The 144,179-nt window shown below is 41.9% G+C and overlaps 1 protein-coding gene across 2 annotated transcripts; it reads left to right on the top strand.

Moving 5' to 3' along the window:
- Positions 1-34,872: 34,872 nt before the first annotated feature.
- onecut3b (one cut homeobox 3b) lies at positions 34,873-143,749 on the top strand. Of its 2 annotated transcripts, XM_080212709.1 has the most exons (4): positions 34,873-35,998; positions 92,196-92,265; positions 105,700-105,750; positions 143,457-143,560. In XM_080212709.1, the coding sequence occupies exons 1-4, from the start codon at positions 34,975-34,977 to the stop codon at positions 143,467-143,469; spliced, it is 1,158 nt and encodes a 385-aa protein (XP_080068835.1). In that variant the 5' UTR covers positions 34,873-34,974; the 3' UTR covers positions 143,470-143,560. The 2 variants fall into 2 exon arrangements, with proteins under 2 accessions (XP_080068835.1, XP_080068834.1); XM_080212708.1 differs by lacking the exons at positions 92,196-92,265; positions 105,700-105,750 and having other exon boundaries at positions 143,457-143,749.
- Positions 143,750-144,179: the final 430 nt, after the last annotated feature.

Genomic DNA, 144,179 nt, shown 5'->3' with positions numbered 1-144,179 from the left:
ACATTTTTAAAAAGCGATTTGATTTTAGCGTTTTTCACTTTCTGATTGGCACCTTCACCATCACTAATAGTGCCAACTTTGCCACACTGTGAAACTGCAGGGCTCCTTCGGTGAGGCAACAGAATTGAGTGAATGCCATCTTCATGATTCAGTTTTTGATTTAAGAGGAAGAAGGAAAGGCTTCCTAAAGCAACTGTGGTGGCTAAAACCCCCTGCTGCAATTTTTTCCCCCTTCTCTTCCCTGCAAACAGGTTCTCTTCTTCTTCTGTGCCATCTTCTTCTAAAATAGTAGCCCAAGAAGACTGCTACCATGGCAACCATGATAGGGAGCAAGTGATGTGCCCAGAGCTTTGCCAGTAGCCACCAATCTCTTCACCATGTAACATACTACTCCCCGCAATATTCACCAACTATAAGTAACTCTTCCAAATACCCAGTATTTCCACAATAGGGATTATGTTAAGAGGACATGGTAATGTAGTGGTAACATCACTGGAATAGTAATCCAGAGGTCCAGGCCAATGATTTGTGGACACAGATTCAAATCCCATCATGGCAGCCGATAGAGATTAAACTCCATTTAAAAAATCCAGAAAATAAAGCTAGTTTGATGGAAATATCATCAATTGTCAAGAAACTCCTTGTAGTTCACTAATGCCCTTAAATCAGCTGCCTGCCCTATACCTGGTCTGGTCTATATATGACTCCCAATTTATAGCAATGTGGTTGAATTTTAACTGCCCTGTGAAGTGGCTTAGCAAGCTATACAACTCAAGAGCAATGAGCAACAAATGTTGACCTTGCCATCCCATGGAAGAATAAATCTAGAAAGTCAGAGGAAACTAACTTTAAATTTTTCATAATCATTAAAATAGGGCTGTTGCTAAGCCCATGTTCAACATAAGAGAGGGCAGTAATGGTTGTATTGGGTGTCAAATCAGCATTGGGCACTAATATCACAATCTGCCTACTCTGCATTATTTCAGTGTACGCATATAACATCCTCACCAAGTGTGGGCTGTGCTGTAAGAGGGCAAGGCTGCCAGTCTGTTACCAAGCCATCAACAAAGCTACCAATGCTACACAACTGATTTTTGAGTTCCTGATTCCACATGAAGCTCTGGAAAGAATACACAGAGAAGAAGGGGAGACTGTTTGTGATGTGAGGTATATGTGCCTTCAAGCAACACAACTTAAATTGCCATCACTCAATGCCATCTTCACAGGATGTCATGTGGTAATCTTATGACCTATATTCAGTTTACAAGCATCAACAGTAGAAGTCAGACATATAACTTAGCGTCCAAGTCAACGCTATTTGTATACGGTCTTATCTTCAAATAAAGAGCCCACATTATTTTTTTCACCAATCCTTGCCAGGCAATTGGTACGGCAATGTTGAATAGAAGAATGTAACACGGTGGCACCATGGTTTGTGAAGATGTGTCTGAACAGTATACAAGCCTCAACCCGGCTACAGAATAAAATAAAGCAGTGAAACAACTATCAAGCCTCACTATGTGTGAGTGATTCTGCAGTTCGAAAGAAATCCTAGACTCTATCTTCATTCTGGGATATCACCGCACCTTGCTGCAGCCAACTGATTCTGATCGAATTGTCCAAATTTGGGAGAACTTAACCACAATGAGTCTAGCTGCTGAGAAACCTAAGCAAGAACAGAAATTAAATAGTTGACTCTGGAAAGGCTAATGGAACTCATAGACAGGAGAGGCTCCATTACTGCTGCCTACTGTCCCTACAGGGGCAGTCATTGGGCTAAGAGGGAAAATCCATCCAGCAACAGCCTCTATCAGCTAGAAGAAGCCTGTAAAAGTAAAGTTTTTCTTACTGTTTGTTCTTATTCATTCGTATGACACTGCATCACTGGCTGGCCAGTATTTATTGCCCATCTCTAGTTGCCCACGGGCAGTTGGGAGTCAACCACATTGCTATAGCTCTGGAATCAAATGTAGGTCAAACCAGGTAAGGATGGCAGATTTCCTTCCTTAAAGGGCATTGGTGAACCGGATGGGTTTTTCTGACAATCAACAATGATTTCAAAGTCATCTGTAGATTCTTAGTTCCAGGTTTTTGTTATTGAATTCAAATTCCTCCATGTGCTGTCGCAGGATTCAAACCCAGGTCCCCAGAACATTAGCTGAGTTTCTGGATTAATAGTCTATTGAAGATACCACTAGGCCATAGCCACCCCTTATAATTTACCTTTGAAGTCTGCAGTTCCTATTCACGTCTACAATTACTTGTGGGCAGAACTTCAGTGAACTGGGAAAAATCAGAGAGTTCACAGTGTTATTGTAGTTAAGCAGCAAACTATAACTGGCTAAGATCAGGGTCACCAAAGATATAGGTGACACAGTGGCACAGTGGTTAGTACTGCTGCCTCACAGCACCAAAGACCCAGGTTCAGTTCCTCGCTTGGGTGACTGTCTGTGTGGAGTTTGCACATTCTCCCAGTGTCTATGTGGGTTTCCTCCAGGTGCCCCGGTTTTCTCCCTCAATCCAAAGATGTGTGGGTTAGGTGGATTGGCCAGGCTAAATTGCCCCTTAGTATCAGGGAGACTAGCAGGGTAAATACATGAGATGATGTGGTTGGGGCTGGGGTGGGATTATTGGCGCTGCAGGCTCAATGGGTCAAATGGCCTCCTTTTGCACTCTAAGGGTTCTATGACACTGCAACTCTGCAGCTAAATGAATTTAAGAAAAGCTGTCGAATAGCTGTCAATGGTTCCAAACAGCATCAGAAACACAGAAACAGAGAAGATAGGTGCAGGAGTAGGCCATTCAGTCTTTCAGCCTGCACCAGCATTCAATGTGATCATGGCTGATCATGCACTTCCAGTATCCCATTCCTGCTTTCTCCCCATACTCCTTGATCCCTTTAGGTTCATGTCTTGAACATATCTAACAAATTAGCCCCAGCAGCTTTCTGCGGTGAAGAATTCCATAAGTTCACAACTCTCTGAATGAAGAAGTTCTTCCTAATCCCAATCATGAATTGCTTACTCCCAAGCTAAAAGATGACAACAAAATTTCCAACGCTCAATTGAAAAACAGCCAACTTCCTATCTGTATTCACTTTAATAATGGATTGAGCTATGGCTTTCTGACCCTTAATATCTCCAAACCAGATAAACAAGCCACTCAAATTAAAATTACTGTAGGCGATAATGCCATTGCTCTGTCCAAAGGACCATCTTAAAAATCCAAATACAATATTGTCAATGCCCAAAGATCATTATGAGTGACGTTCAATTTCCAAATGCACCAAGTGGAATTTAAATATTTCAAAGCAATAACTGAACAGAGGCAATTGACCACTTCATAAGTGGGTGCAGAGATATGGGGTAGGATTGCAAATTCACGGAAGCAGAGATAGCCTGTCACATCTCAGATTGAAAGAACAACACTTAAAATCATAGATTTAACTGAAAGAACAATATCATTTAATCTGCCAAGTTGATTAAATCCATAGTGTGCACTATCTCACCTTTAATTCCACAGGTCAGGTGACCCTACATGTAGTACAGAGTGTCTTGTACAATATTGTATCCAAATATCATATTGTATCTAATATTACAAAGTATCTTGTCCAGTGTATCCTTTATATCTAATTCCCATGTCCACACACAAAACCAACTATCATCATGACATTGTTCCCTCAAACCAAAAACATGTCCATGATATTTTTGCTTGGTATATGTAGCTTAATATCCCTTAATGAATATACTGCAATAAATCTTGCAAACAAACTTAGCAAGTCATTATGTTCCTATTCACTGAGTGAATGAATTTCTTCGATGGCGAATGTCAGGTAAGTTCAATGCATCACTGCCCAATATAGTTTCTGCCTTTTGTTCAATATTTCACTTTCAGGCACTATTATTTCTCTTTCACGATTTAATGGAGGCATCCCTTGTGATAATCGTCAGTATGTAATTCGATACTCCTCAATAATGCAATCCAATCGCTTTCTCGTGAACTTGGAAACATCACATACAGAAACTTCAAAATCACAAGAGCAGTCAGTGTTCGGTGTTCTCACTTCCTTGATTACCCAACTAGATTAACAGATCATAGATCATAGAATCCCTACAGTACAGAAGGAGGCCATTCGATCCATTGAGTCTGCACTGGTCACAATCCTACCCAGGTCCTATCCTCATAACCCCATGTGTTTACCCTAGTCCCCTTGAAGCTAAGGGGAAATTTATCATGGCCAATCAACCTAACCCGTGTATCTTTGGACAGTGGGAGGAAACCGGAGCAACCAGAAGAAACCCACGCAGACATGGGAAGAATGTGTAGACTCTGCACAGACAGTGACCCAAGCTGGGAATCGAACCCAGGTCCCTGGTGCTGCGAGGCAGCAGTGTTAACATTGTTCCACTGTGCCACCCTGACAATGTGTGCTTGCAGTCAAATGGTGTATTCATCTTATTCGGATTCCCTTGATTCAGCAGTACTTCATTAGCTGGCATTACATCAGACTGTCCAGCTCCCCTTCTGTGGTCTGTATAAAGCTTTGTCTTCTTCCACAGTCTCATGATCTTCAGCCTCTTGTTCAATACTGATATCCCTCAGCTCTGCTATCTTGATATGTACATTGCATTCATATAACAGCTTCGCTGGGCTCCTTCCCACCTGCACATGGCCACATACGACAAAAACAGCACTTCTAATTTTTACCCTCAGCCTGAACAATCCTCATCCGCTTTCTGAGTTTTGCTGTTCGGCTTCTCCATTTGCCTGAGGCCATTTAGGGCTTACTTTCTGATGGCGAATGACTGTGACTAGCATGTAATCTGCAAAGGGCTGTGAAATGAATTTAGGCCATTGTCTAAATATTTATGTGACTAGTAGCCCATGCCTCACAGATACTTCAATCACTGCATTCACAGTTTTCTCTGTCATTGTAAATTTCATCACAATATGCTCATAGTAACGGCTGCAGTAATCAACCACCACTACTATGGTCTCTCGTGCTGGAAGTAGGCCTAAAGTGTCAAGTCCTCCATCCCCCCTCAATGGTCCAGCCAGTAACAGTGTGCTGTGTTCTGGTTCTGGTGGACTGGGCCTGCTGACAAGTTGACATCCGTGATATGTTTTGATAAACTACTCCACATCTTTTTCCATCCCTGGTCACCATGCTTTGAATCATAAAATCCCACAGTGCAGAAGGTGGCCATTCAGCCTGTGGAACCTGCGCCAACCACAATCCCACCCAGGCCCTATTGCCATAACTGCATGCATTTACTCTAGCTAATCCCCTGATATTAAGGGGCAATTTATCATGGCTAATCAACCTACCCCTCACATCTTTGGATTGTGGGAGGAAACCGGAGCATCCAGAGGAAACCCACACAGGCATGGAGAAATGTGCAAACTCTGCACACTCAGTGACCCAAGCCAGGAATTAAATCCAGTTCCCTGGCGCTGTGAGGCAGCAATGCTAACCACTGTGCCACTGTGCTGCCCCAATGGTTTCAGGGGGCACTGCCCAAACATGACCCTCTCCTCTGGAAGCTATGCTCACCTGTGCACCTCTGACAGGTAGTGATTAACAGGTACACAACTTCGGGGAGATGTCATGATTGACATCAGCATGCCCTCACACCAACCTGAATGGGAAAGGTTAATATGGGGGGAATATCAGGCATGAAGTCCTGCTAAATAAAAGTTGTCACAGCCTCAGATGAGCATGGGCTGCTCTCCCCTTTGAGTATGCAAATAAAATTCTCCTTCACTGAAAGTTTTCATCTCAAATGGACACAATTTTCCACTTGGTCCTCATGTTTATGTTTTAAAATGATTCCTTCTGTCCACTTTAGACTCTATGGAGCAGATTTTCAAAGTCACTCGCCAGCTTCCTTCTGTCAAATGTTGGTCAACTTCAGTTTTTGGGTCCCACCAAATGTGTAAAATAGTGGAGTGTGTAATTTACTATTTGATTAATAAATCTGAATTACACCACTGAAAATACATCGCGAGGGTTGCTTTATAAACTGGGAGTCACCAGTATAAACAAGAGGCATTTCTTTACTCATATCATCAGAGAACATCTCCCTTGTACAACGTATTGTGTTCCAAGTGAATATTTAAATAATGGTAGTGTTTTCCACTCTTCCTATTTTATCAATCTGCTTGAAGCTTGCACTGGAATGATGATTGAAGGAACAATGCTGCTAAAAAGAACAGTATCTATAGTAATTGGCAGGATTTGTTATCATTTAGGTTGCTTTTCTTCTCAGTTTAACACAGAGTGGATGATACAGTGCAGTAAAAAGAATGCGCCAAAGGCAAATTTTGTCTACATTTTATTTGTTTCACCTTGATGGAGAGTTTATGGAAGATGGAACATTCCCCAGCAATGTTTTATAACTTAATAGAGTATAGAAATTAAATGTTTAATCGTAAACAATAATTCTTCCAAAAATATTCTAAGTGTCGAATTTGTGTAAAAACTGGAGTAAATTCCACTGATATTTTCAACGGGATTTTCAAAATGAATCTCCCACTCTGTGCGCTGCAGAGTGCACTACTGTGAATATCATTAAAAAGCTGGAGAGGCCAGCAGCATAGCGCTGAGCAGGCCACTGCGCATGTGTCAATCTGTTAGAGTGGAAATTGGCGCATGCAGAGTGGCCCCACACACGCAGTAGCCCCACTCTGCCAGCCTTCCAATTGCTGGCTAGCCTCGCGACCCCACAATGCTGGCTTATGGACCCCCTTTACCCCCACCTAACCACTGACTTTCCAGGTATGTCCAGGACAGCACCGACACCCCCCCCATCCCCAGCTCGCCTTGATCTCCATCCCCCCTCTCCCGATGGCCACCTCTGATTGCTGGCCTCCTTTCCTCTGTCACTGCCAAGTGCAGAGTGGCAACAGGATCCCCCTCATCCACCAATCTCCCCCTCCAGAAGCCCTGCCCCCTATAAGTCAGGTGACCACTCAGGCCCTGCCCGCTTGGCACTGTCTCATGCCCAGTGAGCAATGCCAAGGTGTCCCTTAGGCATTGCCACTTTGGGCAGTGCCAGGAGACCAGGCTGGCACTGCCAAGCTGGCAATGCCCAGGGCACCCCTTACTTTGATCTCCCTGAGGGCCTCAAAGGCCCCCCCCTTTACTCTGGCGGAGTCTGGCCGCCAGTTCCCTGCAAGTGTGGAGCCATACTAAATCTCACTGGAATGAAACACCCTGGTGGAGATGGAGATTCCAGTGAGCCCAGAGATCTCAGTCCCAGGCCGGCAAATGGGATGCTAATGCTCATCTCCATTAATTACACAGCTCTGTACCGATTTCTGGTATGAAGCTGACGCACCGGAAATCCAACGGCCAGAAACTCACGGAGGCTGTGGCACCCAGCAGGAGCCCGCTAAATAGATTCTACTTGAGTCTCCAAACCCATTGTGCAGCTAAAGCAATGCAGTAAGCTGGGTGAATTGTCCCCAGATTTTAAAGAAAGCTTGAATTGCCTGTTTTGTTAGACCATAAGATATCAGAGCAGAATTAGGCCATTTGACCCTTCGAGTCTGCTCTCCCATTCAATCATGGCTGATAACTTTCTCAACCTTATTCTCCTGCTTCTTCCCCATAATCTTTTATCTCTTTACCAATCAAGAACCTATCTATCTCTATCTTAAATAAACTCAATGACCTATTCTCCACAGCCTTTTGTGGCAATGAATTCCATAGTTTCACCACCCTCTAACTGAAGAAATTCCTCCTCATTTCAGTTCTAAAGGGTCACCCCTTTACTCTGAGGCTGTGCCTTCAGATACTAATCTCTCCTACTAATGAAAACATATTCCCCATGTCCACTCTATCCAGGTCATTCAGTATTCTGTAAATTTCAATGAGATCCCTCCTCATCCTTCCAAACTACAGACCCAGAGGGCAGGATTTTGCGACCTCGCTCAACCCAAGACTGGAAAATCCCGCCCGAGATCAACGGACCTTCCCTTTGTCCACCTCTCGCCCACTTCGATTCCTGTAATGAGCGGGGCAGTAGAATTCTGGTGAGAATCCTCAGGCATTCCTCATTTGTCAAGTTTTTCATCCCCAGGATCATTTTTGTGAACCTCCTCTGGACCCTCTCCAAGGACAGCATATTCTTCCTTAGATATGGGATCCAAAATTGTTCGCAATATTCCAAATGTGGTCTGACCAGAGCCTTATAAAGCCTCAGCAGTACATCCCTGCTGTTGTATTTTGGACACCCCTGCTTTTGAATTGCATTGTTCCTTTGCATCATTCTGTTAGCAGGAAATGGGTTTGTTTACTTCTCTCAGAAGCAGCGTCCCAGATAAGAATTGTTAGTCTTTCACAATTTGTTTGGAAACAGCATTCTATTACAACCCTCAATTTCCTCACCATCCCCTTTCATTACTAATTCTTGTTTCTCTTGCCTCGGGATCTCCCTGTGCCCTGCAACATTTAAACTGCCAGTAAAACCTTGTTGGAAACTTCAAATTAAACTTTCTCTCGCACATACTAACAAAGGCAAGAGTTGATCTTGAAGCAGCCGGCCACCACTCCCCTGCAGACCAGCGTTATTACCTATTGATCTTATCCGGTTTCTGCCTGAAGAGAATCTAAGCTGATAAGAATTGTTTCAGTCCCCACTGTGTGTGAAGTATAGCGCCACGGAGCAAGCTGCTTCAGCTCCATGTAATTCTCCACCTTTTGTGCAAAAGGATTGAATGGAGCCACATCCAGCATCTTTCCTTTCAAAGCAAACACCAGTTATCAAGATCATTAAAGAGCTGCTTAAAGAGGCAGGTGTCGTCAAAGAAGGAAGCTGGTTGGGTGGAACTCTGTCACGGTCCCCTGCAGCTCACAGTTCTCCCTGCTCCATTGATCCCTCCAGCTGCCCCCTCACCCTGCCTCATCCCCACCTACCCCACCGCATCCCCCCCCCCCACCACCCCCGCCACCCAACACACACACTCACTACACAATATCACAATGCTCAAGTAATAACATCTCAGCATCCAACATAGTCACTTTGCTACTTTCCAAACTCAACGTCAAGTTCAACTTATTTCAGACCAAATTTCCGCCCCCATTCTTTCCCCTTTCTTTACAGATTCCGGTTTTCCTCTCATTTTATTCATTGACTTTGTTTTCGGAAGATAGCTCATCATCATCCAGCCATTCTCATCTTCTCTAGATGCAATGACACGCTGGTTAGCACTGCTACCTCACAGTGCCAGAGATTCTGGTTTGATTCCTGACTTCGGTCACTTTCTGTGCGGAGTCCGCACGTTCTCCTCATGTCTGTGTGGGTTTCCTCCGGGTGCTCCGGTTTCCTTCCACATTCCGAAAGATGTGCTGGTTAGGTGCATTGGCCATGCTAAATTCTCATTCAGTGTCCCCTAACGGGTGCTGGATTGTGATGACTGGGGATTTTCACAGTAACTTAATTGCAGTGTTAATGTAAGCCGACATCACAGAATCTACAGAATCCCTACAGTGTAGAAGGAGGCCATTTGGCCCATCAAGTCTGCACCAACAATGATCCCACCCAGGCCCTATCCCTGTAAGCCCACATATTTACCCTGCTAATCTCCCTCTCACTAAGGGAGAACTTAGCATGGTCAGTCCACCTAACTTGCACATCTTTGGACTGTGTGAGGAAACCAGAGTACCTGGAGGAAACCTATGCAGACACGTGGAGAATGTTCAAACTCCACACAGATAGTGACCCAAGCTGGGAATCAGACCTAGGTGCAGAAAATTGCAGGAATGCCACATGGCAGATTCCTGGCTGTGGGAAAACTGTAAGCAATTATGTCAACTGCAGGAAGATAACATTTTGTGAAATGTGCCCGTTAGCAGTGGAAATCGCATTGATATGCTTAATTGCCCATTTACTTTCATTTAAATGCAATTTCACATGATTTACTGCTGCTTATTCAACTCCATGAAACTCACATATGCCTCTCGTGCCTTCATTATCTTGCCTTCTGAAAGCTGGTGACTTCTTTGACTCAGTGTGAGAGTTCCGTTGGATTTCCATCAGGCTCAGTCACAGGGCATTGGGTCGATCTTGGAGAGGTTACTTGATGAAGCTTATGCTGTGTTTTGTTTTCGGAAGAAGCTTTCTTACCTCTATGTTCCTGACTACCCTGACAACCTCGTACCCCCTTGCAAATCAAGAACCTATCTGTCTCTCCCTTAAAAATATGCAAAGATTCTGCTCCACTGTCTTTTTTAATTCATTCATGGGACATGGGCGTCGCTGGCTGGCCAGCATTTATTGCCCATCCCTGATTGCCTGAGAGCAGTTGAGAGTCAACCACAATTGCTGGGGCTCTGGAGTCACATGTAGGTCAGACAAGGACAGCAGATTTCCTTCCATAAAGGGCATTAGTGAACAGATGGATCTTTCCGACAATCGACAATGGTTTCATAGTCATCAGTAGATTCTTAATTCCAGATATTTTATATATTGAATTCAATTGCCACCAACTGCCATGGCAGGATTCGAACCTGGATCCCCCAGAACATTAACTGAGTTTGTAGTGATAGTACCATTAGGCCATCACCTCCCCTTTGAGGAAGAGTGTTCCAAAGACTTATAACCTGGCACAATGGCACAGTGGTTAGCACTGCTGCCTCACAGTGCCAGGGACCTGGGTTCATTTCCATCCTTGAGCGACTGTATGGAGTTTGCACCTTCTCCCTGTATCTGCATGGTTTTCCTCCAGGTGCTCCAGTTTCCTCCTACAATCCAGAGATGTGCAAGTTAGGTGGATTAGCCATGCTAAATACCCCCTTAGTGTCCCAAAATGTGTAGCTTGGATGGATTCGCCATGCAAAATGCGTGGGATTACAGAGATAGGGGTGGGGATGGGAGTGGGCCTAGGTAAGATGGTTTTTCAAAGAGTTGGTGCAGACTGGATGGACCAAATGACCTCCTTCTGCACTGTAGGGATTTTATGATTCTAACTCTCTGAGATAAAAATTTCTAAATGGATGACACCTAATTTTTAGACAGTGACCCATAATTCTAGATGCTCTCACAAGAGAAGACATCCTTCCCACACTTGCTGTACCTGCATTTGTGGTTCATGCACTAGGATGCCTAAATCCCTCTTATAGAATCAGAGAATCACATAGTGCAGAACAGTCAATTTTAACCCTGCCCACTTGGCGTACAAAGCATGAACAGGAGAGTTAAAAACTGTGCAAAACCACTGTATTCAAGCTACCTCCCCTTCACCCCATCACCCCTCCACCCCACCACCCTTGTCAGACATTTGAACTCCCAGAGGTGAATTTTACCATCTCGCCCACCACAGGTGTTGGAGTAAGTGAGGTGTGGACTATGGAAAGATTTTCCCGTTTCGGGCTGAGCGAGGCCAGAAAATCCCACCCCTGATGTTTTGAGAGTGTGGCGGCCACCCGTTATGTAGCCATGTAAATACTGAAATGTTGGACCCTATTGAGAATTTAACTCTGAGATGGACAAATCAGATGGTCTCCAAGCCACCAGTAAAAGCTGGTAATAAGCAGCATTGGGCCAGCAGAAACCCAGATAAATATTATGCTTTGAAATTCCAGGAAGATTTCTTGTGGCCCAGACTTCTTCTTACTCTTCCTACTGTATCGGTGTGCATATAATAACTGGTTTAGGGGAATTGGTAGGTCGGTGAAGTGCCCTTGCAATGTTGCGCAGCCAGCTGTGTGACCCTCTTTCAAGCTTCAAGCTTAGTTCAAGTTTATTTATTAATGTCACAAGTAGGCTTACATTAACACTGCAATGAAGTTACTGTGAAAGTCACCTAGTTGCCACATTCCAGCAACTGTTCGGGTACACTGAGGGAGAATTTAGCATTGCCAATGCAGCTAAACAGCATGTCTTTTGGACTGTGGGAGGAAACCGGAGCATCTGGAGGAAATGCAGACATGGGGACAACATGCAAACTCCGCACAGTGACCCAAATGGGGTATCGAACTTGGGTTCCTGGCACTGTGAGGCAGCAGTGCTAACCACTGTGCCACAGCAATGTCACAAGTAGACTTACATTAAAACTGCAATGAAGTTACTGTGAAAATCCCTTAGTTGTACTACTGCACCTATCCACATACACTAAGGGAGAATTTAGCATGGTCAATGCACCTAACCAGCACGTCTTTTGGACTGTGGAAGGGAACTGGAGCTAACCACTGTACGTTGTTGACAATCCTCTCCAAAAAATGAAGTCTGCAAAAGAATCCCCATGAAAAACCCATTGTTCCAAATAAAATGGCAGTAATATAGTAACTGGCATCGTCATGTGGCAGTTAATAATAACAAAAAGAGCAAAAAAGAAATCACTAAAATTGATTAAGAAATAAAGATTCTGCCAAACTTCAAAATATAGCAGCTGGCCTCTTTAATTTCTCCTCTGCTTTTTCTCAATGTTGCCTATTAATCCTGGTCACCTGTTCTATATAGGTGAATAAATGACGAGATGTAAATGAATTGGAAATGAAATGGAAATGGGACATAAGATATCAGCCTATCATTACTGCTTCATTCACACAGAAGTACTCAGAAATAGTCAAGGGTTTTTTTCTCCCTGAGTGACAGCAATGTTACCAGAAAATGAATTGATATAAAAGCAGTTGTGACTCTAATAGGCCTATTTTCTGCATCCATGGTCTGTTTTGCGTCACCCATAATCAGAGACCGTGGGCAAAAAAAAATCTAGACTCCCTAAACTGGAAAAGCCTTCCATCTCCTGACACTGATATCTCTCATCTTGATGAGAACAAACTTACCATTTTGTTTCCTAATCTTTGCAGCTCAGTATTGTCAATGTGAGGAGAGGGGCAGACGAGCTTTTTTTGTGCTGCTGGCCTGTGATGTAGGTTTGTGAAAAAATTGTATTTTTTTTCGATGTGTAGCAGATCTGAAGTGGGCAATTGATTGTATTTCACAAAGGAAACAGTGTAAAGCTTCCTTTATAAGACGCATTAGTTTCAGCGCAAGGCTGGAATTGAGCTTTTTGCAGTATCTCTTTTTTATCACAAACAATGATCCTGCAGATTCATTAAGTATATGCGTTAGTACATTTTCCAATTGGCTGGTCACAATTTCCATGGTAACGATCAATAACAGCAGGGCCATGCTGAACTCCATAGTAATGTTGAAATTGTCAATGGCATCAATGAACGGTAACAGAAGCAGAGGAAGGGAAAATAACCGGGAGGGAAAAGTGAAGGTTTAACCAATGCCTTGTACATGAAATTTCTCTTATGTTGGTTCAATATCTTTTCCTTGAAATATGCATTGGTTCATAAGTTTAACCCCTTGATTTTACATTTTCTGTGAGAGCAAAGATTAATTTCAATGCAAACTTCACATGGTGACTATTTCTCTTTGTTCCCCTATCTTATTTATTAGCTCACCACAAAACTTCTACATTCAGAGCGGTGATCTGAATTTGATTTAGTCGGTCAAGCAAGAGCCTGCTTTAGTCTTGTCATTCACTCACGCACTCAGCGCTGAGGGGTAGAACCTTCTACGACCTCAGGATATGAACTTTTGGTTCTGTGACGATATTGATTAACTCATGTGCTTGACACTGTTGCCTCATTGGAGAAAAGTTAAGAAAACGTTCTACACTATAAGGTCCACGGGGGTCAACATCGCAGCTGCTGGCTAATGTTTTTGCGGCACTAAATTTCTCCTCTCTCACGAGAAGCTGGAGACCACTTTATTTCAACCTCTGTCCCTACCGAATTCTAAGGCATCACCCAGAAACTTCCACTTCTGTTTGTTTTGGCTTAAGCCATGGAAGTGTTTACTGGAAAATAATATAAGGTTCGAAGCTTTATGAGCTGAACTGCCAGTTCAGCTGAAAAGGAAAGGATTTAATCCATACACACTGGATGTGAGTGGAAAAAACAATTAAGAATATTCAGCAGTGCCAGAGATATTTGAAATCTTTTATCACATGTCATTAATTTGACAAGCTATTGAATGCCAACTGACACCTTGTATTCCACTTGGCTGTGCCACATTACAAAATAAAATGACAACTCCTTGAATAGTCCGCAGGTGAGCAGACAGAGATAAAAATTACTTGTGAACATTTTGATGGAAAATGTAATCTAAGGTTAATATATGATGAACAATTCATATTCAAAGGTATTTTACTCATGAAATGATTGGTAAATTCAAACCATGCCCTACATATAGGTTCAAAGTACATGTTCTCACATACAGTGCTTGGGCTATAAGCTGAAGAAACCTTTGCACAGTATTATTGTCCTAGCCAGATGTTGGTAGATCATCTTCAGTAACAGCAGAAATCTTTTTCACAGGCAACGATAGATTTTCATTGCTCTTGGTCTGTAAGACTCTGTAGAGCTCGATCCCCTCTGTGTTTTGTAAACTATAAACGACTACACTAATAAATTTAAAAGGGAAAATCATAACCAGGTGTGCAACTGATAAGAAATATTCCTGGAGGCCCTTAGAGGTCCTCAGTTATCAACATGTTTTAAGTAATCTTTGATGGATAGTTTTGAAATAGGAAATGTTAAAGCGAAAGGGAAAGGGATTTACATTTATATATCATTGGTTCTGACCTCAGGACCTCCCAAAGTTCCTTACAGCCACTTAATTACTAATATAGTATAGTCAGCTGTAAGCTGGAAAATGACATTCCATCGAGAATTGCAGAATATCCCCAAAAAGCAAAGGAAATACAAAGTTATCCTCGCACTGAAGAGATTGGACCTTAAATCAACGTAGGTGTTGATATGATGTATAAGTGTCTTCGTTGCTGCCATCTGACATTTGAAAGATCCTATCATATATTAAGCTGATCTTTCTCTTCACCCTATCTGTAACTACACTATATTTTACACCCTCTCCTTCCCTTCTTCCCCATGTTCTCTATGAAAGGTATCTTTTATCTGTATAGCGCGCAAGAAACAATACTTTTCATTGTATACCAGTACATCTGACAATAATAAATCAAGTCAAATCAAATCAAATATGCATCTGGTTAAATGTGATACAAAAGTATCCTGGGATAAATTCCAAGAGGCAAGTGGAAACCAAAGGAGGCCTTTGGTTATAGGTACACTTAATATCCTCTAGACAATGAGAAGACCAACCTTAAAATAAAAGCTGATCATTTTGTTAATCAAATGATGAGATTTCTCCTATTCTTGTGCAATTTAGACTTAATTTATAATTCCCCTCCTCACTGAATTGCCCTGGGAGAAATGTCCAGGTATACTTTTAGAACAGAATTCCCTGGCTTTGATCTTTAGTTTGCTCTTCTCCAATCTCTGAGATCTTTTCAACTGTGGGCCATGCCAGGCCTTGTTTGCCAGCCAAGCACCATTTCAAAGCTTCTGCATACTGGATCCATCAATTAGGGACATTCCAGAAGACTCACCCTCCCTGCTGTTGCCCAAGTTGAGATGAGAAACTATAGTGTATGTTGATTTACACGCTGAGCTGACATTTTATTAATCCATAGTGCAGCTGTTTGCATCCACGAACATTAATTTGGAAATATCATTCATCAGAAGAATGTAATTTACCTGCCAGATTTTCCATTGTAAAGTTTGTTGCTCTGTGGGATTCATTTCAGTGCTACGTTGAGTAAAATGGAATCAAAGCTGAGTAAAGGAAAAAAAAAGCTGTGATATTTCACAGCTTAGCTTGTGCGGCACATAATTCAGCAATAATCATTTGAGTCGACCTGGTAATAAAGATAAGTGTTTAAAGGACAGCACTGTAATTAGAATTGTGGGTAAGATAAAAGGTCAATAACTATTTCAGTCCCTGCATTTTGTTTATGTTCAATGTAGCAGATAAGTTATAGGCAACAAAACTGAGATTTAGAAGAAAAGGGTCATATATTCCTGCACTTCAAGACTAGACTGTTCCATTTTATGAGAAAATAAGATGAACCGTAGCATTTTAATTCCATTTTTATGTCAAGTTGCGTTTTTACAATTTATTACATCGAGAAACCAAATGTGATGGCAACAGAATAGTTTACCAGAACACAATTTAGATGAGCTTTGTTGACTACCTTTCTCAAAATATATTATAACCTCAATACAGACACAACCAAGGCTGTATTTATATATATTAAAAAGACCAAGGTAGGAACTTGCAATCAGCAGGGTCTATAAAGCGCACAGATTGTACTTAATGCAGTAAAGACAACACTGTTCTTTATACACCATATAGATGGCTAGCTTCTCTACTATTCTGTACAGAGACTGTTAAATTATTGATATACACTTGGGTTAGGGTGAAGAGATATTACATTGGCTGCTACCTTTCTCTGCTCTGGCCTTTAATTTGACTGGTTCCTGGTTTTCAAACTCCCAATGCACTGCAGTTGAATGAGTCTCAATAGGAAAGATGCACACTGAAATTTTCAACAGGAATTCAGATTTATTCAATTATTCAATACCTCCGTGGTAATTAAGCAGCATTAAAGTGTCTGAGGACATGTGAACCAGGAGTTTAACCTTAATGGCACTAATTTAGTACTCTTCAACTCATGCCAAAGCAAATCACAAATGTATTAAATTCATTTGCCTCCTAATACCTGTGTCACTTGTTTAAATTTATTACAGTAACAGTTAATAAACTATGCAAATTAAATTTTCAAACTCCAGCAGAGGTGGAGAAAGAATAATTGCTTTATTATTATGTTTCTTTTTATTTTGATTAGAAAACAGTCTAATTCAATTTGATATCATTAGGGACATTGTTCGTGAGCTTATTAAACTCAGTGCAAGCATCCCAAAAAAGCTTGTTGTTAACTGTAGATTAAACTTTAATGCAAATCCAAAGGATTCTTACATGAAACAATCACCCAGAAACATATGATAATAAATTCCAATTATCTTTTGGATGATTTTGGGGAGAATATGGATCAGCAAAAGGCATATGATTAAATAATACACAATTAAATTCTCTGCTAATTGGAGTGACATTGATTCAGCAAAGAGGTACAATACTTGTAATATTCTTACTACAAAATTAATATTATTCTCACCCTTGTCCAGGAAAGAATTTTTTTTTAGACTTATATTTGACCATAGTTTCCCAGAATATTAGCCCCAACTGTATGTCACTTATATAATGCAATTTATTTTAAAATGTCAATGTTAGATAACAAAAACTGAAACAGAGCTTTGAAACATGAGTAAGTCACACAACCCATCAAACATGTTCCACTATTCAATTAGATGCTGGCTAATATGCGTCTCAACTCCATTCACTCACCTTTGTTCCACAGCTCTTGACACACTTACTTTTCAATCTCAGCCTTCGATAATTTAAACTGACCCAGCTTCCACAGCCTATTGGGGAGAAGGTTCCCGAATTCCATCACCTTTCCATGAGAAAATGCCAACTGATTTGACTTCTAAATAATTTTGAAATCATGTGCTCACAGCACATCCATTAGCATCCCAAAAGAGAAAAGGCAAGTTTAATTAAGTTCATAGCAATTTGGGGTAGGATGTGATTGTGTCCACATCCTCTGCATCTAAGGTATTTTTAATGTGCAGATCCCGTCTGAAATATGTGGCCTTAACCTGATACATTATGAAACAACTCCAAAACAATATGTCCCAGAGAAGGCAGACATTACAATCGCATTTTTCAAAGCATTAAATTGCTGCACAGAAGAGAAATTGACAGCATGGGAAATGGATGACTGCATTATATGTACATGCATTGAGTCTGTGCAGAGCACCAAACCTGTTTGTCTTTTTAATGTAATTGTTGCACTATCCACTTTAGTTTGAAAAATGTACCGATGATAGCCTTTGATTGGCAGCTAATTTTAGAGTTCTGGGCAAAAATGTTCATCTGGCAACTTTTTTTTTCTCAAGACATCATCCAGAAAAGGAAGGGGCCATTTGGCCCCAATGTCTCTGGCCAGCTCTTCGAAAGAATTGTTCCATTGCCCCCAGTCCCCTTTGCTCTTTTCCCATAGCCTTGAATTTTATTTTTCTTTTCAAGATATATCCATTGCTGTTTTGAAAGTTATTGAATTTGTTCCCACAATACCTTTCAGGTCTTAATAAGCTCCGTGTATAAATTGGTGTATAAAAAGACAAACTCCGCATTCCCCCTTTCTTCAAATGACATGCTAAGCTGGGGCACTAGGTGGGATTTTCCAGCTCTTCCTGCTGACGAGATCTTCCAATTCCACTCATCCTCCAAAATCATGGTGGCAAATCCCATGATGAGTTTCACCACCAACAGGGTGGGCAAGCGACATAAATTGTCATTTGATTTCAGTGGGACTGGAAGATCCTGCTGGTAGCCAATGGTGAGCCATCTTCACCACTTGGGAATACACCACGGGGAGTATGGAAAATCCTGGCCTCTGACTTCTCTCCAAGGTGAACATCAAGGGGGAGTTTTCCTATGTTGCCCACCACAGGAATCATTACGGGTGTTGGGGGGAGGGAGGGGTGGACCATGCAAAGCTCCATTGACATCTGGTGGGATTTTACTGTTTTGGGGTGAACGCAGCCAGAATCTCCTGCACCAACCACAATCCCACCCAGGCCCTTTTCCTGTAACTCCACATATTTACCCTGCTAAACCCCTGATACTCGGGTCAATTTAGCATGGCCAGTCAAAATAACCAGCACATCTCTGGAGCTTGGGAGGAAACTAGAGCACCCGGAAGAAACCCACACATACACAGAGAGAATGTGCAAACTCCACACAGACAATGAACCAGGGCTGGAATTGAACCCATGTCTCTGGTTCTGTGAGGCAGCAGTGCTAACCACTGTGCCAATGTGCCACCCAAATGATTATTTATTATTTCCTCCTCCCCACCAAATATTCACCCTCTGTTGTTAAAACAACCTTGACCTGTATTAGCAAGAAAGGGAAAAGTAACTATTGAAATATATGTGTGTGACTATATTCTCATTCACTCAAACATTACATGGCAGCTTCACTCATACTTAACAATATCAGAGATTCCCCAGCAGTGGACCCAGAACTTGGAACTAAAGTATGTGCATAAAGTGGGATAATTGCCTGCAGAAGAGCTGAAATGAGAATTGGTGCTGTTCTAATATTAGAACCTTTTAAAGCGGATCATCTGAGTTCTTTACTTTCTCCAACTTTCTTCCATCCCTATTAATGCTGAATCCTTGCTGACGTAAGGTTCCTTGAGCATCAGATACTCCCCACATACCAAGATTGTCACTGTTTATGCGTAAGTCCTGACAAGTGCTACAAAGGCAATTAAGTTATGGAGATCATCGCAGCCAAGCAGTTAACTCTTAACATTCATCTCGGATACTCTTCTGAGTATGGCAGAATTGGTCATTCCCATAAGTGGGATAAGTATCCTACCAATGTAGTGCATCTGTAATATCCAGTATTGAATTATATGATAACATAATATGGGAAGAAACAATATGAATTGTGTGATATAAACTATGCAATCCAATCAGATAATAGAATCCCTTTATAGAATAGAATCATGGAATCCCTATAGTGCAGAAGGAAGTCATTCAGCCCATCAAGTCTACACAAACCATAATCCAACCCAGGCCCTTTTTCAGAAATCCCATATATTTATCCCGTGAATCCCTGACACTAGGTTCAATTTAGCATGGCCAATCAAATCAACTCGCACATCACTGGAGTGCGGGAGGAAACTGGAGCACCTGGAGGAAACCCACACAGACACAGGGAGAATGTGCAAACTCCACACAGACAGTGACCCGAGAACAGAATTGAAATCAGGTCCCTGGCACTGTGAGACAGCAGTAGTAACCACTCTGCCGCCGTGCCACCACAGATGGATGGATAAATATTTGTTGAATGCAGGCCTGTTATATATCATTTAGTGGATCTGTTCTACCTATAGATTTATGGAGGAACAATCAAAGCAAATCCTAACTTAACTCAAGCTTATTGCTCCTCTTTGGAAAGTGGCAGAAAATAATAAATGGCATGTCGTTGCCTTTTTTCTTTGCTGACTTAATTGTTTTAGGTCCTATATTCTTTCAAGTCAACATTCAATTGCAAAACTTGACTTATATACTTACTCCAAACAGCTACAAGCCAGAAACTGTGTCTTGGTTCAAAACTTTGCTTCCCCCACCATGGATTTTCCCTTTTACACCGTTCACTTATTCCTGAGAAAGGGCAATGTTTCTCACATCTTCCCATACAGGTTCATCAGCAACAAAACTGATTATTTTTCACCCAAGAAAGATTTCCAGCAGACAGTGCTATACAAAGAATCTTATTACAATGGTGTGGATATTAATTGGTTGCCTGAGGCAAACTAATGAACTGTTTTATGTTGCTAAGATGAGGGCAAAATACTGCAGATCCTGGAATCAGAAACAAAAGCAGAAAATGTTTGCTGTTCCTGTTGTCCTACTAAGCATTCTGACCACCACCGCCCACCACCACCACCACCACCCACACCAACCCCTGTATAAATCTGAAATGGACAAGTTACAGTATTGCCTGAACTGACTCATCTACCTTTAATACACATTGTTCAATGCATGCAACTTTTAGACATTTTTTTCAACCTACACAAATTTGTTTTATTTGAACATTTAAACCCTAACCATAATTAATGCAAAAATGCTTTATGTGAAAAACAAACTCTTGAAAAATCCATATATAATGCCCATTACCTTACACCTTCAAATTCTCTTCCCGCATTGTCTGTGGATGGTAACTGGGGCAGGTGTTGTCAATTCCCCATCCTATCCTGATGAAGTCAAAATCCATTATTTCACCATGACAATAGCTCCAGTTGATATCAACTAACTCAGCACAGATGAAGGATTAAACCTAGGGTGGTTCTGAGCAATAGGCTTCAGTTGTTCACTGATGAACTTCACGGAACAACCAGTCCTGTTTGGATCTTTTAAGAAGATTTGGACAGTTGATGTTACAAGTTGCAATCACATGTTAAGAGGAAGATGTAGCAAATAAGATGTAACAAAATGCATGATACCATATCAGTGTAGGATGATTGTCATTATCATCTTTCACCATTGTCCGCAAAGCTTTGGTGGTAGGCACGGAGTCAGAAGACTATGGGTTTACCACCATTCCAGTGATATAGGTACATAATCCTGAGGGAGCCCTCCACTGATGGAATTGCTGTCTTTCAAATGAGAGTTTAAAATGAAGCCATACCCACCTTCTCAGATGAATGTAAAAGAGCCAATTGCCCTATTTGTTCAAGTCAGTAACAGCAGGGTAATACACTAGTCCTGTATCTTGTTGCTGTCTGTGGGGCTTAATGTGCCTACTGTCATTTTCTGACTCACCTGATGAAGGAGCAGCGATCTGAAAGCTGGTGATACCAAATGAACCTGTTGGACTGTTACCTGGTGTCATGAGACTTCTTACTGTGCTCACCCCAATGCAACACTGCATTGCCACATCATCATTTACTGCATCACAGCACTTGTCTGTAATAGAAAGACTTGTCTCTCTCGCACACCTGTAATGACACCAGGGTGTTCCATATGGCTTTGAGAAATACTTCTGAAGGGAAACCTCTGTGTTAAGGTCTTAAACTCAGCAATCAATTTGCAGGCAGTATGCTCCCAAATACAGCAAGCGATAATGAGCAAACAATCTGCTTTCATTTTCTTTACTGAGAGCTGAATATTGGTTAGGAGGTTGAAGATAATTCCCATTCTCTTTGGAATGGTGTGGGGGACCTTTCCCGCCTATTTCAGAGAGCAGAGGGTCCTGTGATTAATGTCCTGCATTGTGAAGCCCTTTTGGATGGGTGGGAGGTGGGAACATCCTGTGGTCCTAAAAGGAGCTTTATAAATTTATTTTACTTTGTGCTCACAGCGGGTATCGTGCGAGCCAACAATATTAAGGGACTTCTGCACAGTCAGTCCAAAATGACGAGCTCGAGTTCGGGTCTCAGCTAAATAGAACCAGGTCGTCAGTGCTTGTCTCCTCTCTGCCGGGGATTCTGAAGGGGAGGACCGCATGTTCTCACTCAAGGATTATAAATGTAATGTTTATAAGGAAGAAGTAAGCTTTCATTCCCCGAAACTGAGATCAGGTGTAAAATGCGCCTGATACAAGAGGCCCATTTTCTAAACCAGGTTCGATACCAGGCTGGATGCACATCCCCTGCTGTGTCAGTCGATAACCCCAACAGCCGCGGGAGGCTCTCACTAACATTAAATTTTTTATGTACCCCAGACACTCTCTCCCCCAGATATATACGCAACCAATTCTGCATCCATTGCAATTGTATTTGAGTGCAACCTTAAACAAAATGACCGCATGAATCCAGAACCTTACAAGTGCAGGCAATGTAGTCAGAGCAACTGTAGCATCTGTACCCACAATGTGCATGAGGCCTTGCCACATCCATCATGAAAATGTCACGTTTTATCTTGTGTAATATTTGGCTAAGGGAAGCCAGCTGGAAAACGGGCGGAGTTAAGTTCGACAAAAGTAAATTGCTAGAAGTCTGAAATGGAAACAAAAAAAATGCTGGAAATACCCAGCGGGCCTGACAGCATCTGTGGAGGGAGACACCGAGGGACTGAGCTGAGCTTCAGTCCTGGATACAAGTACCCGTTGATCGCTTTGATGAATGGGAGGATTGAATTTCCAGTATACCTAAGGAGAATGATCCGCCACACTGTCAGACTACAATATAGCACACGGTCAAATTCCTTTTGGCCCAATTGTCTCACTTGCAGAAAACCATTTCTAAGCCAGCGGAAGCGGTGATCCAGTTCGTATCATTGGTTTTCTGTTTTTGTTTCTGTTGATCCATTAGGTATTGTGTGTTCGTTATGCAGATATCACCGAACAATATTGATATCTGAATGTATTGCAGCGCTGCATATCCTGAGATTTCATATGTCGATTCCCCCACCCCCGCATACACATATCCCCCTCAATGCACCCAGTTTAATATAATATGAAATGGCTGACATACATTCTGAAGATGTTTGTTACCTTTATGTGAAACACAATTTGAAATCGTACCATTTGCAAACATTTTTATGGGGGGCATCTCATGGGGATAGTCAAAACTGCCTCTTGCATCATTTCAGTGGATAAATCTGTAGAATCTGGTCACACAAGGAGGCCATTCAGTTTGCGCTATCCGTGCCGACCCTCTCCTACCGATGGCTTCCCGACTTTTCCCCGTAGCCCTGCAATACATATGAATACTGTTTATATGAACAATTGGCTGGTTCTTTGCTGTAAAGGAATCATCAGTAACTGCGCCATTCCTAAATCAATCCTGAGAAGCTTTCCTCTGGCTCACTGGATTCGAGTAACTCAAAACAACAACACGATCCTATTGGAGTGAGGGTAATGTAGGGATGTCACTGGTTTTCTAGATAAGACCAGCTATCTAGTTCTAGTTTCTGTGTTGCAAACATTGGCAAAAATTCCTCAATCAGATTTTCCTGACAGAAATGCAAGCGATCATTCACTCAGAGTCCGGGTCCACTTCTGCTCCTCCGAAATCCACTCCGAAAAGTAGGAAAGATTACATGATTTTTTTCACCCGAATAAAGAAGAAACTGCTCATTTATTCTGGTTGAGACGCGTTTGCCAGAACGAATATTATCTTGTCAACAAAATTCCTGAATTGTATGATACCACAAATTTTGCTTGTTATTTTTAACAATGTAAATTTGCAAGGATTTTTCCCCCCGGTCTTTTTCTCTTGTTTATTTCCAAATAGCATAGTGAAATATCCTCTCTTCTGTTATTTCTTATCTGATCACAGTTTACAAGTCATTGGGGTGTACATGTATTTAACTATGTGGTGCAACAATAATGAAAAGTTTAATTTCTATGGGAAATGTTGCAATTTATTCTTTCCTGTGTGTCGGAATTGCTGGAAATGCTAATGTGCGGTTGATGTGTTAAAATATTCCACATTTATTATTATTAGTTAGCCGCTTCTCAGTGTTGAAATGCCTGTATTGACTTGTCAGGAAAAATTAATACATTTTAAGGATGCTGCGCTCATATTTGAGACATTGAGATGCTAGAATCATGTGTAACAGATAAATGCATAGGGGCGATATGTCGGCAGTTGGGGATACAAAACTGCGAAGTTAGCAAAATGTACCTTTACAGAAACATTAATGCACGTTACCAACAACCTTTACGGCAACATCATGCGCACAATTAGTTCACCAAAGCACACAGGGCTAACTTTTAGCTGTACTTTATATAATGTTGGATTAAAACAAGCGGTCAGGTTGAGACCATCCTTGGAATTTAACCGTTTACATGCGACTAACTGTCAAGGAGTGATTGGAACTGAACTTCACTCCAAATATTAAATAAGTCAAAATGAGTTAATTTTTTCCCCCTGAAATCGCCTCGTGTTTTGTGAAGAATCGTGCGGTTTATAAGTGGGGTGCGTTGGGGAGCGGGGTGGGGGGGGGGCGGGTAGCTGTATCTGAAAATAGGCGAATCCAAGAGCATTGAAATTAGAGGCTATTTTTACAGTTATTTATTAATACTACACATTTTTCCCCTTGACGTCTATTGATGCGCTCTTAAATACTGGGAGTGAAAGCTTGGAACACTCTCATCTTTCACAATTGTATAACAATTTCAATGACTTCTGCTGCATGTGATAATCCTGCAAAAAAAGAGGCTAACCACAGACAGTGACATTTTCACAAAAACACATTAGTAACGAGGAGGAAAAGATGTTTTTAAAAAACTGCGAGCTATGCACCATTAGCCTTTGGTAGGTTACACTGATGAAATTGTAGACACTACATTGTCAGCAAACTGTGTTTTTTGCATTCATTCGACAGATTTTCTTTTAATCTTGCACTTCTGCCAGTGATTTTCTTTTCTGAACGAATATCCTGTTCCAGCTAATAGTCTTTCCCCCATCCCGGACATACAAAGGACGGGTATTCGTTGAGAATGTAGGTGGAACATTATTGGAAGAATATTGCAGCATTTTGATGTTGGAATATCAGTTAAACGCACCCCCGTGGTTCGTTTTATTAATAATGTATTAAAAAGAATTACTAACTAGATGAGGTCAGATAAAACTTCTGTCTCATTAGTTTTGCCCATCTTTGAAGTTGTCTTCCGAAGGGAGTTGTGTCCTGGTGGGACCACGCCTTCATTTGGGTGATTTTAGAAAATGTAATAATAATGTTGAATTTTTGAACCCAGGTTTGCACTGTCACTGTGTGAGCAGGAACATAATCCGATAGAAATCTATAATTATTTGACCAACTTTATCCTACTCAATCAAAGCCAGTGAGCTCTGATTTTTTTTGGATGGAGGGAAGGTTTTTTTAAAAAGTGGTCCAGAACTGATGGGCGATGAATAATTCCCTCAGAAAACATTACGACGATTTTTAAAACTATTTCAATTTAAATTTAACAATTCCTAGGACCTGAGTTCCACTGTGTCCTTTAAAAATTTCCGAAGCTTTTATAAGGTCGCCAAGTTGACCAAGCTGCTGGATAAATATGTTCACCGCACATCTGAACATCAGCCGGAAAAGAGCTCCCGGAAGGTTAAATAAAAAAGCTGCAACCCTCCCAGGTTACACTTAATCTTAGTTCTCACTTTAGTTTCAGAGCAGAAGCTAAATTATGTGCTAGCCAAGTGACCAATACGCACAAGAGAGGGGTAAAGGATAAGATTTAGCAACAGCAAGCAAAAGTATGCCCACTAAAATATTCTAATCTGTTCCTTCTATTAAAATAGTTATTGCAACAACATTATTAAAGTCAAGCCCACCAAAATATTCCAATCTGTTCCTTCAACTAAAATAGTTATTGCCACAAAACTATTAAAGTCATGCATACTAAAATGTTCTAATCCTGAAGCTAAAGTAGTTATTGCCACAAAGCTATTAAAGTCATGCCTACTAAAATATTTTAGTCTGCTCCTGAAGTTAAAGTAATTATTGCCACAGAACCATTAAAGTCATGCCTATTAAAATATTCTAATCTGCTCCTGAAGCTAAAGTAGTTATTGCTACAAAACTATTAAGGTCGTGCCTACTAAAATATTCTAATCTGCTCTTTAAATTCAATAAGTCATAGCCACACATCAAACCGAATGCCATTTTGTAATCTAAACTCCACCTTCCCCTTTTACTGGTGTGAAAATGGGAATCAGGCTGAATTACTATATATTTTTTTAAAAAGGTGTTTTCAGACCGACAGTTTTGATTGCGGGAGCTTTTCCAGCAAGGTGGTAAACGATAGTGACCCGTATTCCATTGAAATTTACCGTCTCTATCCCTATGCAATATAATCGGCCGAATCTCATCGTCCTCATTACACCTCAGCCAATTAAGACTTTTGTTTTGCAAATCTGGGGAATGTGTGATGGTCCCCCAAGTTCCGTTTCTGAGTCTCCCATTAAACGTGGAGTTTGAGCAATCTTCTGACATTAATTTTAACAGATTGGGCTGGCTGTAATGCCACGCACCCGCAATAGCAACTGCAATGTTTTTTTATTAATGGGTTCTATGGACTTAGTGACAGCGAAGTTGTAAAGAACAAATTTGCGGAAGTCTTTGCATGGACCAGAAACTTTAATAAGATGATCTTAAATAATTCTTAATGCTTTGGGCCATTGTTACGGGGATACAAAGTCACCTCACTGCATACCAGTTCTGCTTTTTAAAAGATTTATTTGGCATTGCTGAGTTCAAATCAATTAGACATTTAGCTAACCATTTGTTGTAGCAGAGAACTCAAGTCAATGTATTGAGCAATTGTATTTAAATAATCTGAAAAGAGTGCTCCGCTGTTAGTGTAAAAGTTAGAACGTCCAGTTTACCACCTAGGCGCTGGTTTTTAACATGCTTGCAGGATATTTCTAACGAACTGCCCGAAAACGGATTAATTTGTGAAGAGGTTTCTTCTCCCAGTGCTGACGATCAAGTCTTTCTAAGGCTCAGCCAATAAACCCTGATTTTCTTTAACAAAAAAAACCGGAGAACAGCGTGAATAAAATGCAGCCGAAAGGTCTGTGTGTCAAATCAATAAATCCTATTTTAGTCGGATACAAAGTCGTTAAATACATTGAGAAAGACGGACGAAGGTGACAATTGGCAATATCGCAGGCTACTATTTACATGTTTCTTTTTATTAAATAAACCATAAACACAAAATACAGGCGCATTACTGTGCACACTCGAATTCACTTTGAAATCCATGGCACGTTAAATATCTAACTGAACGCCCGCGCTGCAATGTATGCATCTATTTGCTAAATTACTGCATCCGAGTCGCTGCTACAATAGTTTCTATTGCTAATCACTAAGTTTTGAGAGCGTTCCTCTCGCCGTTAAATCCTTCAGTGGCTTAGCATAAATGGAATTGATCTGTAAGATGCAACTGCGCAATTCTCCCTTTCCAGTCAGATGCAGCCGGTTGGAAGAACTCAGCCTACAATACTTTCTCAATGTTATGTGCGCAATAAACCCCATTGTGCTACAGAACAGCTACCACATTGATTGTATTTCTTCTTAGAGGAGGATGCATGGAAATAAACTGAACCCTGCTGCTGCGGTGTTTGTACACCTGGTGCAGAACATCTAAAACTAAACATTTGGGGTATTTTTTTGTTAGGCATCGCCACTGATTTTAATGGTTTACCTTGACACTTTTGTTGCGACCAACTCGTTCTTCAAGTGAATGGAGTTTATGATTGTTGTATCGAATATACGAACACATCTGAGAACCTTTTAGCAAGAGTATTTGGTCACCCTGCCGATAGGCGTTGCATAACTAACATTAAAATATACATCAGCGTTATTAACAAGGTTTCCTAAAGTCCTGCTCCACTCCTGAAGGTTTTGTTTATAAACAAACAGTGATATTTATTTGCAGGTGTCTTGCTTGTCTAGAACGTGTCACACCAGAACAGTCGTCCCTCCCCTTTCATGGCCTGACAGATTTTACACAAGTCCCTCTGAAACCTGAACATCTGAACGGCGCTTACCTTAAGCCATATACTTTAAATATTCCCCAGAAACTCTGCGGCGGGCAAACTTGGCTTTATTTCAATCCACCTGAGGAATATTTATTGTAAACGTTCGTGGTATCAAACGTCGAGAGGGGGAGGGAGTGGGGGTGGGGGACAGTCTAAAAAAAACTGCAATGCCGATAAGTAAAAGTTGTCGATATTAAACTACGCGGTGCCATTTCCAGCAGAAATGGGTATTTCATTAAGCCGGGGAGCAGTTTTTCGGCATTGTGTAGCTCTGTAACACCAAGGCATGGCAGGTGACAGAATGTTGTAAGTTAAAAGAAAAGTTTTGGCAGCGCGATACAAATTGAAGCTAGATGTTATTACTGAGCGATCATTTGCAGTAATGTGGGGGATGTCTGCACATTTGGCGTGAAATTCAGTCTCTAACCAAACCATATCATACATGGAGTGTTGTATATTTATATGCATGGCCCTCAGGATGCGCTCGCTTCCTGTTTAGTCTCTGTTTGGAAGATTATTTGTCAAGAATTCTCATTGAACGTTGATGTAGCTTGTTTCCCCTCCCCCCCGCCACCACCCCTTAGGCATTAAAAACGCCCTTATCAATTCTACAAACAGGAAGCACGATTAATAGTTGTTTATTTATTTTAAATATGCCCCATATTCGCATGGGGCCTGGCACATGGGTTCTGGTGTTTCCTGATATTTGATAAACTCAGTCGCATGCTGCATGGCAGAAATTGGCACTTCCCCGCTGCCAAGGCGTTATTAGTCACACAGGCGTTTTTCCTGACTATTTTTGCTTCTCTTATTTTACTCAGGAAGAACCCTCCACACGATGGCAGATGAATAGCAGGGAGGGACATTTGTAACTTAAATCATCCACAGTTTATTTACAATTCAAACTGGATTATTTTTAGCCCAAGCTGGGGAAATCTCAGCAGGTCTGACAGCATCCGCGGAGATGTGTAAAGGATATCTTGGGCTGTGACTTTGTAGGAAAGTTCTGTTTTCGAAATCCATGCGTTTCTCTGGTTGAACACGTTAGGATGCATTTGTAACTGTAAATGAGCAGGGTTTTTCTTTGCCGGAATAGCTTTAAATTGCTCCCAAAACATTGCCAGTGAGGTAAAATGAAGTGAGTCGTTGGTGAAAACTGAAATGGTCCTCCCATGTCGACCTATAGATCAATCAACAAAAATCAAAGGACCTCATTGAAACAGAACATGAAATAACATCAGGCAGATATCTTTTTTTAATGAAAGATCCTGTCAGAACTTCTTCGACCAAGAATGCTCTAAAACCTGCTGACGTTTTTTTAAAAAAATGGTTGTAGAGGCAAGAAAAAACAAGGCCCCATCCCTGGCCCATTTATCCTGTTAAGTAAACACATACAAATGGTGTGTAATCCCTTCACCCGTTTCCTGTCAGACATATTTCCATCCTTAACGCTGCCAAGTAATGATAGTTGCCAAATCTTTAGCACTTTCGACACTGGAAGAGCATACACAAGCACCTTTAGGATTTCTCGACTGCACTGCCTCATTATAGTCTCAAAGGTAGCACTGAAATGTATAAATGAATTAAAGCCCGTTCATAATATATTCTTGTGAAAGCTCCCTTGCAATGTATAATATGCAGTGAATCTAACTGGCAAACCTTTCTTCTCGCCGTTTCTTTTTAGTGTTAACAGCACATAAACATCCATCGGGGTTAAAGATGTCACTGGGCGCTTTACATCACAGGGCTGTATGCAAACCTCGCTTACTTCCCCCAGCTATTTACATTAAAGCAGCAACAATACTGGGACTTGTAAACTGAGTATAGTAGACCAACCATTCAATTACAAATATAAACATATGCAACAGAACTTTTTTTAAAAAAAAGCATACCCAGCTTCAGGGGGAATAACACACAGCAATGCTGATGAGAATTTAATGGCAACTAATTAATCTCTGTAATTGCAATGCTGCATAAAATTGGGAGCAGTTTGTATTGTGGGATGTAAATACAGGAGAACCGGAATCCTATTGCTGTATGAGATGCTTTATTCTGAATGAATTTAATTTCTGTTTCTTCTTAAGGTTGGTAATTATGGATGGCCTAATTTTCAGCGGTATCTATCCTCTCTGTAATATGAACAGTGCGGTGATTATGTCCACAAACCCTCCATTAAATAAAATGTAAGGAGTGACTCCTACTTGTTTTGGCTGGTTAGGCAAGAGACGGGGTTTTGAGAGCGAAAAAAATATTTTGGACGCGGGACGGCCCCTGATCTCCTTCGCATTAGACAACAGCCCAGCGGGAAAGCTTAACAACGCGAAATGGAAGTTAGACGAATTTCACCCACAGCACCGTGGAAACACCTGTTTACTTACGGGGGAGGGGAGGGGGGAGGTGGGAAGGGAAAGTTCTTGAGCATTTGGTAAGAAATATTGAAGCAGGCCGTTTATTCCCCCGCCACCGCCCCCCCCCCACCCTTTCTCTGCCGCCCTCGCCCCACCAAGCCCACAGATAATTCTGAGATGAATATGTTGGATCTGGAGTAGAGGCGGATAAGAATTAACCCGAGCTGGAGCGAACAGGCAAGAGGGAAGCGATCAATATCTAGCCGGGCCAGAGCAGCTGACAGATGGTTGGGAGAGAGAAACACACACACACACACACACACACACACACCCAAACTGTTTTTATCGGAGCCCTTGGCCAATCTCTGATCACTTAAATAGGGAGAAACAAGGGACTCATGTTACATGCAAAATTGGAATCAACAATTACAACTCAGCACTCCGGAATAAATGTCACTAACATATCAATGTTGGGATTATTTCCCTTCACAGAAATCATTGAATGTATTTCCTCTAACGACCAGGAATCAGGCCAGGACCCACTGCCTGGTCTTTCGGTTGCTAGAGATTATTTTAAAATGTTCGTTTCCCTTTGGAAGCTCCCAGTTGTTCAGGGGAAAAATCACCAATATTAATGATCGCAGTTTAATTAATAAACTGATGGTCCCTTTCTTTTTCACGGCTGGAATAGGGATCCAATCTTTTTTGTTCAGAGGGTCTTAAGTAAGCTTTCTCACTGGCATTCCCATTTTAATATCATCTCCCCGTGTCAGTTGGTGACACAGAGTGTGAAGCCAGAAGTTGCGCTACCCCACTGGATTCATTTAATTTTTGTTGAAAACTCGCCAATAACGGGAAGTGGCCAGTGGGATTTTTATATATATATCCTGATTTTTAGCACATTTGGCTTTGGCTAATGATATTTTATCGATTTGGACGGAGCACTGAAGTGTTGTAGATCCCCGCGTGAGTGAAGAGCGCATTCGGCTTGCTAAATTATATTTTGTTTAATTAGTAAACGAGTGCCAAGGAGAAATAAACAGGCTCTCCCCTTCGAATCAGGTGATGACTATCTCAGGAGTTAACTGCTCCACGCTTGAAACAGCGGCGGTAACATTTATTCCCAGGGATTCAACGTTACTCCCCAGATTTGCATTTAACATTTATTACCATGATGTACTGTTTTGTACTGTTCAAAATTATAGAAGTGAATGCAACAATTAAATACATTTTTCCGAGTTGCTTATAACGTTCGTACTGGGGCAGTACGGTGCCACAGTGGTTAGCATTGCTCCTTCTCAGTGCCAGGGACTCCAAGTTCGATTCCGGCCTCGGTCACTGGCTGTGTGGAGTTTACACTTTCTCCCCGTGTTTGTATGAGTTTCCTCCGGATGCTCCGGTTTCCACTCACAATCCAAAGATGTGCAGGTTAGGTGGATTGGCCATGATAAATTGACCCTGCCGTCAGGTGGATGAGCAGTAGAAATATGTGGGGTTACGGGAGCAGGGCCTGGGTGGGATTGTGGTCAGTGCAGACTCGATGGGCTGAATGGCCTCCTTCTGTACTGCAGGAATTCTATGATTCTATTCTATGATGCTCCATATTGCTGTGAGATTTATTAACAAATTGTGAATGCAGAAATTGAACTATGGTGTTTTAGAGGTTCCACATCTAGTGAAAGCATACATACACACACACACACACACACACACATACAGGGTACAGGTGGAGGTCAAAGTTCTGATTCCCCGCAACCCTCTTCATCTCACAACTCCGGGATAAGGAACATTGAACGTGTCGAGGCCGCAGTTTGCAGCGGTTCTATTTCCAAATAGCCCGCTCACGGCTGATCTTTCAATCTCAAACTGCACAGAGCAAGTAAATCATCAGATTGTCTGTGAAGCTTCTACTTGAGAGTTGGGGTGGTGGAGGGGGGGGGGGGGTGGTGGTGGGCGGTGGTGGTGGAACGATGGTGCTGCTGATGAGTGTACAAGAGACAGGGACCGCGAATGTTGGGGCCCCAAAGCGTATCTGGTGAATTGAAGGAACTGCAATTTCAGGTTTCTTTTTTAAACAATGCCCTGGCACCCAAAGTTGTTCTGGAGACCTCCTACATATTGTGACATATCGCCAAGCGACGATGAATTCAAAACGGTGTGGCCTTTGCATTGGGCACTCGGTAAAATAGAAACGCAGGCTGTATAGCTCTCTCCAAACCTTCGACCCGAGTATATTCAAGATCAAAGCCTTCTCAGCTGGATTTTTGTACTTCTTTATGTTGCAAATCCTCTGCAAGCCCCTTAATGAAACACTTTCATGCTGTTACTACTGGTTACTGCTCTGACTCTCCAAAGACCTTTCTCCCCCACCCACCCTCCCGGTCCCACAGGTCAGAATGTGTCCTTCACGCAGCAGCTAGGAGATTTTCATCAACTCATTTTGGCGTTAACAAATAGCACCGAAGGCATCAGACATCAGCAACTATTCCGCCCAAAGCTTTTAATGGGGAAAACACTGCTGTGGATGGCTTTCCAATGAACAAGAACGTGGATACAGAGGCACAAATGAATACAGCCCCTTCCACCCTCCACCAGCCCCCACCCTACCTTATTCCAAATTAAGCGCGTTAAATGCTTCCTCCCAAGTTCAAATGAAAGTTAGTTTCCCAAGCGCAAAGTGTGACTTTTTGATCAACATGTTAGGGTGGAAAGTGATGGTCTCTGATGCGACTAAATCAGCGCCTCACCCCCTCGGTATCAGTGTAGCATGTTTCTCACAACTTGGCCCTTCGAAATGTCTCCAGGTACAGCTCATACTAGGTGGTGTTTTAAGAGTTGGTGTGGCATCTGCCCTTCTGTTGCAGCTGTTGAGTTCCATGTTATCGATTGAGACAGTGCTCGGTTTTCAGCGAATGACCCCCCCCCCAAGTGTTGACAAATGCTGCGTTAACAATCGGGGTGAGCTGAGAGCGGTGACTGGGAACTGCCACACACCCCGATAATTGGAGATTGGAGGAAAGTGTACGCGTTGAACTGATGGACACCTCTCCCCATCACTAAGGCAACTTGTACAATCTGTTACATTCCTCAAATTTCCAATCAGATCTGATACGTGTGCCTCCCGCCCCAGCCAAGACCTACATATCAAAAGATATGGCTCTGAATGTAAAACAAGTGGGAAATTTCAAATTATTATCACGCAATAAAGAATAGATTGTACCCTGCTGCAATCAGACTTTTGAATGGACCTACCAAATATTAATTTGATCTTGGATAAAAGCAAGTTACCGCGGATGCTGGAATCTGAAGCCAAAGGAGAAAATGTTGAAAAATCTTAGCAGGTCTGGCAGCACCTGCAAGGGGAGAAATGAGCTGACATTTCGAGTCCAGATGACCCTTTGTCAAAGCTGCGAAGCTGATTAAGCTGATCTTTCTCTACACCTTAGCTATGACTGTAACATTACATTCTACACCCTCTCTTTTCCTTCTCTGTGTCACGGTGTGTTGGTCTGTATAACGCGCAAGAAACAATACTTTTCGCAGTATATTAGTACGTATATATTAATACATGTGCCAATAATCAATACATGTGACATTCAAAATCTCTCCTTAGACTAACTAACGTCCGCAGCTTTTTTTACACCCAAGTTTCACATCAACTACCTCTTCGTTTAGTTAAACCTGTCTGTAATTATTCCCCTAAGTGCTCTATGAGTGGTACGTTTTGTCTAGCGCGCACGAAACAATATTTTTCACTGTGTCACAATACATGTGACAATAATAAATCAAATCATTTCATTCAAAGTGAAAATACAGATTGTGCCGCACACATCAACCGTAACAATGCTGAGCCTGAGACGCCTAGTCCAGTGATATTATGACCTTTAGATAATCTTAAGAATCTTTACAGTGAAGAGTTTAATTGTCCAGTGGCCCACTATGTGCACTTCTTTCCGAATGCTTAAATCCCCCCTCAATATCTGGATAAGACAATATTATCCTTTGGTTCCATTGTTAGCGATTTTCTTTTTTATCCAAACGCTGGCAGGGGAATGTGAGAGTGGGGTCCGCCTGCCATTCGGCAATGATAGACCTTGTCGCTTATCCAGTTGTCATTTTTGTTGAAGGGTCCAGCAGCCAGGGGTGGGGGTGGGGGGAGAGGATCTGCCCTGGGGGAGGAAAGCGGGTGGCAGTAAGATGCGAAGCTGAATTGAGAGGGCAGGCAGGGTTTTGTTTTAGGGGGAGGAAAGGAGGGGAGGGGGAGTGCTGCAGTCGGTGGTGGGATCTGAAACCAGAGTGTGGAACTGATGCATTGTTTGATCTGAAATTTGCCGTTTTGGTGGGGGGGGGGGGGGGTGGAAATAGAGGGAGGAAAAAAAAATCTCCGGAAATTTAGTAATGAGATGTGGGTCTGCTGACGTCAAGGTTGGATGTGAGATTGCGCACTGATCCTCTGGCTCCCTCTGTCTCTCCCCAGTCTGCAGCCGTTCAACATCAGCCCTGGAAGCAGCACATCAGTCACACAGGCGATCCGAGCCAAAGCCCTAGCACCGAGGCTACAAGATGCTCGATCGAACGGGTGACTAGGTATTGATGCCTGACCAGTGCAGCCACCATGGAGCTTACAATGGAGAATATTGGGAATATCCACGGAGTGAGCCAATCCAGCGAGCTGATGAACACTTCCCACAGTCGCCAGCCTTCCCACCGTAACCTCAGCTCGCACGGCCGGCCTGCCATGGTGTCCAGCATGGCTTCCATCCTGGAGGGAGGCGATTACCGGCCGGATCACAGCCTGTCCGGCCCCCTGCACCCCGCCATGAGCATGTCCTGCGAGAGCCCCCCTGGCATGAGTCTCAGCAGCACTTACACCACCCTGACCCCCCTCCAGCACCTGCCGCCCATCTCCACCGTGTCCGAGAAATTCCACCACCCTCACCACCATCACCATCATCACCATCACCCCCACCAGAGACTCCCCGGCAATGTCAGCGGCAGCTTCACCCTCATGCGAGACGAGAGGGGCTTGCCCTCCATGGGCAACCTCTACAGCCCTTACCACAAGGACATGGCGAGCATGGGCCAGCCACTGTCGCCTCTCTCCAATGGACTGGGCACTTTGCACAACTCTCAGCAGCCCCTGACTCCTTACGGCGGACACATGGCCAACGAGAAGATGCTCTCCCCCAATGGCTTCGACTCGCACGCTGCCATGCTCTCCAGGGGCGACGAGCACCTCGCCAGGGGGCTGGCGGCCCCGGGAGCCGGGATGATGGCCCATCTCAACGGGATGCACCACCACAGCCACCACCACGGACAGACGAACGGCTCCATGCTGTCCTCCGAGCGCGACCGCCAGGCGTCCGTCTCCGGATCTCAGGGCAGCGGCTCCAACCAAGTGGAGGAGATCAACACCAAGGAGGTGGCCCAGAGGATCACAGCCGAGCTCAAGCGCTACAGCATCCCCCAGGCCATTTTTGCACAGCGAATTCTGTGCAGGTCGCAGGGGACCCTGTCAGACCTGCTGAGGAACCCCAAACCCTGGAGTAAGCTCAAATCCGGCCGGGAGACCTTCAGGAGGATGTGGAAGTGGCTTCAGGAACCTGAATTCCAAAGAATGTCTGCCCTGAGGCTTGCAGGTAGGACGGATAGTACACACAGCTTCAGTTACTCTCTTTATATGCCTGTGTTTTAATATACAAACATACACATCTATATACACCATTCCAACTTAAGACACGACAACAGAGCAGATATTGAAAACTTTGCGTCGAATAATGAATGACTTCCCTTCATGTTAAACGAAGGAAATGATTTAGTGTGCCACAACCTCTGTACACTAACATATCCCCTTATTTTAGTTGTCGCTTTGTATTTCTTTGGCATTGTCATTTGTCTGTTTGGCATTGTGTGTATGTGTCTGTGTGACTTCGTTGTTTATGTGTGTGATTGTCTCTGCGAATGTGTCTGTGTGCCTATATGTGTCTGTATATGTGTGAACGTGTGTGTGTATGTACCTGTACGTATGTGTGAAAGAGAGATAAGGGAGAGAGAGAAAGATAGAGAATGTGAGCTTGTGTCTGTGTGACAGAGTGTGTCTGTGTGTGGATGTGTGTGTGCCCGTGTAAGTATTTGTGTGTGAGAGAGTGTGTGTGCCTGTGTGTTTGTATGTCTGTGTGAGTGTGTGTCTGTGTGAGTGTGTGCCTATGTGACAGCGTGTGTGTGTGTATCAGTATGTGCATGTATGTGTACCAATGTGTGTATCAGTATGTATTTGAGCGTGTGTGTGTACTAGTGTGTGTGTATCAGTGTGCGAGTGTGTGTTTGTATCAGTGTGTGTGTATGTATCAGTGCGTGTGTGTGTATCAGTGAGAGAGTGTGTATCAGTGAGTGTATTAGTATGTGTATGTGTGTATCTGTGTATATGTGTGTGCATGTGTGTGAGAGAGTGTGTGAACTGCATACACACACAGACATTTACTGTTTTCAATTCCCCTCACACTCCTTATTTTCTGACAGGATCCCCAGGGTTTTCCCATTATTGTCCTTTTCTCCTCCCTTCCCCCATGGTTAGTTTATGTAAATACGGCAATAGTTATTTGATACAGAAATAGATTCACCTAATGGAGGTAGATGGTTCAAACATTGCCACTGTCGCGCAAGAAAAACACAATTTGTATGGAATCTCTGTTCTCTTCCATGTCCCTAAATTGAGGGACTTGGTCTGTCCATTAGATGATTTGTATTGATGAGCAAATAGCAAATTTGTTTCCAGCAGATTAGGTTATTCATAATGAAAGGGATTGTGTCCATTTCCCCAGCTGTGTTTTCCTTTTAGAAGTAGTGGTGACATTTTATCACTGGACAGAAAATAGCGTGAAAATTTTTGAACTGAAGTAATATTGCTGATGGACAATTGCTCCATATGCCTTATATGAAATACCCCATTTCTATTCGATAGCGTTTGTGCTGTATACGATTCACTCCCAGAATTGAATAGAGTGCATGTTTTAATGGTCTTTTAAAATGAGTTGTGGGCCATCTAGCGTGGTCATTGTGACAATGTACTGGTGCACCCACCGTCTATTGGACCCTCTCCGACACATTTCAGCCGCCTCCTCTCCTCCTTAGACAGAAGCACGGCCATGTTCGGGTGCAGAAGTGTCTTCAGGTGTATAATCCATGTGGCAGCACGGGCCCCACAATTTACCTGCCCCTTAATTAGGTGCGAATCGAGGCATCTTTTAGTTACAGTCAATGCGCTATTGAAAAGCAGTTAATGTAATGCAGATTGCATTGGTTTTACAAGACTCTGATAAATAAAGATTTAAACTATCCTGAATTGGCTTTTTAAGTGTCTCTGTTGTTAAACTCAATCGAGCGTTTGTGTTTTATTTCTGTTCCAAAATGTAGTATGGGAGAGTCGGGACAAATTAGCACAATAGACCCAACTGCTAGTGGATTTAGCAAGACGTGGAGGTGAAATGGGAATGTTTTGAACTACATTTCTGACAGGAATACAAAATCTAGCAACTGAATGGCGATATTTTGCAAATTGCAACATTAAATAAAGCTTTTCAGTTTCAGGTGGTTAGTGCAGAGCTGGTGAAACTTGGCAAGTCTGATACAACATTTTGAGATCTTCGATTAAATGGCAATAAATCTTCTGTGCCATCATTTAGCCTAACCACTATGCTAAATTTGTGGTGTGCATATAGCTTGCCAGGATTTTTTTTTTCATTGGCTTGGACGATGATGCATTGTCACGATTTGCTTTATGGATATCCCGGCTTCAAGATTCTTTGTTATCTCCACAATCCCTGCAACCCCCACACTCCAATCAGACACCAGCCTTTTGCAACTTACAAATATTTATATATTTCTTTTCGACTCATTACTTGGACTGGAATAATGGTTGATTTCCTATTTGGGGAATGTGTTGTTTCACGTGATCACAAAGGGATTCGAGAATTCCGGCACAATTGTGTTAGTGAGATTAAGATATGAATATGGAAAGGAAAGCGAGCCAGGATTTCTTTGCTATAGGGGTAAGGGGGGGGGGAGACAGAATTGTTCGCGTTCGAAACCACAAAATCAATAGCTTCGAATTACAATTCGGAATTCATCACAGTCAAAGGAATCGATTTTTCGGGTTGTTCAAATATTTTGAAGCGGCAGCACACGGCTGGATAATGTTCTAGAGGGCGAAAATTGCAGGGGGAGAAAGGCACAGTCACAAGCGAAGATACAGCGGCCGTCTATGATACTCTAGATGTAATAGCTATTTGCATGTTTAATAGCAATGATTGGGACATCTCGGGGAGTGCGGGTGGGGGGAGGGGGAGGAGGGTTCGATGCGTTCAGCAACACGACTTTCCATTAGGGTTGTAAAAAGGCAAAAAAGGACGATATGCGAGAAATCGTCGCCGGAGCAATCGTATATCTCAAAACAGTGGTTTAAAAAAGGCCAGGCATTTTCTCATGGCATCTCAGACGCTGGCTTGATGTTGACAGTAGCGTTTGCCAATTGTAGATCTGAATATCCCACATCAATTCGAAAGATTTGCGAAATGCCATTCTTGTTCAGGCAATCAGCGTCTCTCCAAAATTCCTTTCTTTTGGGATTTAATGTTCCAGGTTCACGAAGGACACAAGGTGTATCCGGGAGAGTCTCATCGCAATTGGTTTGATTTGACTCGTTCTGCTTTTAGCAGCAGTTTTGCTGCACGTTTGGCTAAGATTGCATCTACGCAAATATCTTATCACCATTAGCAACAGATTTAGCCACGCATCCATTCCGATAGATAACACACAAGAGGGTTAAAATGATTGTGTTTTGGGGGGAGGTGGGGTCAACTCTCTAAATGGCCCTCCTAAAGAAGCATTGAAGAGATGGGGCACATTTTCAGGTACTCCGAATGTGTTGCCTGTACAGATTTGAGGGTCAGGACACTTCACAAAGCAGACGCTGCCATTAAACTGAACCCTCCATTTCTGATGTGCTTGTGTGAGTCGGCAAATACCCGATCAATAAACATGCTGCCGGACGCTGAAATGGTATTTGCATACGAATCTCACCCTTCCCACTTCACTTTCTTATGCCCTGTCTGCGGACTGGAGATTAACAATCAATTATTTAAAGGATCCTAACGCGGTGTTCGCGTGTGGAACGGTAACACTCGTATGAGTGGCGGGCATGGTACCACTTTGAAACAAAATGAACTGATATCCGTGTCTACAGCAGTATCTGCATCGTTTGTAACCTCCCTTTAACACTGGTTTAAAGATAATGCATTATTTTTCCCCCATGATTAATGTTGATGAAACACACACCTAAACGTGGAGTGGTATGAAGATGTTTACACTGTATATATAGTCCCATGTATATAGGAACACAGGTCACAGACCAGGCTATTTATACATATTAGTTACCGCTGAACCTTGCTGTGATCTTTTGGAAAGTGGCATGCTTAAACAATATCTCCAGCAAGTCTGCAAATTCTCCGCCCAAAAAGTGAATCTATCATTTACCACTTACACACTAATCAAATCAATTACATATGCAGACTCCCATACAGTTCATACATGTATGGCACACGAATGATGGGGTATCTGTAAACGTGATATTATTATCGATTAGCACCATCGAATAGTTACCGTTCACGAAGGTTCTACAGCGTTAAAGCTGCCCTATTTTTCGGGGTTTTTGTGTCGGGGGCAGGATTGGTAAATATCATCTATTTAATGATAGGATTGCTGCAATAGGGGAGAAAGGGCGAGAAGGCGGCCAAAGATGGTTTTGTGCATTTTGAACTGAGTCCATATTGATTACACACCAGCTCTGTCTTTGCAACTGGGAGACACGCAGCTCGCAAATGTGATCAAAGAGCCGTAATCCCAAATCACCTTGGCTGAGCTTTCTACAGAAGGAGCGATGCCCACTGCAGTCAATTCTCCTCTCCCACCACATCTCTATTGTTCCAATGAAACGAATTCAAGCCTGCCGCTAAACTGCAGCTACCTAACCCTTTTCCTCCCCTGACCAGATCTTCACAAGCGGCTTTTCCAGAGATCCTGGTTTCTCCTAATGAGGAAATTGGACTTGCAGCTGATGTATCACACCTCCAGCCAAACTCAGAAAGATCATTAGACACCACCGTACCAAAAAGAAAATCTCTCCCTGACGCTTTTACACAGAGTGTGCCAATGGATAGTTCTGTAAAGGGCCAAGGGCATCCAGCCTGAGTAACGGTTATCACAACAACCCAGGGAAAAATCAACTCCCCCTTCTCCTCACCCCCACAGCAACCACCTCACATAAAAAAACTGGAGTCTTTTGGTTTTTCGATTACACGCCTGCGATTGATGAAGTTTCAACAGTAGTTAAAAAGAGACCCAATCAATAACTATTTTTGACAACCTATCAACCATTTGTTGAGAGATGTTAGAGCAAGATGAGGGTTATTGCGGGGAGCTAAAATTGCTCTGATAAAAAAGAATAAACGCCGGTGTAAATCGAGGGGTGGTGATTGGGATAAATGTCGAGAAAAGCCACATCTAACCAAAAAAATAAACGCATTTAAATAAAGAAGTCGATCTGACCTTTTAAGCTTTATATTTACAGATATGTATATATATAGGAATAAGCATATTCATGTATCCAAGTAACGCCCACTTTGCATATCGATCTCCCATACAACGTGAATCGCTTTCTATCCTTCATGTTTGGGCTGCCTGAATAATGTTTTTTCTTAAAAAAAACACAACATTTAAGACGCTGCTTATATTTCCTGGGATTCTTTGTCTATTAGTTGTCCGGATTTCTGATACTCCTTCCGTTGGGATAATAGATTTCATAAACTCGCTAGAATGATTCAATGACATTGACACGCACCGTGTACTGGTAAAATAGTTTTTAAAAGCCCACATCCGCTGGATGTGGCTCTGTTATTATTATTATTTAAGTGAAGCTGAAGTGAAAAGGAAGCAAATTGAAATTGTCAATTCATTAATGGGGTTTGCCCGACTCTTATCAAGACACGGCACCTGGGAGAGCTTTGGAATTTGATACAAAGGTCGCTTTGGAGAGCTCTCGTTATCTCGTTTTAAATTGTTGGATTTGGAGCAGTCTGGTGTAAGTCGGGCTGGTCCGTAACGAAAGTTAAATAGTAACACACAAGGAACAGATAAAAAAAAGACTGTCTTAGCTGAGTTTCTCTGCGTTGGAGAGAGAGAGAAAAAAACACACACATACATATATATACACATTTGTTTCCTACTGTCTGAATACGGTCGCCATCCGTTCAAATCTCCTCGCCACCTCCCCGCCTGCACGGGCAGTGGTGTTTGGTTTGCAATAAATTGGGAAAGTGTAAGTCACAAGGGCCAGTTTGACACTCAGAGAGCCCGCTTGAAGAAAATAAATCGCGTTAATTATTTGTAAAGCTACGGTGGCTAGGGATATTAGTGCACGATTAGATTGTTGGGGAGGTGGTTAGATTGTAATGTCGTTGCTGATAATACTCGAAGATTTAATAATTGACAGGGCAAAGTGTACGATTTAACAATTTAACTGCTTAAGATTAGACTCGCCCATTCTTAAATATCCGACTGTGTATTTTGTAACCGCGCGGAGTTTCCGTGGCAGTTTGCAGGGGATTTCTCGCTGAACACTTCATGTAGTTTCGAAGATTGAAATATATTTGGGTTGGAATTCGGGTATTGTATTTTGAGAGATAATGGTATATGTGTACTATACGCCTTAACCTGGCGCTGATAACGGTTAGGAACCCCATCGTAAACAGCTACATCTAAATGCTGATGGTTTTGTATTGCCATTTCGACAATAATAACAGAAGGTTGTCATACGATCGCATTGTTATTAACGACTGGCATCGGAATGTGGGTGAGATTACATTCTGCTGGACATTTCTTAAGGTTAAAAACGGACGGATTTTTTTTAAAGTCAATTGCAAGCGGAGGGCATTGCGGCTTGTATTAAATTGTGATCAAATATTAAGCTGCGGTACCCAAACTGATTCTGTTCAGCAGAACGGAAAAGCCGCGCGAAACTCGTTAAAATCCCATTTGTTAAAATTTCATATTTGCCTTTTGTTGCAGCAGCAAGGTGCAAATGGAAAATCTTTTATTTTTTGTTAAGTATGTGGAACGGAGCGCTGCCTGTAAGTGTGGGATGTCAGGACGAGGGTGGGAGAAAGGGAATGGGGCGAGAATTCCTCCAACACAGGGAATCCGCATGAACCGCATTCCTCAGGCAAACAAGCCCTCGCTGTAATCGCTACAGCACCGATTGGAGGCGGTTTGTGCTGTAGAAGGTGCATTTCAACCGCATTGTTAGCATTTAGATTCCAGCCCCGATTATATTCGAGGGGGAAATCCGCAAAGACAAGGACGTGAAAAACTGTTTATTGAGTACAAATTGCTTCTTGCTGTGGCGAAATAAAACCGAGCGAGCAATTGTTCCTAACCTTTATTTTTAGACACAATCCACTTTGCAATTTGGGATGTGAATACTGCGGACAGTCATTTTCTATCAAGTTAACCAATCTTAACCAACCATCTCGGGGTTGGCCAGTCAATACTGAGTGAAAATAAGAGCAAAATTAATCACAAACGGGTATTGTGGAAGACTGCTGCCCCCCTTCCCCCCCAACCCTGGCCGCTCCTGCAAAAGGCTATCTCTCTAAAAGAAATGGGAGCCACCTTAGCTTTCCCTCACTCACTCTGCAACTTGTACCTCTCCAATCTGGTGGGTGAGCGAGTGTCAAATGAGATTCCTCATTACCGACCATCAAAAGACAAGCCAGGATGGAAGGGAGAGTTAAGATAAACGAGACAACATTTAAACAGTAATAGTAATAGTTAAGCTAAACAACATTCATAACTGGAATTGGAATTCCGTCAAAGGACACCATGGAAAGCCTACGCCACCACAATACTGTACATCCCAGATTGATGAACACAGAGGGATTCATGTTTTGACACACCGCAGTTAAACATCATTAATTCACACCTAGTTATTGCTCTGCACAATGCAGGGAGTAATATTTAAACTGGACCAAAACACAACAGAATCCTGATATGTCTGCAAGCTAAAATAACGCTCCCGTTTTTAATGTGCCATTGGTAACATAATGGCATTCTGGCAAAGTATTGGCTTTTAGTGTTGTAGCGCTGAACCCTAGCAGTGTATTTCACAATCCTTGCTATTGCTTAAAACAAATAGACCACAGGACAGGAAGAAGGCCATTCGGCCCATTCAGTCTGCTGTGCCATTCAATGAGATCATGACTGATCTGATGTGATCATCCTTAACTCCACTTTCCCCGCCTTATCCTCTTCCCCCTCCATTTACGAAGATAAAAATCAAAACACTGCGGATGCCGGAATCTAGACGAAAAGGCGAAAATGCTGGAAAATCTCAGTTGGCCTGACAGCATCTGCGGATAGAGTGTCTGCCTGGGTTTACTCCCGGTGCTCCGGTTTCCTCCCACAGTCCAAAGATGTGTCCGGTTAGGTGGATTGACCATGCCACTTAGCATAGGAGGACTAGCTCGGGTAAATGCCTGGGGTTGTGGGGATAAGGCCTGGGGTGGGATTGTGGTCAGTGCAGACTCGGTAGGCCGAATGGCCTCCTTCTGCAATGGAGGGATTCTATAATTCTATGAATAGAACCAATAATTGGTTCTTGAACGCCCCTTGGTCAGAGTTTGATTCCCTTACTGAATAAAACAAAATCTGTCTATCTTAGCCTGGAATGACCCAGACTCTACAGCCCTCTGCGGTTAAAAAAAACTTCACCACCCTCTTGAGATAAGAAATTCCTGGCTTAAATTTATGAAAGGAACAGAAAATCTGCATTGAGGTTCCAATTTAAGACAATCTCCTCCATCCGGTGCGACCTGCGCTATTCGCTCAAACCCTCACTTCGACAGAGTTTAACTGGGACATTTATCATATCGTCCGCATTAGGATTAGTCCTGATCTAAACACACTGGAAATCAATTAGCGGCCCACGTCTCATCTAAAGGGATTGTCTCCATTATCCGGCGAGGGCTGAGCCTGCCTCTCCCTCCCTTCACATCATATGCGTCGATTTTTTATTAATTTTCTGAAGCATGTGATGGCCGCCAGTGAGAGACATCTTTCTAAACCAACCTCCAAACTGAAACCAGCGACACCCTGGCAGGGAACGTAGACGAAATAATTATTACATATTTGCACATTCTAGGTGTGCACCCCCATCCCCCCAAACAATGGTGTAGTTAAAAAGAAACAACCCATTCTCTGTTCTACTTTGAGATTAGATAGCTAATATTTCACCAGGCCGCCTTAATAAGGATGAGATATTCCAGAAAGCAGCCACCAATTTCTGTGGTTAGAAAGGGGAACAGTGCATTTTAAATCGATTTGTAATTACAACCCAAAGCTTGGGGCCATTTCCGCGTTGTGTGTTTTTGTTTGTAGACTTGTCTGTAGCCAAACAGTGCAGATAACTTTGCTTTTTAGTTTAATCCCGACTCCAGTTGAGACAGAATGGACCGAATTATTTTATTCTAAACCCCCCACAGCGAGCAGACAGTCCAAAGCTTGTTACGCTCCAGGTTAAAACAAAAGTCTATATAACATCATTTCAGGCCTGTCGGACGAGACAACGAGAAACCCTCATCTCCCACTTTGGGATGGTTGGTGATGTGTAGAAATTTCACTTGCCGTGAAGTGTTCATTCAAGTGTCTTCTTAGAGGAGGCGTGTGGCTCTGAGAATTAAAAAGCAGCGTGTTATTAAATCCAAATTACATGAAAATTATTTTTTGAAAGCATTTTCTGTTGAAGAGAGAATGTAAACCGACCTGATCCCAGCTCCGTTTAAGAACAAAGTGGTAAAATCATCCTTCCGAAAATTTATACAAAATCTACCTCATTTTGTGAAATGTCCCCAAACCGATTCTCTATCTATCTTTATATATTATCCGCAGATATTATAAAATTGCCTTATTAGATTTCTAAATGACCACAGCAATTGAAAACGACTACTTGACAGGCACAGAGATTAAAGTGATACGGGACAACTAACATTTTAATTCTGTTCAGGCGCCCCTAATAAATAGCCTCTCTCTATTGTGTACCGCAACTTCTTATTCAAATTAGCGCATTTCATCCACAACTGTTTAAAAATAATAATAATTTCGTTTCTTTGAGTTTCAAACAAAGATTGTTTTTTAAAAAGCGAGATCATAGCGTTTGAGGTTTCATTAATCTTTTTTCTTAAAAATATTTTTATTTAATGTGTCGGAATGAAGCACTGTGAATGCAGCCAGAGGATGCATGGTCAAATCCTTACTGGGGAACATCAGGAATTAACCTGGACTGAATTTCAATCCTAAAGTTCAGAATTTCAATTTTAACATTAGAGGGATTTGCCACGGAGTTAGACCTGAACGATCCCATCTATCTAAATTGTCAGTGAAATCGGCGAAACACTCCGAAATTATTTTGATAACAACATTGATGCTGGATTCGCTATTTTAGTGATTTGAAAATTAGCAGCGCAGAAACTATCCAGCAACAAATACCATTCCTTTTGTTTGATGTTTCGTTTCTGACAATAATTCTATAGAAATGTGGCAATTTCCAGTTATTTGCATTTCAAATATCTGTATATATTTCCAGATCAGATATTACTGAAAATATTTTTTAAAAAATACAGATTTTGCTTCAAATTGTACGATTTAGACAGTAACCTGACTCAGTAAATTGTAAAACATTCAAAGAAAGCCACCTATGTTGCAGAGTAAAACAGGATTCCATTGTGATAATGTTGATGACCCATTAATGATTGATTTCTGTTTTAAATGGGTGTGAGTTTAAGGTAAAGAATGACAGTAGTGGGGCGTGGAATGTTTACTACCCCTTGAAGCGGTATTAAGCAGCATTTTCAGCTGACATCCCCAGTCTTACATTTTGCCTGACCCTCTCAGTCAACACTCCAGCAGTGTCACAACAGCTCCCCCTGCCGCCCCAGCCGGATGGTCACTCCGCCTCCAAAGTCTTTTGTGTTGCAACTTGGCCAGGCGATCACATTGGTGCAGTTAGGGTGCACTCCCAAAGATAGTTTAACCCTCCCCATTGGAACTGATCGACCCCATTTCACTTTAGTTCTCCGGCCTTCATCGCAGAGCGACCACGAAGGCATAAGGCGCTCTAAAAGCTGGCTTTCACCCGAGCTAAACAATGTTAATATTAAATCAAATAAGTTATCAGAATCAGGAATTAAGCTGGACTGAATTTCATTTCTAAAGTTCAGAATTTCAATTTTAACATTAGAGGAATTCGCCACGGAGTTAGATCTGAACGACCCATCTATCTAAATTGTTAGTGCTCTAATAAACCACCACGTCTCTTTTATTCTATCATTATTAGGTACAGACAGGTCTGTGTCAAACAGCAGTCTGTCAAGCACTCAAAAAATGTCACCAACATACTGTACGCACTGAAGAAAAGGCTCTGAAGAAGAATTATATGGACTAGAAAGCTGAACTCTCTTCCTCTCTCTAAAGATGCTGCCGGACCTGCTGAGTTTCCACAACATTTTCTGTTTTTATTGCTGGACTCACAGCTTCTGTTATAGCAGATGTGTGAATGTAGGTGACAACAGAATTACAAAAAGAAACTTATAAGTTCATAATATATAGGAGCAGAATTAGGCCATCGAGTCTGCTCCGCCATTTGATGTGGCTGATATGCTCCTCATTCCCATTTTCCTGCCTTCTTCCCATAACCCTTCAACTCATTATCAATTAAAATTCTGTCTAATTCCTCCTTGAATTTACTTACTGTCCGAGCATCCACTTCACTATGGAGAAAAACTGCAACATAATTGCTTCAAAATAATAAAAATTAGTATTGCACTTTTAAAAAAAGCACCTCTTTTGTCAATTGTACCATTTGGTTTGAATTTAATTCACTAATTTAATTGGTCAATGTTAACTTGGTCCTTGCTCGCTGTCATGTGCAGCTGAGTTTGTCTTTGCCTCTCTGTAGTTTTTAATCCTTCCTCAGCTGTAGTTTGAGCTGAGCTGTGTGAAAGAGGGTCTCAGTTTGCTGAATCCCCCCACTGAATAGTTGGCTGGCTCTTTTCTCAAGATCTTCACTGTCTCTATCTTTCTACCTGGAGTTACAGACTTACATTCATTCAGTGTTGCGAGCATGATGACATTTGCCAATTTGTTAGTGGGACTTGGGAAATTCAATATTCCAACCAAGATTCCGCAAACTGAAGTTTCTTGATCTGAAGGCAGAATAATGTCATTAGTAGCTTCACTCAAGGGTGTGGGATGGGAGATGACTTTCTCGACAGTAGTCCAGGACTGTGGGACATCTCTGCCTCTAACTTGCACTTGCTCCTTCATAAGAATGCAAGAGGTTGATGGAAGCTATTCCAAACCAGGTCTCTTGCAGCAAGAAGGAAGTTTTTCCCCTATGAGCAAATGCTACTCGCTTCTCTCAAAAGAAGAGTGAATGATTTATCCCTTCAGAATTGTGGAGACAAGTTCATATTGATCTTATTGATCATATTTTAGATCAAAGAGATTACTTAGGGCCAGGGATAGACGCATTAATCTCAGGATCCCAATACAGTTTATTTAACTAAACAACCCTGACCAATAATGAGCAGTAATTATGAAACACATGGTCTGCTCTGTTCTCAATATTTCTTAGGAGGGGCCAGCACACACTTTACAATTGGCCTCAGTATCCCTGAGAACAATAGCCAGGGGTCATAATTCTGACACCCTCAGAAATGCATGTGGGAAGCTGCCTTAGTAACATAGGATCAAGTAACACATTGGATGTGGCATCCCATGTGTGCAGTCAAATAGCCTTGTCATCTCGGCTTACTAATGGACCAGCATTGCAGGAGTAAAGGAAAAGGTAAACTATCACCTGGTCAAGACAACTAAGGAAATAAATGTGGCCGTACCAGTGTTACCTCCATCCTGAGAGAAAATGGACAGTACTGCAGTGAGGAATTAATATCATCCAGGGTTGAAACGGGGAAGCTGATTCTTTTTTTAGGAATCAGAAATGCAAACAATTCATATGGCAATAGAGGATAAGAAAAGGATGCTTATCCTAGCCATCCACTAGAACTTCTGCTAAAACACTTGACTAACAGTCAGACTGGACTGTTTTATGAACACTGGACATTGTTGAAAGCCTGCATGAGGTGTACAAGGGTAACTGGAATTTACTGTGCCCCAGTGGAATATGCTATACCATATCTATGCCTATTTTGCTGCCTGCAAGCAAGCACTCACATCAGATTAACCAAAGTTATAAACATCACGTCACCTTAAAATGTATTTTATTCAGTCGCAGGTGTAATAGAAACTGTAGATATATTTTCCAACAACCTGTGTGTGTAGTACTGAAAAAATAGCAGTCTCCTTCATGAAGGTGAAACCTCATAACCCTCATCTGTCATGCAAGTCCCATGTTAATCAGGCAGTTCATTGCTCAGTTAACTGTTCTGTGTATTTATCCTCTATTTTTCAAGTGTCATTGATTTTGATTCAGTAAGAAGTCTAAAATGTAGTGCTTTGTATTAATGGTGTAAAGTATCACTTTCGGAGATTGTGAAAACAGTGCTGTTTTAATATGGTGGATTTGTTTACCGATGAAATTTCAGTTGTCATCGTGTTACCATAGACCATTTTGTTTACCAATGAAATTTCAGTGTTATTGTGTAACCAAATACATGGTCTCTATCCTCTCCTATGTATTGGGATGCGGATAATAGTCAGAGCATCAATGCTACCATCCTTGGTCCCAACCAATTCATTATTTACATGCTGCTCCATGACAATGTCATTTGTTATTCTGCTCTGCATGTCAATATTCAATTCTACTTCCATCCAAACATCATTGTATTCTTGGCCTTCGTTTTAAATCACTCGACAATCTTGTTTCCCTTTCCATCCTGTCTGAATAAACATTTCTCACCACATAATTCTTGCTCAGTTTCTCCGACTCTGAATGGCCCTTCGTTCTGTATTCTCACTGCTTCACCATCAGGGAGCGATCTTTCAGTAATTAAAATCTCTGGCCCTGGGATTCTCTCGAAACAAGCTCACCTCAATCTCAAAAGTCTCTAAAAAATTGATCCCCTTGCCTTGTGTCTTCGATCTTCCTCACTATATTGTAGCTTGCCAGCTCCCTGCTTATAATACACACTGAGCATTTCTTTAAGGCCAGGCACAAGTTATTGTGACTATATTGCTAACAGAAACAGTTCTAACACATTCTTCATTTGTGCCAAAATATAAAAAAATTCCTGTGTTGGTTATTATTTTGAATTCTAATGATAATGGACTTTTGGCTCACCATGCAACACTGAGTCTGAACCAAAAATAATGGATCAAAAAGTAAAATCACATGACTTTGTTGCAGCTAAGAGGTATCAGATAGAAAGTTAGACATCAAGATCATTAATTTCCACATGGTAGGAAAGAGTTATAGCATGTGAAATATTACAGCACTGTTAATAAGGTCATTCCAGTCAGAGGGATGGACTTTGGTACATTGTACAAGTTTAGAGACTAGTTTGCACATTATATACATTCATACTTCATATCCAGTACATGTGCTCTATCCCAAGATCAACCTGACCAGTCAACTGAATTTTGTTTTTGTTCAAAAGCAGGTAAATTTAAAGATTTTAACTAATCATATATTTTTGAACAAAAACAAATTAATGGTTGGAATCTACCATCAAAGGAAGCCTTTCAATCAATTCTTGCAAATAAAAATAGAAATGCTGCAATAGGAAAAGTATCATTGGAAACGTGTTGTTGAATTCTGCACAGCTGAATCTCTTGTACACGAATGCAAATAGTCAAACAGCATGGTCTGGTAAGTAACAAATAAGATTGTGATCAGTTCATTTGTATTGGCGGAATTATTTAAGGGAGGAATGTTGGCCAAACGTCAGAATCAGCTGTTCTTCTTCAAATACGACCATGGGATCTTTTTACATTGACCTGAATAGACAGACGGGGTCAGAATTAGCTGTTCATCTTCAAATACGGCCATGGGATCTTTGGCCTGAATAGACAGATGGGGTTTCTGTTTTAACATCTTGGTCTAAAAGGCAGCAATAATGTGCCAACTTAAATTGTTTGCTCAGGTCTAGCAGTGGGGCTTAGGTCCATGGTCTTCTGATTAAGGGGCATGAATACTTAAAACTGAAACAAACTGACACTGGTGTCTTGCTATACAACAAAGAAAATGATCAGAAGGGGAAGTCTTGAGTGTAGGTAAATGAAAGTGGCTAATTTCGGGAAATGTTCCATAATTACTTCAATCATTAACCCATTGAAGATCTATTATCTGTTTTTCTGCTTCTGAACCAGAGAAGAAATATTTTGGTGAACTAATTCAGTACTTAGCTACTTTCTGCTCTAAAGTTATAAAGTAGAATCAAAGAGGCACAAAAAAAAATCACCACATACATCCTTTCCTCATCCATTTTACCTTCAAAACTGAATTGAGGACACAAGTAACATCCTGGAAATAGCTATAAATCAGGAATTGGAAGGAGGAATTCAAGAAAATTACAATCACCGGGGAAATGGCACTGAGCAAATTGTTGGAGCTGTGGGCTGACAAGTCCTTGGATCCTGATGGACTTTACAGAATCACAGCATTGTTATGGTGCAGAAGGAGGCCATCAGGCCCATCATTTTTGCACTGCTCTCCATACCCCTGCCTTTTCCCTGTACCCCCTACACATTGTTTCATTCAAATAATCATCTGATGCCCTCCTGAATTGAACCTATTGAAGCTACCTCCACCACATATCCAGGCAGCGCATTCCAGACCTGAACCACCCGTTATGTGAAAAAGTTTTTCACGTATCACATTTGCTCTTTAAATCTGTGCCCTTTCATTATTGATCCTTTCATGAGGAGAAACAGTTTCCCCCTATCTACTCTGTCCAGCATCCTCATGATTTTGAGCATCTCTATCAAATCTCCTCTCAGCCTTCTTTTCTCCAAGGAGATGAGTTGCAACCTCTCCAATCTATCCAAATAAGCGAGTTTCTCATCCCTCGAACCATTCTTATAAACCTCCCCTGCACTCTCTCCAATGAGTTCATATCTTTCCCATAGTGTGGCACCCAGAACTGTACACAGTACTCCAACTGAGGTCTAACTAGTGTCTTGTACAAGTTCAGCATAACCTTCTTGATCTTGTATTGACAGGTCCTGATAAATTATGCCCAAAATGATTTACGCTTTATTAACTGCTCTCTCACTTGTCCTGCCATCTTTAATAATCTATGCACATATACAACCAGGTCCCTCTGCTCCAACATCCCCTTAAAATTTGCCATGCTATCTGTCCACTTCACCAACTTATCTATGTGCTTTTGAAAAGGAATGGCTCATGAAATGATTGATGTGTTGCTTTTAATTTTCCAAAATTCCTTACATTCAGGAAGGTTCCGTTGAATTGGAAATTGGTGAAGGTAACTCTTTTATTCAAAAAGGGAGGGAGACAGAAAGCAGGAAACTACAGTTAGCTTCACATCTGTCACAGGGAAAATGTTGGCAACTATTATTAAAGAAGTTAAAGCGGGGCACTCAGATAAGTTCAAGGTAATCAGGCAGAGTCAATGTGGCTTTGTGAGAGGGAAATTATGTTCAACCAACATTTTGGAGTTCTTTGAAGAACCAACTCGTGCTGTGGATAAAGGGGATGTACTGTCCTTAGATTTTTGGAAGGAATTTGATAAGGTGCCCTGTCAAAGATTACTGCAGAAAATAGAAGTTATTAGGGGTAACATAATAGCATGGATAGAAGATTGGCTAGCTAGGAGGAAACAGAGAGTAGGCATTACATGTGTTATTTTCTGGTTGGCAAGATGTAATGAGTGATGTTCCACAGGGATTAGGGCTGGGACCTCAACTTTCTATAATTTATATAAATGACTTGGACGAAGGGATGGTTGCCAAATTTGATGATGATACACTGATAGGAAGGAAATTAAGTTGTGAAGATGACATAAGGAGGCTAAAAGGGAATATAGGTAGGTTAAGTGGGAAGACAAAGATCTGGCAAATGGAATATGATGTGGGAGAATGTGAAATTGTCCATTTTGGCAAGAAGAATAAAAAAGAAGCATATTATATAAATGATGAGAGATTGCAGAGCCCTGAGATGCAAACAGATCTGTGAGTCTAGTGCATAAATTGCAAAAGGTTAGTACGCAGGTACACAAGTAGTTAGGAAAACTAATAGAATGGTATTGAGTGCAAGGGAAATCGAATACAAAAGTAACGCTTATGCTTCAATTACACGAGGCACTGGTCAGACCACATCTGGGGTACAGTATACAATATTGCTCTCCTTATTTAAGGAAGGATGTATATGCATTGAAAGATGTTCAGAGGGGTTTATTAGATTAACAACTGGAATGGGAGGGTTAGCTTATGAGGAAAGGTTGGAAAGGCTAGGCTTGTATCTGCTGAGGTTTAGAAGAGCAATAGACAATTTGATTGAGATCCTGAGGGGGTCTTGCTTGACAGAGTGTTTGAGGAGAGAAAGTTTCTTCTTGTGGGAGAATCTAGAACTAGCGTCACTATTTAAAAATAAGGGGTCCCCCATTTAAGAGAGATGGGAAGAAATTCTGACTCTCAGAAGGCTCAGTGACATTGATATTGATCCTTCGATGTCGGCTCTTCCTATCATTGTGAAGCAGAATTCACCAAGTGTTGGATTGTTCACCCACTAATAGGGAACATGAGCTGGGGTTTAGCCTATCATGAAACAGGTTATTTTTTATCCTACAGATGATAAAAGGAGGGCTGAGAGTCTTTGGAACTCCCCTCCTGAAGCAGAATCTTTGAATATATAGGTTCTTGATAAGCAAGGGGGTGAAAGGTTACTGGGGGCAGGTAGGAATGTAGCATTGAGGTTACAATCAGATCAAAAATGATCCTGTTGAATGACAGAGCAGGTTCGAGGGGCTGAGTTGTCTACTCCTGCTCCTAATTCATATGTATGAATGTCTATATGTTCCTAATCAACTGCAAAATGACATTCATTCTATTTGTGTTGTTTTTGATGAAAAAAATGCCACTCAGTGGTCATCTGTGCTTGGAGCTATGTAAGTTCTTAATCAAAACCTGTCCATCCATCTTTGGGCCTACCACAAGTTATGCTGCTAAAGCAACACTTTCTGATGTCTGCTTTAGTTTCTGAAAGAGGAACTCTCTTTTTGGAAAAGATTTGTTAATTTAGAAAAGTCTTAGTTTAATTATTTTCTAAATTAATCTTTTTGTACTTATGTTTCACTCTGCCACTTTCTCCTTCCCTCTCCATTTCTCTCAAGGTATTAGTTTCCTTTTGGGATCAGCCTAGTGGTCAATATTTGTGTGTGAATAGGCAGAAACCTTTTTGTAAAACTCTTCAACTAAACAAATGCTTTGTTGACTCTGAAATGAAAACAATATAGCACAGATTCTAAAAATCCAAAATAAAAATTGGAAATGATGGAAAAACTCAATAGGTCTGGCAGCATCTGTGGAGAGAGAAACAGAGTTAAATACTACAGATGCATTGTTGAGTCAATGGGTTCCAGTGATAACCAAGTTTACTAAACTTGTTTATGTTTTTTGATGCCACTACAAAATAAATGGTAACAATCAGAACTATGAGTTAAATAGAGAATACTTTGAGTTGCAATAATATAGATTTAAGAATGGACATAGCTGACCAAGTTAGCCATGCATACAGTAATAGTGAACTCCTGAGACAAGTCTGCAGATAGTATTGGACTGGGGACATCAATAGTTTTCTTGCCCCAAAGCTGTTTTTCTAGAACATATGTTTAAAATAAAATGCATTATGTTCAATTCTCCCCTTTTCTTCTTCGGGGCTGCACAGTGCACTAAAATCTCCTTCAGCTCTGAAGAAGAGTCACTCAGACTTGAAACGTTAGCTCTATTCTCTCTCCACAGATGATGTCAGACATGCTGATATCATCCTTTAGTGCAGAAAGAGGCCATTCAGCCCATCAAGTCTGCACTGATTCTCTGACAGAGCATCTTCGGTCCTATCCTCATAACCTCATGTATTTATCCCACTAATGCCCCCAACCCACAGATCTTAGGACACCAAGGTGCAATTGACCTCAGCCAATCAACCTAATCTGCACATTTTTGGACTGTGGGAGGAAACCTGAGCACCCGGAGGAAATCCACGCAAACACGGGGAGAATGTGTAAACTCCGCACAGACAGTGACCCAAGGCCAGAATTGAATCCGGGTCCTGAAGGAACAGTGCTGACTATGGTTTCCAGCATTTTCTGTTTTTATCTCCTTCAGCCTTCCAATATGGTTCTTATGCAATTGGTTTTTAGGATATGCTGTCAGAATGTGTCCCCCCCAGCTTTCCTTCTCTGCTCACCTCTAATTAATTGAGCTCCACTCATGATCATGACATGCTGAAAGGAAGTAGTAATTCACCATGTGCAGAACATTGATTGTGAGTCTGGCACATACTCACAGGCTGTTTAATAACGTGCAATTTCAACTATAAGCCCCTACTTCTGACAGAGCGTGAAGCAGGTTAAACACTACTAAGATTCCATCCAGTTTCTTGTGATACCGTATTCCCCTCAGTCATAAAGTGTTTTTCATTGGAGAATCCATGGATTACCATGAGGTCTAACAAATGATCTTTCCTTTATAATATTCCACAACGCAACATTCTTACTTTCCTGCATTGCCTCATTCCTGAAGCATGGATATTTAGGCAGCATGCCTAAATGGTGACCATTCATTTGTGTACTTTCCTCAGCTGTGAGTGGGTTGTTCAATTCTGGAGCGCCATCATCTCTTACTTTCACTTAAAATTTGCAGCAGTGTGCTTCCAGAATGGGTCACTGGATAGTAAGCATGAAGCACAACTTATTTTTCTCTCCCCTTACCCAGAACTTACACAGTTCCATTCACAAACATGCACTATGACCACTGAGAAACCATTTTGCATCAAAAACAACACAAATAGAATGGTATTTTGCAGTTGGTTCAGAACACACGACCAAAGACTCACAATCCTTACTCAAGGGCATTGAAGATAAGTCTTGGGCCTGAATTTATAGCCCATCTCAAATTGCCCTTGAACTGAGTGTCTTGCTGAGCCATTTCAGAAGGCATTTTAAGAGTCAGCCTCATTGCTGTGGCTCTGGAGTCACATGTAGGCCAGACCAGGTAAGGATGGATGGCAAGATTCAAGCAGAAGTCCCTTCACTAAAATCCCTTTATTTACAATTGTGACAATAGCATAAAGTGTGCTTTCCATTACTCTAGGAGTCCCAGAGGAACTGATACTCCTGGTTAAAAACAGAGCAAGAGGCTCCCTGATTGTGGACAAGCCCCCAGGACCGGATGGAATGCATCCGAGGGTCCTGAAAGAAATGGCGGAGGTTATAGTGGATGCCTTGGTGGTTATTTTCCAGACGTCGCTGGATTCCGGGGAAGTGCCGGAAGATTGGAAAACGGCTAATGTTACGCCATTGTTTAAGAAGGGTGCCAGGCAAAAGGCAGGGAATTATAGGCCTGTTAGTTTAACGTCTGTTGTAGGTAAAATGTTAGAATCCGTCATCAAGGAGGAAATAGCGAGGCATCTTGAGGGGAACTGCTTGATAGAGCAGACGCAGCACGGTTTCGTTAAAGGGAAGTCGTGTCTGACAAATTTACTGGAGTTCTATGAGGATGTGTCTAGGGCGGTGGATAGAGGAGAGCCGGTGGATGTGGTCTTTCTTGATTTTCAGAAGGCGTTTGACAAGGTACCTCACAAGAGGTTATTGCAGAAGGTCAGGGGGCATGGAGTTGGGGGTAGGGTGTTAGCGTGGATAGAGGACTGGTTGTCAAATAGGAGGCAGAGAGTGGGGGTCAATGGGTGCTATTCGGATTGGCGGATGGTGACTAGTGGAGTGCCCCAGGGGTCGGTGCTGGGGCCTCAGCTATTTACCATTTATATAGATGATCTGGAGGAGGGAACCGAGTGTAGGGTGTCGAAATTTGCTGATGACACCAAAATTGGTGGAAAGGCAAATTGTGCGGAGGGTGGGGAGAGTCTACAGAAGGATCTAGATAGGCTGGGCGAATGGGCCAGGAAATGGCAGATGGAATTTAATGTTGGCAAGTGCGAGGTGCTCCACTTTGGTAGGAATAATGGTAGGAAGGATTATTACTTGCGTGGAGAAAAACTGCAGCAGGCAACGGTGCAGAGGGACCTCGGGGTCCTTGTGCATGAGTCGCAAAAACCCAGCTTGCAGGTGCAGCAGGTGGTCAGGAAGGCGAATGGGATGCTGGCCTTCATCACGAGGGGGATTGAATATAAAAGTAGGGAGGTCTTGCTGCGGCGGTATAGGGCACTGGTGAGGCCGCAGCTGGAGTACTGTGTGCAGTTTTGGGCGCCGTACTTACGCAAGGATATTTTGGCCTTGGAGGGAGTGCAGAGGAGGTTTACTAGGCTGATGCCAGAGTTGAGGGGGTTGAGCTATGAGGAGAGGCTGAATAAATTAGGCTTGTACTCGTTAGAGTTTAGAAGAATGAGGGGAAATCTCATTGAGACGTTTAAGATGATGAATGGGATGGATAGGATAGAGGTGGAGAGACTCTTCCCGCTCAGAAAGGATAGTAGGACTAGGGGGCATAGCCTCAAGATAAAGGGGGGGGCAGTTTAGAACGGAGTTGAGGAGGAACTTCTTCACTCAAAGAGTGGTGAATCTCTGGAATTCTCTGCCCGTTGAAGTGGTGGAGGCTACCTCACTAAATATTTTTAAGACGCGAGTTGATGGGTTTTTGATAAGAGAGGGGATTATGGGTTATGGGGAGAGGGCGGGAATGTGGAACTGAGCCAAGACAGATCAGCCATGATCTTATTGAATGGCGGGGCAGGCTCGAAGGGCTAGTTGGCCTACTCCTGCTCCTATTTCTTATGTTCTTATGTTCTTATGATTGACTGATCAATTTGGCCCTTAATCAGGGAGTTCATATTCTAACAGGCCCACCTCAATAGCCTGATTAAAGTTATTACACTTTTCTAAAGGACTTTAGTGAACCAGGTGGGTTTTTATGACAATGGTTTCATGGTTATCATTAGATTTTTAATTCCAGATATTCTGCGTAGGATTAGAGCCCAGATCCTCACAGCATTCCCCTGCGTGTCTGGATTATTAGTCCAGTGACAGTATCACTACCCACTGCAACCCACTAATGTGGCACATTGCCATCAGCTAAACCCAGTAGGAACTTGCAGCTTGTCACTGGATAAACTTGACAAATCATTGGGAGAACCATGAGAATGTTCTTCAGCCATTGCATAATGTAAAACATAGGTATGATTAGAAAGCTGGAAATGACTCAATTTGACTAGCTGAATTTGAGGAATTAAATAGGTATCCTTTTAGTAATTTTGTCAAGGGGAAAAAAGCCCTTTCTATTATGGGACACCAAATAGAGAAATTCAATGAAATGCCAACTAATAACCTGATGTAGCCTAAAGGTGCCTGGAGGTTTAAACCTTTTACTAGCCAGGATTTTACAAAACTGTATGGATTAGTAAAAATGATGAAGTGTAAAAAGTGTGCTAATGTGATGGAACGTAGCTTGGAACGACATCATTCCTTTAAATGTTCATGAAGTTTAACTAAAAATTTTATGGAAAGCGAACTGTCTGGAGTGTATGTTGGTGATTTATAGTGGATCTCCAAATCACTGTGCTATAGAATAGCTAATATAGGTTTGTGCAGTTGATTCCTGAAATTCCGAGCTTCTAATCTCAGCTATGGTGCAGGAGGAATTGAAAAGTCAATGGCTTCTGCACATGGATAGAGAGAAAATGAGAAGGTTAATGTCTCTGGGGCCACTTTTGTCCATGTCCTAACAGTTGGTCCTGCTGTCAGAGGAGGAAGTTGGGAAATGAGGCAGTGCAGAAAGAGAAAAGGAACAACATTAAAGGACAATAGACTCGTGCAATTAGAAGTATCTTAAGAATAAACAATCAGGATCAATGATATCTAATAAAGATATGGAAACAGTCATTCAAAATACTTACCCACAGATATACATTGCTTAGGTGGTCTTCAGCATACTTAACCCCAGAAAGCTCTGAATTTTAAAATATATTTTGTGTTTCCTGCCTCATCATGAACACTTTTTAAAACTTGACAAATGAAAGATTTTTTAGATAAAAATGAGGTAATAATTGACGATATATAGGTTGATCCATATCCAACAAATTAACTAGATAATCAGTTCTCCTGAAGTTATCTGAATCATCACTTTATCCTTCAAGGAAGGATTGTTCCTCCTTTAATTTTGATCTTTCTTCAACTCTAACATCACCTTACAGTTCGCAGAAGCCATCTGCCCTTCACCCCCATGCCAAGTACAAAGAGATATTTTTTGCCCCAGGACCACTACTGGGCCACATCTTACAGTGCAAACAGAGTACCATTATACAATACGTACTCCCTGGGGTGTATCACTTACTCGAGACGGTTTCATATATTCTGTTTCCATACATTCGGAGGTCAATTCATCAACAATAGTCACAAATTATACTGCTAATGTTGTGATGCTCTGCATATGAAGCTGTTTCACATCAACATGAAATCAGAACTATGACCATTATGGTCTGGTGAATTGTTTTAGCTGAGGATTAATACATCCCAGAAGGTATAATGTTTAAGTTTTAAAGATCATTTATTAGTATCATAAGTAGGCCTTCATTAACACTGCAATGAAGTTACTGCAAAAATCTCCTCATCTCCGGCACCTGTTCATGTACACTGAGGGAGAATTTAGCATGGCCAATGCATCAAACCTAATTTCCCATCATTGTTTCCATCTGCTAATACAATTATTTTAATTTAGAAAGAAAAGTTGTTAAAATTACAATAAAATCACTGGAAAGGCTCTGTTGCAGTAGGTGGAGATGTGTGCTTTAATATTCCCTACACGTGGAAGTGTTCAATTACACAGCAGGCTGTACAGAAGTCAAATCCTGAGATTTCAGCCTGCTAAAATTTCACTGGAAAGGCATTTGTCAAGAAATTTCAGTGATAATAAGTGGAACTACCTGTACCCACTAATTCCCTATGTTTGCTTGTTGAGTTCTCTATGCCCAATACAATCTGCATTGGGCAGACAAAGACAAATATGTAACCAATTCTCAAAATTAAAAAAAATCACTAATTCTGCCATCAAACTCAAACAAATCAGTGGTTAATGATTTTATATGTATACTTTGTACAATGCTTTTGTGATTGTACAAACGCAAAAGGAAGAAATATGAGAGAACTTAACTCTCATGAGATACAAAGTAACATTTCTTTCTTTGTGGTAGTGTGGCTTCTACACTTTCTGAAATTGTTTGTTCAGGTAGACGCAAAATACATCTCTAAATTGAATGTGGCAGGAAGTCCAGTAGATGGGCACAGAGCATTACACGGGGTCTGTGTGTCTGATTCCAGCAGTGGGAGAACCGTAAGCAATTAACTCAGAGGCGGGAAGGTAACAAATGGGAAACTCACCCACTGGCAGCAGGAAGTTCAAAATTGTTCACTTGTATTTAATTTAAATGCAATTTGAATTGATATAACGCTGTCTCCCTCATTGAATGAAAGTGTCTCTCGTGCCGTCAGCAACTCACCGAGTGAAAGCTAGTGATTTATATATGGGCCGAAATTCTCCCAAATCGCCTACCACGGGAATCGTAATGGGCGAGGTACAAAATTCATCAGACCATTCAAAGGTCTTTTGAGCTTGTGCAGGAATTTCTTGTTTTGGGGTGCACGTGGGTGGATAATCCTGCCCCAAGGCTTCCTAGACTGAAAGGGCAGAACTTTCCGATTCCTCCCGCTGATAGGATTTTCCAGTCCTGGCGAAGTCAAGGGGCTTTCGAATGGCTCGCTGCATTTTCCAATCCCACCCTCCCAGCACAGCGGGGCTTTAAGCGAGAGTCCCTTTGGACTTCCACCAAGCTGAGTCACAGGGTACTGGATTGATCTTGGAGAGCTTTTCACCGTGTAAAGCCTCGCTAAGCTGGCACTCTGAGGGAAGAGCCTCAAGGAGGAAATTCAGATCTCGGGTCTAAAATTTAAAGGGGCAGTGCACAACTGCAATCCACAGGGGCCACCCATTAAAGTGACACGGTTGGGGGGGGGGTGGGGATGTGGGGTTTTGGGGGGGTGGGGGAAGGAGGATGACATTGAGGAGGCTGCCTGCTAGAAAAGGGAGAGATAATGGCAGCATGGGAATCATCCACTCTGTCCCTCTCCACTCTCAAGCACTGGTGGGGATGCACTGATTGGCTTGCAACACTTCAGATCTAAGTTCGAACCCATTGATGCCACCAAGTGATCTTCTGCGATGGTGGAGGAATCTTCCTCTTGGAAAGTCTTTTTGAACTGGAGCGCCAAAACTTCAGATGCCGGAGACTTAAGTTGCAGAATTTTCTTAAATAGCTTGCAAGACGATCTCTAATTCTAACAGGGGGTGTGGCTCCCTTCAAATGGAGTGCCAGCTCCTGCATATCAGGCAAAGAGGGATTCCTGGTGCCAGATCCATGTGATCTGGTGACAAGCCCAACATTGCCTCATTCATGAACTATATAATCAGGTTCAGTCAATCACCATGGACCACACCAGTTCGCCAATGACTTCCAGGTTTGCTGATATTTGTTGATAAATCCAGCCCAGTGCTTTTCTCCATCATTGTGACGCACTCACTAAATTTTATTCCCACCAGTCACAGATTATAAAGCCACACCTTCCTGCAATTCCAATGATGGCCTTTTCATTATAGAGAAAACTGTATGTTTTGTTTGTGAATTAGAAGAGGAAATTCACTGTTCGGAGGGATTTTCTGTTTGGATTGATGCCCATTAGACCTCCTCACGTAAAAGGAATTATTGTCTCTACCAGGCTTTGGATCCACTCTTTGCAGAAAAGAGTCTATTTAACTAATTTTCCTGTTTAAAGTTCCAAATTAAAGAATGCTGGCCATGCAAAGGGTAAGCAAAGACTTCTGATATAGCAGGGTAACAATAGCTGGGAGTAATTTTGAAATAACACCTGGAATATATCCCTTCTTCCGTGGAAATTTCCAACTATTGTTAGGGTTAACATTTTAAAATAATCCTTTTGTTCTTACCACCAATGAAGTATGACAGGCTACTCCACTTTCATCTCCTTTCACTGCACAACCTTTTAAATCAGAGATACTTAGACGTGTGTGGTTACCATAATGGTCAGCCCTCATTAACCTAATACGACTGTAGTTAAATTTAGTTGCGGCCACATATATAGGTGCTTCTTGTAAAATGGTGGATGGAAGCCAAGCCAAGTAATGACATTGAAGATGTGACAATATCAATAACCAACACTTTCAAATTTCTTTCTATAACATTAATAATTGTTCATTATATCCAAAGCCTTGTTGACGAGTTAGCTTTGATGTCACATTTAAATCTACAGCAATTATATTCCTTCTCATTCAAAATCTAATTTCCTTTTGTTTCCTCTTGATTCAATTTGTTTCCATCAAGGTGCCGATTGTCATTCATGAGTAATGAAGCTCTTCCTATTTCAGGCACCCCCGCCCCCCCCACCCCCCGCAAGTGCCGCAGGACCCTGGGTTCGATTCCTGGGCTTAGGTCTCTGCCCATGCGGAATCTGTACATTCTCCCCATGTCTGCCTGGGTTTCCTCCAGGTGCTTGGATTTCCTCCCACACTTCGAAAGATGTGCTGGTGAGGGTGCATTGGCCATGCTAAATTTTCTCTTAGTGTACCCAAACAGGCGTCGGAATGTGGCAACTATATTTTCACAGTAACTTCACTGCAGTGTGAATGTATGTCTACTTGTGACACTAATGTTTAAATAATGTCAGTATTAAGTAGTCTTCATCAACTGCAGCACAGCCAGATGCACAGCAAGTTTTCCTCTGTACTGTACTGCAAATGTGCCTCAGTATCAATCTGAGACAATTATCTACAATTGGACCAGGGTGACATTCTTTCCATGTATTACACTATCCATCATGTGACATGCCTGTGTACAACTGCCAGTGTCAGATTAGGGATAGTGTTTTACTTTGGTGCACATTCACTATTGTGTAAGAATACTCAAACTCTGGGATCTTGCACATATCATTTAACCACCAGAGCTACTTCCATTTTTCTTCATAAGGCAAACTGTCCTTCCTAGAGCCTGCTTAAAGTTCATAAATTACTCGCATTCAAGAATGGACGGATGGCCTGACCCACTGAAGTTGCACGGGAATGTGCAGTAGAAAAATCCTGGCCCTATTACTTATGAAATCATTCAAATTAGAGACTTTAATTGAATTTCTAATTTAAGCAAAGTAGGAGTATTTGTTCAATATTATACAGGATTAATTGCAAATTGTAGATTTGTAACTTTACAGTGGCACCTGGGTCTGATTCCCAGGTCACTATCTGTGCAGAGTCTGCACGTTTTCCCTGTGTCTGAGTGGGTTTCCTCCGGATGCTCTGGTTTCCTCCCACAGTGCGAAAGACGTGTTGGTTAGGTGCATTGTCCATGCTAAATTCTCCTTCAATGTACTGGAACAGTTGCCAGAGTGTGTCGACCAAGGGATTTCCACAGTAACTTCACTGCAGTGTTGATGTAAGCCTACTTGTGTTTATAATAAATAAACTTTAAAACTTTTGGTGAGATCTGAAAGTATCTTAAAACTGGAGTTGTCCAACTTTGTTTCTTTCCAAAATAATTAAGAAGCAAATGAAATGCAATGCAGTCCACACTAAAGCTCCAACATACCGTGCCATAGATTTACAACCCATTTCTCCTCATAAAGCAAACTGACAAAGTTGGATACACCTAAGATGATGGCACTAAAGTTAGCTTGTGTGGCATCCATTGTGTGATGGTTATCGTTGATAAGTGCCACTGTGTAGAAAATGAATAATTAAAGAGAGGTTTAATGAGAATAGCAAGCCACTGTGCAAATAGGAGTACAGAGTTCAGTTTGCTTAGTACCAACCAACCTATCTCAATCGTAAAACTATTAGCATGCTCTTGCTGTCACGATGAATCATGCTCCAGTGGTCAAACTGGCCTGTGCGCATCCTTGATCACCGATGCCTTTGTGAAGGATGCAGTGGAGGTAGCTCATGTCACTGATAAATCTAGTACATTTTTGACAGTTCAAATAATGATCAATTCATCACAAGATAGTGTTTTTTTATTCAACATTTTGTAGATGTGTTGAAATGCAATATATATTATTTGTGTGTACTTTGGAGGAAATGAGAATTTTTTTTAGTTGATGAAGATGCTGGACTTGACATTGTGTGACCAGCGTAGCTGTAGGTCCTGTTTCAGTATATAATCCATTCCATCATTTATTCAATCCCAGCGGGTCATATAAATTGATGAAATGCCAATTTCCAATATAATTTCTCCAGATTAATGAACGCAGCAAAATAGCAGAATTGTGGCCACCAAATCATGTCAAAAGACTGTTAATAGCAAAGGTCCAAAATAACTTTAAAAACTGCATGTTATGGTTCAATGGCAAGAACAACAATGCCTCTGTCAGGTTGACGGATGCTATATTCTCATATCTTGGAACGTGAATGCAATATATGGGCATAAACCTTCCTCAGAACAAATTACGCTACGGTTTGAAACTGAGTAGGTGAGATCAGACGGTTTATTGCTTGATTTTGATTGTGTTTTCAAATGGTTAATGAGAACAGAATGGCTTCAGAGAGGTAACACTTGCACCGAGAGCATATTTACTGCACCAGGCCCACAAAGAATTAGACAGTAAATATTGAGTTATCAGTTTATTGGTAGCAATTCTCACTAATTAATTTAAATACAATTGGCTGAATGGCAGTTGCCTTGGCGAACAAGCGATACATTACCATGCCAATTAAATTAATGTTTTTGTCAAAATAGCAGTAAATATGGCCTAGTCAGTTTCTGAATAATCAATCATTAATACATAAATGCAGACACAGAAAGCTTTTGTAAATAAGTTCATTGCACAAGCATTTTCTTAAATACACGAGAGGCCAGATTGCTGCCAAGAGCCCCATTTGCTTGTGTTTGCCTTGCAAGCAACATTGCATTATATAATTTTCCATTCATTAATTATTATACAGCTGATAATCATCAGAACTTGTAACATTTAAGTACCTGCTTTATTGATTTGAAGAAAAGACCTCAGCAGATTTGGAGGAATTTTCACACCAAATCAAGTCCCAGCCTACCGAAATGGAGGTATAATGTTGCAACACTGAAGGAAGTTTCTGCTGATCAGACCCTGGAAAATGGATCTTCCAGTGAAGTTGTAGAAGATGAACCCCCATAGGAATGTATCCCCTTACCCATAATGTCCAACACAATTTGTATAACACCACAGGAAATTTAATAACCTCTGTGATAAAGCTCCTCTGATCTTTCTTATTTGTTCTCCAGCTGAGTCTTTAGTTCTTCGAACAGATTCACCAAGCTGTTGAAGGCATCTTTCCCGACACTGCTTCTCAAACCAGTCACAGTGCAGAAAATGGCTATTGGGGTTCAAATCTTCCATTCTGGTAACCAAAGGCTTCCTTTGTAACTAGAATTTTTTTTTGACTGATATTATCTTAGAGAACCTTCACTGTTTTCTTACCTCTATTCTATTTTTTTCCCCTATCGGTCTAGTTTGCAAAATCAGGAGTTCCTAAGGAAAATAAGGCATTTTAGCCAGAGATGTAATGACAATAAGTCTGTATGGACTCTGCACATTCTCCCCATGTCTGCATGGGTTTTCTCCAGGTACTCTTGTTTCCTTCCTCAGTCCAAAGATGTGCAGGGAATTGGTCATGCTAAATTGCCCCTTAGCATTAAGGGGACTAGGTACGGTAAATGCATGGGGTTGCAGGGATAGGGCCTGGATGGGATTGTGATTGATGCAGACTTGGTGGGCCAAATGGCGTCCTTCTGCACTGCAGGATTCTAAGTTGTTTCTTACAATGAATGCAAAACCCTTCCATGGCCTTGTATCATTCCTGTCTCTGAAAATTTCCTCATTCGTGCATCACAATTAGTTCTCCACTCTTTGGACTTGGTCATTCCATGCTTCCCCTCTCCCTCTGGACTGCAACTTTCAATTCCATTATCCACATTATAGATATTCTCCATCTTGTTGCATCTCTTCTCACTTTCAAATTTTCCTCCATGCCCTGGTCCTGATTTTAATGTGCCCTGGGATTGTTTTGATGCCACAACTATGGCTCCAGGAACCAAAATTCAAAACTCAAATTCTGTTATTGGGAACGTTCAGTGGCCAAATGTCATGTCGACTGTTGTACTGAACCATACTTTGCCAGGATCATGCCAGATTGAATTCCCTATCTGTTATCTGATCCTTGAGGCTGGAGTGATAGGAGCACTACCTGGACTAAGAGGATAATCATTCAGATTTTTTTGTTAATGATGATGCAAAGGTAGGTAGGAAAGTAAATTGTGAAGAGGACGTATAGAGGCTACAAAAGAATATAGTTAGGTTAAGTGAGTGGACAACAACCTAGCAAATGGACTATAATGTGGGTAAGTGTGAGGTTATCTATTTTGGCAAAAAGAATTAATAGAGGTTTATAAGATGATGAGAGGGATTCATAGAGTGGACGTGCAGAGACTATTTCCTTGGGTGGGCATAGCTGTTACTAGGGGGCATAACTATAAAATGGGAGATATGGGATGGATGTCCTAGGTAGATTCTTCACTCAGAGAGTGGTTGGGTGTGGAATAGACTGCCTGCTGTGATAGTGGAATTGGACGCGTTAGGAACTTTCAAGTGGTTATTGGATAGGCACATGGAGCACTCCAGAATTGTAGGGAGGGGATAGCTTGATCTTGGGATTGGACATAGCTCGTCACAACATTGAGGGCTGAAGGGCCTGTACTGTGCTGTACTGTTCTACGTTTCTATGTTTTGAACATAAAAGAAGCATATTATCTGCATAAATCATAAAAGGTTAGAGTGCAGTGCAGTAAGTAGTTAGAAAAGCTAATATGATGATATTGCTTATTGCAAGGGAAATTGAATACAAGAGTAGGGAGATTATGCTTTAGTTATACAAGGCCACATCTGGAGTACTGTGAACAGTTTTGATCTCCTTCTTTAACAAAATATGTAAATACACTGGAAGCAATTCAGAGAAGGTTTATTAGATTAATACGTCTTAAGATGGAAAGCTAGACAGGTTAGGCTTATATCTGCTGGAGTTTAGAATCAAAGAGTCATAGAATCTACAATGCATTTGGTCCATTGAGTTTGCACCGACCACAATCCCACCCAAGCCCTATCCCTTAACCCCATGCATTTACCCTAGCTAATGTCTCTGAACCTAAGGAGCAATTTAACGTGGCTAATTCAGCTAACCCGCACATCTTTGGACTGTGGGAAGAAACTGGAGCACCTGGAGGAAACCCATGCAGACACGAGGAGAATGTGCAAACTCTATAGATGGTGACCCAAGCTGGGAATTGAATCTGGGTTCCTGGTGTTGTGAGGCAACAGTGCTAACCATTGTATCACGGTGAAGAGTAAGAGGTGACTTGATTGAAACATATAAAATCCTAAGGGGACTTGACAGGGTGAGTGTGGAGAGACTGTTTCCTCTTGAGAGAAAATCTAGAATGAAGGGTCGCCACTGGTTAGAAATAAAATTTAAAATTTAAATACGTTTAAAATGGAGATGAGGGGAAAAAAATTCTCTCCGATGGTTGTGAACTTTGGAACTCTCTTCCACAAAAGGTGATAGAGGCTGAATCTTCAAATATCTTTAGGCAGAAATAGATAGATTCTTGGTGAACAATGGGGTGAAGGGTTATCAGGCAGGAATATAAAGTTGAGGTTAAAATTAGGTCAGGCATGATCTTATTGAATGGTGGAGCAGACTCAAGGGGCCGAGTGGCCTGCCCCTGCCCCTAATTTGATCATAGAGTCTTAGTCATAAAGGTTTACAGCACGGAATCAGGTCCTTCAGCCCAGCTTGTCCATGCTGTCCTGTTTTTTTAAAACCCCTAAGCTAATCCCAATTGCCCATATTTGGCCCATATCCCTCGATACCCATCTTACCCATGCAAGTGTCTAAACGATTTTTAAAAGACAAAATTGTACCCGCCTCTACTATTACCTCTGGCAGCTTGTTCCAGACACTCACCACCCTCTGTGTGAAAAAATTGCCCGTCTGGACACTTTTGTATCTCTCCGCTCTCCACCTTAAACCTATGTCCTCTAGTTTTAGATTCCCCTATCTTTGGGAAAATATATTGACTATCTAGCTGATCAATGCCCCTCATTATTTTGTAGACCTCTATAAGCTCACCCCTCAGCATCCTACGCTCTAGAGAAAAATGTCCTAGTCTATCCACTCTCTCCTTATAACTCAATCCATCAAGTCCCGGTAGCATCCTTGTAAATCTTTTCTGCACTCTTTCTAGTTTAATAATATCCTTTCTATAATAGGTTGACCAAAATTGCACACAGTATTCCAAGTGTGGCCTGACCAATGTCTTGTACAACTTCAACAAGGCATTCCAACTCCAGTATTCAGTGTTCTGACCGATGAAACTAAGCATGCTGAATGCCTTCTTCACCACTCTGTTCACCTGCGACTCCACTTTCAAGGAGCTATGAACCTGTACCCCTAAATCTCTTTGTTCTGTAACTCTCCCCAATGCCCTACCTTTAACCCATCATCCAGTTTTTCATAGAATCATAGAATCCCTACAGTGCAGAAAAAGGCCATTGGGCCCATTGCACCTGCACCAACAATAATCCCACCCAGGCCCTATCCCTGTAACCTCATACATTTATTCTGCTCATCCCCCTGTCACTAAGGGAAAATTTAACACGACCAATCAACCTAAACCACATATATTTGGACTGTGGAAGAAAACTGGAGCACCCAAGAAAAACCCACGGGGACATGGGGAAAACTTTCAAACTCCACACAGACAGGTACCCAAGGCCAGATTTGAACCCGAGTCCCCGGTGTTGTGAGGCAATAGCGCTAACCACTGCTCCACCATGCTTCCCTAATGTTTCCTATTGGAAAGTGAGAACTGACCTAGTTGTGCTGCCTTCTTTGGATGAATAAGCTGCCTGTGGCCTGACAGATGGAAAATAACCACTTGGGTAAGGCACTAAAAGGGCTGCAGAATAGCATCTGGCAAATCACCAGATCTTCAGCGGAGGGGAATGTAAAGGGGAAAAACTGAAAAAGGAGACAATGAAAAAATATGGTGCACTGCAGTTATGGCACCATCTTGAACATTGCTGTTGCTATTGGTAACAGGCTGTGCTGCTGTAAGTTGTTGCTGTAATTGTTCATTTCCTGACCCAGCCCAGTGGGAATGAGAATGCTTTTTAAGACACATTTTTATTGGCCACCTGGTATTTCTGTAACTGATGGACAATAATGAAATGGCCGTTTGCTTGGTATCTCACAGCTGTACAAAAGTGTTCGCTGGCAACCGTTTAAGAGGCAAAAAAATCTACAAAATGGGCACCATGCAATGACCATTAATCACCAAGTGGCGTTGTTCGATGGTTCATGATATTTTGATTTTGTTCCATTCTGCAGATCAATGAGAGCTCGAAGGGTTTATGATTTTGTTTCTTGCCTGTACGCAGGACTGTGGACACTATTGATTGATATGTGATCTCCAATCACATGATAGTTTGCCAGTCGATCAATAAAACTAAGAGGAGATAGAGTTTAAATCTCTGCCATTCGTTTTTTTTTGTCTTGAATTCCCCATGGATTTGTGTGTGCGGTGAAGGGCATGACTTACAGTGCAAAACCCTCAAACGACTAATTTGGTTGCTATGAGATTTAAAAACATTCCATCGATCACAATGGGCTGCATAGATTCAGAGTGTAACAAAGACCTCGTTAGGTGCCTCGGCCAGCACTCAGTTTATTCAAATGTAGATTACAATGGCATTGCTCCTTATTAGATCAACTTCATCATTTTGCAATCTGATTACCCAGTTGAGGGCCTTATAAGATTTTAAAAATCATTACGTTCTTAAGCTGTGAGGGGATTGTCATATCGCATTAAAAAAAACACTTCTTACAATTCTAACCGCCGCAGCAGCTGAAATGACCTTGTTTCTTAAGGTTGGGCATGTAAAGATAAAACAGGTTTGAAGGGAAAGCAACTCACCAGATCATTGTACCACTTAGGTCTTTGTCTCACTATTCAAGATCATTTCTTTCCTCTTGCCTCCAATTCTTTGTGGTCTGCTATTTCTTTCTTCCTTTGGTTTCATTTGATGTATTCTCATAAGTATTAGTATACAGTGAAAAGTATTGTTTCTTGTGAGCTATGCAGGCAAAGCATACCGTTCATAAAAAAGGAAATGAGAGGGTGCAGAATGTAGTGTTACAGTCACAGCTAGGGTGTAGAGAAAGATCAACTTAGTGCGAGGTAGGTCCATTCAAAAGTTTGAATGCAGCAGGGAAGAAGCTGTTCTTGAGTCGGTTGGTATGTGACCTCAGACTTTTGTATCTTTTTCCGATGGAAGAAGGTGGAAGAGAGAATATCCAGGGTGCATAGTGTCCTTAATTATGCTGGCTACTTTGCCAAGGCAACAGGAAGTGTAGATAGAGTCAATGAATGGGAGGCTGGTTCGTGTAATGGATTGGGCTACATTCACAACTTTCTGTAGTTTCTTGCTGTCTTAGGTAGAGCAAGAAACCAAGCTGTGATACAACCAGAAAGAATGTTTTCTATGGTGCATCTGTAGAAGTTGGTGAGAGTTCCTTTTCATTCTCCACAGTTAGTAACATCGTAGAATCCCTATAGTGCAGAGGGAGGCTATTCGGCCCATAAACCTGCACCGACAACAATCGCACCCAGTCCCTATCCCCATAGCCCTACGTATTTACCCTGCTAATGACAATAAGGGGCAATTTAGCATGGCCAATCCACCTAACAATCAGCTTTGGCCTCGAACTTCACTGCGTCACTTGTTAGGAATTCTGCTGTGCTGACCTATGGGATGATGCACCGACACAGGAAATTACCCTCCTTGGAAATATTTACATTGCTTCAAAAAGAAACTGGTTGCTTGTATCCACTGTCAAACATCCAGAGTATGGCTGCCATGCCTCAGTCAGTGCACATTGGTCTCTGAATTGGAAGATTGTAGGTTCAAGTCACACTCCAGGACCTGAGTACCAGAATCTAGGCTGCCAACCTAGTGCAGTACTGTGGGAGTGCTGCACTGATGGAGGTGCTATCTTTTGGATAATTTAAACCAAAGCTCTGTCTACCCTTTCAGGTGGATGCAAAAGATGCCAAGGTGTTACTTTGAAGAAGAGAAGGGGGGCAGGATTTAATGGCCTTGCTCGGGCGAGACCAGAAATTCCTGCCCGTGGAAAATAGGATTTCTGTTGTTGGACTGTCACCCGCACTGTTGTGGATAAGGTAGTAGAATTCCAATCAGAGAGTTGTCATTGGTGCCCTAACCAATGTTTAGCCCTAATCGATATCACAGAAAGAGAAAAAGAGGGCAAACATCCAGAGCTAGCGGTGTGAACATTTCCTATGTTACAAGCGTGACTACACATCAAAAGAACACTTACGCAAAAGCAAAATACTGCAGGTGCTGGAAATCTGGTTTCAAAACCGACTTAATTGCTTGTAAAGAGCTTTGTGATGTCGACTGGTTGTAAATGGTGCGATATAAATACAGTCTTTCTTTCACAAGCAAATCACTACGTGCAGCTACACCTAGAGGTCCTTTTTCTCTCATCCTGACTTGTCTTAATTCGCTGCCTCTTTAGCCTTGGTTGGTTGACATGCTTTTGAGGTGACATAGTGGCGCAGTGGTTAACATTGCTGCCTCACAGTCCCCGGGGATCTGCGTTCAATTCTGGCCTCGGGTCACTGTGTGTGTGTGTGTGTGTGTGTGTGTGTGTGTGTGTGTGTTTGTGTGTGTGTGTGTGTGTGTGTGTGTGTGTGTGTGTTTGTGTGTGTGTGTGTGTGTGTGTGTGTGTGTGTGTGTGTGGAGTTTGTGCATTCTCCCAGTGTCTGTGTGGGTTTCCTCCGGGTGCTCCAGTTTCCTCCCATATTCCAAAGATGTACAGTTTAGGTTGATTGGGCATGGTATATTGCCACTTGGTGTCCCAACATGTGTTGGTAATATGGGTTAGCCATGGTGAATGTGGGTAATTACGGGGAAAGAACCTGGGTAAGACACTCTGTCAGGCAGTTGATAGGCCAAATGGCATATTTCGGCACTGTAGTGATTCTATGATTCTTTAAATATTAATATCCCTGTAAAGGGATTAGCTCTCTACTGCATGAAAGGCAGTTTCCCTACAATAGTTGGCACAGATCCATTTGTGGACCCCGAGCAGGCAGTAATCTTTCCATATCGGTCATCCTGTATGGTTGACAAATATAGCCAAAAAGGCAATGCATCTTCTGATTTCTCTAATGTCTTTTTTAGTAAAGTACCATTGATAGGATAACATTTAACAATTAGCATGGATCAGAAGAACCTATCATTATAGTCACTGAACACATCTCGAAGTGACATCTGCTAACTTTGGAAAATGAATCCCACTTAATGCAACGTCTGTTGAAATGAGGTATATTACATCTTTGCAGATGTGGAAAAGCAGGAAGGAACCTTTTTGCCACCTCTTTGACAGTCAGACATCTCTTTGCAGATCCTATTTTCTGTCCAACCATGTCGAGACAAAAGGACAAACTCTCTGATGATCCCAATCCCACTTCCTGTCATCGTGACCAGCTCTACCTTGCTGCTCCTGACACGGTGCAATTCCAGCAGCAGCCACCACTCTTGGTGACACTGCTGGGCATGAAGAATTGTTGTACCTCTGATTGGCCAGCAGTTCCTAGAGGTGGGATCTTAACCCTTAAAGAGACAGGAGCCCTAATGACGGGCAGTTATTAGTTTAATGAGTACAGAATCCTGCTGGGGCTCCTGGGAACAGGCCTGCCGAGGTTATTGTCACCTTTCTGGCCCATTATTCCAATGAGTGGGAGTGTCGTTAAAATGTGTATGTTCCACACAAGCAAAGGCTTAAAGGAAGCCTGCTATGAGGTATCCTTACCCCGAAAAAACAGATCTTACAGGATAGTTTTATGGAAGATTTTGAAGGGATGCAGAAAATTTTGTGACCTTCTTGCTATTTGCTTTTCTGGAGAAGAACGATCACTTTGGAGAGTTTTTTTGTGTGTGAATTTGAAAATGTTTTTATTGGTAGAGTGCCAATTGAATCATTTTCTCCAAAGTCAGCAAATGGCAGCACAGTGGTTAACGCTGCTGCTGCACAGCGCCAGGGACCCAGGTTTGATTCCCAGCTTGGGTCACTGTGCTGAGTCTGCAGGTTCCCCTCCTGTCTGCATGGATTTCCTCCGAGCGCTCTGGTTTCCTCCCTCAGGAAAGACTGGTGCTGGTTACGTGCATTGGCCGTGCTAAATTCTCCCTCAGTGTACCGAAACAGATGCCGAAGTGTGGCGACTAGGGGATTTTCAAGTGACTTCATTGCAGTGTTAATGTCAGCCTACATGTGACACTAACAAATAAATTTAAACAATTAGAGATAACAGTAAGTAAAGAATTTACAAAAATTCAACAGAATGAGATCCTCAAAAGAGAGGGGATTTGTTAAATGGATTCAGAAATGCAGACTTTTGCTCCAAGTCATGGAGGAACGGGTCTCCCAACTGTAAACACCACAATGCAACATCCTACAGCAAATCAAATCAAACTTCAAGCTTGAGCAGTTGCAGAATGCATGCCAGCGAGATCAACTGACACCATAGCCAGCCTGCCTGCATACTCCACACTGTCTTTAACTGTGTAAATGACCTTGGCATGAACTGAAAATATAGAATCCCTACAGTACACAAAGAGGCTATTTGGCTCATCAAGTCTCTACAGACCACAATCCCATCCAGGCCCCATTCTTGTAACCCCACACATTTAGCCTGCTAATCCCCCTTTCAAAGGGCCAATTTATCATGGCCAAGCAACATAACCCACACATCTTTGGAGTGTGGGAGGAAACAGGACCATGTGGAGGAAACCCACACATACCTGGGGAGAAAGTGCCAACTCACACAGACAGTGACCCGAGGCCAGAATTGAATCTGAGTCCCTGGCGCTATGAGGCAGCAGTGCTAACCACTGTGCCACTAAACCAAAGGTGTCTTCCTCTGGATGAACACAGAGGCATTTGCAGAATGATTGTCATCTACTACAAACAGACAATAGTCACTGTAGGGATAGCACTCTTAATAATGGTTAATGTGCCCTCCCTTCTTTATCTGATGCTTCACTGACTTCCAAGGTTATTCCGCACAAGCATCAAATTTTCTGCCAACTGATGCATCAGCCATTATTCAGCAGGGACTATTCTCACATAATAAAATACTAGAGAAACGCAGCAGGTCTGGCAGCATCTGTAGAGTGAGAAATAGAGTTAATGTTTTGACTAAATTGAAAGGTATTTTGCATCAGTCTTCACAATACATGTAACATCCCAAAAGCAGCTGTAAATCAGGAAATGGAAGGGAGGGAAGAACTCAGGAAAATTACAGTCACCAGAGAAGTGGTACTAAGTAAATTGTTGGAGTTGCAAGCTCATAGGTCCTGATAGACCTCATCCTCACCCTTAAAAGAAGCATCTTGTGAGGTAGTTGAAACATTGCTTTTAATTTTCCAAAATTCCTTAGATTCAGGGAAAATCCCATTAGATTCGAGGATAGTAAATGTAACTCCATTATTCAAAAAGAGAGAGAGACAGAAACTAGGAATCTACAGGCCTGTTAGCCTAACATCTATCATAGCATAAACGTTAGAAGCTATTATTAAAGAGGTTATGGCAGGGCACTTGGATAAGCTAACGGTAATTGTGGTTTTGTGAAAGGAAAATCTTGTTTAACAAACTTATTGGATTTTCTTTGAAGAGGTAACCAGTGCTGTGGACAAGGGGGAACCAGTGAATGCACTGGACTTAGGTTTCCAAAACACATTTGATAGGGTGCCACTTAAAAATCCTATTGCGGGAAAGATCCTGTTGTAGGGGGTAACATGTTGGCATGTATAGAAGATTGGTTGGCCAACAGGAAACAGAGAGTAGGCATAAAATGGGCCTCTTCCAGGTTGACAGGGTGTAATGAGTGATGTACCACAGGGATTAATGCTGGGACCTCAGCTGTTTACATAAGAACATAAGAAATAGGAGCAGGAGTAGGCCATCTGGCCCTTCGAGCCTGCCCCGCCATTCAATAAGATCATGGCTGATCTGTCGTGGCTCAGTTCCACATTCCCGCCCTCTCCCCATAACCCTTAATCCCCTCTCTTATCAAAAACCCATCAACTCGCGTCTTAAAAATATTTAGCGAGGTAGCCTCCACCACTTCAACGGGCAGAGAATTCCAGAGATTCACCACCCTTTGAGTGAAGAAGTTCTTCCTCAACTCCGTTCTAAACCGCACCCCCCTTTATCTTGAGGCTGTGCCCCCTAGTCCTACTGTCCTTTCTGAGCGGGAAGAGTCTCTCCACCTCTATCCTATCCATCCCATTCATCATCTTATACGTCTCAATGAGATCTCCCCTCATTCTTCTAAACTCTAACGAGTACAAGCCTAGTTTATTCAGCCTCTCCTCATAGCTCAACCCCCTCAACTCCAGCATCAGCCTAGTAAACCTCCTCTGCACTCCCTCCAAGGCCAAAATATCCTTGCGTAAGTACGGCGCCCAAAACTGCACACAGTACTCCAGCTGCAGCCTCACCAATGCCCTATATAGCCGCAGCAAGACCTCCCTACTTTTATATTCAATCCCCCTCGCTATGAAGGCCAGCATCCCATTCGCCTTCCTGACCACCTGCTGCACCTGCAAGCTGGGTTTTTGTGACTCATGCACAAGGACCCCGAGGTCCCTCTGCACTGTCGCCTGCTGCAGTTTTTCTCCACGTAAGTGGAGAAAATTCATATAAATGATTTGGATGAAGAGATTAAAAGGATGATTGTCAAATTTGCTGATGACACAAAGATATGGAGGAAAGTAAGTTGTAAAGAGGACTTAAGGAGGCTACAAAAAGACACAGGTAGATGAAGTGAGTAAGCAAAGATCTGGCATATGTAGTATAACGTGGGTAAATGTGAAAATGTCCATTTTGGCAGGGAGAATTAAAAAGAAGCATATTATCTAAATGGTGAGAAAATGCAGAACTCCTGACACGCAAAGGGATCTGGGCATCCTAGATCATGAATTGCAAAAGTTATCTTTCAGGTACATGAAGTAAGTAGGAAAGCTAATAGAATGTTATTTTTTATTTCAAGGGGAATTGAATACAAAAGTAAGGGGGCATTACTTCAGTTGTACAGGACACTAGTGAAACCACATTTGGAATACTGTTTACAGTATTGATCTCCTTAGTTAAGGAGGATGTAAATGTGCCGGAAGCAGTTCAAAGAAGGTTAAACTGAAATGGTTGGGAGGGTTGTCTTATGGGGAATTGTTGGACAGGCTAGGCTTGTATCTGCTGGAGTTTAGAAGAGTAAGTGGTGACTTGATTGAAACACGTAAGATTCAGAGGGGTATTGACAGAGGGGGATGTGGACTGGATATTTCCTCTTGTGGGAGAATCTAAAACTAGGGGTCATTGTATAAAAGTAAGGGGTCACCCATTTAAAATGGAGATTAGACAAAATCTTTTCTCTCAGAAAAGAGTCTTCATGAAGCAGAGTCTTTGAATATTTTTAAGGCACAGATGGATAGATTCTTGATAAGTGGGAAGGGAGTGCAAGGTTATTGGGGGGAGGCAAGATGCAGATTTGAGGTTACTATCTTATTAAGTCAGCTAATATCTTATTAAATGACAGCGCAGGCTCAATGGGCTGAATGGCCTACTCCTGCTCCTTGTTTCTACATTAGTATGTTCATATATTCATACATTCATATGTCCATATGACTCTTCTTCATATTTTTGCATAGCTTTCCCACTGAACAGCAAAAGGCAAATGATATTATGGGTGAATTCTGCTCCATTTCTGCTTTATTTACAAAGTAAATAGCCAGTGACACCCAGGTCCCGTGAATAAAACATGGAGACAGGTACATCAAAGTCATGCCTTAACAAAGGCATTAATTGCGAGGAGCATTGGGCTGCTTTGGAAGAGATTCCGCTACCTGGACCAATAAGGAGGAGCACTGTAATATGCTCCAATGTGTCCTGTGGATGGTCATTGTGTTCTGCACCCTGCACAATCTGGCTCTGTCAAGGCTGGTGGACCCATTACAGGATGGTGGCATGACGGCACAGTGGTTAGCACTGCTGCCTCACAATGCCTGGGACGTGGGTTCGATTCCCGACTTGGGTGACTAGCTGTGTGGGGTTTGCATGTTCTCCCTATGTCTGCATGGGTTTTCTCCGGGTGCTCCGGTTTCCTCCCACAGTCCAAAGATGTGCGGATTAGGTGGATTGGCCATACAAAATTGCCCCTTAATGTCAGGGGGATGAGCTAGAGTAAATGCACAGGGATATGGTGATATGGGGATAGGGCCTGTGTGGGAAAGTGGTTGGTGCAAACTTGATGGGCCGAATGGCCTCCTGCTGCACTATAGGATTCTGTTCTATGAAGGCAATGAGGCAGCTCCACAGGCTGCAGAGGATCACTCAAATCAATCTGAAGAGTAGCTGGAGGGGGCCCAGGGTGAGAACGTTGGTGTAGAAGTTTGTTCAGTTGGACATCCATGGCATGGCTTACAAGTGACAGCAAGGATGAAGCCACTTTAATGAACATTTTTAATGAGGCCATCTTGTCCTCTGTATGTCAAGTTGCCATCCCTGAAACAAAGTCCGCAGTCCTCACTGTCTGTCACAAGCAACTCCCCTCCCAGCACCTGTCAAAAACATGAAGCACATTCAGGGCAGAACACAGAATGAAATCTTTAAAAGGTGCTTAAGTTGGCACAATTTGAACTTAGAACATGTGCCAACTGCTTGTGACAACCCCTCTTGCTTTTATGGTGCCTTAAACTTCCTCTTGCAAGTGTTGCATCTTGGGTGTTAAGTAAGGGCCCTCAGGGTCCTCGGGCTTCTTGATGATGGCGCATCTGAGGGAGGAAGAGAAGATGTCAGTTGATGACGTCTTCGCAAAGTGACTGCACATGTCACAGTGGATCACTGCCTCATTGAAGCATCGTGATTGATGAGCAATGGGAACTCTTGATTTGAACTGCTGATTGGAGAGGCTAGAAGGCTACATTTTTTACATGCTTTGCCAGTGTCTCCCTTGTCACCTGGATTCTTACCTTCCTTTGAGACCCTGACCTCACTGCAACCTTTCTCTACACTCACATTCCATCTCCATATTTTGAAAGTATCAACAGCTTGGCCACGCTGCCATCCTATGCATTATGGCTTACTTTCTCTTATATGAACCAAAGTGCATTCATTATTCCATCTTGTACCCGCAACATTGTACCAACCTCACCCCTCCCCCACCTCAGGCAATCCAGGCTGTGTTGCCAGTCAGATTAGAGCACCTCACCCTCCTATTCAACAAAGGCATGTGGGCACATCGCCCAGCTTTGGTGAGCACAGGTATGTGTGTCATTCGGCCCTCTGCATCTCACACCCCCGAGTGCCAGAAAGGATGGACACACTGCCTGAGATATCCACCCACAGTTCCATGCCAAGTCGGTACTCATCCTTACAGAGTGCAGAAGATCATTGAAACTTTTGTGGCACTGAATCCATGTGTGGCACAGTCCATCATTCCCACTCACCTGGACTGCCACATCCATTCGGGCCTTCTGTATCTACTGGGGTGGCCTCCTCTTGTCAACCCCGGAGTATGAGGATGTTTCACCAGGCACTCACTGCCTCCATGGGAAACGGGGACGGGGAGTGTGGGGGTTGGGGCGGGGCACAGTGTCCACCAGCATCACCTTCCCACGTGGCATGCCCAGCGGGGATTGAGGCCTTGACTCCTGTGTATTGGAAAGTTTACAGCTGTTTTGTGAACAGCTCCCCGAGACTCCTCCTGCAGCCTTCAGGGAGATGTCTGTGCTCTCTATAACACCCATCGCGGGTCCCTATTGGAACCGGTGCCTATCGCACTCCTGCCCAATGCCAGCAGCACTGCGCCAGTTTCAGGGCATGTTTCGTTCTGGCGACTCCTTATTTGGCCGGTCAGTATCAGGTCATGTCTGGGATCCAATCGAGGCCCAGACCAGATATTGCATCTGTTTCTGCATCCGTTGATCGTGTAGGTATGACATGCAAAAATTTCAGGCCCCATACCCTTCTCACAGAACCCCCAGTGCTTCGAATCAATGGGTAAAATCTTAGCAAAAAGTGGTTGTGCTTTGAGAAACCGTTTCTCTCCAGATTCAACCACACCCTCCCAAGATATCAGGGGGGCATGACTCACACCATTATAGAGAGAGAGGGGCTTAAACACACAAACAAATCCGAGCTGTGCAGAGGTCAGGCCACCGTATTTCAAGGGTGCCCTGATCAGAACTGTAAAAAACCTCCTCCCGTCACCCCAACACTGAGGTCTCAGGGGCTGCCCTCCCTATCCCTACTTGGAGCCAGCATTCACTCCAACCCGACCCCCCCAGCGCAATCATTGGCTTCTTCTCTAGCCCCTCTGTCCCCCTCCCCACTGCCTGCCCATGATCATCGACCCCCCCCCCGCCCCCCCCACTGTCAGAGCCCCTACAACAGACATCCATAACGTCCAGCATCCTCTGCTCATCAGATTGCTCCCAGACCCAAACCACAGCTGCAGTAACCAACCCCCCCCCACCCCCATCCCATGAAGCTCCCAATGGGACCCGCCCCTTGGCACAAGTTGGCATTGCTAGAGTGACATTGCCAGAGTGGCACAGTGCCAAGTTGTGCCAAGGGACAGTGTCAGGGGTCATTACCAGGGACTGGCCATGTCCCTCATCCCCTGGCAGCTATACTTACCTGGGGACCCCCAGGGAGGTTCACATCAATGTGAACCAGTTGTAAACCATGCCAACGTGGCATCACATCAGTAGGGTTTGAAGATCTGGCAGGAGGTCAAGATATGGCTGGGGGTGATGGGGGGATGTGGGTTAACAATATTGAGATGCATGTAAAGCAGGTTCATGCCCCTTAAGGGTGTGCAGCTAATGACGTCTTGCACCCCTCACAGCAACTTTGCAGGTGCCAAATTCGGGCTCAAGATTTCTCCCAATGTACTTGTTATCGCTGTAGTGACCTAACAGGAAGAGGGACTCTGTTGTAAAGCTGCAGGAAAATTGCCATTTTTATCCAAACAATTGAATTTGTTTGATTAACAAGATCAGAAAGAACTCTACCTAGACTTTCCTTCTCCTTTGATTCGATCTGACATTATATGATAGAATCAGAACCTGAAGATTAGATTATTCGGTGTAATCACTCCCAGGAAGCCATTATTTTCTATTTTATCACTCATCAGCCACATTAAATGAAATGTAGTTACTCCATCATTTAAATAGTTTTTCTGTAATTAATTGGTGTTCCGATCTAGTTAGAGAATCAAAGTGCTGCACCATTTTGTTTCCTGTCGGTTGCCTTTTACTCTTTCCTTTTCCATTTATTCATTTCTTCTCTCACTCCCTCTTGGCACTGTGGAACAGTGAATAGTACTGCTGCCTCAGTGCCAGGGAGCCTGGATTTGATTCCCGGCTTGGGTCACTGTCTATATGGAGTTTGCACGTTCTCCCCATGTCTGCGTGGGTTTCCTCCGGATGCTCTGGTTTCCTCCCATGTTCCGAAAGATGTGCTGGTTAGATACATTGGCCATGCTAAATTCTCCCTCTGTGTACCCCAACAGGTACCTGGAATGTGGCAACTCGGGGATTTCCACAGTCACCTCATTGCAGTGTTAATATAAACCTAGTTGTGACCAACAGATTAACTTTAACTATTTACCTACAATAAGTTACGCTGTCCTGCACCTGGATAGAGAAATTTCCTTTCTCAAGTTGGTTTGTGCACTGCTGTCTGGTTGGGAAGCATAAAAACAAACGTGTCAATAAGGAAAGCGAATGAATTAAATGCACACATGGAGCAGATCAAGTGATGCAGCCAACTCGATGATAAAAACGTCAAATTCCTAACAAGGTGTGGATAGAAAAAGGCATTTTAAAGAACATAAACAACCATGGAAGAAGTTTTTTTTAAAACCAGGAACAGAGAGACCAAACAAGAAAAGAAACATTTGCCACTGGCACTCAAATCTCCGTGTAGTGTGAGCTGGAGCTCAACCAGTTTGAGTCGTACAGACTTGAAACATTATCTATATTTCACTCTGCACAAATCCTGCCAGATCTGTTGAGCTTCTGCAATGTTTTCTGTTTTCATGGAATCACAGAACCCCTACAGTGTAGAAGGAGGCCATTCGGCCCACTGAACTGCACTGACAACAATCCCAGCCAGCCCTATCCCCATAACCCCACGTATTTACCCTGCTAATCTCCCTAACACTTGTAATTGAGCAAGACCAATTTTATTTCAGATTTCCAGCATTCACAGTATCATAGAATCCCTATAGTGCAGAAGGAGGTCACTTGGCCCATCAACTCTTGCGCCAATTCTCTGACAGTGCATCTTACCCAGGCCCTCTCCCCCAACCCTATCCCCATAAGACCACACATACACCATGGCTAATCCATCTAACCTGCATATCTTTGAACTGTGGGAGGAAACTGGAGCATCTGGAGGAAACCCCCACAGACACGGGGAGAATGTGCAAACTTCACACAGACAGTGACCCAAGGCAGGAATTGAACCTGGGTCCCTAGTGCTGTGAGGCAACAGTGCTGAGCACTGTGCCCCCATGCCGCCCTTTGGATTTTGGGGTTTTTAATCCAGCATTTTCTCCATCATCCATTGATCCTTTTTGAGCAATTTTCCTCCTTTTCTTTCTCTCAGCGGGAAATCATAGAATCATGGAACTGCTACAGTGCAGAACGAGGCCATTCAGCCCATCGAGTCTACACTGAAAACAATCCCACCTATGTCCTATTCCCATAACCCCACATAATTCTGCTAATCCCCCAACACTAAAGGGCAATTTAGCAATTTGTCTGATTATCGATCCACCTAACCTGCACATCTTTGGACTGTGGGAGGAAACCGGAGCACCCAGAGGAAACCCACCCAGAACAGGGAGAATGGGCAAATGACACACAGACAGTAACCCGAAGCCAGAATTGAATTGAACCCAGGTCCCTGGCACTGTGAGGTTGCTAACCACAGTGCCAGCGTGCCACCTACCAAAGTCAACACCACGAAAGCTGATGATATTATCACATCGCTACTTGTGGGAATTGGGTGCAAGTTGGTGGCTGTGTTTCCTATGTTACCACAGTGACTACACTTTTGTATTTCATCTGTTGCATGGTATCCTGGGGTTCTATATAGAATTGCTTCCATGCAAGACATTTTGAAGTTCAGATTCCAGTAGCATCGTAAGTGAGTTGTAAGCACCGTTTCTCATTCCTATTACCATCAGAACATAAAATATGAATGTCACAGTTTATCTGCTTCTTGGCTGTGTCGAAGAGGCTCTCCTTGAGCAGATTAACATGATTGAATCACACTGGGATCGTTTAAGGATTCTGTCGAAATAACAGCCCCATCATTTAACAGTTAATTTACGCATTATTGTAAAAAGAAAATACTGCAGATGCTGGAAATCTGAAACAACAAGCAGATACTGGAAAAATTCAACAGGTCTGGCAGCATCTGTAGAGAGAGAAACACACAGCATAAACCTTTTGAGTCCGTATGACACTTCTTCACAATTCTGAGTTTTTCCAGCATTTTCTGTTTCACTTAATTTACACATTAACTTTGAGTTGCTGCTACGGTGCAATAATTTGCTGCTATGATGTTCCAGTGGGAAGTAATACAGGACACCTGGAAACAAGAATCTCGCACCACTTGGGGATTTTAAAAGCATTCAGAGGGTTCATTAAACATCTAGGATATATTCCAAGGCCTCTCCGTATTAACTTTTAATGTTTAGAGTATGTAGACACTACCTCAGGTACTTGAAAAAGCAGCACATCTTGTGCTTCTGGCAAGAGAATAAAAATTTCAGCCAGGCAATTTTTTTTAAAATTCATTTATGAGATGTGGGTGTCTTGGGATAGATCAGCATTTATTGTCCATCCCAAGTTGCCCTTGAGAAGGTGGTGGGTGAGCTGTGTTCTTGAACTATTGCAGTCCCTGAGGTGTATGTACACCCACTGTGCCATTAAGGAGGGTGTTCCAGGATTTTGACATGGACAGCGAAGGAACAGCGATATATTTCTGAGTCAGGAGTGACTGGGAGGGGAGCATCCAGATGGTGGTGTTCCCAAGTATCTGCTGCCCTTGTCCTTCCGATCATAGAATCGTTGAATCCCTACAGTGTAGAAGGAAGCCATTCAGCCCATTGAGCTTGCACCGACAACAATGCCACCCAGGCCCTATCTCTGTAAACCTACATACTTACCCTTCCTATCACCCCGACACCAAATAGCAATTTAGGTTGGCCAATCGACCTATCCCACACATCCTTGGATGATAATGGTTGTGCGTTTGGAAGGTGCTGTCAAAAGAACCTCGGTGAGTTCCTGCAGTGTGTGAACAAGGAAATACACAACTGGAAGTCATTCTATAGCTATCATTGACAGAATAAGCCTACGAATCGCAACTGACTGAACAAACTGGAAAAAAGCAAGTAAAGAGGTAAAGGAAAGCTTAAATTGACAGTTAATTTAGTTTGGCTAAGTCCTATACACCTGATGTTATTAGAGCTTTTGAATCGTGTTTTTGAGGCAAGAATATCAAACTGAATCATGAGGAAAGACCATTGTACATAGCAGGAGGTACAGCAAAGTACAGCACAGCCATCTTTACATGCTCCACATCTTCACCTCTTTAAGTGTGTTCATTAACACTCATTGACATACTCAATGTAGATTTATAAGCTGCCGACAAAAACTACTCTTCAGTACTCCTGATGCCTGATGAAAATACGAAGAAATTGACACTGATGAGTCAATAAGGAGAACCTAGAGAAGGTTTTGTCAAAAGATACAAATCAACTGAACTACTTAATGTGTGTTTTTAATTTAGAACAGGCTGCGAAACCTAGTCACTGAAGCGCTGGTAATTCTCATTAAATTGTGCTGCTGAATGTCACCATTTCATAGTTAAAGCTATTTCCATCCCTAATGTTAAGCTTCTAAACAACATAATGAGCTCATAAAATGTGTAATCGTCGGGTAAGTTGACAACACAGTTATGTTCAACAACATTTTGAAATCTCTCATTTGGGCCAATGGTTCAAAGACGATAGGGTTGATCTTAGGCCAGAGCTACTTCCAGGCTGGCGGAGCAACAAGACATAGAAACATCTGGGTCTCATTTAAATGTCACGTCCTGCTTTCTGGAAGAAAGCGCAAAAAGGTGGTCAACAGCTGCCTATGGGTCACTGTCTGTGCAGAACCTGCACATTTTCCCCATGCCTGCCTGGGTTTCCTCTGGGTGCTCCAGTTTCCTCCCACAGCCCAAAAGACGTGCTGGTTAGGTGCATTAGCCATGCTAAATTTTCCCTCAGTGCACCCGAACAGGCACCAGAACGTGGCAACTACGGGATTTTCACAGTAACTTTATTGCAATGTTAATGTAAGCCTACTTGTGACAGCTGGCCTTGATCTAAAAGATGGGGAAGGGATTTCGGGAGGGTCCTATGGGAAAGAAAGGAGGAAGCCTAAGGTAGGGAAAGGGGCAAGGCTCTGACTTTCCCTTTATTTTCGGGTCCTCATCCCCCTGGGTCCACAATAGAAATTCTTTGTTTTAAAGTTTATTTATTAGTGTCACAAGTAGACTTACATTAACAATGCAATGAAGTTACTGTGAAGATCCCCCAGTCACCACACTCTGGCACCTGTTCGGGTACACTGAGGGAGAATTTAGCATGCCAATGCACCTTAATGAGCATATGTTTCAGACTATGGGTGGCATGGAAGCATGGGAGGAAACCCACGCAGACATGGGGAGAACATGCAAGATCCACACAGACAGTTACCCAAGCTGGGAATTGAACCTGCGTCCCTGGCGCTATGAAGCAGCAGTGTTAACAACTGTGCCACCCGGAGGAAAGTAGAACAATGAACTGCTTTGGTAACTTAATGAGGGAGATTATAACATGATATAAGAAAATAAGAATAGAAACAAAGAGTCGCCATTGAATCCACTCCTTCATTCATAAAAACATGGCTGACCTCCAACCTCAATTCCAACTTCCCTTCCTATCTCTTAATCCCCTTACTATCGTATAAATGTTCCAGCAACGCTCCAGGGGCTGAAGGCAATACTCGGTATATATAAAAGGTATACAGACTAGAAGGGCTGGCATTCAATTTTTATTCTGGGCTGTGTTTGTGAAACTCATCAGTTGGCACTGCTACAGTGGGCTAGGAACAGAAAACAGAATGAGCACTTACTGTCCTGAACACTATCCAATAACATGTGCCACAAAGAATGGACACCAGGTGAGGGCACAATTCAGGTGAAGAAGTGACATCCACCTTTGTTTGCAGTAAAATGAGCAAAGTACTGCAAATGTTGGAATCTGAAACAAGTACAGAGGATGCTGGAAAAACTCAGCCAGTCTGGCAGCATCTGTAAGAGGAGAAAGCAGAGTTAATGTTTCGGGTCCTTTGGCTGTTCGTCAGAACTGAAGAGAGGGAGAATGTGACAAAGCTGTGAGAGATTGCAATAAATTTTAAAAACAAAGGATAGATGGCCTGGTATGGGAGGGGAAAAGATGGGTTCACATTGAGGCAATACTGTATGGGATACTTTTTTTAAGATGGAGGAGAAAGGTCACAATCTAAAGTTGTCGAACTCAAAATTGAGTCCCAAGGGCTGCAACGTGACCATCTAGAAGATGAGATGCTTCTCCTCCAGCCTGTGCCACCCTTCATGGCAGCATTGCAGCAGGTCAAAGGACATTTGGGCACGAGAGCAAGGTGTGGAGTTAAAATGGCAAGCAACAGGATGGTTGGGTTCATGCTTGAGGGACGAGCGAAAGTGTTCTGCAAAGCGGTCACCCACTCTGCCCGAAATGGAGGAGACTGCATTGGAAGCAGTGAATACAATCGACCAAATCGAAGGAAGTGCAGCTGAAATGTTGCCCAACCTGAAAGCGGTGTTTGGGGCCTTGAATGGTATCTGCGCTTATTGTTGCAGCTCAGGAATAATCCATAAGGACGTTGGCCAAGGGATGCCATTCTCTGTGGAATTGTACCCCAGGATGTGTCAATTTATCAGGAGAGAAAGGAAGAATAGCACTGATGAACGATTTCATTGGAAATGGGCGAAAGTGAAATCCTTCCGAGAAATCAATATATTAAATATTAAGATTAGAGGCCATTGGCATCAAGGTGGGTGGGGAGGGGGTGGGGACTAGGTGGGGAGCGGGTAGAAAATGGGTGGAGGATGGGTGGGGAGTGAGTGGAGAGTGGGCGGGGAGTGGGTGAGGAATGGGTGGAGAGTGTGTGGGGAATGGGTGGGGAGTGGGTGGAGAGTGGGTGGAGAATGAGTGGGGAGTGGGTGGAGAGTGTTTGGAGAATGGGATAGGGATGAATTTATATATACCCTACATGTACAAACTTTGTCACTGTATTCCCAGATGAGATTGGAAACTTTCTTGACCGGAAACATTTTTATACATCAGATCAGTGCTATTTCTGAGAAAGAAGTCTAAGGGAGAATCTCATAGAAACCTATAAAATTCTAACAAGACTAGACAGAGTAGATGCAAACAGATGTTCCTGATGGTGGGGGTGTCCAGAACCAAGGGTTGAGGATACAGGGCAAACTGTTTGGGACAGAGATGGCGAGAAATTTCTTCACCAGAGAGTAGTCAGCCTGTAGACTTTGCTACCACAGGAAGCATTTGAGGCCAAAACATAGAATGTTTTCAAGAAGCAGTTAGATATAGCATTTACAGAGTCATAGAATATCGTAGGGGTTTACAGCATGGAAACAGGCCCCTCAACCCAACTTGTCCGTGCCACTCTTTTTTAAACCCAGAAGCTAGTCCCAATTGCCCGCATTTGGTCCACATCTCTCTATACCCATCTCACACATGTAACTATCTAAATGCTTTTTAAAAGACAAAATTGTAGCCGTCTCTACTACTACCTCTGGCAGCTTGTTCCAGACATTCACCACCCTCTGTGAAAAAAATTGCCCCTCTGGACACTTTTGTACCTCTCCCCTCTCACCTCAAACCTGTGCCGTCAAGTTTCAGACTCCCCTAACTTTGGGAAAAAGATATTGACTATCTAACTGATCTATGCCCTTCATTATTTTATAGGCCTCAATAAAATCACCCCTCAGCCTCCTATGCTCCAGAGAAAAAGGTCCCCGTCTATCCAGCTGCTCCTTATAACTCAATCCATCAAGTCCAGGGCGGACTTGGACAAAGCACTTGGAACGAAGAGGGTCAAAGGATATTGGGGGGTGGGGGTGGCGGTGGTGGAGGGGTGGGCGGGTTGCCTGATCAGATCTGATCATAATGAATGGCGGAGCAGGTTCAAAGGGCCAAATGGCCTCCTCCAGTTCTTTTTTTTATGTTTTTAATGTTAAATTTGAGCAAATCTGGGCAGTCCTTGTAATTTCTGGTGGTATTCTCTCCCATTCAAGTGAATGAAAGTAACACATTCAGGCAAAGTGAAAGTTGGAAAGCAGACAGGCAACTTTGAGAGTCAGTCTCCTTTAGTAACTCAGGTGACTCAGTATTGCTGAGAAATTATTTTGCAAGGTTACTTGATAAGTGAGCGAGTTATCAATTATGCATTTTGAAGAAAAGAAAGTATAACAGAAAATGCTTTAATGAGGATGCATTATGGTGATATTTTATAATTTATTGAAGAAGGAGCCTTAACCAGCAGTTATTATTAGAAAGAGGTAGAGGTGCATTTTCAGAACGCTTGTGTTGCCAACATGGTCTGATTGCAGCTCAGAGAATCACGGGTAATTTTCCATTTCCAATTCAGTGTGAAGGTTGCAGACATGAGCTGAAAGAGCAGAGGAAGAATAACAGCTTAACTGGATTAATACCTGCTGTATCTGTGAACATAGGAGCCGAGTAACTTTCTCATATCAGATCCGTCGCGATCTCACTGAATATCAGAGAAGACTCAGTGGGCCGAATGGCCTACTTCAATTCCTATGCCTTATGGTAAAACAACAACAATGATGGTTGAACTGTGGAACTAACCTCTCGGGAAGCAATGGTTGAGTTATATGACTGTAAATCCAAATGTCATTTTGTATTTTCCTTCCTGTAAAATTATAAATCCATTGGGTGGAAGTTTACAGCCCTTCCTCTGGCCAGTAGGATTTTCCAGTCCTATCAAAGATTTTTGAACAGCTCGCCGCATTTTATGGCCCCACCCCAACTGTGACAGCTCTGTAAGATTCCGCCTCATTAATCCTGTCAAACCAATGCACTTAAAGTACTTATCTGGCAGGGGTGAAACCGTGATCGGGTAGGGGAAGAGGCTAGCCCATTGCAACCTGTCATCATGATTTGCCTTAGCTAGGATAGAGTCAAGGATCAGGGGAACCAATAATGTTAAACCTGATGCAATTTTTCAAAGACATCCCAGCCTTTTGGCTAAGATGAGGCGTCAGATCAAACCCAGGATGAGGTACAATGTTTCATCGTGTCAGCTTGGATCATGTTTGTCCCTCATGTGGGAACCATGATTAGACTTAATTTCAATTGGCTTTTTTGATTAGAATTAAAGTACCAAAAGGTACCAAAAACAAAAGCATTTATGGAATATTCATGTCATGTGTGCTCTGCCTGATGGTGGGACCTTGGCACATTGTCTGCTGGTGTTTTATCCTCAGCTGGTTCCTTGGCAGTTTTTTGGCAGCAGTGATTCGCCATTGCCTTCCACTCTTAGGGTCAGGGTGAGGAGGTGGTCTACCTCAGCTGGAATGGGGATTAAACCTGCACTGTTGGTGTTATTCTAACCCACTCTAAGCTAATCAGCTCCCTGCCTCATCCCCCCACCTATAAACATACAGCAAAATGTAAAATTGCGGAAGAACTCTCTCTAGAAACTTACAGTAGATCTTGCGACTTCGGATTTATCCTTCATGCTTTCGATGTTCTTGAAAGAATGTTACACACAAGCAAATGTTTGCAACAAAGCGTAGAACACCTTATCATGCCTCACATGCAATTGCCATATTTTCACCAGAAGGTTATTAACTCCAGGAGGCTTAATGTAACGCGCATAGAGGTTCTAGATGATCGTGGCTGACTGTTTAATTTAACAGACTATCTAATTGTTCCACCTGTAATTACCAGGAAGCAATACTTAGGCATTTAGACAGTGAAATTTTGTTTGTAATCAAAAAGAACAAAACCGATTAACTTTGTGGATCAAGTTTTACTTGTATGTATCTTTTAGAGGCCACTGCTGACTTTTCAATCCTTATCATTCTAAGTGCAGATTTTGGATGTAAATGAGATTGATTCCAGAGAACTAATTCCATCCTGAAATCTCACATCACACGGTGTCAGATGTACATTTTGTAATGGAGTCACAATTTAGCCATTACAGCTAACTTCCTATACACATATCAGCTAATTATTAATGGGAGTGGATAGGGAGGTTTTCAAACCTGTACTGGGGTGGCCACAGGCCAAAGAATGGCAATTGATTCATAACTTAGTGCTATCTGCCAAGGATGGGGTAGTCCTTGAAAGTTCTGAAATTGCTGAAATAATGATTGCAGTCCTGAATGCTGAAGACAAACCCTGATCTTTGCAGTCAGTGTATTTGGTTCATGTGTTGGAAACTGTATCCAAAAACACCTTGGCGTTAACACTAAATGCTGCTCACTTCATTGCTGAGATGTATTTTCAGCATCAATACCTCTGTTAAGAGACTGAAGTGTTTGAACAATGTACATTGTATTCATTTATATTAAGTTTTCGGTTCACTTTGTGCAACTTACCAACCAGGCAACATCTGTTTTGTTTTTGGAGATCACTTTTTCCCATGTGGTTTAATTGTGCTTGTTTTCTTGTGTCAAAAGCTGTCCTTGAACTGCCAACTTCTTGAGCCAATATCAATTTTGTGGTTTTTTTAAATGCTTGCTGTTTGACTTTGGCCAGTTTTCTAGACGACGTGTAATGATGTCTTTCCCACTAGACACTTACTTGTGCTTTCATAATTGAAGGTGTCAGCAAGTGCAGGATCTGGATGGCAAATTGGCTTCTTTGAACACTGCCATTTCTGATACCTTGCTCCAATCCTCCTTAATAGCCTCCACTTCACATCCCCTAAAGTTCACCCCATCTCTTGCTCAACAACCATTGATACTTTTCTGTTTTAGACAGCTCATTCAAAGCTCACAGCATGAAATTGACCACCACAACAAATCTGGCACATTTAGTTGCTAGTTTCTTATTGCTAGCAGTGAAAATGCACTGTCAGTGACCATACATTTTAAACATTCCTGTAACATTTCTTCTAGCCAGCTAATCCCCCGAAAAAAAATGTGTATTTGCATTGTCTTGAACTCAGCAAATCTATCTTAATCCTTTTCAAAAGTATTGTTATATGTTTACACCCATCTTGTAATTCAGGGAGTCTGGTTACAACATAGAACCACCATTACCGAAATCTTCTTTGACCCTTTGCAATCACAAATTGAATGAACACCTTTGGAATCCTGTATTCCTCATTATTTGTGGTTAACAGGATGTGGAAATTATCAAGCGTGAAGTGATTTTGTTAGCAGTTTGTTTCCCTGCTCATAACCATAGCTTTCCTGTGTGCAATTGTGTTGTACAACTATTTAACAGCCTTTTGTGTTACTTCACAAAGCAGAAAGCAAGACAGAGAGGGAAAGTTTCCTTTCCATTTGTTAATTCTCGGGAGAGTATAAACATGTATAAAGTGTATGCGTTCATAATTATACTGCAGTAGCAAATGTAAAACCATCCACTTCCATTGTATTGAGGTGAGTATTCATCTCTCTTGCATGTAATGTTTTTGAGACTAGTATTATACCTGGATTTACACCCACAGCATAAATAAATTAGTTAGTTACTTTTTAATAGGAACAGTACTCTAAAGATCATGCATCTTCTTTTGCAAATACAGTACTGTAGTTAAGGACAAAATCAAATTTTATAGCCATTTTTATGAAGCCAAACAGCCTAAAGTTCTTTACAAGAGGGAAAGGAAAGGGTATAAAGAAGAAGATGGTACAAGTGACTCAAGGTGTTGTAGGTGACGATTTTGAGGATACTTTGCACTTGTCTATACAGAAGGGTTTAGAAAGAAGATTATGCAGGGGAATTTAGGAAGAAGATTGTAAGAGTGATAGCTGTTACTAAACAACATCTGCTATATGTCTGTATGTTTGCCAGATTATGATTAGTCATTGCCCTCTACCCTCTTTATTTATCAATTTAGCTTTTTTGTGAACTTGTTTACTTTCATGGGCAGAGTGGCAGTTGGAAAATACATGTGAATAATCACTGCCTTAAAAGAAAGAAACTTCATGGAATATTGCACCATGGTTGAGAAGCAGTTTGTAAACAGCAATGTCGCCATCCCCTGGCAGAGAAGTTCTGTAAGAAATCTCACAATACCAGGTTAAAGTCCAACAGATTTCACTGAAATCCCGCTCACTTGACAAAGGAGCAGCACTCTGAAAGGTGACTTTTGCTACCAAATAGACTGGTTGGACTTTAACCAGGTGTTGTGAGACTTCTTACTGTGTTTACCCAAGTCCAACACCAGCATCTCCACATCAGGGAAATGCTACCAAGTGAATAGAAATCTTTAAATCCAAACTTAAAAGATCTTCAAAATTGTTCTGATTCAGAATGATAGAGGGTAAAGATAAACTGATTATTGAAAAAGCACTGTAAATAAGAGAAGAAAGGATGTAAAAACAGCCATAGGCATCTCTAACTTTTGCCAGTGATTGAACAGTTGCACATTTCTGCTATTTCTTGTACAGAACATGGGATTTCTTTTACTTTTGACTCAAGATTTATTCATATCCTAACTTAAATTGGTTAGATATGTAGTCAAACTAAATCTGTTTGCCTCACTTGGCTTATATTAGATTATGGTCAGGACAGAGGAGGGTTGTGAAGAACTGAAAGAGCCAAAACAAGTTAATAGTTTACACAGCATTTAAGATTTTCAAGTTACTGAATCAGTTGCCCTGCTGGGAGCATTGGAAAATATGTGTGGACATTTTATCAAGGAAGGATCTACAGCAAACTGTGAAATGAATAGCAAGTGGGCCCAAATGTACATTTGTTTAACCATCACTACCCGAATAATAGATTATCCACCCGTTCATAGTTATTGGTTTACCAGAACTCTTGACTTCGCTTTCTACCAAAACAATTCTTAGTGTATTGCAAGTCACAATAAATGCATGCTTTCTAATTCATCAGTGCTTGAGTAATATATTGTATCATTTATTTGGAATAGCATTTACCCGCATTGCTGTAAAATACAATGACACAGCAATAATCGACTGTTAGGGCATTAACTTTGGCTCCATCTATATTTCTTCTGTCACCTGAAATCTGTCCTCCCCATACAGTGTCTACACGGTCTCGCAATGCAAAGAAGTCTTCAGGAGTTGCCACTGGTGTTGTAAAGCACATCCTCAGGTACTGATGAGTCTGAATTTCCCAGACGTTGTATAAAACAAAGTCCTTCATTCGCAATTGACACTTTAGAAATGCTCCTCCATGTATTAATATATATATATAAAGATTAAAAACTGTGAAGCACATTCCCCTTAAGTGTATAGCTGATTTTTTTTTTCAAAAGCAACCTATATTCTTACCTACACCAAGTATAGAACTTGTCTTGTTAGGCAGTGTTAAAGCAAGAAAGGAGAGTTGCTGATGGTGAATAATTTCAATATTTTAGAAGTCCAGAGGAGTTACTGAGCCTAACAATATGAGGGCATAAATACAGTTACCTAGAGGTGATTATCATCATAAACATTAACATCTCAACTATTATTGAGGACTAATTTGATGAGTAACCTGTATTACATATTACCCACATTGAGACCCACTTGCCAGTGAGGTCGGTGGGTTCTGTGGAGTACAACAGTGAAGGTGTGTTGGGTTAATTGGTCCACTGTACTTCAGCCTAAGTAGCATCTTATTCCAACACTAACATGTTTCTCTAGCAAGCCATAAGTGTTGTTGTAGAGGTTGCTCACTGTTGATGGGAAGATGAGCTGCTGTTTACTTCATCTGAAACCTACATTTCTTTCAAGAGGGAAATTGAATTCGGTGTATGTTCCATTATCAGTGCAGTTGGCAGCGAAGAATCAGCAAAAGCAAGACAAAGTCATCAATGATGGCAGGTGGTGCACAGGCACATGGAGAAAATCAAATATCTTTATGGCATTTTATGGCACTAATAAAACCATGCCCCTCAATTTGTATTTATCCAGTTCCTTCCTGGTTTGTCCTGGTGCCATGTTCAGTATTAACCAGTTCACTCCACCCAAATTCATCAAGAAGATTATGGTGGTCGGCTTCACGTTATTCGAATTACTCAAAATCTAGGTTGTCTTCTGTGGGCCCTCTCATGACTGAAGAGACCAATATCAAATTGTCATGGACGCCCTTGGAACGATAGTTCATGTTGTCATTGTTGGCGCTTTGGGGAAGTTCTGCTGCCACTCCACCTCTGGCCTTGTTCTGGACACATTGGATGTTGCAAGTTTGACACTGTTGGCCCTCAAAGCATGCTAAGCCAAATTTCACTGCTTGTTTCTGAGACCCAAAATGCAAATTTTTTTTCCTTGTCCCCTTTTGTACAGACCACCTTGATGTAATTTGTCCTGAGACACTTCCCCAATGAAGATCTGATTTGGGGATTCAGTAGTGATCCATATAGAAGATGTGCCCCACCTGAATAAGTTAAATGTTCTGAAAAATAGCATAGATACAGGTCAACAGGAGTCAGTAGTTTCGTTCGTTTCACAATGATCAACAGCAGCAACCTGAGAATACTATCGGACAGAATTTTACAGCCACTCCCTTCAGTGGGATTTTTTCCACCCACTAAAGTGAATGGACTTTTGAACGGCTCCGTGCATTTTAGCCCCTGCCCCTACCATGACAAAGTCATAAGATTCTGCGCAAAGATTGTTGGCTTTGTTAGATGTCAAGTTTCATTGAATGACACCACTCAGAACTCTGAGCACAATGAAGGGAAGTGGATTTGATTTTTACCTTTCCCAATGGATGTGCGACCACCTGTCATGCCAAGTGAATACTTGTTTCCTTGGGACCTCTCATGAGAACTAATTTAAGGCATCATTTGTGGCATTCTTATTTGAAAGAGAAGGATGACTCCAGGACTACCCTGTGTGGTAATTGTTCATGCCACTCTTGTGTCAATCATGGCAAAGTTAAGCACAGATACAATGAGTCTCATCATGCAGCCAGGATAACTATCAAACATCTCATTGGAATCATACGACAATTACTTCTAATGTCTCTGACTCAGGCGAGATCTTCACAAAACAATCATTGCTCTCTTGTTTTCTGAATTATTGTCGCCAACTAGATAAGTCTCCTTGCGAAAAAGGTTGCACTTTTCTGCACAGCTCAAACAAGTTGCCAAGGTTACATAGGAACCAGATGTTCAAAGAGCTTTTAAAAGTTAGCAAGCAGATCAGCAACTCAGCACAGAAACCGTTCCATCAGGAAACTATTTCAAGACACTTGGCGCAAAAAGGGAGAAAGGTCTACAGCAACACAACTTCCTCAAGCTACAATCCGTATCCATAAAATGACAAGGTCCAAATTATGCCATCATCTCCATGCACCCATAGGTGTCAAGAATTGGAAATTGTCCATTCTTCCAAAAGAAGCCGATGAATGCATTGGCACAGTGGGTAGCACTGCTGCCTCACAGCATCAAGGACACAGATTGATGCCTGGCTTGAGTCACTATCTGTGCAGAGTCTGTACGTTCTCCTTGTGTCTGCATGGGTTGCCTCCGGGTGCTCTGGTTTCCTTCCACAGTCCAAAGATGTGCGGGTCAGGTTGATTGGCCATGCTAAATTGCCCTTTAGTGTCAGGGGGACCAGCAGGGTAAATATGTGGGGCTGCAAGGAAGGAGGCTGGGTGGGACTATGGTCAGTGCAGACTTGATGGGCTGAATGGCCTCCTTCTGCACAGTGGGGAATCTAAATGCTTCACGCACTGTACTTCCTTTGAACAGGATACCATTTGAAATTGGACAATGGTGAGACCATGCTTGGAGAATTGTACATAGTTTTGTTCTTGTCTGAGAAAGGACACACTTGCCATAGAGGGAGTGCAGTGAAGGTTCACCAGACTGATTCCAGAGATAGCAGGATTATTGTATGAGGGGAGACTGGGTCTGTATTCACTGAATTTTAGAAGAATGAGAGGGGATGCGATTGAAAACATATAAAATTCTGACAGAGCTGGGTAGACTGGATGCAGGAATTTTGTTTCCTCCAGCTGTGGTGGAGAGGATTCTAGAACTAGGGGGTCACAGTCTCAGGATATGGGGTTGGTCACTTAGGACTGAGATGAGGAGAAATTTCTTCGCTCAGAGGGTGGTGAACCTATGGAATTCTCTGCCACAGAAAGCTGCGGAAGCCAAATGATTGAACATATCGAAGAAGGAAATGAAGTGATTTCTAGACTGTAATGGTATCAAGGGCAGAATTTTCCAGCCATTTACACAAGCATAATTTTCTGGAGGCATGAGAATGAATGGAGATTTGGCTGACACCAAATTCTCCATCCTTGCATGCAGCAGTGAATGGTTGGAAAATCCCTCTAATGGTGTTGAGATAGGGGATCAGCCATGGTCACATAGGAGCAGGCTCAAAGGGCCGAATGGCCTACTCTTGCTCCTATTTTCTATGTTTCCATGTTTCGTATATATTGGTAGAAAATTGAGTGATGAAACCTACCAATGTCTGTTCTCCCTGATCATAACTAGCTCCCCCCACCCCGCCCCCCACCCTGCTCAGACACTGCAGTGGCCATTGTTGGCTAGCTCTTCTACTACAGGTAAACGTGAATGGGATGACATGGCCTGAGTTCCTGGAAGATTTTCCTGCCAACCTCCCATGTTCCGCCCACTCTCCGGGTCAGTCAGGAGAAGAATGATGGTCGTCTCCGTGATAGCAACAGGAAGTTTGCAAAATGTCAAGGTGGACGAAGAGAACCAAGTCGGGGCATCACTTTCTTCCAGAAATCTGACTTGAGATCTCGACTAAGCCTTGCTAAAACTTCACCTAAAATTTGACTTTCGGGCTCAGAGTCTCTTCAGTGCCCTTTTTGCCACTTTGAATGCTCTACCATTTCACCGCGCCTCTACACCACTGTCTGATTTGCAGCCAAAGTTTCCTTCTTCAGTCCAGCTTTGAACTTCTATCCAAGAAGATGTATTGTGTGGGATGAGAGGGGCAGGTGGTAATCCCACCCAGTTTCCTTCCCACAAAAAAGAGAGAAACTCGGCCCTTTTGTGTGATACTGTTCAATTCGATTTCCTCGCCTTTCACTCTTGAATTGGCACAGTAAGAAGCCCAGGACATCAGGTTAAAGCCCAACAGGTTTACTTGGAATCATGAATTTTTGGAGCGCTGGAGCTGAGTGACGAAGGAGCGGCACTCCGAAAACTCATGATTTCAAATAAGCCTATTGGACTTTAACCTGGTGTTGTGAGACTTCTTACTGAGCCCACCCCAGTCCAATGCCGGCATCTCTACATCAGGGCTACCACATACTTGAGCCAGATAATGAGTAATGCAATTCAACCTGCTTGCCTTCAGAAAAAATGCCCATAAAGATGGGAATTTTATTGTCGGGAGGTTGGGGGTAGGGAGCTGGATGGAAAGTGTGGGTTGCAGTTGGGCTAGCCAACCTAGAAAGAAGTTCGGGGTCAGTCATAGGGGCAACTGGGTGCCTAGGAGGTTTGGTTAAAAGGCCAGCCTCCTCACTTAATCCCAGTTAAAAGAAAAAGAAAAAGTCCTTCAAACCCTCACAGCCCTTCACCTTCCTGCACACACACTCCTCTATCGCCATCCATGCCACTGCATGCCTCCCATCAACTTCCGTGGCTCCTCATGATCACATGCCAAGATATGCCCCCACAAAAAGCACTCTGGCCCTTCAAGCTGTGGCACTTACATTTCCATTGACGCATTATACACTGTATAAACTCTGTAAACCCTACTGTGACAAGAGGAGGTGCACAAAAAGCCTTAAAAGCAGCCATTCATTCAGAGCTTTGCACTAGATTTTTAAAATATCCTTTCACTGGTTGGTAATAAAAGTGTCACTCATCCCTTTAAAGTTTCTATAGCTGAAATTGTAAGCCTTCAAAACATAAGAACATAAGAACATAAGAAATAGGAGCAGGAGTAGGCCATCTAGCCCTTCGAGCCTGCCCCGCCATTCAATAAGATCATGGCTGATCTGTTGTGGCTCAGTTCCACTTTCCCGCCCTCTCCCCATAACCCTTAATCCCCTCTCTTATCAAAAACCCATCAACCCGCTTCTTAAAAATATTTAGCGAGGCAGCCTCCACCACTCCAACGGGCAGAGAATTCCAGAGATTCACCACCCTTTGAGTGAAGAAGTTCCTCCTCAACTCCGTTCTAAACCACCCCTTCTTTATCTTGAGGCTGTGCCCCCTAGTCCTACTGTCTTTTTGAGCGGGAAGAGTCTCTCCACCTCTATCCTATCTCCCCTCATTCTTCTAAACTCTAACGAGTACAAGCCTAGTTTATTCAGCCTCTCCTCATAGCTCAACCCCCTCAACTCCGGTATCAGCCTAGTAAACCTCCTCTGCACTCCCTCCAAGGCCAAAATATCTTTGCGCAGGTGCGGCGCCCAAAACTGCACACAGTACTCCAGCTGCGGCCTCACCAATGCCCTATACAGCTGCAGCAAGACCTCCCTACTTTTATATTCAATCCCCCTCGCTATGAAGGCCAGCATCCCATTCGCCTTCCTGACCACCTGCTGCACCTGCAAGCTGGGTTTTTGCGACTCATACACAAGGACCCCGAGGTCCCTCTGCACAGTCGCCTGCTGCAGTTTTTCGCCACGTAAGTAATAGTCCTTCCTACCATTATTCCTACCAAAGTGGACCACCTCACACTTGCCAACATTAAATTCCATTTGCCATTTCCTGGCCCATTCGCCCAGCCTATCTAGACCCTTCTGCAGACTCTCCACACCCTCCGCACAATTTGCCGTTCCCCCAATCTTGGTGTCATCAGCAAATTTCGACACCCTACACTCGGTTCCCTCCTCCAGATCATCTAAATAAATGGTAAAAAGCTGAGGCCCCAGCACCGACCCCTGGGGCACTCCACTAGTCACCATCCACCAATCCGAATAGCACCCGTTGACCCCCACTCTCTGCCTCCTATTTGACAACCAATCCTCTATCCACGCTAACACCCTACCCCCAACTCCATGTCCCCCGACCTTCTGCAATAACCTCTTATGAGGTACTTTGTCAAACTTGCGTAAATAAATATTGTGCAACTGACAGCAGAAACCAAAGAAGCAGATCTGCCAATCAAGCAATATCTTCTCAGAGATTCAGGTATTTTACCAGAATAATGAATTTCTGGCTCCCAGGCAAGCCCCATTTTGTATTCTTGGCTAAAAGCCTAGATACCCAATAGAGTACTTCAAGATCAATGGGCATGGAAGTGCCACAGCTTGGTATAGAGACCATGAGGGGCATGATGGCTGGGTGGAAAGGCTTAGCTTGGCATGGGGACATGGGATACCATTGGGGTTGGTGAAGGGACATATATAGTTTGGCACAAAGGGAATTAGAGCCATGGGTGTGAATGGAATGTCATGCCTTGGTATAGGGCATGAGGGGCTGTTTGGAGGGGCATAGCTTGGCATGAGGGGCATAGAAAAGACTTTTTAAAAAGTCCCTCGTACAAACTATGTTTCACCATGCCACTGAAGTGCCATGAACTACAACTCTAAAAAGTTTATTTATTAGTCACAAGTGGGTTTACATTAACACTGCGATGAAGTTACTGTGAAGATCCCCTAGTCACCACACTCCGCTGCCTGTATGGGTACACTGAAGGAGAATTTAGCATGGCCAGTTCACCTAACCAGCACATCTTTGAACTGTGGGAGGAAACTGGAGCACCCGGAGGAAATCCACACAGACACAGGGAGAACGTGCAAACTCCGAGCCAGGAGTTGAACTGTGAGGCAGCAGTGCTAACCACTGTGCCACTCTTTAAAAACTTGACTCCATGAAAAGTTCAGCGGACTAAGACATGCCTATTCCTTCATTGGAGCCAACTAGGTCAGGAGTGCAGGATGCAGGCTTTTGACTTGAACCAACCCACACACCCTTAAAAGCCAGTCTAAAAACTGGAAATCTCAGGAATCTCGAATCAGTGAAAACCCACCCCAATAAGTATGTACCCAGGCAAAAGACCTTTAATAGGATATTATTAATGACATGAAATTTAAGACGCCTGCCCTGGATTGAGGGCTTCAGAATCCTCCTTTCCTCTGATGTTTTTGACCAATGTTAGGAACACAGGAACAGAAGTAGTCCATTTAGCCTCTTGAACTTGTCCTGCCATTCAGTGAAATCATGGCTGATCTGCAACCTAAACTCCATGTACTCAAAAGTCCTCACAACTTTGGTTAACAAAATTCTATCCATCTCAGTTTTAAATTCAACAATTAATCTAAGCATCAATTGCCATTTTTAGACCATGCTCCCTAACTCTAATCTCCCCAGCCAGCAGAAACAGTTTCTCTCATAGCCTTGCGGCTAAGACTGATCTTTCATTCCCTCACCCTGCAGTATAAATATCTCCACTTTCTATGCCTTTTACTTTTGACAAAGGTTCACCTGGACTCGAAATTCAGCTCTTTTCTCTCCTTACAGATGCTGTCAGACCTGCTGAGATTTTCCAGCATTTTCTCTTTTGGTTTCAGATTCCAGCATCTGTAGTAATTTGCTTTCATTCAGTTTTCTTCTCTCTATATGTTCCCACCTAATATCATGAAAATTTCAATCAACTCTATTTTTAAGCTTCAAAAGTCCAAGGAGCACGATCCCCACTTGCTTGATCTGTCCCTGCTACTAAATCCTTCAAAGTCCAGGTTTCATTCAAGCAAACCTGCATTGCACCCCCTTGAAGACCAAGATATCCTTCCTAAGATTCTCAATATTCCAGGTGTGGTCTGACAAGGAAGATTTTGTCCTCTTCAAAAGGCATCAGACTCTTAATTTGCTGTGGACTATCACTACTGTGAATCTTTGGTTACAGTTCCAGAGCACCTTGTTTTCCAACAGAAAAGCAGTATAAAAAGAAATTAAAGTACTTAGAACAATGCCAATACCCTGTAGCTCAAGGGCTATTTCCATCCTATGAATTGCTGATGTGCATTCCTTACTTCATATATTCTTCACATGAAGCTTCAACCAACACCCTTTCAGATCTCTGTAAAATATTCCACAGATACAATTTTCAAGAGCTGAGCATTCTCCATGACCTGGCCAACATTTTTTCCTCAACCCAACCACCATTAAATCAGAGTATCTCATCATGATCACATTATTGTTGTGGGAGCTTGCTATGTGCAAATTGGCTGCCACATTTCCTACTTTACAACAGTGACAACATTAAAAAAAAGCTTCATTGGCTGTAAATCACTTTAAGGTATCTTGAGGTCATGAAAAGCACGATATAAATGCAAGCTTGTTTTGTTTTATCTTTTTTTTTGCTGCGTACTGCTTATCCTATAATATTTTGAACAGCAGTTACAGAATACAACCCAAACGCCCCATTTAAGCAAGGTGTTCCTTGGCTTGCTTTTATTATAGCAGGTCATTTATTTTCACTCTTAGCACTGATTACTCCTTTTGTTGCTAGGGAGAACTTCTGTGTTTCGGGTCTTGGAATACAGGAATAGAAGACTTAGGAACTGCATGAGGCCATTCAGCCCTTCGAGTCTGCTCCACCATTTGATAAGATCGTGATAACGGTCATGTAAAGTACCTAATGTTTGACATCTTTTTTGTTTTCTGATGTTCAACTCCTACTGTTCTTGGACACTGCATTTATTTTTTTAACTACACCAGACACTTGCAGCTGGGTGAGGGGAAGGGCTGGTCGGTGAGGTGGGGGTAGGATTCAGAGTCTCACAACCTTCTGCTCAGAAACCTGGATTTTCTCACTTTGTTCAGCAGATCTGCTTTAATAAGCAATTACCCTGGCTTTAAAAGATGTTTCAGCTGCAGCTTTAACCACATTACAAGCCAGTAGTCTCTGGATAACAGTTATTAACCCAAGCAGCCTCCACCATTGTGTCTTTTTCAGTGTAGCTGGATTTCACTTCCTCATTGACGCAGGCTCAGTAACTCCATAAAACCAGGTCCCTAATAATATTATTAGAAATTATAGTGTAATTGAGAGATTCAAACAAAGTTCAAACATATTTAAACAAATATTATGATAGTTAATGGTCTGAATGTCATAGACGGAACGAGGACTTAGAAATAGCCATGGACTCACGATAGATTGTGGAATCTTTATCGGGACTATGCAATAATCAGAATTTTAGCTGAGTTTAAGCCAATTGCACTCAGTTAAACCAATTCTTTTAAAAATGTTGCTGGCTCATGTTCAGATTAGGAGAATTTGCCACGTTAAAATCCATGGTTAAAATTTATGCTGAATATCATTAACAATGCACTAAAAGACATAGCTAGCTTTATTTTTCTCTGATACCGCAGTGCAAAAAAACAGGAAAAGGTAACAAAAATAGCCTATGTGTATTCTACCTGCCTCAATCATCAGAATATTGTACATGTTTATGTTGTGGGATTAAAAATGACAATGTTTCTTGGAGTGTCTGATTCAGAATACTGTACAAATCTCATTCAAAGCTTGTTTCATTTCTTCCACTTATAGTTTTGTGATTTTTTTTGAATATTTTCTCTCTCCTGCAACAAAGGGCAAAACGATCCTCACATATTTTGCCCCCCTAGTTGATCCAAGTGCATTTTACTCCTAGGTTAGCTATTCAAGCTTTCCCAGGTAGTTTGCATTAACACCATTTGACTGTCAAGTTCTGTGACAGTGCTGTGGGTAGCTATTGATCTGAAATTGTCGGTTTCTGTTAGACACTTGGGATGGTTGCCCATTCCATGTATCTCCTGGGTGCTGTAGAGAACAGTTGTCCAAACAGTAGTCCATTTTGGTTGTGAACTTGGAAATGGTTGTGGTAGCCTCCCTGCTGATGTTGACAATGGCTGCCCATTCAAAGTTTTAGTCTCCCCAGTATTATTATTCAGCATAGTTGTCCACCAAATATCCCTGGTGGCTTTGAGGACCATTGGCAGTCCAATATGTGAACCCCTTTGGTGTTATTGTGCAAAATGGTTGGTCAGCTAATCTGGTAACATTCCTGATGCTGTTGACAATGGCTAGGTACACGACATGTTAGCCTCCTCGGTATTATTAAGGATGTTTGGGTGTTCAATGTGTCAGTTTCACAAGTGGCCTTTGGATAGTTGTCTACATAAGTTGGCTCTTTCTCTTGTGGTTAGTAGAAACTCTTTGTTACATTTTTGAACTTGGAATGTCTGAAATCTGAGCTCCAAATCTGATTCCAAACTCCAAGTAAGTAAGAATTCTCATCTGTACTTCATCTTAACTGATTACCCAGTTAATGGACAACGAGGTGTCAAAATGAATTGCTGCACTGGGAAAAGCAGTGTTGTGCAACTACAACATTTACACTGGAACAATGATGTAAACTGTACACAGAAATGCCTCCTCACACCCAGCTATCAGTTGCATTCATAGAAAGTGTCCAAGCCTTCACTAACCTTTATAACCTTTATATTCAACTAGGACATAAACGTAACCATATGCTTAAATGGAGTAGACTGTATACCAGTATCTTTTATTTTGACTTTCATGATATCTACAACTTGAAACTTTTTCTAAAAATCTTAAAAATACAATTGATTATTAATACTGCCATTCAGTTTACAGGGCAATCAAATATAAATTTTAATTGTAGCTGAGCTGAAAGATCACATCCGTCCTGGAAGGAGCAATTTATTCATTCAACTCAAAGAAGTTTTTTTTTACCTTTGTGGGTTTTATTGCTGACTTGCAGCAATGTACATGTTTCATTCAGATTTATTTTATTTTTACAATTTAATTTTTGTAATTTCACCCTTCCAACTTTTCCTCCTTCTCCCACAGTTCCCCTCACTCCTTGACCATTTTTCTAAGTCCAAACAGAGCAATGATTCCTATGGGTACCACTCCTCAGTATAGCTAGCTCAGTCATACAGGATGAAACACACCCCCAATTGCAAACTGGCATTTGTCTTGGGTAGCCTTGTTGACAGGATTACAGCAGTGCAGCAAAGAGTGGCACAGTGGCAGAGTGGTTAGCACTGCTGTTTCACAGTGCCAGGAATCAGGGTTTGATTCCCGGCTTGGGTCACTATCTATGCAGAGTCTGCATGTTCTCCCTCTGTCGGTGTTAGTTTCCTCCAAGTGCTCAGGTTTCCTCTCACAGTCCAAAAGACATGCTGGTTAGATGGATTGGCCATGCTAAATTCTCCCTCAGTATACTCAAACAGGTGCTGGAGTATGGCAACTAGGGGATTTTCATAGAAACTTCATTGCTGTGTTAATATAATACTATTTGTGACACTAATAAATAAATAAAATAAAATAGCTATGTAGCCTTGTGAAGACAAAAGCCTCTCCACTTTCTTCATGAAAGATTATTCAAAGATCTTTACGCTTGGAAAAATTATTCTTCTGTTTTATTCTAAAGCCAAGCTATTTTGTTCAGAGTACTTACTTACAAAATACTGTTCTATAACTTAATTGGGGATGGAGTAATATTTTATAACCAAGTGCTTTGAAAACTGTAGACATTGTAAGAATTTTGTCAGGGAGATGCCTGTCTAATAATTAGTCAATAGAAAAGAGAAATCATCTTCTATTCTATTACCAGTTCAATTGCTGTAGAAGTGGTTATTGAGAGATGGACAGTTGCATACCTTTCAAAGGATATTGATGTGGTAAAGAAGCTTCAGAGAGTGTCAAGGATGACATTGATATTTAAATACAACACAAGAATAAACTGATAGAACTAGACTTGGATCTCATTGAAAAACTGGAAAGGGGGTAATGCATGTGTGTTCAAAATGTTGAAAGCTGCAGACAATAATACAATTGCAGATAAATTGGAATACAACAGTTTAGTTAAAGAATAAGAACTTCCTCCTGTTGTTGTGGGACCAATCAGTTTAGGATAAATGGGTAATTCTTTTCAAGAGAAATACACAGTAATGGGAATGTATTGTACGGATCACATCAGTCACTGTATTTTGTCACCAACGGAAGATTGTGTCATTAGTCCAGTCAGAAAGAAGTTGAATGGATATCCTGTAGTGAAAGTTGTTGAAGAGTGTAGAGATTTGCACACCTATGGAACACTATAATTTGCGTTGGGCCAATGTAACCGATATGTAAAATTGCTTGTGATGGCACTCAATTGGTGCTCTCCAGGTTTTTGCTGAATGGCCTTGGATGGGGGAATTAATCACTCAGATGTTTTCTCAGATTTTACTTGTGATTACTCATCTCCTTCATATGATAAGAGCGGTTAGGAGGAATGCATGACTGTATTACATTTATATGGCCCGTTGGACCACACGAGTTAGTGCGTCAAGTGGTTAGCTCTCCTGCCTTTGTCTAATATATTGTCCACCAATAAAGGGAGATTACTTTTCTCTGCACAATGTGCAACAACATTTTAAATTGTTATAAGAAGCTTTATAATTTTATTACCTGCAATGCATAAAGAAGATCTCCATCATCACCTCCCTCTCCTGCACACCCCCACAGCCACCATTCACAAGTGTTTGTGCATGTTGCTATTGAAGTGCTCTTTCAAATGTGCAGGAACAGCATGCCCATCCTTCACTTTTCCTCTCTCCTGATGAATTCTCTGAGATGCCTCCATCAGAATTTAATCTTTTTGAGAATACGCTGTTTCTGTCCACAAAGGAAATGCCTGTTGCCAAATTCTGTGCAGGCCAACTGCATTTTTCTTCCAGTATCAGCAAAACTGTCCATAACAGAAACAGTTCTTTCAGCTCACCTACATTATCATTTAGGTTTAATTGTATCTGCAAATAATTGACATTCAAGGAGAATGTGATTTTTCTCTTTCCTTGCACAATAATATGTCATGCACATTGCTGACAGAGTAATATAAGCACTTTAACCCCAAAATAGTTTGATCTTAACTGCCCCTATTTGAAAGGGAGGAGATTTGTGCTTGATTTCTTGGCTTGGAGAATCCTTTAGTTTTGTTTCGTAAGTGGTTTGGGACAGGGAGTGCAGAGAGAGAGAGAGAACCATTGAGCAGAGCAAAACATTTACCAAGCATTGCGGGAAGAGTTGAAATGTCTCCAGTAGACAGGGAAAAATATAAGGCACCTTAAGTCAAAAGCATTAGCAATACAAGTTACTTTGGTTTTAAGGTAAACTAGTTTACAAATACCTTGAGGCACCATGATACAGTCTTGTTTTATTTCCAAATTAACTTTAAATACCTTAAACTAGGAAGATTAATTGTTACAAATTTGAAATGTTGAATTTACTATAACTTCATTGTACCACGTTAATTTGAAATTGGGTATAGGCAGTGTGCCCTTGGACCTTCACTTGATCCTTCAATTAAGACAGCTACATTTCATTGAAGGTTGCCTTACAGATTGTGTATAAAAGTGATGTGAAATGCTGGTTACCAGCAGTGTGCTAGGGCAAGTTTTTTTTCACTGTGTAAGATTAACGGTTTGGCACTCTTGAAGGGATTAAACAGTTTAAATGGGTTGTTTCCTCTAGTGTGTTCTCTGTATGCAAAAACGACCTTTTATTTTATGTACAAGCTAAACTTTTCTGTCACTAATTTTTTTTCCCTCTTCTCATCCTTCCTCCTGTACATGACTACTCACACTGTATGCTGATCCTCCAGCCGGAAGAGTGGGCCAACAGGATTTAAAATCCTCCACGGTAGAGATGAAAGGTACGGCAGATGTTCACATTGGTCTGGTTTCATTAAGTAACCAGTCCTGTCAGCTCAGTCAGTTATATTGTTGCCCAGACCAGACTGAGATTACAATGATATAATAAGGAATTGCACGTGTTTTCTTTTTGTATTTTTCCCCGACCCAACCAACCAAAAGGATTCTTCTTGGTTTTTGCAGTACATCCGATAGGATTTCAGTCAGGTTTTGAAATTTTTTTGGGTTTTTTTTGAAAGGAAAACTTGATAAGGATCTTTTTCAGTTTACAGTACTGCAGGATGAGAGGGGATCTGATCGAGAGATGTAAAATTTTAAAAAGGATTGATGAAGTAAATTGTAGACAAAATGTTTCCTCTTACGGGGCAATCTCAGACAAGAGGTCACAGGTTTCAGTTGAGAAGGCGACAGGTTTAAAACTGGGATGAGGAGGAACGACTTCTTACAGAGGCTGGCGAATTTGTGGAACTCGCTGCCCCATAGTAGAATCTGAATCACTGAATGGCTTCAAGAGGGAGATGGACATACTTCTAATTAAAAAGAGAAAGAGGGATATGGGAAACAGGTGGGGAAGTGGATTTGAGACCAGGGAGAGATCAGCCATGATCTGATTGAATGGCAGAGCAGGCTCGAAGGGCTGAATTTGCCTACTTCAGCTCCTAATCCCTATGTTTCTATTTTGCAAAGTTGGTAGTTTTTCATTTTTGAAAAATACTAACGCATTGCCTGCTAATATGATTCATGGATACGACAAAGTAGATTTATATGTTTCCTATATGCTATAATTTCCATTTCCTCCCTGAGATAAATATATTAGTTCATCAGCCTTATTAAAAGTAGATGTTACTTTTCTGACTACCTCCAGGATTTTTCTTGGATCTGGATAGGACTCTGGTATACTTTATCAATAAGTGTGAATTTCTAAGTCCTATCTGTTTCGTACTGTCTTTTTCCTTAACCCTGTCCAACACAATGGTTGACAAATGATTCACCCTTTATGTTACCTTGAAAAGCCCTTTAACAATACAAATAGACCAATCACCAATGCTCTCAAATGTCCAAAGTACTTGGCATATTAACGTTCACTGACAACAGAAGGGGATGTTGGATGAACGTAATCTTGTCTATTTGTGTTGCTAATAAAAATAAAATTTGATAAACCCGTTCATCTGCATTATTAATATGTGGACAATAGATCAACAGGGGCCTAAATGAAGAATGGAGAGCAGGTGAAAGAGGTTAGGATACCTATAATCTACTAAGGCATAAAATGGGGAGTATCAGGTGGTTTTTTTTCCCCCCCAACTATTATAGCTGTTTATCCTGTGGTATTCAGAGTACAATTACTAGTCAACACATGAGTACATGCAGGTAGCGCACTTTCTTGAAAATAGAAATTGTCACAAGCACTGGTGGGTAAAGTACAATTCACAATCCAGAAGTGGTGCCTTAGCAGCTAAACTCTGCTGGTCTGCCACTGGAACAGATGCTGACTTCAGTATAACGATTGAAGCCATCACAATGGACTGGGAAAATCAATACGCACCAGAATGTCATTGAATGCACACGTTGAAGTCATCCTACTTAGTTGCTGGTGCGTGTCCTCTTCCTTCCAGTCCATTCCACTAGTAGGTAGACTGAAGATGCATACAACTGGGTGCCACAAGGCGTGTATCAAGCGTCCTCCTAAGTGTTGGAGGTCCTGCAGATTGTTCATAGAGTCCTGGCAGCATGAGTGATGTGGTGTCATTTAATGTGCCTTGTTGGAACAAGGACTTTTACACCCATGTGCTACTCGATGCAGTTCAATCTGCTCATCTGCTGTAATGAGAGCCTTCAGTTGTCAGCCTGATTGTGTTATGTTGAAAACTACTCTCACCTATTGTTTATAGTGTGGCGGGGGGGAGGAGGGGGTGGGGGTCAGGTCACAGGCAGGGGAAGCTTCCCTGTGAATGGTTCAGCCTGCTGCTTTATCAATGTTAAAAGAGCCTGCATTGCGAGCAAGTGAAATAAATAAGGAAAAAAATCAGCTATTCATTTTATTTCTAATGCATCTATTGAAAATGAATAAAATAAAGACTTTCCTGAGCATTGTTTAATTGCAGACAAAAAATAAATTCTCCTTAGTAGCTATTAGGTTGGTTGCTTTCTATTGCAAATATGAATTATTTACCAGCAAACCTGATCATTGGAGTACAAGGAAATTTGGAGCATTGAAGACATTGTACATATCCCAGAGGAGCATTTTTCTCTGTGGGAAACAAAACGTTTGCCTCTTGGAATTGTAGTGCAAAAGCTGTCTCTCAAATGCTGATAAAAGGACTGTCTTCAATATTGTTTTTTTTCTAATTATAGCAAACACCACCACACATTTATTTTTACTGACATCTCTAATCCTGCCACCCAACATGAGAAAAAAATGGGCTGGAAATATTTGCTCTAAAATAGAATGGCCCTCTTTAAGATATTACTTACCTGAGAAGGATTGAAATATGTTCTGCATTAAGTTAGGGAAAAAAATAACAAGATCATAGGCTTTCAAATATTTTGAAAGTAGTAAAGGAATCCCTTTCATTGTTTTTCCTTTGATAATATCTAGCACAGGGGTGGCACAGTGGTTAGCACTGCTGCCTTACAGCACCAGGGACGCAGGTTCGATGCCCGGCCGGGGTCTCTGTCTGTGCGGAATCTGTACTTTCTCCCCGTGGTCTGCATGGATTCCCTCCAGGTGCTCCAGTTTGTCCACACAGTTCAAAAGACGTGCTGGTTAGGTGCACTGGCCATGCTAAACTCTCTCTCAGTGTATCCGAATAGATGCCGGAGTGTCGGATTTTCACAGTAACTTCATTGCAGTGTTAATGTAACTTGTGACACTAATAAATAACCTCTGAAAGTATATTGTATATGCAAATAATAAAACTGTACAGTACACAGTATAGCAATGATGAATCACTTTTACTACAATCTTGCACAGTTGACACTTGCCTCTGTATTATAATGTGTACACCAATCATAACAGAATTGCCAATCATTAGCTGCAAGTTAAGCTTTGTTAATAAAAGAAGAGACATGATTCATATATCTAGTGCCTCTGATGAGCAGAGGGTGAAAGGTGGTGTGTCCAATTGGCACGTATAAACTGTATGTCTCCTACATGAATGAGATACAACCTACATTTGACATGCTGGTGCTATATGTACAAGTGTGATCCTTCTGGAGTCTGTAGATGATACGTTGTGTGGAAGTAGAATATTTTCCTTAGCTAAAGAATAGAAATACAAAAGCTTTAATGAGCAAAGAGAAGGCTTGTAACAAAATGATGGAGGTTTACAGAACCTTAACATGGTGACAAGTCACTCTGCTTGTGAACAGATATCAGATGAAATGCACACGTTTTGTAATCTCAGCAGCAGGTTTTTTTTTAACAGGAGGCTGATTTTACTCATCTTTGCATTCGATCTCCAGCCCTTGGGAAAGAATTAGCAACAAAGCAATTGTTAGAAGCAGTCACTTTAAATCTCTCTTTACAGTGTGTCATTTATAATAGAATCAGTTTGGCCTGAAGTACTCCAATCTTTTCTTTCAACTTGTGCAGCTCTGGGAGTGGCTCACAACATGGTTTGTAGTGATGCTGATAGCACTAAAATGTACACCTGTAAATCTCCACCTTGAAGGGTGGGGTTTGCAGCTTTCATTTTCTGAATATCAGAGGATCATCTATACAAGGCAATAATGTAAAACTACTTCACTCTTTGTACAGCTGGATATTAGAACTAGAGCTGCCCTTGGGAAAATTGAATCAATTCCCAGTCTTGTCTATTGTGGATTGCCCTGTTCTGCATATGATCATTAGATGAGAGCATTATAGTCCTCATTTCTGAGTCCTGAGGCAGTGTCGGAGGAGTCCTGGTGCTGAGGCAGGCTGGTTAGGTGGCTTGCCTCTGTTCTTTGGGTGATTTGTCCAGCTCTCCAACATTGCTTGTCTGCCCTCTAACCTTCAGCCTTCATCTTCAAATCCCCTTCATGCTCATTGGTATCCTTTATGCCACTCTATACCCTTCAATGTCCTCTCATCCCTCCATGTGAACTCCAGGCACCTTCATATCCCCATGCCACTTGATATTCCAATGTAGCTACCCACACATATCAAAAATGGGCAAACTCAGGATGTATTTTAAAGGAACTTCTAAAAAAATCTTTTAACAATCTTGTGACGTATTCAAAGACACTTGATGCTAAACTTATTCAAAAATATAAATCCCCAAAGTGGTTATTTTTCAGAAAAACAAATAATTGTGGTCAGAGTTTTCTGGCTGTCTATGCTGATGAGATCTTGCACCGGTAAACAGCATGCCACCCCCACCGTGACAAATATGCTGTGGGGAGGCCAGAAAATATTCCCCCCTCACAATTATCCACTTATAGCATCAAAGACCGATAATTCTTTAATCTTTTAAAACAGCCAATCAAAATGTGAACATAGCCCTTTCCCCCTACTCACTGAGATGAATGCTTCTAGACCTTTTGAAACTCAGCTAAACATTCACAATAGCTCCAGCAATTAAAACAAATCCTTACGAATGTCAACAATGCAGTCCATTGAAACTGAAACACTGGGTAGCCTTTTCTAAGCTAAGGTGATGGTTAATTTCCATTTCAAAGCAGATTGCCTATCAAAAGGGTGTAGCAGGTATTGCTTTCAATAGTCTTCAACATTTTTTTTCAAAGTTAGAGATGGCTGGCAATTTAAATCTCAGTCCAAAATATGACAGGATAATTTTTCTATAGTTTATAATGCATTGCATCACTTTATCCATGGAGAAAGAACTGCAGTGCATGTCAACACTTACACAATGTTGTTCAATGTAATGTTCAACTTAACTTTGCAGGAAAGATATACTCAACCACTGAATTAAAAGCACGTCTACATTAAAATACCACACTTAATAGGGAAACTGGAAGGTTTTAAAACATTTGGCGCATACTGTAAGAATGTCCTAGACTCCTTAGCAAACCTCCCCTACTAATCATGAACTCTCAACTCTGGTGGGGTATTTTTAGCAATTCTAAAAACTGCACCAACAGATAAACATAACGTGGATCAGAAATTCAAATTTCCTTTGGTCCTCACTCTGGTGATCTCAGAAGGAGTGAGTGCAAAGTTTACAATCGGCCTTCCTGACTCACAACAACGTCACAAAAAATGCAGAATTGGGAAGGAGCTACAAATTGAAATTAGCAGTCAAAAGAAATAATAGTTTCCTGGCCTGACTCCATTTCTACATCCATTGAGAGATGAAAATCTAGCCCTCCTCTAATCAACCTCAGAATGTGGCTTTTTGGACTAATTCCCCATAGGAAATGCTTGATAGATGGCAAACATTATATCACTAATACTGATTTTATATGGAAGATCAGTTAGTTAGTCCAGCTATTTCGATCCACATGATATGGAAAATTATTTCTGCTAGTAATTTTTATATGTGTTGTAGATTTAATAACATGAAAACCTCTGTCAACATAATCTAGTGGTGAGGGAGGGAAGAGAGGTAGAAAAGTTAGCACCATTGATGTAAAATTACTAGTGTATGGGGAAGATCACTGTGTATTGCATATTTGATGCATTGTTTACAGTCGTATGAAATTTGGCTTTGGAAGCACAGTACACAATGGGGTCTGCTAGACTCACTTATTGCTGTTACCTCTGGACATAATGGCAGACTTGTACCAGTAGGTTGTTCTGGACACAATATGTAATAGGCATACATTTACTACTGCCTGATGCTGAATTTTTCAGGATGGATGGCAAGATTAGGAGTGGGCACTCTCAGCCTGAGAATTCAGAGGTTTCCAATAGCGCACTGCCCACTTGGTGTGGATCAGGTTGGTGCCAACAGTACAGGGTTCAATCCCTTTTCTGGCTGGGGTGGAACTGGGAAGTGCCTCCTTGCCCCACCCATGTTAGAGATTGTGGCACTGTGAGTGGAACCTGCTTTTGGGCAGCGAATTGATGAAGAGGAAGACAGCAATACGTTTGTTATTAGTTCTGTTGCACTGCTGGCGTTCCATGAATATAGAAAGTGATTGCTCGTACTCAAAAGAAAAAGAGAAAGAACTAGCTGGCATTATTATTGTTTCTTGCACATCCTCATAACATCCACAAGTACTTCACAAATGAATTACATTTTTGTTGTGTAGTCACTATTGTTTCTTCAAGTAACCAAGGCAATTTGTTCAAAGGAAGGTCATAAAACTACAACGAGTTAAATGATCAATTAATCTGTATTGCTGATGTTAGTTAAGAGATGAATGTTAAGTCATGAGAATTCATAGAATCATAGAATCCCTACATTGCAGAAGTAGGCCATTCAGCCTATCGAGTCTGCATCGACTCTCTGACAGAGCATCCCTGCATTTTCCTGAAATATTGCCATGGGATTTTTTTCTTTACTTCCTCCTAAACATGCAGTCCTGGCTTTGGCTTAATGTCTTTCAAAAAGACTCCACCTCCAGCAACACTCACCGTGAGACTAATCAGTAAAATCGACTTCCTCTCTTCACCCTTTGGGTTAGTGAGTTAAAAGATAATATCACCTACTACAACAAACTGAAAAGAGATCACAGTGGCTTGGTAAACCTGGGATGTCTCAACTGTTTTCTTTCAGTTTGAAATAATCTACAATTTTCTGCAGGCTCATCGAAAATCTCCATCCCTGTTTGTGGCTGGAATGCCAAATTATCTGTTCTCACTGGCAGCGAGGCAGGCGCGTACAAGATCGAAGAATCCCGCCCACTGGCACATCGGTGTCTAATATCTGATCTCTGCAGCTGAGGATGATTTTAAACCAGCGTAAATTTACCTTGTTTTGTTTTATAGCAGAACTCTTCAACACAACTCATTCACAATTCCTTTCCACTGTATTAAAGCCAAAAATCCTTAACACGTTTGATGTGCTTGTTTCATATGTATGACACCTGATCTTCTACCCCTCCCCTGACCCTACTCGTTCTCGCATTGCTTCCCTTAAAGGGGGTATTAATGTATTGATGGGCAGCAGGGTAACATTGACTGTCTGGTGATTTTAAGCCTCCCTGGACTAAAGACTACCAAATATTGGGCCAGGTACCGCTGTCAGAATATAGTGATGTTAGTGGCACTCACCACTATTTATGCCTAGACAGGGACAGCTATTTCAGAGGAGCAGGTGTGTGGTTTGATGCAGATGTTCAGAAGCTGCAGTCTGAGGAGCACCGCTCCACTGTTAGTTTTTCAAGAGAGGCATTTAGCTGTCTGATATGTATCCAAAGTTGTAAATTTTCTGTGTTGTAGAAGAAACTACCAAGTAACAAATTTGAATGACACGTAAGTGTGAATGACAGATAGTCAGTCCCTCTCTGTGATTTTTCTCTTTATTTCCTCCCATCTCCCATGCAGCATTCATGTCTGAAGTGGCTGGGCAGGGGGCATTAGCTAAGTTATATGTATCTTTGTGGAAGAGCTTCATTGCAGCTCTTGGCCAAGTATACCAGTTTTCCCTGGTCAGGTATGCCCTAATGTGCAGCAATTCGGTAAGTAATCGGCCAGATTTGCTTTCCTTGTGATGCGTCTGGGTGCTTAAACCCTGCTCCCTAATTCTATCTTCTCAGCCTTCTGGCTAAGATCACAGTTGGCATTTTACCGGCCCAACCACTACGGGAATCGGAGCAGGCGTGATGCAGAGCACGGGAACATCAGTTAACCTCAGGTGTGGTTTTACAGTTTTGGGATAAGCAACGCTGTAAAATCTCATACCGAGTGTAGTATCTCTTCTTATTGGCCTTTTGGCTAAGATCAAGCATAAGATTAAGCCCAAGGTGGGGTGCAATGCCTCTTCTTGTCAGCTTGGATAATGTTGCTCTCTCGTGGGGACCTTGAATTGGATTCAATTGGAGTTTGAATTTAGTTTCTGATGCAAGCAAGGATTGGGTTTGCCCAGTCCACTCTGAGTATTGGCTTTGAAACTTTAAGAATGGAGTAAAAAATTAAAATGAAAAAAAAATTCTATCTCATGGCTGATTGAGAAGATTTAATACTGTTCCTTCCTTATTGAAACTGTGTGACAGAGAAGGCAGATCACAGACTGCAATAGTGGGAGAAAACCAACAGGGATAAAAAGTTTATTTATTAGTCACAAATAAGGCTTACATTAACATTGCAATGAAGTTACTGTGAAATTCCCCTAGTCGCCACACTTCAGCACCTGTTCAGGTCAATGCACCTAACCAGCACGTTTTTCAGACTGTGGGAGGAAACCAGACCAGCTGGAGCAAACTCATGCAGACACGGGGAGAATGTGTAAACTCCACACGGACAGTGACCCAAGCTGAGAATTGAAGCTGGGTCTCTGGCGCTGTGAAGCAGCAGTGCTAACCACTATACCACTATGCCGCCCTGTATATTATTTCTAGACACTTCAGTAAGCCACAGTTTGCCCATGTATAGAACGAATAACAACATCCAGACTAACAATTTAACTGTCTTGCAAATTGACAAGTTAAATTTTCACTTCCTTATAATAAAATTACAAGAGAGGAACGAGAGGCCACCAATAGACTGCAGACGACAGAATTGCAAATAGCATTGTAATTGCTGAAGATCATAAGATAAATATCAATGAAGAAGGCAATTGAGTTCTTCTTAGCTAATCTGTCCAGGAGAAAAAATGGCTTCATAATCCTTTCATCCTACCATCTAACTGGATTTTAAATGAATCTAAGACTGTTGTCTTTTTGTTTCCCTCAATCGCCATTACAAACAATGAAGAATTTCTTCCAGACATCTGTTCTAAATTGACACTTCATCAGTTATAGATTATGCTCCCTTGTTCTACTGGTTTGAAGTACTGTCAGAATTATTTTATCTGCACTTTATATACAAACATAGGAGAAGTACTTTAACAAGGCTTCATTGAAACATTGAAAAAACCTATGTTTCTAGTCTCAGATATTTGGCAGCAAGGGTTCAGCCTTTATTCTTTACAATGCCTTCATGTGAAATTTTCCCATTTCTTAATTGCAGTATGGTTCATTTCAATGTTAAAATAATAAAACATTCAGCATTGATTCTGAGCAACTAACTCAGCTTTACTCCCCTAACAAGTATCCTTACATTACACTTCCCAAATCTACACTCTTATTCTGTAATCAGTGTGATGTCTGTGCTCCCCAAATTTAAGACATTTGTTGACAGAAGATGATCCAGGACATATTGCTATTCTCATCAATACTACAACAAATGAGTTAAGGGTGATACGTCAACATTTCAGGGCAATTGTCATTGTACAAATTGCATATTCACACAAAAGATCTTGTGCTTTACTGAAGTATAAGGATAACTGTACTCCTTTGGTGTACTCTATGAGACCTTTATTAAATTAACCTTAAGATGTCTGTCTGCAATGGGAATTGTAGTGGACTGGAGGAGGAGATGGTGGCTGGACCACGCAAAGGTCCCGTTGACTTCGGGTGGAATTTTTCAGCTTTGGAACGAGCATGGTCGGAAAATCCCACCAGAATCCTCATAGCAGAGTCACATGACTATGGTAAACCAGTTAGTTAACACAGCATCATATTTCCAAGAGCTGAACTTCCCCTTTTCATATACAAAAAAAGATACAAATATCCCCTTTATTCCCAGAGAACAAAAGACATATTTGCACGCACAATCCTGTGTGAGTTACCCATATTACCCCACTACATGCCCATTGTTCTTATGTATTGACAACTATTTGGTCTACTAGTCAGTCTCTGCACATGTATCGCACATGTAGTCCTTAATACATGCATGTTCCTCGATGGAGCATGTGCAGGTTGACATTATTTTTCTGGGTGATGTTCTTTGTCCAGAGTGTTATTCCCATGGGCCTTGTTGTCTTCGTAACTGTTGTTCCATTTTGGTTGTTGAAGACTCATAGACCTCTGGGATTGATGGTAGTTTTGCACTCAGTATAGCTGGTGAGATCCCTTCTCCCCATCTGCCTGATTGCTGTGAAGGAGCAGCTTCACTAGTTTGTGCATATACCTGTGGTTGTTATATATCCTCTTGAGTTTTTTCAACTCCAGCCTTGAATAACCATCTGTGGAATTTTGGGTAATACCTCCTGCATGGTACCTTCATATTGTCCCTGAAAATAGTTAGGTCAAATCTCACACAGCTGGGTTTGTTGTAAACTTCAATTTATTGTGCATTTTCAAAGATACGTACTCAGCTGGACTTTTGCCCTTCAAATCTTCCAGTTCAGTTCTAATGTGAACAATTTCCTGCAGAGGATTTAACTTAGTTTTGTCCATTTCACTGCACTGATGTGGTCAGCAATGATTTTGTAGTTTACTTGAATATTGTTAATTGTCTCCCTCTCTCTGGGGTCTTCTGTTTATCCCCCCATGCTCCCTCCTCCTGAGGAGCCTTTTGCTTCCCTCTCTTAGGAATCTTTTGTTTCCTTCTCTGGGGGTCTTTTTCTATCCATTCTCTGGGGTCTTTTGTTGCACTTTTCACTTTGTCACATTTAGGGTTACCAGCCTTAACTTTAGACTTACTCCAGCTGAGCTGAGTTCGGCTCCATTTATGATCTAAAACTCCACGTTTTCCTTCTTTCCATTGAATTGGTCTGTAGACATGTTGGTCCTCTTGAGTCTTGTGCCATCATATAACCTCAATCTCACTTTCAAGGGCTTCATTTTCTGGATGGCCATGTTAAGCCATTTCACACCGATCTGTGAAAGTCGTTACATTCCATGATGCACCAGTGTCTATCTGACACTTCTTGCATCATGTCTTGTTCCTCATGAGACATGTCTTCTGAAATCTCTCCAGTAACCACAAATTATATGGAAAACAATTTGCTTCTTGCACTTAAAACAGTGCTTTCCCCGTGCTGCACAACCCTTCCTCTGTACATGCTGTGCTCCAGAATATCTGCATCCTGCCCTTTGCCTGTGATTGTGCAGCTCTTTTGGCTTGGACTGTCTGTCAGCGTATTTTATTTCCCGGTCTGCTCTGCCATACGTATGTTATAGCTGTTGTTTCGTTTCACAACTCCTGCATTTTGACACACGCCGATCACTTTCTTTAGCATCAGTTTCTTATTCCTTCAGTACACCTGCCCTCACACCAAGGACCAATTTACTTTTAATCAGATCATCTTTCAGCTGTTAAAATTCAAATGATTCTGCAAATATATTACTGTTGTGACATGCTGTTCAATGGTCTTGTATTCACTGTACTCTCATGTTGAAGACATATCTTTCATACGTAACGTTCGCTCAGGGTTCAAAAATGTGCATTCAGGGCTTTCGAAATTTCTGTCATCTTGTTTTCTTTGTTCCTCTGTTTGATTTAGGGTGGTATAGACTTTGTAACAGGCCCTCCTCAGCAGTGTTGGAAGTCCCACTTCTCTTATGATTTCAGGCTTCTTAATTCAGTCTGTTGCAATCACATAGCCATTGTAACCGGGAAAAACTGTCAATTTTATCATGCATCATTTTTCAACTGGACCGTAAGTGGGATTGGAAAAGTTATTGTAGCCATTTGTAATCACTCAGTAGGTAATTGCAGCCTTTGTACATGTTTCCTTTTTCGCAGTGGCCAGTAATTTCACTTGCAGCCTGTGTGTGCTCTTCTTTAGTCTTTTTCAGCAGCTGTTCTGTTGTCACAGATTTTGAACACTTCTATGTTCTTATGTTCTCAGTGTCTTTTCTGCTCCTTTTGCAGGATTCAAAAATCTACTTCTGCCCTTTTGTGACACCATGTTGTATGTATAAGGATGGTTGTACTTGCTTAGTGTGCTCAGTGAAAGCTTGCTCAAATTGGATCTTAAGATGCCTGCCTTCAGAGGCTGAGTTCTCATGACAGAACCACATGACTATGGCAAGCCAGTTAGTTAGTACAGCATTGCATTTCCAAACATTTCCCCTTTTCAGATTTAAAACACACAAGTCTGACCTGAGGCCTTTCTTTATTCCGGAGCTCTCTTCTCACTCTGTTACAGGCCCAATCTCAGGCCTAGTTTTATTTTGAGTTTCTCCTGCCACTCTCCTGCAGGTTGAATCTCAGACCTATTCCGGATCTCTCCTCTCACTCTCCCACAAATTCAATCTCAGGCCAAGGTTTATTATCATAGAATCCCTACAGTGCAGAAGGAGGCCATTCGGCCCATCAAATCTGTAGCGACTCTTTGACAGAGTGGACCCTCTCTCCTGCCCTTTCACTGCAATGCCACCCATTTTACCCATGTGTAATTCACCCAATCCACACATCTTGGGACACTAAAGGGGAACTTAATGTGGCCAGTCCACAAAACCTACACATCTTTGGAGTGTGGTGGAAAACTGGCGCACCTGAAGGAAACTCACGTAGACAAAAGGAGAATATGCAAACTCACACTGATAGTCACTCAAAGTCAGAATTGAACCCGGCTCCCCAGTGCTGTGAGGCAGCAGTACAAGCCCAATGGGCCAAATCCTTCTGCATTGTAGGGATTCTTTGATTCTAACCACTGTGCCACTGTGCTGCCATGGCCTCTCCTCTCCTTCTCTCACAGATCTGTTCTTGCAGCTAGTTTTATTTGGGGTCTTTCCTCCCACCCTCTTGCTGATAAGTTCTTGGGATTGGTATTCTCTTTGATCTATGCTCCTGCTCTCCTGATGATCCCCTCCTCGGGCCTTCTGTATCTCTCCTCTTGTTCCTTCTTGATTTGAATTCACATTGAAATCACTTACCCTAAACTTCAATTCACATTTCCTTCTCAGTCCTGGCACTGTTTTATAATCCTTCAATCTAATCGGTTAATGAAACACAGGATTGGGGCCCAAATTTTTCTACTTGCTGTGATGTTATAACTTTGCCCCTGTACAGGGACAAGCTGAACTTAAGGCAAAGGCAATTAGATGCCCTACCACAGGATAATCTGGACCATTATTACTACTGGGTGTGACGGATTAAATCTAAACAGTTCTGTGCAATTCAAGTTACAGTCACATAAAATTCCGTTGTTTACGGAAGAGTTGTTTGGAATGATTCTGTGTCACATAGATTTATAAACTTCTCTTCTTTAAAACAAGTAAGGATAAATTGAGTGAGGCAAATCTCCCAATACTGTTCACTGAAAGCATGTCCGGAATTCTCCGGCTATTCACGCTGGCAGGATTCTCCGGTCCAGCTGGCAGTGCACCCCCAGCCCACTAGTTTCCCGCTGGAGTGGGGGTGACGTCACTGGGAATTTTGATTGATAATGGTGGGACCGCCGCTAACAAACAACATGCCACCTCCGCCAACAAGAAACACGTGTCTGGGAGGCCAATGGAATAGCGTTCGCAGAGGTCGGTGCATTGAGGATCAGGCAGACTGCCCTCCAAACGTGATTTATCCAACCACCCAATAATGTTCCATACTGTAATCTAACTGAATTAGGCTATATTTCTTTATTAGTTGCAATTAATAGGATGCAACTACATACTAAAATAGCCTTTCTGCCCTGTTGACCCATTGTTCCTTATTGAAGCTCAGACCTAGGAGCTCTAGGGGATTCATGGTGAAAGCAGGAATGTACAACATTTAACATGCAAAAAGATCAGAATTATAGATCACGGTGGCACAGTGCTTAACACTCAGTGTCACAAACCCAGTTTTGATTCCCAGTTTGTCTGGGCAGAGTCTGCATGTTCTCCCAGTATCTGTGTGGGATTCCTCTGCGTGTTCTGATTTCCTCCAACAGTTTGAGAGACATGCTGGTTAGGTGCACTGGTCATGTTAAATTCTCTCTCAGTGTACCAGAACAGGCACCAGAGTGTGGCAACAAGATAATTTTCACAGTAAATTCATTGCAGTGTTAATGTAAGCCTACTTGTGATATTAATAAATAAACTTCACAAAACATGTTCAAACCTTTGAGTAAGACCTGCCTATCATTTAGGTACATGTTTAAGCTCATGTCCATGTTCATAAACATTTTTATTTTGTTGTGGGGTTTATGTCATTCTTTCATCTGTGGAATCAAGAATCTTTTCATTTTTGTTTTAACTGCTTCAGCTGTGGCTACGGTTTTATTAAGTTACCAGACAGAGATTGATAAGAATGAAATTATATTTATGTTTGGCAGCACCTCATCTATTCTGTTTGTTTGGAATCACCTTGTCAAAGTGAGGGCAGTGCCCTGTTTAAGAGAGGGAGCTTTTTGCCTCTTGACAAGGATTTCTTGAGTGTGTGGGTGGAAATGAGGCAAACTGTGGTTCACACCAGTAGGGGGAAGGGACAGAGTACATTCTCACCAGAAAGCCAGCTGCTGGCTGTGAGTGGCGCTATCACACCTTGACCTCTTAGTGTTCTTTGTACACTGAAAGAAACATCAGCCTTGTAAAGACCTGGAAAAGCTCAGTTTAGGTTCATGAAATTCATGGACCACATTAGCTGCCTTGAGCTTGAATTATTTTCTGTGTTTGGTCAAAGGTGAACATAGTTATGACAGCCTGCCTGAGGGCTCTGACAACAGATTAAGGGCTATAGCCACAGTTATATTGTCACTCTTGTACCACTGCAACGTAACACAAAACATGAGAGTGAAATTGCACAGTGGCATCAGTCTAGTCCATGATATTAAAGATTACAAATTGGGTTTAATGCTGGCGGACTTTGCTTTGGAAATATGGCTCTTAACCAAAATAATTAGTAATGAATTGTTGACTTGTTGATAGATCACACTACAGATCACGCAATAGAACGTGTGCTCATAAATACGTAGGGGGTGATCTTACCAAAAGAATTATGGGAAGAGCTCCCCCGTCTGGCCTGCCACAGGAATCGTAGCAGGTGCAAAGATGGACCATGTAAACTTTCTTTCCCTCTTTGCATAATAGAGTATACAGGTAACTTTGTAATGGACAATCTTATCTTTGGCCATATAGCATTATAATGGAATGTTTGGCATGTGTTTATTTGCTATTTTTGAACAACTATTTTGCAGTGTGATCGTAAATGCCCTAAGCAGTTCTTTTTCTTCACTTTCTTCCTCAACACTCCCTAATATTTTTTTTTATTCATTCCTAATACATGGGCATTGCTGGCTGGCCAGCATTTATTGCCCACCCCTAGTTGCCCTTGTTCAGAGGGCAGTTGAGAGTCAACCACATTGAAGTCGCATTAGTCACTCGGAAGTCATATGTAGGCCAGGCCAGGTAAGGACGGCAGATTTCCTTCCCTCAAGGTCATTAGTGAACCAGATGAGTTTTTCTGACAATCAACAATGGTTTCATGGTCATCAAGTAGATTCTTAATGCCAGACATTTTTTATTGAATTCAAATTCCACCATCTACCATGACAGGATTGGAACCCAGGTCCTCAGAACATTAGCTGAGCTTATGGATTAATAGTCTAGTGGTAATACCAGTAGGCCATTGCCTCCCCGGTGCCGCTTTGCATGTAACTAACTGTCCTCCATTCTCACCATTGTTCGGCCTTGATATTTCACTCTATCAGTCTACTACTGCCAATGTTATCGGGCTTCTTGCTTTGACTCATAGATCCAATTATCACAGAGTAAGCCTTTAGTGGTGTAAATCTTAAATACACTGTGGTAAGTATCCCAACTTGTTAACCAGCTGCATTCACATCACTGCCCTCCCTCTCCCCACCCCTACACCAATCCTATCCACACAGGATATCACCGAAATATTGCATTGCAAACAAAAACACGAAACTTTATAGGTAAACTGCAAATACGCACTGAAGAACTAAAAGAGTATGATAAATAAATAACTCGTGATACACTGGATGTACTGTGTCCACTGCTCATGTTCCACAACTGCTAGAACTCTTTAAGATTTTCCAGGATACTGATAATTTCAATCCAGGAAAGTTATTTTGAAGGGCTAGGCGACAACTTAAAATGTCAAAATTAAGTAGGAGATTCAGGCGAGCATTTTTTTAGTTTTAGAATGGTGGAACAGATTACAGCTGGGGTAGCGTAGCAGAAAAACCTGACATGCCATTTTTAAAAAGGACTGCATGTATTTGGACAGAGACAAAGGACTATTAATTTCAGGGTCACAATAAGAAACTGGTGATTATTTTTGAAGGGTACATTTAATGGACCAATGGCCTTCTGCTGGCCAACATATTATGGCATATAAAAATAACTTAGTAACTTGCAACCAACGTGGTGTCAGAAGGGGTGAATCATGACTCACAGATCTTCAGAATGTTTATGAGGAAGCAGCATTTTAAGTGAATTCAGGAAAACTCTATGAAAGAGTGGTCTTGAAATTCTACAGCGGGTTCTCCACATGTTCTGCTGGAACGTCAACAGGAATTGGCAGAACTCCCAAATAAATGGAGCCTGTTTCACTGGAGAAGAAAATCTCCCTTATTTTCATTGGATTTATTATTGTCACATGCATTGGGAGACAGTGAAAAGTATAGCTTTTTGCCTGCTACACAGACAAAACATACCATTCATAGAGTACATAGGGGGGAAGGAAAGGAGAGGGTGCAGAATGTAGTGCTGCAGTCACAGATAGGGTATAGAAAAAGACTGGCTTAATATATGGTAGGCCCATTCAAAAGTCTGATGGTTTGATGAAGAAGCAGCGCTCCGAAAGCTCATGATACCAAATAAACCTGTTGGACTTTAACCTGGTGTTGTGAGACTTCTTACTGTGCCCACCCCAGTCCAATGCCGGCATCTCCACATCACGGCAGCAGGGAAGAAACTGTCTTGAGTTGGTTGTCAGACTTTGGTATCTTTTAGGGTTAGGATGCACGGAGTTGGGGGTAAGGTGTTAGCGTGGATAGAGGATTGGTTGTCTAATAGGAAGCAGAGAGTTGGTATCAATGGGTGCTATTCTGATTGGCGGTTGGTAGCTAGTGGAGTGCCGCAGGGATTGGTGCTGGGGCCTCAGCTATTTACCATTTATATAGATGATCTGGAGGAGGGGGCTGAGTGTAGGGTGACGAAATTTGCTGATGGCACGAAGATGAGTGGTAAAGCAAATTGCACAGAGGGTGTGGAAAGTCTGCAGAGGGATCTGGATAGGCTGAGCGAGTGGGCGAAGACCTGGCAGATGGAGGGTAATGTTAGCAAGTGTGATGTTATCCACTTTGGCAGAAAAAATAGTAGGAGGGATTACTATTTAAAGGGAGAAAAGCTGCAGCATGCTACGGTGCAGAGGGACCTGGGGGTCCTTGTGCATGAGTCGCAAAAACCCAGTCTGCAGGTGCAGCAGGTGATCAAGAAGGTGAATGGTATGCTGGCCTTTATAGCGAGGGGGATAGAATATAAAAGCAGGGAGGTCTTGCTGCAACTGTACAGGGTACTGGTGAGGCCGCAGCTGGAGTACTATGTGCAGTTTTGGTCACCACACTTGCGCAAGGATATTTTGGCCTTGGAGGGAGTGCAGAGGAGGTTCACTAGGCTGATACTGGAGATGAGGGGGTTGGACTATGAAGAGAGACTAAATAGACTGGGTCTGTACTTGTTGGAGTTTAGAAGGATGAGGGGGGATCTTATAGAGATGTGTAAGATAATGAAAGGGATGGATAGGGTAGAGGTAGAGAGATTCTTCCCGCTTAGAAAGGATAGCAGGACTAGAGGGCACAGCCTCAAGATGGGGGGGGGGGTGCAGTTTAGATCTTTGAGGAACTTCTTCACTCAAAGGGTCGTGAATCTCTGGAATTCTCTGCTCGTTGAAGTGGTGAAGGCTACCTCGCTAAATATATTTAAATCACGGGTAGATAGATTTTTGACAGACAAGGGAATTAAGGGTTATGGGGAGAGAGCGGGAAAGTGGAACTGAGCCACTTCAGATCAGCCATGATCTTATTGAATGGCGGGGCAGGCTCGAAGGGCTAGATGGCCTACTCCTGCTCCTATTTCTTATGTTCTTATGTTCCCTGACGGAATTTGATGTAAAGCAGAAACTGCTTTGGACTGACATTAAATTCATAACATGAATTCATCGTACAAAGCAAGGTCACCCTATTATGTAGTTAGAATAGCAACACCACATATATAATTACCATGGTTCCATGAAGTGGATCAGCAACACATTTTACAGTCTGTTTAGCGAGAGTGATATAATTGTAAACTCATACTCTCAAAAAATGCCATGGTTATATTTTAAATCATTGGCCTCTTCTTCTGAAAGGGGTGTGTTTCTGACACATCCATGGGATAATTTGCAAGAAATGGTGAAATGAATGAAATTACACTTCTGTTATCAGTCAGTGCATGGTATTTTAGACCAGTTTATATCTGGCACTGACAGTTCAGGATGAAGTCGACATAAAAATTGAGACCCTAAGAATTTCTCAATCTGGTGACTGCATTTTTTAAATAAAGAAATGTGAGTTGGCTGAATATCCTCAATAACTTCAGTTAAAATTGGGACAGAAGGCAAGTGAACTCAGGCATGTAGAGTGCACATAGGTAAGAATGTGCAAATTTATGGAGCACTCCACAGATTTACAGTCTTATCAATGGGAATTCCTGTTGCACCGTTCACCATATACTTAAAATTCTGTAATGGGATTCAACAATGTCACTCAACTCTGAAGGGTCAGACGGCTTCCTGTACTAGATGAGCAGAAGGTTTCTTCAATGAAATATTCAGAAGACCAAAACCATTATCATCACTCCCCACCTCAAATCCATTCCCAAATCACCAGCTCCATCCCTCTCCATGTGAACTGTCTGAGAATGAACCAGACTGTTTGCAACCTTCCTCTGGATTCATAATAGAAATTTTCCACCAGTGTCATCAAAATTAAAATTATGCTCTGTCCACTCATACCCTTTCTATTTCTTTTATATTTGGAGTGAAAAACTGCAAAGGAAACTTCCAAAAGGGCTCCTAAACATAAAACTGTAATTAAGTTTGAAAAATAGAAATTAAAATGTCCAATACATTTGTAACAATTCCTAGAGAGATTGATAACAGGTTTTAAAAGGGTGGATTGTCCCAATGGTCAGCAGAAATAACTGAAGGACAAAATTCATGATTTAAGACTTTCAGTGTAACAAATAATCTTAAATCAACATAAATCAAGCATCATTTAACAGATAACTAATACATTCAATGATAGAAAATACATTTTAACGTTAACTGACACAATTGAGATGCAACTTAAAATCCATTTTGCTCTGCATTGAACTTCTGGCACATGCATCCCAGTTTTCTAACAGGCTCATTTCTCACTGTCACATGAGTTTAATCGTCCAGTATCTTTCAGAAATCATTCAACTTCATATTCAACAGTATTCCAGAACAAATTCCACCAAGAAGGCCCACCTCCAAGATTCTATGTTGCATTTATCCCCTCTTTTCCATCTTCTTCTTTTCAAACTGAGAACCAGCTTTCACCACATCTTGCTTAATTGCTGGCACAAAAATAGTCTTTACCTGTTCTTTACAGCAGTAGCTTCATTGTCTATCTCTCTCTCTCTTATTCTGTCTCTGAGTCTCTGTTTCTATCTCAGAAAAGTAGCCTGTCATTTTTCTGTGTTAGGATGTGAAAACTGTCACCTGATTTTTAATATATTTTGGTTTGGAGTGTTTTCCATGTGGGCTTGTCTCTGGGTTAAGGTTAAGTAAGGCTATCATCCCCAACATCCATTCTGTTTCACCTTAAATTAAATGAGACATTTTAGAACATATTCATCTTGTAAACCTGCACATTTGTATTACAATATAGAAATTTAACATTTGCATTCTGGTTTCTAAGTAAAACCTATCCCAAGAAGAGGGACCTTGGACAATTAAGCAGCACAGCTGAGAAGCAATGAACCTATAAATGTATTTCTTTTGGAATTTTGCAAATTCAGAAGGTTTTTCTGAAAGGGAGGTGAAGGGAGAGATTATAGCATAGCTCAGAGATCTGATTTAATGGTCAATGTTGAACAAATAGAATCATAGAATCCCAAAAGTGCAGAAGACAGCCATCTGGCCCAACAAGTCTATACTAACTCTCCAAGCGAGCATTCCATACAAGCCTTTTCCCCATAACCCCACACACTTACTTTGCTAATCCCCTAACCCACACATCCTGGGACACTACGTGGCAATTTAGTGTGGCTAATCGACCTAACCCACACATCTTCGGACTGTGGGAAGAAACCAGAGCACCTGGAGGAAACCCACCCAACACGGGGAGAAATTCCACGCAGGCACTCACCCCAGGCCAGAATTGAACCCAAGTCCTGGAACTGTGAGACACCATGCTGCCATTCTAGCTTTGGTCTTTTATCAATTCTCATTTTTCCACAGACGCATGCATTGTAATTTTATCTGCCAGCCTGCCACGGGAATCAGAGCAAATGACGGCGGACTATGGGAAGGTCTGTTGACCTCAGGCGGAATTTTATGGTTTTGAGATGAGTGAGGCTGCAAAATTCCGCCCATGGGCTTAATACTTGACATTGAGGGACAGAAACCTAAAATGGCATGGTGACCTCTTCAGCAGATTTGGGAACTTTGTGAATAGAGAGAGTAACCGTGTATTTGTCCTGAACCAAGCAGTCTAAAGAACCTTACTGAGCCATGCATAGGATCTGATTTTAGCACACTCAAAATCTATTCATTTCCTGGATCTGGGCTAGGAATTGTGTGTTAGAATAATTCACTCATTGGCAAAAAAACATAATCAACACAAAGAAACGATAAAAAAGATGGTATTAACTGAGATAAGAGATAGGAAGAAAAAAACTCGTTTATTGTTTTAAATCTTCAACAATGATTAAAATCTGAAGGAATCCAACTTTCCCATTGTAAAAGTTAATTTTTGTCTGTAGCTCAGGATTAACCCACTGGGCCAGATGTTTGCAGAGGAGGTGACCGGGTCAAGTCAGTAAACTTCTTGATAGTTAATATCCTACCTCCATTTATTGGGGTGTAAGTTGTAAGGATGAATGTCACATCCTAAAACCTTTACCATCCATCTCACCCACCACCCACCTTACCTGCCTGACATGCCCTCTCATACCCCTCAAATTTCAATACTACCTCCACACCCTGATGTATCTTCCATAGGTAATCACCAGTATCCACTATGGTAAGAGCTCAGGAGCAATGTCTTTAACATGGACATGAAATACAATGTTTAACAATCTAATAACATTCTCACTCAAACACACTTCATATTGAAAAACATTAATTCAAAGAAGATTTCAAAGAAATGCATATATCGTCAAGTTGTTAATCTGTTGTAAAAATAACTGCATCAAAGACAGATAATTGTTTAATGAATTTTTCCAAATGTTACTCAAACTTTCTGCACAGCCCTTTGCTGAGATAAGTGTTTTTGTAGCTTTTAAAACCAAGTCAAGCATTCACAATGACTCCAGCTATTGAAACAAAGTCTTTCAAATGTTAGGAAAACAAAGGTAGTTTTAAGGGATTTATATTTGTATTGGTAAACATCAGAAATAAGGTATAGTTTTAATTGTATTTAATGTAATGTTTCTGTGTCTGTAACAGTAAAGCCTATACTTAGATTCATGCTGGGAAAGGTATTTGTTTGTGTGGGGGTTGGTTAACTTCCAATTGTGTTTCTACTGTGCTTAGAGAGGGCTGCAGCATGAAAAATAAATAATAGTAGCATGGGCATTGCTTGGCAACTGAAAGCCAGAACGGTTGCAGCCACAACTCTGCCAAAAGATTCTGGGTAGGACAACAAGGGAGTTGCAAAGATGCAAGCTTCCTAAGGACCAAAATGCAATCAAGATAACCAAGGAACTGGGACAGAAAGTGTTTAAGATAGATGAAGTTAAGAGAACAGAAACCAAGGTATTATCCAGAAGAACTCAAGGAGGAGTAAAGAGTTTGAGTTAAAGAGACATTTGCAGTATCTAGATTTAAAGTGGGACAACAGACTTCAAAGAAAGATTAAATGTTTGATGTCATCTCATTAAGAGTCTGGTAATTGAGAGTTAAAAGCCAGAACTTTCCAGCCGATCATGCCCCACTACTCCTGACAGCATGAATGGAGAATTTAGCGCTCAGCCAAATCTCCATTCACTACAGCGGGACTGGAGAATCGCAGTTGCAGGCGAGTTTGGAGAATCTGGTCCAAAGTACTTGTGAACTATTTGAACAGTCAAAACAAAGAATTCCTAAAACTGGTGGCATAAAATCCTTGGACTGGATTCGGTATTAAAATTGGAGCAGAAACTTTGTTTAAAAGTGTCATTTGGAAAACCTGAACTGGATTTTAGAATGCAAACAGTTGCAAGCATTATTGTGAACAAAGATTTGAAGCATGCTTTTGGGAATGGAGTTTGGAAACTCTCATGTGCCAATCAACTGGGGAGGATTCTGAGAATAAATCCACAAGCACTAACTTGGGTTCAGAGCAGAGTATGTGAATTTGACCACAGTCATCTTATGTGCTTAAAAGGGACTTTATGTATTCATGGGCTCATTGGAGCTTATGATGTAATGTGTAACCTATGTTAACCTTAAAATCTGTGTGTATTTGGTAAATTAAGGGAGAGTAAAGGAACAATGTATTTTTTTTTATATTTGATAAAGGTTTTTCTTTGTTAAAACCAATTAGCAGTTCCATGACTCCATTCCTCCAGGTTTTATAAAAACCAAGGTAAAATTTATGGTCTTCTGAGCCAGGGTTCCATTCTGGTATCTTCCCATCCAATTGTAACATCAATTGGGATCATAACACAAATTGAAACAGCAAAAACAGGGTGGTTGTTTTTTCCTAAGCTACATCAGATGGTCTGTCAATCAATGAAGCCCGGGAATAGGTACCTGATTCTTCTCCCCAGCCTAAAGTTGCAGAGCAGTTTTGTTTTCAAGTTTAAACACCCTGTGGGCATTTAAATCACTTTAGATCATGACAGTAGAATTCCCAAGCATTGTTTTCTTCAATTTTTGGTGCATAATAACACTTCGCAATGAGAAAAGTACTCTCTTGTACCTCAACACCTACGCAATGCCAGATAATGTAATAGTCAACTTATCTTTGCAGGGCAGAATCCTCTAATCAATCATTGCAGTAAAAGCACATCTAACCTACAATACAGCATCTAATTATTTTTTTGATTTTCAAAGTCTGTAAATTCAAGAATGCCAGGAACTGTTGGTGGTTTTTCTTATTGGTTCCCTTCTCGGGACTAGGGTTCCCCCTCTGTGCATCGTGACTCCTTTGAGAAACCATGAACTGCATATTCTTACAGAAGGTGCCCTAGTCCACAAAAATGATAGGCTATAAACTGCCTAACCCACAATACAGCCACTGAGAGCAGAAGTGCTACATGCAGTGAAAATTGCCAGAAATGTGAATGGAAGTAGAAATCCTGAAATCAGGTCCCATCCATTATCTTAAAGGCTCCTAAGTCAACTCAACTCAGCCAAATTCCAGCCTATTGTTAAAAATCAGTTGGACTAGAAGGAACAAGCCTTAAACGTTATGATTTATTTAGTGTGTATTCCAACTTTACATCTTTCTTACATTTGATTGGTTTGTCTCTCAGTGAGATACCAGTGCGGTCAAGCTTTTGGAAAACCAGCTTGGACAATGCCTCCTTCCTCATTTTCATGTTTAGCTATGAGCAGTCACTGGAAGTTGTTTTTTTGCTTTGCTCTTTCTCAGCAATAAGCACTAATAGCCTCACTGGTATTCTCACTGTATAAGTTAGATCAGTAACAGTACTGTTAATAAGTTACTGTAGCTAACGTCAGTCACTTCAACACCTTCTGAAACCCACCTCTTGAAGCCCACCATGGGGACAAAGTAAAAAGGCATGAGAGTTTCAAGTTTTTAGGTGTCCAGATCACCAACAACCTGTCCTGGTCCCCCCATGCTGACACTATAGTTAAGAAAGTTCACCAACGCCTCTACTTTCTCAGAAGACTAAGGAAATTTGGCATGTCAGCTATGACTCTCACCAACTTTTACAAATGCACCATAGAAGCATTCTTTCTGGTTGTATCACAGCTTGGTATGGCTCCTGCTCTGCCTAAAACCGCAAGGAACTACGAAAGGTTGTGATTATAGCCTAATCCATCACGCAAACCAGCCTCCCATCAACTGACTCTGTCTACACGTCCTGCTGTCTCGGCAAAGAAACTAACATAATTAAGGACCTCACGCACCCCAGACATTCTCTCTTCCACCTTCTTCTTTCGGGGAAAAGAGACAAAACTCTGAGATCACGAACCAACCGACTCAAGAACAGCTTCTTCCCTGATGCTGTCAGACTTTTGAATGGATCTGCTTTGCATTAAGTTGATCAGTTTCTACATCCTGGCTATGACTGCAACACCACATTCTGCCTCTCTCATTTCTTTCTCTATGAACAGTATGTTTTGTCTGTATAGCGCGCAAGAAACAATACTTTTCACTGAATGTTAATACATATGACAATAATAAATCAAATCAAATCAAATGAGAAAGAGGAATTTGACTGAAAACCACCTGTAGCAAAATAATTTTTGTTTTAAACTGAACACCTTAGCTCTCAGTCAATGTGAAGAGTTTTTTCCATCCTGCACGCCATGCGAATCGCAGTGGGCGGACAATGCAAAGGTCCATTGACCTCGGGTAGGATTTTCTGGTTTTTGCACAAGCGCAGTTGGAAAATAATGCCCAATACCTTACGTTTTCATTTGTGCTAGTCCTCTGGCTATTTATCGATATAACTTCCTTGACAAAACCAGAATGCTTGGAACGTATTGAACATTCTCTATTGATTTTCTCTGGGTGATGCACACTGTAAGCGAGCAGTTAACACTGCTGCCTCACAGTGCCAGGGACCCAAGTTCGATTTCTGCCTTGGGTGGCTGTGTGAAGTTTGGATGTTCCCCCCCAATGTCTGCGTGGGTTTCCTCCCACAGTCCAAAGATGTGCAGGTTAGGTGGATTGGCCAGCTAACTTTCCCCCTTAGTGTCCAAAGATGTACAAGTTATGTGGATTGATCATGCTAAATTGTCCCTCAGTGTGTAAAGATGTGTAGGTTAGGTTTGATTAGCCGTGGTAAATGTGCAGGATTATGAGGGGAGAGCCTAGGTGGGATGTTCTTTCAGAGAGTCGGTGCAGACTCAATGACTCAAATGGCCTCATTCTGCACAGTACAGATTCTATGTGATGGCCTGGGAACAGCTTAGACAGTGGTGGTAAATAGCTTTCCGTCTCATTCAAATTGATTTTTCTCAGAACAGTAATTAGAGTGAGGCAGGAAGATTTGTGGTAAGCTTTATCAGCAAAGTGCTCAGTATAGTCTCAAAAGCCAGGCTTAGTGCTTTCTTGTTCTGAATAAATGAATGGCTTCTGACCTAATGTGTGAAAAAAAGACAGATTTGAACCTTAAATTGTTCTTTTCTAGATTATTTTTCATTTGCTTTGTCTGCCTACTTCAGAGAATTTTGCATTAGTAGTTTTGAATAGAGCCGAAATATAGGGAAAAACTAAAGCACAGAGGCAAAGAGACACAACTGGATTAACAAGAACTCTCTACAGTTGGATCAACACTGTCCTGTATTGTTGTAATAGTTAATGTATACTGAAATGCATTTATTGTTAATTGGTTTTAAAATATAATAAATTTTGTATCACAAGTGCCAAGTTTAGGAAGCACCGTATTATGACACTGAGGATGGGATTTTCTAGTCACGCTGACCTCAATGCCGGAGAATCCCCCTCGAGGTCAACAAATCTTTGCACGGTCCATGTCCCACCCGCCTACGATCCCCATGGCAGGCAGGGCAGGAAGTTTCAGCTCAGAATGCTTTTGTTTGTATTACCCAAACACCAAACCTGTATTCACTTTCAAGCACTGATAACCCAGCTCCAGATGATAACCCAGCTCCAGTGGCTTCGTGGTAATGTCACTCCACTAGGAAACCAGAGGCACAGCCCTGTGCTCTGGGGACATGGATTCATGATCCCACCACAGCCATTGGTAAAATTTTAATTCAATTAGTAAATCAAGAATTGAAAGCTGGTCATAGAAACCATTGTCCGTCATCACAGAAACCCATCTAGTTTCACTAATGTGAAGGAAGGAAATCCACCATCCTTACTCAGTCTGGCCCCTCTAAAACTCCAGATCCACAGTAATGATGTTGACTCTTGACAACCATTTGAAAATGGGATAATAAGCCACTCAGTTCAAGGAATGAGCAATAAATGTGGGCCTCACAAACGATATCTGCATGTAATTAAAGACTAAATAAAACCAGAACAATCTTGGTCTAGGGGTGGCACAGCGGCACAATGGTTAGTACGGCTGCCTCACAACACCAGGGACTCAGGTTTGATTCCCGGCTTGGGCCACTGTCTGTGTGGAGTTTGCAGGTCCTCCCCATGTCTGCATGGATTTCCTCCAGTTTGCTGGTTTCTCCCATGGTCTGAAAGACAATGCTGGTTAGTTGCATTAATCCAAATAGGCGCCGGAGTGTGGCGACTAGGGGAATTTCACAGTAACTTCATTGCAGTGTTAATGTAAGCCTTACTTGTGAGTAATAACTAAACTTTACTTTTACTTTACTTGCACTCTCAGCTGAAAACTATCCACAACTCTCCCATGGGAACAGTCAAAAGAGATCAAAAGACACAAAATTTGCATCCACCAATGTGCCAAGTTTGTGGCCTGCTTAGTAACACACATATCAGGAGTATCTTACAAGATTGAGCCCAAGATATTGCAATATGTGACCAAATACAAAATAAGAAATATTGCAGGATGATCATGAACTTGCTGATATACACCATTCTTGAAGAGACAACCCTCTTGCCACACAAGCCTGTAGTCCATTTTGAGCAGAACACTCACTAGATACGAGTAACCTGAGAATGGAGGGGTAGAAAAAAGTGAGGGTGAGAACAGAATAGTAGGAAATTCACAGTGACTTCACAGCATAAGGAGATGTAATAAGTTGCAAGTAAATATTTAACTCCCCAAACTAAATAAAGCAATTAGTCAGAAAAAAACTAGCTAAGTAGATTGAATGCATAAGTTTTAATTAAATAAATACATGAAACATGTTTGGACAGTGATGGCAGTTCAGGAGGAATGCTACAACTGCACCATGTGGGAGTTTGTGGAGAACAACACAATCCCAGTCAATCTCATCTGCATAGATGTTTGCTCCACCTGATTGCTGAGCTGGAAATAGAGGTGTAGACCTTATGGACCATTATGGGGAAGTAGAGTTTCCTGAACACTTGGATCGTGCCCATTCATTTAGACAATGGTGTAGGCTGATTAGTGGCCAGAGATGGGAGGATCGCCAGAAGCAGTGCTGGAGGATCCTTAGCCTTTTCTCCGAACCAACATGTTATGAGGTTTTTACCGCCTGTTCTGATGAGGGCAAATTCTGCAGTGTGGATGAGCAAACATCTCAGTGAATCCTGTTTCATGTGAAGGAGATTGGGAAAAACAATGGAGTGGTACGGGACAGTACATTCAGGGGGATAGATACCATTCTCTAAAGTTTATGACTGGGCGTTCTGAAGAGTGAGTTGTCCTTGATGCCTGGGTAAAAGATAACTCCTCCTGACTGGGGATTAAGTCAGAGTGGAGGGAATTGATCCAGTGTCATAGACCATGTAGGAACCAACAATATAGTCCAAAGATGCAATGGGTTAGGTGGATTGGCAGTGGTAAATTGCCCCTTAGTGTCAGGAGGACTAGCTAGGGTAAATACATGGGGTTATGGAGATAGGGTCTGGGTGGGATTGTGGTTGGTGCAGACTTGATGGGCCAAATGGCCTCCATCTGCACTGTAGGATTCTATGATATTCTGTGACATTTTATGAAGTTAGAACTAATAGTTCAGCTAGAAATTAACGTGACGCTATCATTGCCACGAACTTCATCATTCCTCTTTATAAAGAAGCACTAATCCATTTCTAGTAAATGGTTTAATGCCACTAAATAGCAGGAAAGAGATTTGACCTGAGTGTGTGAAATTTTCAAATAATAGTATCGCTCACAGTAATTTCAGATCTTTCATGGAGTTGCAGTAAAATCCAGTAATAATGATGCCTCTGATGTGTTGGAAACTGCGAAACGGTATGACTGGTACAGCAAATTAACTGATACTCAAGAACAGGCCAATGAATTTGGGTGGTGTAAAAGTTGAAATTAACTTGTCCAACGTGGAGTTAGCCAAAGCGACTGTACGCAGGGACTGATTTGGACTCCTTTCCTGTATAAAACACAACCCAGTCTTCACCTTTACAATACGTGCTGCAGGTCATTTAAGGGATGCGTGGCCTAGTGCATACGATTTACAGGATCAAACTGATTTTTGTCTTCTGGATCCCTCCACAGAATAGTTACCCTACCTTTGGCAAAGCTTTTGCACTATACGTTTGCCTCATTGTCTCTGTGTCTGCATTCTTTATTGCAGCTGCAATGGGGTGAACATAGAATCCATAGATCATAGAATCCTTACAGTGCAGAAGGAGGCCATTTGGCCCATCGAGTCTGCACCGACCATAATCCCACCAAGATCCTATTCCTGTAACCCTAGCTAATCCCCTGACATTAAGGGTCAATTTAGTATTGCCAATCAACCTAACACACACATCTTTGGACAGTGGGAGGACACCAGAGCACCTGAAGGAAACCCACACAGACACGGCAAGAACATGCAAATTCCACACAGATAGTCACCCAAGGCCAGAGTTGAACTCACGTCCCTGGCACTGTGAGGCAGCAATGCTAACCTCTGTGCCACCATGCTGCCTCAATGGGGAGGGTGGAATGGGAAAGGAAGAGGAGACCTGTGATTCTTGTCAGATAATTTCTCTGCAATGGCATAACCTGTCCCCGGAATGCAGGGAAAGAGATAGTTCTTCTCTTGTCTGAGGTTAAACAGTCTGTGATTCACCAATTCTGCTGATGGAGAGCCCTTGGGACTCAAACATTCATTTTTTCAATGATGAATTGAATAGTCTTATAATGAGAAGACAGAGCAGTTGTCTTCTCAAATGCTCAGTGAAAAGGCCTGGCAAGCCATTCAGTTCAAGGGCAATTAGGAATGGGCAATAAATGAAAAAAAGCACATAGTTCTCTCTTTCTGGAGACTGACTGATCAATTTCCTGCATTTTTCACCTCAGCAAGGTCATTTATTGTATGCTAAAGTCATTAAAAATGCGATGTTACCACAAATAATCTGTTAAATTACACTTGTCACCTCATACATTCAGAAAAGCAATTTGCATAAAATTAGAATGACAGTTCTTCACTCTTATACAAGGGGAGGCACAAAGAGCTCATTTCGATTGTCTTTTGCGGCCTACCAACTTTCCCCTCAGAGGGCAGCCATTTTAGACCAAAGTGTTTTATTTATTCTTCCATGGGATTTGGGAGTCACTGACAAGCATTTGTCACCTACCTCTAATTGCCCTTGAACTGAGATAGTTTTGTTCAGCTATTTCAGGGGGCAGTTGAGAATGAACCCCATTGCTAATGATCTGGAGTCACATGTAGGCCAGACTGGGTAAGGATGGCAGATTTCCTTCCCTAAAGGACATTAATGAACCAGATGGGTTTTTTTTTAATGAGACTAGCGTTTGGGTGGAATTTTCTGGCTCCACCCACCCACCGCGGTCATCAGATCCCACCAACAGTCAATGGGCTCTTGGCCGGACAGCCAAATTTCCTGCGGTGGGCAGATCTCTCCACAATGGGTCTGGAAAATCCCAGCCTTTAATAATGGAATTGCACCATCTCCCATGGTGGGATTTGAATCCGGATACCCTGGGCCTCTGCACTGCGAGTCAAGTGGTATTACCATTCCAACACCATCTCCCATAACGGAAAGACAAAGAGGAAAAGAAGCTGACGGAATTGGACATCACCCACCGTGGTGCCTTATCCCTGACCAGCTCCAAACTGACTGCAGGAATTTCCCATGATCTTCCTGTAAATTCAGGATTCCGGAAAAAACGAACAAGCCACACAAAACAATGAAAACAGCTGTGGTAGATTGGGAGAACATCTACATAACATCTGGGGTGGCACGGGGGCATGGTGGGTGGCACAGTGGTTGGCACTGCTGCCTCAAGACGCCCGGGATTCGGGTTCAATTCCCAGCTTGGGCCACTGCCTGTGTGGAGTCTGCATGTTTTCCCCACGTCTGCGTGGGTTTCCTCCGGGTGTTCCGGTTTCCTCCCACAGTCTGAAACACATGCTGGTTAGGTGCATCGGCCATGCTAAATTCTCCCTCAGTGTACCCGAACAGGCTCCAAAGTGTGGTGACTGGGGATTTTTACACCACCTGCATTGCCGTGTTAATGTAAGCCTACTTGTGGCACTAATAAATTTTACTCAGCAAGATTTTACAACTACTTAACAAGAAACAGTGAAAACAACACAGAGGTTTCCTATCTTTCAAGATCGTGGTATCCTTGGTGTTGCCAGTACAGGCAATGTCTCATCCTCAAGTGATGTTGAACTGTGGCCAGAAGAGTTAAATCCCAGAAGCCATGGTATCATTGCCCCAACAAAGGCACTAATTCTCCAACCTTTAGCCCTCAGTCTCTCACTCCACCTTCCTTTTTTTGAAGATGATCCAAATGTATCCCTCCTAATGGCTACAGGGTGCAAATCTTCTTGTGTTACTTTGCCTCTGTAACTGGAGCCATGCAGATTAGAGACATGTGTTCACCCTTTTCCCCTGGGCCCCCTGGAGTTCACAATACAAACAAGTGCACATTTCTGTCCAGCTGCAAAGAATCCATGAATAAAGTCACATTCTCTGGTCAACATATTTCAACCCAAGCTCCACTGATAACACAGAATAAAGATTCCCTGCTGATACAAATCAATTAAAGCAATACACGGTTTGTTTAAACATTGTGTTATCTTAAGTTCAGACTATTTTATCCATTCCTTCCTACTGATTTTTTAAAAAACATTTAATTGTCTTGTGGGCCATGAAGATATATACAGCTGCTTCAGCTCAGGACTCCAAAGAACTTTTTCATAAAATAATAACACTATTTTGTTTCTTCACAAAATATTCAGGCTGTTCTGCAATTAGCTTGACTGTTAATTGTCTAACAGAAATTCAAACAGACTTTTTTAAAGGTAAAGGAGTAAATTCCGAATATATTAGAGTCTAACAATTAGTAGAATTATCAAAATGTTACACTTTCCACCTTCCTACGATTAAATCTGAGATGAGGTTTGTGGATGACATTCCCACCCAAAGGCCAGTTGAGGTCCTTATGTAGCCACCTAAGAGACTCACGCATCACTACTTGTTCAACCAGTGGTAAGGTGTGGTTTGCCTGTGGCCCTTTGCAGGGAGGGGAGGTTCCTCATTCTCAGGCACTCAGACAAATCTAGGGATCCAGGATCAAGAAGGGAAGGTGATTCCTGCAGGGAGGAGATCCTCTACTCTTCCTAGTGATGCCCTTGGCTGATACTTCTCCTATCCCCTTGCTAGAAAGCTCACTTGTCTGACTCCAGAGGATCCATCACCCATCCCCTGTCTAGGTCCCAGTGCAATATTGACTATGGCCACCACTTCTGATGTCACTGCTGACAATTCAAGCTCCCAGCCTCAAGTTAGCCAGCTGTTCTCAGGGACTAGATAGGAAGGTCAACAGTTAGATGGAGACGGCTACCCCAGCAGTGGGTTCCCAATGTCAATTAGGAATTGTATTCTTTCAGGGATTCCATGATCAGCAGGGGTGCTATCAGGTTTTATTGCAGATGTCGGGCACCCCACATTAATTTGTTCCCTTTATCTTTTTCCTATATCATCCCTATATTTGCTTGTATCTGTATTTTTATACATAATGCAACTACTTTTATCCCTTATCTGACTTATTTGTTGAGTTGTTTATGTTAGTTTCCACCTCTTCTAATGCACATATAACGAATCTAATACATTTGTTTTGTTGGCCCTTAATTATGGATTTTGCGGTTGAAATTCTGTGTCTCTCCCAAGTAGTGGTGGCAATGCAGAAATGTAGCTGTTACAAATGACTGTGATTAAGAGACCTCTTGCAAACTTCTCATATGTAACCGTGCCTGCAATAATCCTCTGTTGATCAAAGTGGTTGACAATGTAGTCAGATTGTGGAGAAGCACCCTGAGATCACAAGTCAAGACATTCTGTTCAACCATTCTAACACTAAGGTGTGCCAGCCTGGATTAGTGAGAGAAAGCAGGCTTCTTAATAACATAAATGACATTTTTAAATTGTAAATATTTATTAGCAACATAGCAGTGCCTAATATTAATGATGTGGAGATGCCCGTGTTGGACTAGGGTGGACAAAATGAGAGGAGACACCACACCAGATTATAGTCCAACAGGTTTATTTGAAATCACTTCGTCAGGTGATGACTTCACTTCAAGCTTCGAAAGCTTGTGATTTCAAATAATCCGACGTGGTATCTCCTCTCATCTAATATTAATGGAAGTGAATTTTTAACACAAAGTACTTGGCCCCTTTTTTTTTCTTTTTAAGTTTGGCCTAACTGTTGGGTGTGCATGTTAAGGGTGCTTGTTTCAATGAGATTGAAATGGCTTCAGTGACACATGAGGAATGTATTATCTGCAAATTCTGTGGGCACTGCTCTAACACATTTGTTAATCCATTCATTCTCATCTGATCTGGTCTGAAGTCAACAGTTCAAAATACTGGATATTTCAAACTTGAATAGCCCTAAAAACTCCAAAATTGCTGTTTCATTCAGGCGCTCAATTCAAATGATTAAATCAATTGAAATTTTTAGCACCAAAACAAGACTGAATATTCAGGCTGTCAATTTCATAGGAATGCATGAATATTTTTCCTACAAATTGCCTGACAGTAAGTTCAGTGGCTGTATGTAAAATCCTAATCTTGGTGCAGAGCAAAATGACTCTCTTGAAATCAATATAATAAATGATTATGATAGAATTATTCATACATGCTCCTCTGCCTTTGAAAGATCTAAAATAGTTCAAGTTTTGTCATTTGGTGATGCAGAATGTGTGTGTTGCTGAGAAAATGGATATGCTGTCAAAGCTTTTCATCTTGCACCCATCAGGACAATTCACAAGTACCCCAATTGTAAAGGGAACAGCAATTTATGCTGCTGCATGAGGAGACAGTGCTGATTGTTAGCAAGTGGACTCTGATTGGTAGAGGGGTTACCATGAAGAATTGTCTTGATGACTGCAAGATGAAAAGCTTCGACAGCATGTCTTTTTTCAGCAATATTGATAGTTTACTTTCTCACTGAGTAGAAGAGGATTTTTTATAAATTGCTGAATCTGGTGCAGTGTAGCTGGAAAACGGGGTTAGGAGAAATGTTATAATAAAGCTTCTGTTCAGTAAATGTGGTTCTCCTTCATTTTAATTTGACTCAGATTTTCTTCATGCCAGGTCTGTTTCATTTAATTCCATTTTCCAACCTGTTGTTAATTTTCCCTGAGTCATAGGCCAGAATTCTCCCAGTGTTCACACCCCACTACCAATGTCAGTGAGAATGGAGAAACTGGTGCTCAGCCAAATCTCCATTTACTACAGCAGGACTGGAGAATCCCAGTTACGGGTAACGTCGGAGTATCTGGCCCATAGTTTTCTCCTACTTCTGCTGTTAATTTTGTTTTTGATTGCAGTTATCTTTCCATTTCACTATTTATAAAAAGTAATTCAGGAGTCCATTGATACAAAAGCGATTATATAACTTGGGATTAGCTCCAACACTGACCTCTACAGAGCCAAGCAGTGTGAGATCTTTACAGAAAGCCATCTCAGTGTTTGGGTTTGACGTCAGCTGGAATGCAAACTGAGAGAAACTGTATTTTAGGAAGTGTGCGTGCAAGTGTTTCAGAAGCACTCTATAATTGAGTACTCAGTGTTTTTAATCCATAGAGGATGTTATTATTGCCTCCTTCCTGTCCTAAGGGTGGTATGGTTGCAAAGGGCACATCGTGGCAAAGGGTAGCATGGTGACACAGTGGTTAGCATGGCTGCTCCACAGCTTCAGGGACCTGAGTTCAATTCTGGCCTTGGGTGACTGTATAGAGTTTGGACATTCTCCCCATAGCCACATGGGTTTCCTCCAGGTGCTCCGATTTCAGCAGCACGGTAGCACAGTGTTTAGCACTGCTGCTTCACAGCTCCAGGGACCTGGGTTCGATTCCAGGCTTAGGTCACTGTCTGTGTGGAGTTTGCACATTCTCCTTGTGTCTGTGTGGGTTTCCTTCAGGTGCTCTGGTTTCCTCCCACAGTCCAAAGATGTGTGGTTTAGGTTGATTGGCTATGCTAAAGTTGCCCCTTAGTGTCCTGGGATGTCTAGGTCAGAGGGGTTAGTGGGTAAAATATGGGATATGGGGGTAGGATTGTGGTTGGTGCAGACGTGATGGGCCAAATGGCCTCTTTCTACACTGTATGGATTCTGTGATTCTATGATCCCACAGCCCAAAGATCTGCACATTAGCTGGACTGGCTATGGTTTTGTCCCTTAGTGTCAGGAGAATGTGCAGGGTAACTACATGGCGTTACGGGGATAGGGCCTGGGTTGGATTGTTGTCAGCACAGGCTTGATGGGTCAAATGGTCTCCTTCTGCACTGTAGGATTCTATGAATATTAATCAGCAGTCATCAAGGAAATGAGTCTTGGGGATAGAAATTTGTGTTGGGCAGTGGCACAAAACAGGTGTATCAGATTGGCTGTCTGTTATACCCATCATCTGAGATTTCATTTGACTGACTGTGATGAAGCTGCTATCAGGTACAGTGCATAATGGGCAGCCAAACTGATACCACCAATTTTTGCTGGCACCCATGATGAATTTCTGCCCCTCTATGTATACAGCTAGGTACCCATTCACAGTACTCTCTCCTGATGGGCTAAATGCAAGTCACAATGCACCTTAAAACTTCTGGGTGGCTTCACTGCACACAGGTTCGATATGTGGCTAAGGACACAACTTCAGAGATTGTTCTGAAAAAGGTTACATATAGAAGCAAGATGTTGTGAAAAGCAGGTAACAGTGTTAACCGAGTATGAAAGCATCTTGATGCTGTGAAGATTGACATTGTTGGAGCTCCACGGATTGAATTAATGATGATACTCCAGCAAAGTTAAAAAAAAAATCAACAGTGAATGCTGGAAAAGCTCAGCAGGTCTGACAGCATCTCCAGCCTGAATGACTGGACTATACATTGAGGTGTCTTCACTGAGGAAACATTCAGGAAATCAGGCAAAAGAAGAAGCTTTTCTCTGAAGAAGAATCATACGGACTCAAAATGTTAACACTGTTTCTCTCTCCACAGATGCTGCCAGACCTGCTAGGTTTTTCCAGCATTTTCTGATTTTATTTCAGATTTCCAGCATTTGCAATATTTTGCTTTCAATGTAAAAAGGAAAACTGAGTATCCTGAAGGAGAAATTCATAGACCACATTTCAAGGTTTGGATATGATGTGAGGAATCCATTATTCAGCCCTGAGCTTATATCTAATTTGTAAACAAAATATGGATATTGATACTTTTCACATATTGCTGAAATGAACATTATCGCAAGTTCTGGGGCCATTGTAATGGCCTAAAGAATAAATATGTTTTATATTTTGCTAATGAGTGCCTGAACTGTGTCAAAATCTTATGGCTTGGTTAATGTAATCAACCAGATTTAGTTCTGAGCGAACCAATACAGCATTGCTTGTTAGACTTCCACATGTCCACAGGCTTTCTATGGCTGCTTATTGGGAACACAAAGTAGACACAGCACCTTTACAGAGCATTTAGGATATGTGTGAAGACGATAATCAGCTTGACCAATCCTACTGAAGAATCCTTACAGAGCTATCAAATGTGTAAACCAGGAAGTGTAAACTGGACTATTGAATTCAGTGTCAAATCAGTTACAGGAAGCAAAATGAAGAGAGAAGATATTTTAGATTGAGTGAGGAAGTACATAAAGTAAATGCTGGAAAGAAAGACATTTTGTTGAAGCTTTTCATTTTGGCATCAGTACAACCACAGGAAGACTAATGTCAGGGGAAACAACAGGACTCTCTTCCCTTACAGTGTAAAGTTGTTGTTTCTCCTAACATTAGTATTTTTGTGGTTTTCCTGATGAGTGCCAGAAAAAAACTTTGACAAAATGTATTTTTCAACAAAATCTATGTTTTGTACTATTAAATAACTAAAGTAAAAACGTTCTTTTAAAAATCTCAAACAAAAATTAAAATCTGGAGGAATGAGACACGACACTTGCAAAAGTTAATTTTCTATGCTAGTGATTGCTTGGCAGCAGTTAAGACTTGCTTCAGCATGAACAGAGTTCTACACTGAAGTGGACAAACTCTACACTTTTTTGACTTACATATAGCACCTGACTGAACTGTTAGATGATGAGGTGCCTTCTTTGCACAACTTTTAGAGGAATTGGGCGCCTTGGATGTCTTTGCATAACTGCACAGGTATATATGATGGATATTGTTCCTGTAGTGTAGTACGATGTTTGCTTTACACATGAAAGATCCCTGGTTAACCAACATCATAACCAAGTAGAAACATTATTAATTCTCAGTGTGAGGCAAGCTCTATAGATCACAGCTACTGTTGAATATTAACTGAATACAGCATCAAGCTCAAAATTACTTCTGGGGTCAGTTAGCTCAGATGGCTGGATAGCTGGTTTGTGATGCAGAGCAATGCCGACAACATAGGTTCAATTCCCATACTGGCTGAGATTATTCATGAAGGCCCCACCTTCTCAATCTTGCCCCTTGCCTGAATTGTGGTGATCCTCAGGTTTGATCACCACCAGTCAGCTAGCTCTTCCACCCTGAAGGGGAGAGCGGGTTATGGTCATTTGAGACTATGGGGACTTTACATATTTGGTGAGGGTTGCTACCCATATGTACATAAGTAACACGAACTACACCGTTATTCTTACTGCAGAAATGTGGTCTATTAATAACAAATAATTGGCAAACAAGTGACCTTCCTTCTACATGAATGTGAAAGATCCCTTGTGAGTTAGCTCCAGTCAGAAGATAGGGCGCCATGGTAATTAGCACTGCTTCCTCACAGCGCCAGGGACCTGGGTTTGATTCCGGCCATGGGTTACTATCTGTGTGGAATTTACACATTCTCCCCGTATCTGTGTGGGTTTCCTCCAGGTTTCCTCTCAGTCCTAAGATGTGCAAGTCAGGTGGATTGGCCATGATGAATTGCCCCCTAGTGTCCAAAGATGCGTAAATTAGGTGGATTGGCAGTGCTAAATTGCCCCTTCGTGTGTCCAATAATGTGTAGATTAGGTGCATTGACAGTGCTAAATTGTCCTTTAGTGTCCAAAGGTGTGTAGGTTAGGGTGGATTGGCCATACTAAATTGCCCCTTATGGGGCCAACTATGTGTAGGTTAGATGGATCGGCAGTGCTAAAATGCCCCTTTAGTGTATTCAGAGATGAGTTGGTTAGATGCATTAACCATGGTAAATGCGCTGGGTTATGGGGCTTGGGTGGGATACTCTTTTAAGCCAGTACAGAACCGACAGGCCGAATGCCATCCTTCCGCAGTGTAGGGTTTCCAGTGTAGAGTTATGCTAGAGTTTCTATTCCAATTTAACGTTTCCAGTTCTACTGCCCCCCCCCCCCCCCCCCCCAGATCCACAGCCTGGATGTATGCCTTTCATTTAAACTCTTTTTTTCTCTCTCCCTCTCCCTCTCTCTCTCTGTATCTTATCTCTTCCAGCTTGCAAGCGTAAAGAGCAAGAGCAGAACCGAGACCGAGCCAACACCCCTAAAAAGCAGCGCCTTGTCTTCACCGATCTCCAGCGCCGCACGCTGATTGCCATATTCAAGGAGAACAAACGGCCATCCAAAGAAATGCAGGTCACCATCTCGCAGCAGCTGGGGCTGGAGCTTAACACGGTCAGCAACTTCTTCATGAACGCCCGCCGGCGGAGCATGGACAGATGGGTGGATGAGCCAGCGAGCACCGCCGGGCCACCAGCATCAGCTGCAAGCACTTTTACCAAAGCGTGACAAGAGGGGGAAAGCAGCAGGCCAAAAGGCAGGAGTGCCCTGCTACTTACTACACTCTGGAATTAAGACACACCAAAAAAAAACCAAAACCAAAAAAAAGGCTTTAAACCAAATAAAGACACGATTTTTAAAAATAAATAAATTCCAAAGAAAATCAAATCGGAGACACGTGTACACCTTGCTCCACGGCGTGGTTATAAAGGAGCTGCTCGGGAGATAAGTTGCACTGTGTCGCTGTCTGTTGATGCGGGTCTTGGAAGCACATAAAAAAAAGTACATATTCGGGTAATTTTCGTGACAAACTCTCGCACTATTAAAGGTCATTGTAGAACAGCCTGTATGAGGAAATGACCTAGTCATAGACTAACTATATTAAAAAGGAAAAAAAAAGTTGTTTGTTGATATTTAAGTCTGGATGGAATTTATTTCC

The sequence above is a fragment of the Carcharhinus amblyrhynchos genome, chromosome 26 (assembly GCF_965287045.1).
Source record: "Carcharhinus amblyrhynchos chromosome 26, sCarAmb.v2.hapA, whole genome shotgun sequence".
Classification (NCBI taxonomy): Eukaryota; Metazoa; Chordata; class Chondrichthyes; order Carcharhiniformes; family Carcharhinidae; genus Carcharhinus; species Carcharhinus amblyrhynchos.
Note: the sequence above shows the minus strand (reverse complement) of the source record. Positions and strands in the feature narration are given on the sequence as shown.

Bases quoted from the DNA above. Each gene is read 5' to 3' on its own strand.
- onecut3b (XM_080212708.1), top strand. From the start codon at position 34,975: ATGGAGCTTACAATGGAGAATATTGGGAATATCCACGGAGTGAGCCAA. The intron at 35,999-143,456 runs GTAGGACGGATA...TATCTCTTCCAG, and splicing joins GTCTGCCCTGAGGCTTGCAG to CTTGCAAGCGTAAAGAGCAA.